The sequence below is a fragment of the Bufo gargarizans genome, unplaced genomic scaffold (genome assembly GCF_014858855.1).
Source record: "Bufo gargarizans isolate SCDJY-AF-19 unplaced genomic scaffold, ASM1485885v1 original_scaffold_1085_pilon, whole genome shotgun sequence".
Lineage (NCBI taxonomy): Eukaryota > Metazoa > Chordata > Amphibia > Anura > Bufonidae > Bufo > Bufo gargarizans.
The window spans coordinates 15083-159261 of NW_025334230.1; positions in this window are offsets into that span (position 1 = coordinate 15083).

The window sequence follows — 144179 nt, forward strand, 5'->3', positions numbered from 1 at the left end:
GGCTCTGTCTGAGCTGTTTTCTGGCCCGTTTGTTTCCTAGTTGCGGACTTACTCAAGGTCTTAGCCCACTGCCCCTTTTTTATGGGCTTTGGGTTTGGCCCTTTATATTGATACCCTGCCTGCACATGATACAGGATTCAGATTGTGCTTTGACGCATTGTTTGCACCTATAGTTTTGCAGGGGTTATATGTTTGCCTTTATGTCAGTTATGTTACTGATTATTTCCTCTCCCCCACTCCCCTCTCTATACCCCCTGGTGGCCCCACAGGAGCCCCCCTCTGATAGATCCCAGCTGTCCGCCGCCATGAAAAAGGATCTCCATCATGTCAGATGCTGGGTAGGGTCACGTGCTCCCTGTCCATGGGGAGACATATCCTGTTACATGGATTGTGTTACTGTCTCATTTGTTATGTATTTTATTTTTCCTTTGACTTTCCCTTTATCCTCCTTCCTCTCCTCCTTCTCCTTACTCCGTCCGTTGCTTTCCAGACTGGATGTCCTCTTGCTCTGGGCCGACAGGCCTCCTCTGTCTTCACTATGGCCTCTGTTGTAGTCGCCTCACTGAATGCCAAGGGTCTGAACGAGCCATGTAAGCGGTCTCAGGTGCTCTCATTGTTACAGAAATATGAGGTCTCAATTGTATTCCTCCAAGAAACTCATTTTAAGTCGGGAAAAATCCCGAAACTGTCCCCAAACATATTCCCACAATGGTTTCACAGCTCTTTTGCCTCAGCTAGCAGGGGCGTCAGCGTGGCCATCCATAAGCGTCTACCCTTCAAACACTCCGCTGTCCTTGCGGACACAGACGGTCGCTTCCTGTTTGTAAAGGGGCACATCGCTGACGCGCCTGTTACCTTGGCTAACTTATATGCCCCTAATAGGGGTCAGATCCCCTTGCTCGTTCGGACTCTTGAGCAGCTAAAGGCTTTTAGTGAGGGCTTGCTTATATTAGGAGGTGACTTTAATGTAACCGTGGAGCCAGGCCTTGACTCGTCCTCTCAGAGGTCTGAGTTGTCCCACAAACTTCTGCGCCGTCTGAAGACTGCGCTGAAGAAATTGCGGGTTATTGATGTGTGGCGCACTATGCATCCCTCTGGTAGGGATTATACGTCTTATTCCAATGCAAAGAAGTCCTTCCATAGGCTGGACTATTTATTTCTGTCCTCCCCCCATATTCCTCAGGTGGTAGACACGAGGATTGGGAACATCACGTTATCTGACCACGCCCCAGTATTTCTTTGAGTGTCTATGACCGCTCTTCCGAAAAGGGAAAGAATATGGCGTCTTAATGACACATTGATTTCCGACCCTGCTAATGCAACTAAAATCTCCCAGATTATGTCTGAATTCTTCTCTCTTAATACAGTGGGCGACCCTCCTCCCTCTCCTTCCATTCTGTGGGAAACTCATAAGGCTGTGGTTAGAGGAGAATTAATTTCCCTGGGCTTGCATGTTAAAAGGTTGCGCTCCAAGGCCGTAGATGACCTGCTGTCCCGCATAGCGAGTCTTGAACTGACTCATAAGCAAACCCAGGCTCAGGCTGTGGCTGCTGAATTGGTGGAGGCCAGGACGGAACTGAAAAACTTGCCTAATGCCAAATCTGCGAAACTTATATTCCGCTCCAAGTTTAAAGCTTATGCCCATGGGAACAAAGGGAATAAATTGATGTCTGCCATGACTAAGCAACGCCATATGGATTCATTTATCCCTGCTATTCTGGATGCAAAAGGCAACAAGCAAAAGTCAACTCATGACATAGCAAAAGCGTTTAGCGCTTTTTATGCGGATCTTTATACCCTACCCACCCCAGAACGTCCTGGTTCAGCCTCTATTGAGCAGGCCACAGATGAGTTCCTTTCAACTCTGCAGCTCCCCTCCATTAGTCCCCTCCAAGCTTCCCAGCTAGTCGCCCCTGTATCAAGAGAAGAGATTGACAAGGTCCTATCCTCCATTCCATCAGGTAAAAGTCCTGGCCCGGATGGACTCCCTATATCGTATTACAAGACCTTCAGAGACGTTTTGTCTCCTCATTTTCAGGCACTCTGTAATTCTCTCCCGTCTGGAGGCTCTCTACCCCCCCAAACGTTAGAGGCTCACATAACCATAATCCATAAGGAAAATAAAGACCCCCTCCACAGTGGCAATTATCGCCCTATTTCATAGCTAAATGCGGATGTCAAATGGTGGGCCAAGATACTAGCGCAGCGAATACAACTGATCCTGCCAGATCTTATCGATAGCGAGCAAGTGGGGTTTGTGCGTGGCAGACAGGGCTGTGAGAACACGATACACCTGCTCCATCTTATGGACTGGGCTAGAAGCTCCTCCACGCCTTTGGCATTGTTGAGTACGGACGCGGAGAAGGCCTTCGACAGGGTCGGTTGGCATTATATGTCGCAGGCCCTGTCGAGGTTTGGTTTCCCAGACTCGTTCATATCTGCGATCTTCACTCTGTACTCAGCCCCGTCTGCCAAACTCAAAATAAATGGCACGCTCTCTCCCTCCTTTTCCATCTCTAATGGGACGAGGCAGGGTTGTCCTCTTTCCCCATCTTTATTCGTCATAGTGATGGAGACTTTGCTGTGTAAGATCCGGCTGGCTCCAGCAGTTAGGGGCCTTACCATTAATTCTCAGACCCACTTGACAGCCGCATTTGCTGATGACCTACTTATCATGACTTCCAATCCCGAAACATCCTTCCCTAGGCTATTGTCTCTTTTTGAGGAGTTTGGCTATGTGTCAAACTTTAAAATCAATTATAGTAAGTCAATGGCCCTTAACGTGACTCACTTGCCCAGATTCGGTTAAAGAGACCCTCCAGAAAACTACCCCCTTTCACTGGGCTACAAAAGACATAGTATTCTTAGGGGTGCACGTCCCGGCTCAAGCAAAGGACTTGTTTGCGCTTAATTACGCCCCCTTATTATCCTCCGTTAGGAAGCAGTTGCACTCTATTAAACTTCCGTTTATCTCATGGTGTGGTAAGAGGAACTACCTTAAGACCTTTATTGCCCCTAAGTTTTTGTACCTTTTGCAGGTTTTGCCTATTTGGCTGCCGCACTCATTTTTTGTTGACGTACGCAGAGTTTTCTCCCTCTTTTTGTGGGGAAATAAACCCTCAAGAATTGCATATTCGGTGTTGACCAGAGAGAGGAGGTTTGGCGGCTTTGGTCTGCCCGACATGCGTTCCTACTATATGGCCTTTCAACTATTTCGAGGCCTATCCCTCCTTAATAGCACTTATAGTGCTCCATATGTGTGTCTTGAGTGCTCTCTGCTTTCCACTAGAATGAAGCTGATTCTTTGGGGGTTGTCCCCTTGTTCTCCGGGTAGTTCCTCTTTTTCACTCCTATGGAAGAGTCTGTTGGTTGAGTGGGCCAAGCAGTTTAAAGACAAAGTACTTGAATTCCCTATACCGGGTACTCTACTCTCCTCCTTGCAGTTTTACATCCATCCGGAAGCCGAGAAGCCTTCAGGCATCTGGCCTCTTTTAGCTGAGATTCCTTTAAGTGAGATTCGGTCCCCAGATGGGAACCTGGATTGGACCTCGGTCTTGAATGACCCTAAAATCAAAAAAGCCCCCTTCCTCCAGGGATTTGTCCTGCAGATGGAGATTAAATTGATCAAACTGCCACCCCCCACCACCTCTAGTCCTCCCTCTTGGTTGGTTAAGAGGTTATCAGACACCCGTAAGATCCCCAAACCGCTGTCTACCATATATAAAGAGTTACTCTCAGCCTCCCCTCCTGAGTTACATTTCCTTAATTCATGGGAAAGGGAACTGTCCATCCGCCTTTCAGACCCGGAAAGGGCTTTTGTCCTTACACACTCTCACGGCTTTAGCCGCTGTATTAAGATACAAGAGAACTCGTATAAGCTGCTTACAAGATGGTACAAATCCCCAGAGTTTTTGCATAGGCTTAATGCAGACTTTCCAAGTGAGTGCTGGAGGTGTAAAAAAGATATAGGCTCTCTGTCACACATCTGGTGGCACTGTGAAAAGATTAAAGCTTTCTGGTCGAGCATAGAAGCATTGATCAATGAGGTATGTGCTAAGCAGGTTAAGCTGGATCCCAAACTGATCCTGCTTTGGTGCCCTAATGACTCGCTGTCCCCCTGTAGATCTGATCTTCCCACTATGCTTATCATGGCGGCGAGACTGCTGATCCCGCTGCTTTGGAAGGATACTGAACCTCCTATTATTTTGATGTGGAGGGATAAAGTGGATCAGATCTATAGATTTGAAGAACTGGCCCATTGGGAATCTTACACACATTCCCGTTTTCTGGAAATCTGGTCATCCTGGAAGAGGTATAGGAAGTTTTATTGACGGAGTTGGGAAAACCCCCCAACCCCCCCTCCCTTGTCCCCTTCCTTCCCCTCTTTTCCTCTCCTTTGTGTTTTATATTTTTATTGTCTGTCACATTTGAGGTCTCATCTTATATACCATGTGCTGCACTGACATGCAATAGTTGTCACGTCCGTAAATGGTTTGTAATTATGCCTTTCCATCAATGCTGCGATGATATGTGATTGAATGATATGCCTTATTCTTTGAATAAAAATAAATTTGATTAAGAATATAACTATTATAATACTTCCTCCTATATACAAGAATATAACTACTATAATACTGCTCCTATGTACAAGAATATAACTACTATAATACTGCCTCCTATGTACGGGAATATAACTACTATAATACTGCTCTTATGTACAGGAATATAACTACTATATAATACTGCTCCTATGTACAGGAATATAACTACTATAATACTGCTCCTATGTACAAGAATATAACTACTATAATACTGCTCCTATGTACAAGAATATAACTACTATAATACTGTTCCTATGTACAAGAATATAACTACTATAATACTGCTCCTATGTACAAGAATATAACTACTATAATACTGCCTCCTATATACAAGAATATAACTACTATAATACTGCCTCCTATGTACAAGAATATAACTACTAAAATACTGCTCCTAATTACAAGAATAAAACTACTATAATACTTCCTCCTATGTACAAGAATATAACTACTATAATACAGCTCATATGTACAGGAATATAACTACTATATAATACTGCTCCTATGTACAGGAATATAACTACTATAATACTGCTCCTATGTACAAGAATATAACTACTATAATACTGCTCCTATGTACAAGAATATAACTACTATAATACTGTTCCTATGCACAAGAATATAACTACTAAAATACTGCTCCTAATTACAAGAATATAACTACTATAATACTTCCTCCTATGTACAAGAATATAACTACTATAATACTGACTCCTATGTACAAGAATATAACGGCTATAATACTGCTCCTATGTACAAGAATATAACTACTAAAATACTGCTCCTAATTACAACAATATAACTACTATAATACTTCATCCTATGTACAAGAATATAACTACTATACTACTGCCTCCTATGTACAAGAATATAACTACTATAATACTGACTACTATGTACAAGAATATAACTACTATAATAATGCCTCCTATGTACAAGAATATAACTGCTATTATACTTCTTCTATGTACAAGAATATAACTACTATAATACTGCTCCTATATACAAGAATATAACTACTATAATACTGCTTCTATGTACAAGGATATAACTACTATAATACTACCCCTATGTACAATAATATAACAACTATAATACTGCTCCTATGTATAAGAATGTAACTGCTCTAATACTGCTCCTATGTACAAGAATATAACTACTATAATACTGCCTTCTATGTACAAGAATATAACTACTATAATACTATTCCTATGTACAAGAATATAACTACTTTAATACTGCTCCTATATACAAGGATATAACTACTAATATACTGCTATTATGTACAAGGATATAACTACTATGATACTGCCTTCTATGTACAATAATATAACTACTATAATACTACTCCAATGTACAATAATATAACTACTATAATACTGCTCCTACGTACAAGAATATAATTACTATAATACTGCTTCTATATACAAGAATATAAATACTATAATACTGCCTCCTATGTACAAGAATATAACTACTATAATACTGCCTCCTATGTACAAGAATATAACTACTATAATACTGCCCCTATATACAAGAATATAACTACTACAATACTGCCTCCTATGTACAAGAATATAACTACTATAATACTGCCTTCTTTGTACAAGAATATAACTACTATGATACTGCTCCTATGTACAAGGATATAACTACTATAATTCTGCTCCTATATACAAGAATATAACTACTATAATACTGCTACTATGTACAAGGATATAACTACTATAATACTGCTCCTATGTACAAGGATATAACTACTATAATACTGCTGCTATGTACAAGAATATAACTATTATAATACTGCTCCCATGTACAAGAATATAACTACTATAATATTGCCTCCTATGTACAAGAATACGACTATTATAATACTGCTCCTATGTACAAGGATATAACTACTATAATACTACTCCTATATACAAGAATATAACTATTATAATACTGCTCCTATGTACAAGGATATAACTACTATAATACTACCCCTATGTACAAGAATATAACAACTATAATACTGCTCCTATGTACAAGAATATAACTACTATAATTCTGCTCCTACGTACAATAATATAATTACTATAATACTGCTTCTATATACAAGAATATAACTACTATAATATTGCCTCCTATGTACAAGAATACAACTATTATAATACTGCCTGCTATGTACAAGAATATAACTACTATAATACTGCCTTGTAATGGTCACATTCGTACACACACACACAGGGGGGAGGATAGTGACCACTGCGCTCCACCCTCACCCCTGGCCCTGCCTACTTGCCTCACGAGTCCTGATGACAGGGGACAACTGGACGGCAGTCCCTAACTTAGGATACAGAGGACAGACAAGACAAATAACGGATAGTGAACGGACCGGGTCAAAACCAAAAGGACAAGTAGAGATTTATGGAACACATTATGAATGTGGAATGACTTGGGCAGCTCCAACCTAAATGATACCGGGTTAATCACCTCAGTGATCTTATATGGTCCAATAAAACGAGGAGCAAACTTTTTAGAATCTACCTTAAGAGATTTATTCTTGGAGGACAACCATACCTTATCCCCAACCTGAAAATTCACCCCCCTTGAACGTCTCCTATCGGCCTTGAGTTTCTGAGAACTTTGAGCCTTTTCTAAGTTCGATTAAACCCGGGCCCAAACTGTGCACAGTTCAGAGGAGAGCCTATCCGCCTCAGGGTTAGAGGAGGAGACGGATGACCCAGAATGAAAACGGGGATGGAAACCATGGTAACAAAGGAAAGGTGAAACCCCAGCAGAAGAATTGACACGGTTATTCAAAGCAAATTCAGCCAATGGAAGAAATTTTACCCATAATTGCTGGTCATCAGCAACATACAACCTCAAGAATTGTTCCACAGACTGATTAAGGTGTTCAGTCTGCCCATTACTCTCAGGGTGGTAGGCAGAGGAAAAAGACAATGAAATTTGACATTTTTGACAGAAGGCCCTCCAGAATTTGGACACAAACTGCACACCCCTGTCAGAAACAATATTTTCCGGGATACCATGCAATTGAACAATTTCTTTCACAAAAATAGACGCCAGGGTTTTGGCATTCGGGAGTTTAGACAGGGGAATGAAATGGACCATCTTGCTAAACCTATCGACCACTACCCAAACTACAGTCTTACCCTACGCCGGCGGTAGGTCAGTTATAAAGTCCATCAAGATATGGGACCAGGGTCTACTGGGAATGGGTAGGGGTCGTAGGTTACCAGCAGGGCGAGTCCTAGGTGTCTTAGACCTGTCACAAACCTCACAGGCTGAAACGTAGGACTTGACATCCCTAGTTAGAGTGGGCCACCAATAAGATCTAGAAACCAGATCCTTAGTGCCCTCAACACCCGGAGTAGGCAGAATCGTGACACTCACCCAACAGCTGGAGACGAAATTGTACGGGAACAAACAACTTATCTGTTGGGGTGGATACCGGTGCCAGATGTTGTTCAGACCTAATGCGAGCTGAGATATCCTGGTTTAGAACTGCTATAAAGATGTTTGCTGGTAGGATGGATTCAGGTGGTACCTCAGTAGGTTGAAAAGCATGGAAGCTCCGAGATAATGCGTCCGCCTTCACATTTTTACTTCCCGGCCTGAACGTAATGGAAAAATCAAAACGAGTAAAAAACTGAGCCCATCTGGCTTGACGGGGATTCAACCTCTTAGCAGACTCGAGAAACATAAGGTTTTTATGGTCAGTGACAACAGTTACACAATGCCTTGCCCCCTCCAGAAAATGCCTCCACTCCTCAAATGCCCATTTAATGGCCAGCAGCTCCCTATTCCCTATGTCGTATTTTCTCTCCGTGGGAGAGAATTTCCTGGAGAAGAAGGCACATGGTCTCAGGTTAGTGAGGCTAGCAGGACCTTGTGAAAGGACTGCTCCTGCGCCGTCCTCGGACGCATCCACCTCCACAATAAAAGGTCTCTCCTGATCAGGCTGGATCAGAATGGGAGCGCTACTGAATGCCTTTTTTATTTTTTCAAATGAAGAAATGTCCTCAGTTGACCAATTCTCCAAATCCGCCCCTTTCTTAGTAAGGTCGGTCAATGGTTTAGCAATTGCAGAAAAATTCATAATAAATTTACGATAGTAATTGGCGAAACCTAAGAACCGTTGTAAGGCCTTTAAGGATGAAGGTCTTACCCATTCCTTAATTGCTAGTACCTTACCAGGATCCATCTTGAAGGCGTGAGGAGTCAGAACATGCCCTAGAAACAGAATCTCCTGTACACCAAAGACACATTTCTCTTGCTTAGCGGATAGCTGATTCTCCCTCAACACCTCTAATACTTGTTTAACATGAGACACATGGGATTCAAAGTCAGGATAGAATATCAAAATGTCGTCTCTCTCTAACCCGTCGGTCAAGTCGGACAACAAGGGTCATCATCTCTTCTAAGGTCTCTGGAAGTTGATAACTGACCAGAAGATCCTTTAAATTATCAGACAGACCTGACCTGAGCTGACTCTTCAGGGCTGGTTCGTTCCATCCTGAGGGGACACACCACCTTCTGAATTGGGTGCAATAATCCTCCACAGGTAGCTTGCCCTGAACCAGTGCCTTTAGAGATGTCTCGGCTACTAGAGACCTGCCTGGTTCATCATAGAGGGTACCCAGGGCCTGAAACAACCCCTCCACAGAAGATAAACAACTGGCGCCAGCAGGTAAAGAGAACGCCCAGTCCTGGGGATCACCTTGTAGTCAGGAAATGATAATGCCCACGTGTTGACTCTCGGGCCAGAGGACACGGGGCGCAAACAGAAGTAAAGTCTGCAACTCTCCTTGAAAGAGAAAAACTTCTTCCGGTTTCCAGAAAAGGGTTCTGGAAGCTTAATCTGGGGCTCAAAATGCGGACTGGAGGCCTGAGGAGTGGAAGAACCTTGCCCTAACCTCAAAAGAATGGAGTTTTTCCCCTAGCTCCTGCACCATCTGCGGCAGATTAGAGACATGGTCAGTCAGGGTCACCAGAGGATTCATTATACAGTGGTTATTGGGCCTGTTAATCTGTAATGGTCACGTACACACACACAGGGGGGAGGATAGTGACCACTGCGCTCCACCCTCACCCCTGGCCCTCCCTACTTGCCTCACGAGTCCTGATGACAGGGGACAACTAGACGGCAGTCCCTAACTTAGGATACGTGCGGGAAGGACAGACAAGACAAATAACGGATAGTGAATGGACCGGGTCAAAACCAAGAGGACAACGCAGTACAGATTGATAAGCAAAGAAAGGTCAGGAGAAGACAGGGTCATAAATACCAGGAGAGTCGAGAAGTACCAAAGGAGTCCGCAAAGAATAGTCAGGTGGAAGCCGAGGTCAATATACCAGGAAGGATGCGCAGTACAGGAGGAGCAGGCAAAGGATCGTCAGGGAACAGGATCAGGTAAGAACACAGGTATCCAACAACTGCCAGGAACCTAAATTAACAGGCAACCTGTGGCCAGCAGGCTGTCTGTATTTATAGTGGGGAGTGAGGGTCATGTGACGTGGCCAGCGTCACATGACCGACAGACCGACCAGTCGAGCACTGAGTGATCAGCTCGGTGCTCAAGGCAGACCTAAGAGCAGGGAGCCTCCCAGCTAGCAAAGCCGCCCTGGGAACGAGGTCAAACACAGATCCTCGCTCCCGAAGCTAAGCAGCGGCTGATGGGAGACTGAGTGCGCCTTCGGCACCCCCGTTAAGAATTGAACTACTATAACACTGCTCCTATGTACAAGGATATAACTACTATAATACTGCCTCCTATGTACAAGAATATAACTACTATAATACTGCTCCTATGTACAAGAATAAATCTACTATAATACTTTCTCCTATGTACAAGAATATAACTACTATAATACTGCCTCCTATGTACAGGAATATAGCTACTATAATACTGCTCCTATGTACAAGAATATAACTACTATAATACTTTCTCCTATGTACAGGAATATAACTACAATAATACTGCCTCCTATGTACAAGAATATAACCACTTTAATGTTGCTTAACTACCATATTTTCCCCCTATAAGACACACCCAGATTTTAGAGAAGGAAAATAAGAAAGAATATATTTTTCATCAGACCTCAGAACAGACCCCCCAATGTTAATAAGTTCCCCAATCAGACCTCAGATCAGATCTTCATATTTAATAAGTGCCCCAATGAGACCACAGATCAGACCTCCGTATTAATAAGTCCCCCAATCAGACTTCAGATCAGACCTCCGTATTAATAAGTCCCCCAATCAGACCTCAGCTCAGACCTCCATATTAATAAGTCCCCCAATCAGACCTCAGCTCAGACCTCCATAATAAGTCCCCCAATCAGACCTCAGATCAGACCTCCATAATAATAAGTCCCCCAATCAGATATCAGATCAGACCAGCTCAGTGGTGGATTATCAGCAGGGTGCAGCAGCTGCAGTGGTGGAGGCAATGAAGCAGCTGCCATATGGTACAAAACATGATGTTAGCTACGCAGGCAGTGACAGCGGCATGATGGGGACAGTAGCCATATGATACAGAACATGATGGTAGGCAGGAAGGCAGGCAGACAGCAGCAGTGACATGATGTGCCACCATCAGCTAGGGCACATCTGTTCATTTGTGCCCTAGTGTGATAGTCCTCCCGGATCCATGCTTCATTCATTTTGACAAAAGAGACTGGGGGAGGACAACTTGGTCCGTTTGGGTTTTGCAATGATGTCATGTTTCATTGCATTAGTAACATGTACAGTGGATATAAAAAGTCTACACACCCCTGTTAAAATGTCAGGTTTCTGTGATGTTAAAAAATGAGACAAAGATAAATCATTTCAGAACTTTTTCCACCTTTAATGTGACCTATAAACTGTACAACTCAATTGAAAAACAAACTGAAATCTTTTTGGTAGAGGGAAGAAAAAATATAAAAATAAAATAATGTGGTTGCATAAGTGTGCACACCCTCTTATAACTGGGGATGTAGCTGTGTTCAGAATTAAGCAATCACATTCAAAATCCTGTTAAATAGGAGTCAGCGTACACCGGCCATCATTTAAAGTGCCTCTGATTAACCCAATGGCATACAATTACATTTTTTCCTAGATGGTGTCCTCTTCTGACAGTGACCTTACCAGGGCCACATCTGCTGTGTAACGTGCGTGCTTAAAAAATGTACCTGTGCCTGGGCTCCTTCCTGCAAGAATGACGCCCCTCTGGGCACCTTACTGGCTCATTTGCATACCAAAAAAAAAATGGATTTTCAGAAGATAGAAAACATCTATTGCTGAAACAAAGGCACATTTGGAAATAAGGTACTAAGTGCTATTAGGCCATGGCTTTACTTCTATAGCGATTATCCTGGTGACAGATTGCCTTTAACGAAGTCCTGAGTAAAGGGGCTGAAAACTTATGTTAATGCAAGATTTTGTTTTTTTCCTAAATTTGCAAACATTTCTAAAATTCTGTTTTCACTTTCTCATTATGGGGTATTGAATGCAAAATGATGGGGAAAATCTTGCATTTTTAGAAAAATTTCAGCACAAGGCGGCAACATAAGAAAATGTGAAAAAAGTAAAAGGATCTGAAGACTTTCCGAATGCATTGTACTTGTGTGGGGAACTTTCATGTGTTACGGTTGTTCTTTTGCTCTTTTGACTTTCAGTTACTTTATAAGTATTTTTCTCTCCTGTAAATAATTTGCATCTTTGTAGAGGATCCTCATGCCAGGCAGATCGTACAATGACTACCACCCCTCCCTGGCAGGATAATCTCCACTCTCTGCTGATACGCAGTTAGTTCTGTGTGGGCGGAAGTTCAATGCCATTCAATTAGCGATGAGGGGAACAAGCAGATTGCAACTTTCATCTTTGAGTGGCAATTACAAGTCATGAAGAGTCTTAATGCGGCATCACTCCAGCGCCATTGATCTATATGTCAATAGATGGGCCATACTCATCAATCTAAAGCTTTCCATTATTGAAAAACAAACAGGAACGTTACTAATTAACTGGTCATGTACATCTCAGCATTTACATAGACTTCATTTCTGTGAATGTGGATTGGAAGGCTTAGGATGGTGTTCACTCTCTTGTGATCCCATAGGATGATGTTTACTCTCTTATGACCCAGCTGGATGGTGTTCACTCTCTTGTCATCCAGCAGGATGGGGTTCACTCTCTTGTCATCCAGCAGGATGGGGTTCACTCTCTTGTCATCCAGCAGGATGGGGTTCACTCTCTTGTTATCCATCAGGATGGTGTTCACTCTCTTGTCATCCAGCAGGATGGGGTTCACTCTCTTGTCATCCAGCTGGATGGTGTTCACTCTCTTGTCATCCAGCAGGATGGGGTTCACTCTCTTGTCATCCAGCAGGATGGGGTTCACTCTCTTGTCATCCAGCTGGATGGGGTTCACTCTCTTGTCATCCAGCTGGATGGTGTTCACTCTCTTGTCATCCAGCAGGATGGGGTTCACTCTCTTGTCATCCAGCAGGATGGGGTTCACTCTCTTGTCATCCAGCTGGATGGGGTTCACTCTCTTGTCATCCAGCTGGATGGTGTTCACTCTCTTGTCATCCAGCTGGATGGTGTTCACTCTCTTGTCATCCAGCAGGATGAGGTTCACTCTCTTGTCATCCAGCAGGATGGGGTTCACTCTCTTGTCATCCAGCAGGATGGTGTTCACTCTCTTGTCATCCAGCAGGATGGGGTTCACTCTCTTGTCATCCAGCTGGATGGTGTTCACTCTCTTGTCATCCAGCTGGATGGTGTTCACTCTCTTGTCATCCAGCAGGATGGGGTTCATTCTCTTGTCATCCAGCAGGATGGGGTTCACTCTCTTGTCATCCAGCTGGATGGTGTTCACTCTCTTGTCATCCAGCAGGATGGGGTTCACTATCTTGTCATCCAGCAGGATGGGGTTCATTCTCTTGTCATCCAGCAGGATGGGGTTCACTCTCTTGTCATCCAGCAGGATGGGGTTCACTCTCTATTGATCCTGTAGGATGGTCACTCTCTTGTGATCTCATAGGTTGATGTTTACTCTCTTATGACCCAGCAGGACAGTAGTTATGCTTTCTTCGTCCAGCAGGATGGTGGTTGTTACAGGAAAATATGGTCGCCAGCCAGAAACTCAGTCCGATCACCACACAAATATGCCTAATAATTGTATATAGTGTATACTGATATTATTCAGTGATATTCAATAGGGATGAGCTAATTCATCACAAAGCGCATAAAATCAGCTATAGCCCGGCCTGCAGGGAGAGTGTAAGTCGGTGTACATCACTGGTAGTGAAACAGATGCTGTGCCTCAGTATGGTGGCAGGGACAGGCGTCACTATTAGGCTTAGTTCACACTTCACTTATTTGGTCATTTAAGGGTCAAAAGCACAGAATAGGTGCAGATCTTTTCATGACACCTTATCTGTGAGTAGGATCGGCTCCTGATTTTGGCTCACCATAAAGTAACTGCTGGAATTAACTAACCAAGTAACTGAAGTGTGAACTCAGCCTTACAGGTCAATGTTAGCATCAGGTACAATGTACTTAACCCTGCAGTTGACCACGATTCTTCTATAGAGTGAAAGAGCGCTCTCCTTTGCCACCGTCTGCTGATTCCACATACTTTAGATTGCTAGATAACCTGTTCTGTTAGACAATGATACAAGTAGTGGCCCCATGACAGAGTGGAGAGGGTGTCGGCAGTAAGTTTGTGTTGATGTCAAAGTTTATTTTTCCCTTCTTCTGATCAGAACAGATCCTGTATTTTGATCATCCGCCTTCACACGGTCAGTATTTGGTCAGGAACTGATCAGTATTGGTAAGGCAAAACGAGGAGTGGATTCAAAACAGAGATGACATGTTATGGAAATATTTGCATGTCTTCTGTGTTTTGGACCCACTCCTGCTATTGGATATCAAATCATGATCAAATTCTGATGCAAAATACTGTGAAAAATCATGTGATAGAGGCCTTATGGGTGCTCCAAAAACAGGATCCGTTGTGTTTTTCATTTTTCGGTTCTTCTGACAGATCAGAAGAAGGGTAAAATAAGCGGTGATGTCAACAAGGCCAAACAGGGACACTAGTGGCCCCGTCACAGAGAGGTGAGGGTGGCCACAGCATGAGTAGTCAACATAGTGGACAAGCAGGCAGCATATATCACTTGCCTGGCAGTAGGAGCAGCAAAAAAAAGAGGCAGGTTCAGGACAGGTGGGGGCACAGGGCTTGGTCCTGGGTCATGCCTACTAAGTGTAGTGTTAGAGGAACCCACTGACTCCTGCCTATGGGTGTCTGACAAATAAGAAAAGCTCCTGTACTCCACTTTGCTGCTGAATTTGCATAGATTTATTGAGGTGGGATTTCCAGTACAATTAGTGCTGAACGTTTTTGGCTATATGGCCTTCTTCAGAAGTACTGTAACATATATGAAAAATAGAACAATCAGATGTAGAGCTAAGAACAATAAGGTGATGTAAATGTTGTTTACAACACATGTTATTCATAGGTTAGCATCCTATCCAGGGTAACATCGTTTACAATACATGTTATACAAAATAATGCATCGTGTCCAGAGGGTATGTTTAACCCTTTCTACCCTGGGCCAGTTTTCCCCTTCCTGCCCAGGCCATTTTTTGCAAATCCGACATGTGTCACTTTATGTGGTAATAACTTTGGAACACTTTTACTTATCCAGGCCATTCTGAGATTGTTTTTTCGTGACACATTGTACTTCATGATAGTCCTAAATTTTAGTCAATATATTTCACCTTTATTCATAAAAAAATACCAAATTTACCAATAATTTAGAAAAATTAGCAATTTTCTAAATTTCTATTTCTCTGCTTTTAAAAAAACAGAAAGTGATTCCTCATGAAATATTTATTACTTAACATTCCCTATATGTCTACCTTATGTTGGCATCATTTTGTAAATGTCATAAAAAATTTTTAGGACGTTAGAAGGCTTAGAATTTTAGAAGCAATTGTTAAAAGTTTTAAGAAAATTTCCAAAACCCACTTTTTAAGGACCAGTTCAGGTCTGAAGTCCCTTTGTGGGGCTTACATAATGGAAACCCCCATAAATAACCCCATTGTATAAACTACACCCCTCAAGCTACTCAAAACTGATTTTACAAACTTTGTTAACTCTTTAGGTGTTCCACAAGAATTAAAGGAAAATGGAGATGAAATTTCAAAATTTCACTTTTTCACTTCATGTCATCTCCGGATAATGTGCATATTTATTCATGTAACTGTTTATGTTCATGCAATTACCTGGTGCTCCAGCAGATGGCGGCAGCATTGGCAGAGATAGTTTCTCTGGAGAGGAACCATCTTGTTCCTTCCAGCCCTCTTTAGAGAGAGAGGAGTTTAGTTAGTGAGTCAGAGTCTTACCCACCCTCCTTAGGGAGAGGTTGTGTGTCGGCTAGCAGAGCAGGGCCCTGCCTCTGAAGTCTACATGGTTGCTTGTCCCCTCCTGGGCTTGCATTGCCTTCATCAAAGCTGAAGCTAGAGCTTGAGGTACTCCAAAGCCAGGACAAGAAGTTCCTAGGATATAAGTAAGAGACAGACTACAGCTAAACTAAGTTTCAGCAGAAGAGGAAGAGTCTCCTATTTACTCTAGCTAGCATAGCAGGGCTGAGATTGTTGCAGAGAAGTATTTGCCTGCCAAAGTTAGGCCAATACCTGCTGATCACCGAGATATCGTTTGGAAGCCATTTGGATTAACAATTTATGCCAAGTAAAAGCAACTGTTCAACGTTACTACCCAGTCTGGACTCCATTTATTCTACCTCCCCACCATCCAAGTTCAACTACCCCTTTGCACTTGCTTCGGACCACATCACGCCTGGGATCCACGGATATCCAGGTAGGAACACCGTGACACGTGTAAACAACATCTACAGAGACTGTAGGCCACCCTGCAATCCAACCCTGGATACCAACATTACCATCTACAAAATGGAGCCTTATGCTTCCGCTGTTTAACCGCAGCTGGCGTCATGTTTACTTGCTCTATAAGAGGGACATATTTCATAGAAACCTCCTAAGGGGCAAGGGATACCCCAGGCGTATGTGGTTGGCCCGTTGCATGTACAATACAGGGACAATGGGGTTTCATTTTGTGAAGATATGTGGCAGAGTCCTGGTCGATGGTGCCCTTGGTCAAGTGTGTATTAAGAACTTGTTGTATCTTATGTCTGATAGAAGGTGTGGGATCGTGTTGTAAGGGTTCTTATACCTCTGTATCCTGTAATTGACTGTAGATTTCATTTAAATAATCCTTTTTATCCATCACTACTAGTGCTCCTCCCTTATCGGCTGGTTTAATAATTAGATCAGGGACCGCAGGGCGAATTGTTCCTCATGTGAAGAGTTGGATGGGCAGCTAAGTGTGCCTCTTTCTACCTCCTTCCTAAAAGAGTCAAATTCCCTGGTGACCATGGAGATATAGGTCTTCACAGGGTATGAATTTTTAGGAGGGTAGAAGGAACTCATTTTTCAGACCCAGTGTGTTGCAAGAAACAAGAGCCTTGTTGGTGTCACTTGTTCCTTCACGCAGGGGGTGCAGTCTATTTTTATCTGTGAAATATACCTTCAGTTAAGCTTCTAAAGAATCCTTGCAAATCCAACTCCATCTTGATGGTATCAAATCTGTAGGATGGACAGAATAATAAACCTTTTTGAAGAATTTGATTCTGGAATGGATTCAGAATCTTAGGGATCATGCACACGACTGTATGTATTTTGCGGTCTGCAAAAACAGATCCGCAAAAAATACGGATGACGTCCGCTTGCATTACGGAACGGAACAGCTGGCCCCTGATAGAACAGTACTATCCTTGTCCGTAATGCATAAGGAGTAACTTCTTTTTGCGGACCCATTAAAATTAATGGTTCCGTATACGGTCCACAATTTTTTTTTTTTATGGACACGGAAAGAATATACGTTCATGTGCATGAGCCCTTAGAGGAGATATTGACCACTAGGGAAGCTGATTGGAGGTCTCCTACCTGAGACCTCATAGTCCTTGTCTGTGGATGATCGTGTAGGTTCCCAGCTGTTCCATTGCATCTTCCTCTGGGGCCTCTACCGCATCTGGGTCCCAAGGAGGATGAGCTGGTCTGTCTGTAGTGTCTATCCCCATCCCTGCTGGAGTATGAAGACTCTGAAGAGGAGGAGTAGTTCCTCTGGTATTCCTGGTATCTGGTAGATCCACCTTGCCATTTGTAGATCCGGTACGTACGGTAATCCTCTGCGTCACTTTGGAATTTCTTTCTTTTCTCATTCTCTACCTCTCGGTGGTGACTGGTGAGAGTTGTTTCTAGCTTCTCCTTCATGGAGTTGTAGTCTGCAGAGTTGCTTTCAGTTGCTGTTCGGCCGCATCTACTTGATCTTTGATTTTTTTTGGTGCTGTTATGCAGGAAGCAGACAGTTTAAGTCATTAGATCAAATGAGCAGCGATTCAGATCTGTTGGAACTGTTTTCAGTACTTTGGGTCCTCTTGGAAGAGTGTGGGTCATGTCGTCATGCGGAGTCCTCTTGGGATGCGCTGTTCTTTAATATATTCCGCTAGTGTGGCGCTGTGAAGATCATAATTGATCAGGTGACAGGATTATTTCTTGAGATCTTTGCTTCTGATCTCTGTAGTTGGTATTTGTAAGAATTCATGGGATATTGTCACCTGGGAAAGGATGCGTTCTCTTGTTTGTCGCATGAGCAGGTAGACATCACGTCGAGTGCAGTCCAAAATGGGAGACTCTATTGTAAATGGTTAGACATCCCTTACTGCACTCTGATTACATCTATCAGGCCTAACTCTGTATCATACGTCTGCAATAGATTAACATATCCATCCGCAACTTATGGATATTTATGGATCAAGCCTACTTATTAGAGTTGAGTGGACACCTGGATGTTCTGGTTCGACAGGTTTGGCTGAACTTCACAAAAAAGTTCGAGTTCGGGACCCGAACTTGACCCCGAAACCCATTGAAGTCAATGGGGACCCGAACTTTTGAGCACTAAAATGGCTGTAAAAATGTCATGAAAAGGGCTAGAGGGCTGCAAATGGCATCAAAATGTGGTTAAGAGCATGGCAAGTGCTCTGCAAACAAATGTGGATAGGGAAATGACTTTAAATAACATAAAATATGTAACAATAAAAAATAATAATCTTGATCTAGGAGTACGAGGTCCATAGGGAGTAGGAGGTTGAGGAGGCGGTGGATGTGGCGGTGAAGGTGAAAGCAGCGGTGGAGGATGAGGAGGTAGCCTACAATGCTTTTTGGTTTTATTTTTTATTATTTTTTGTTTCAATTAGGGTACACCCCAAAACATTGGGAAATATAACCTGTGATAACGCCCTCTGCCGTGCTAAACACACGCTCAGACAATACACTGGCTGCAGGGCAGGCCAGCACCTCCAAGGCGTAAAGGGCAAGCTCAGGCCATGCGCCCAATTTGAAGACCCAGAAGTTGAAGGGGGCAGACCCATCAGTTAGTACGTTTAGGCGTCTGCACACATACTGCTCCACCATGTCGCACGTCCCCGTGATGTCCACAATCCAATTGGATATCTGCTCTATCAACTTTCGATGTTCTTTTCTGCGCCTACCATGGTGATCACGGTTAGCGGCGAATCAGGGTTCCACGCGGGAGAGGGAGCGGGAGAAAGGGAGACCACATCCAAGGGAGGTCAATGGCTGCAGTAAAGATTAAAGGACCTTAACATGTATAGCTTGGAAGAAAGACGAGACAGAGGGGAGATGAGAGAGACTGCTAAATACATAAAGGGAATCAACAAGGTAAAAGAGGAGAGAAAATTTAAAAGAAGAAAAACTGCTACAAGAGGACATAGTTTTAAATTAGAGGGGCAAAGGTTTAAAAGTAATATCAGGAAGTATTACTTTACTGAGAGAGTAGTGGATGCATGGAATAGCCTTCCTGCAGAAGTGGTAGCTGCAAATACAGTGGAGGAGTTTAAGCATGCATGGGATAGGCATAAGGCCATCCTTCATATAAGATAGGGCCAGGGGCTATCCATAGTAATCAGTATATTGGGCAGACTAGATGGGCCAAATGGTTCTTATCTGCCGACACATTCTATGTTTCTACTGTATGTGATCAAGCTGAAATGTGGGACAAAGTATTGAAGCCAAAGCTTCCAAGTTAAGGAGGGGGCGTGTGGCAATTACCCACTCCCGACTTGGGGAGGTAGTGAAGATAAATAACAATACAGGACTCTTAAGATGCCCTGTTATTGGAATGATTAATAAAAAATTCTAGGGAATGTCACTGGTGTATTTTGGATTTGGAAACGTTAGCCAGGAGAGGCCCTGCTGCCGCTTTGTTAACTCTAGATAACTTCTGCCTGATCGCACGTCCCTGTGATGTCCACGATCCAATTGGATATCTTCTCTATCAACTTTCGATGTTCTTTTCTGCGCCTACCATGTTGATCACTGTTAGCAGCGAATCAGGGATCCATGTCGGAGAGGGAGTGTGAGAAAGGGAGACCACATCCAAGGGAGGTCAATGGCTGCAATGTGATCGAGGGGAAATGTGGGACAAGTTATTAAAGCAGAAGAATCGAATGAAAGGGCCAATTAAAGATTCATTTAACAAATTTAGTTCCCTGTCACCTATGCAGAGCAGGGTTTTTTCATCGCCAGGAATAGGTTAATGTCACCCACCAATGGAACAGATGATTTTTAAAAAATTCGGTCCCTGTCACATGTGCAGAGCAGGGGTTTATTCATGGCAAAAATGGTAAAATGTCACCCAAGAATGTAAAAAAAATAATTGTGAAATTTATTAACCTATCTACTAGGTAGAACAGGGGTATATCACAGCCAAAAATTGGTGAATGTCACCCAACTATGTAACAGAAAAATGAGTGAAATGTATTAACCTGTCAACTAGGTAGAGCAGGGGTATATCACAGCCAAAAATTGGTGAATTTCACCAGAAAATTTAACAGACAAATTAGTGAAATTTGTTTAACTGTCTACTAGGTAGAGCAGGGGTATATCACAGCCAAAAATTGGTGAATTTCACCCAAAAATGTAACAGACAATTTAGTGAAATTACATAAAATAAAATAAAATATGTACAAATTAAAAAAAATAATCATGATGTATGAGGTCGAGGTCCATATGGAGCAGTAGGATGAGGAGTCGGTGGACATAGCGGTGTAGGTGGAAGTGGCAGTGGAGGAGGACGAGGTAGCCAGCACTGGTTTTTGGTTTTCATATTTTTTTTTTATTTTTTTATTAGGGTACACCCCAACAGAGTGGAAAATATCAAAAATACAACAATGAGCAATTGCGCTGTAGTATAACAATGGCTGGTTCGTCAGCACATTGTCTGAAAAACAGCCACACCAGGGAACTCCTTGGAGCTGGCTTTGGTGTGCTTGGTCCCTTGCTGCGTTGGGCAGTAGCAGGTGTACTGTCTATGGGACGGCCGCTCCGCTTTTGCACCCTGCTCCCTCTTCTGCTGTGCTGGTGGCTCTGTGCGACCACTGAACTACACAGGTCACTCGCATGACCTTTATTCCATGTGGGGTCGAGGACCTCATCGTCCTCCACATCATCTTCCACCCAGTCTTCACCCCTGCTCTCCTTGTCGGTCTGCACACTTTTGAAAGCCACAGCAGTTGGCACCTGTGTTTCATCATCATCATCCGAGACGTGCTGTGGTAGTCCTTCCATGTACTCATCTTGAAACATAAGTGGTTGGGCATCGGTGCACTCAATCTCTTCCACTTCTGGGGCAGGGCTAGGTGGATGGCCCTGGGAAACCCTGCGAACAGAGTCATCAAAAAGCAGAAGAGACTGCTGCATGACTCGGGGCTCAGACTGCTTGGCTGATTTGCAAGGGGGTGAGGTGAAAGACTGATGGACATCGGCTGCAGGTGCCAACTGTGGTCTTTCAGCAGGAGACGGGGTGGGAGACAATGTGAAGGAACTGGATCCACTGTCAGTAACCCAATCTACTATCGCCTGTACTTGTTCTGGCCTCACCATTCGTAGAGCCACATTAGGCCCGACCAAATAACGCTGAAGGTTCTGTTGCCTACTCGCACCTGAGGAAGGTGTTTCACTTGTACGTGTAGCTGGCACAGATCGACCACATCCTCTCCCTGCAACAGGAGCTCCACCAGCAGCACCACAACTGGGGCAACGTCCCTTATTCGACGCTCTCCTCATTGTCCGCAAATTTAGGAACTTGCCCAAAATGGGTGTTTTTTTAATAACAAAATATAACAGCAGTATCTAACGCGTGTATTTCACACTGACAGATGCAGCAAAGGCCGCAAATTTCGTATTTTGCCCAAAATGGGTGTTTTTTTTAAAACAGAATATAACAGCAGTATCTAAAGCGTGTATTTCACACTGACAGATGCAGCAAAGGCTGCAAATTTACTATTTGGCCCAAAATGGGTGTTTTTTTATAACAGAATATAACAGCAGTATCTAACGCGTGTATTTCACACTGACAGATACAGAAAAGGCAGCAAATTTAGTATTTTGCCCAAAATGGGTGTTTTTTTTAAAAACAGAATATAACAGCAGTATCTAAAGCGTGTATTTCACACTGACAGATGCAGCAAACGCCGCAAATGTAGTTTCTTGCCCAAAAAGGGTGTTTTTTAAAACACATATAATTATTTCAGTATTTCAAGCTTATATTTCACACTGACAAATGCAGCATAGGCCCCCAATGTAGGGTATTGCCAAAAATGGGTGCTTTTTTAAACCCAGAAAATTACTGCAGTATTTCAAGCTTGTATTTAACAATGATAGTGTCACAACCAGACAGCTGAGAAGCTCTGACAGAGGCCTTTCAGAACCTCCTCCTTGAGTTTCTGTGTTGTGGTATTCAGCTCCTCCTCTCGTTAGCCTCTCTCAGCTGTCATGTGTTGGACTAATTGCTTCCCTTTAAATTCCTCCCCAGAAGGCTTTTCTGGGCGGCTTATACTACTTCCTGGAGTGTGTGTGCATGCTGACCTTGCTCTCCTGTCTGCTACAAAGCTAAGTGTTGTACCTTTATCGTTTATTTTCTGTTTGCTGGATTCCAGGTGACCCTGACTCCCTCCATATCTTGTGTAGGGAGCCGGTGGTCGTGTCCCCTCACTATTGTAGGGTGCTCAGGGGTTATATAGTCAAGGTACGTGGATATGCAAACCTCCACCATTCGGATCTTTGCATAGGCTGAGCAGCCAGGGAAAGTGCCAGGTCTCCTGCAGGGGTCTCCCTTGGTTCCTTAGCTTTTGGATCCAGCGAGTCATTTATACATGTTGCTTTGCCTTGTTTCCTGTACACCGTCCGTGACATTATAAGCCGCCGTAACCGTCTCAAGCATGGATCCGGTTTCACTTTTGGCTGAACGCTTCCAGGGTCTTTCATTGGAGGTAGCTGATCTCCGTAAGACTTTTTCTCAGCTTCAAGTGACCGGTTCAGCTTGCGTTCATGGAGTTTGTTCTGAGCCTAAGATCTCGCTCCCGGATACGTTCTCCGGGGGTAGTGAGAATTTTGTGCGTTTTAGAGAGGCTTGCAAACTCCATTTTCGCCTTCTTCCCCACTCCTCTGGTGATGAGGAACGGAGGGTGGGGATCATTATATCGCTGCTCAGAGGTAACGCTCAGTCCTGGGCCTTTTCGCTGCCGGAGGGGGCACGGCCTCTCCGTTCAGTGGATGAATTCTTTTTAGCCCTGGGTCAGATATATGATGATCCGGATCGTATTGCTCTGGCTGAGTCTAAACTACGTCTATTATGCCAGGGTAAACAATCCGCAGAAATATACTGCTCAGAATTTCGGAGATGGGCAGTTGATACTGGTTGGAATGATGCTGCACTCCGAAGTCAATTTTGCCATGGTCTTTCAGAGGGATTGAAAGATGCATTTGCCTTTCATGAGAGGCCTATTTCTTTGGACTCTGCTATGTCTCAGGCCGTTCGTATTGACAGGCGTCTTAGAGAGAGAGGAGAGATGTCCCCTTCCTGTCATACTCAGTCCCAGGACAGTGCAGCGGTCCCGTTCTGTGCGCAGGGGTCTCAGTCGCCGTCAGCCCCTTCTGAGCAGGAGCCCATGCAGCTGGGGTTGATTGCTTCTGACAATAGAAGATTCAGCTCGCATGGGAGGGTTTGTTTTTGTTGTGGAGGTATAAATCATTTGGCAAATATTTGTCCCTCTAGGAGATTCAGGCAGTTTTCTGGGAGTAATAAAGAAACAAACAGGAAAAAATCTTTTAAAAATGTTCCGTCTGTTACTATTGGCAGGGTTGAGGCGGAAATTGAAGGTTTTCCATTTGCTTGTAGTTCCCGTTTTGTCCTGCCGGCTAGGGTGGCGCTAGAGAGCAAGAACATTTTTTGTGAGATTTTTGTGGATAGTGGAGCAGCGGTTAATCTCATTGATAATCAATTTGCGATAACTCATGGTTTCCAGGTGCGCACTTTGGGAAAGGATATTCCTGTTTTTGCTATCGATTCCGCTCCACTTTCTCAAAAATCATTAAAGGGCATAGTTCACAATATCCGTTTAATTGTGAGTGATGCTCATGTTGAGGATGTGTCATGTTTCGTCCTTAGCGGTTTACCTACCCCTCTGGTGTTGGGGCTGCCCTGGCTCACTAAGCATAACCCCACCATTGATTGGCAAGCGAGGCAAATAAATGGTTGGAGTGACTTTTGCAGAGAGAATTGCCTCATGACATCTGTTTCTGAGGTTGCTACTAAGACTGTACCATCTTTTCTCTCTGAATTTTCGGATGTCTTCTCTGAGAGTGGAGTTCAGGATTTGCCCCCGCACAGGGAGTACGATTGCCCTATTAATCTCATCCCAGACGCCAAGCTGCCTAAATCTCGTTTATACAATCTTTCCCAACCTGAGAGGATCGCTATGCGTGCTTATATCTCTGAGAGTCTGAGAAAGGGACACATACGACCCTCGAAGTCACCTGTTGCCGCTGGTTTTTTCTTTGTTAAGAAAAAAGATGGTTCTTTAAGACCTTGTCTGGATTTCAGGGAGCTGAACAATATCACAATTCGTGACCCTTATCCGCTTCCTCTGATCCCGGACCTATTTAACCAGGTTGTTGGGGCTAAAGTCTTTTCCAAATTAGATTTAAGAGGGGCATACAACCTGGTCAGGGTCAGAGAAGGGGACGAATGGAAGACGGCCTTCAATACCCCTGAGGGCCATTTTGAAAATTTGGTTATGCCTTTTGGTTTGATGAATGCCCCAGCCGTTTTTCAGCATTTCGTGAACAGCATTTTTTATCATTTGATGGGAAAATTTGTATTGGTGTATTTGGATGACATTTTGATTTTTTCTCCCGATTTCAAAACTCATAAGGAACATTTACGTCAGGTCTTGCTCATCCTGCGGGAGAATAAATTATATGCGAAACTGGAAAAATGTGTGTTTGCGGTTCCAGAAATTCAATTTCTGGGGTTTCTTCTCTCCGCTTCTGGTTTTCGCATGGACCCCGAGAAGGTCCGCGCTGTGCTTGAGTGGGAGCTTCCTGAGAATCAGAAGGCGCTGATGCGTTTTTTGGGCTTTGCCAATTATTACAGGAAGTTCATTTTGAATTATTCTTCTATTGTTAAACCACTCACTGATATGACCAGAAAGGGGGTAGATTTTTCTTCTTGGTCAGTAGAGGCGCGTAAGGCTTTTTCTGATATCAAGGAGAGTTTTGCTTCCGCTCCCATCTTGGTGCAACCTGATGTTTCTTTACCCTTCATAGTTGAGGTTGATGCTTCTGAGGTGGGTGTGGGGGCGGTCTTGTCTCAGGGTTCCTCTCCTGCCAATTGGCGACCGTGTGCCTTTTTCTCAAGAAAACTCTCCTCCGCAGAGAGAAATTACGATGTGGGAGATAGGGAATTGTTGGCCATCAAGTTGGCTTTTGAGGAATGGCGCCATTGGCTAGAGGGAGCCAGACACCCTATTACCGTATTTACTGACCATAAAAATCTGGCCTACTTGGAGTCAGCCAAGCGTCTGAACCCGAGACAGGCCAGATGGTCGTTGTTCTTTTCTAGGTTTAATTTTGTTGTCACGTTCCGCCCTGGAGTTAAGAATGTGAAGGCAGATGCCCTGTCACGTTGTTTTCCGGGAGGCGGGAATTTTGAAGACCCGGGTCCCATTTTGGCTGAAGGTGTGGTGGTCTCTGCTCTTTTTCCTGAATTGGAGGCAGAGGTGCAGGCAGCCCAGTCAGAGGCTCCTGATCTTTGTCCTCCTGGGAGGTTGTTTGTGCCTCTCGCTTTAAGACACAAGATTTTTAAAGAACACCACGATACGGTCCTTGCTGGGCACCCGGGGGTAAGAGCCACACTGGATCTCATCGCTCGGAGATTCTGGTGGCCTGCGCTTCGTAAGTCGGTTGAGGGTTTTGTGGCAGCCTGCGAGACTTGCGCTCGTGCCAAAGTCCCTCATTCACGGCCATCAGGTCCTCTCCTTCCCTTACCCATTCCTTCCCGTCCTTGGACACATCTGTCCATGGACTTCATAACGGACCTGCCTCGTTCCTCGGGGAAGACTGTGATTCTGGTGGTGGTGGACCGTTTTAGCAAAATGGTGCATTTCATCCCTTTTCCTGGTTTGCCCAATGCTAAGACGCTGGCGCAGGCATTTGTTGATCACATTGTCAAATTGCACGGTATTCCTTCAGACATAGTCTCTGATAGGGGCACGCAGTTTGTTTCCAGATTCTGGAAGGCTTTCTGTTCTCGCTTGGGGGTTCGGTTGTCATTCTCTTCTGCTTTCCACCCGCAGTCGAATGGCCAGACAGAGCGCGTCAATCAGAATCTGGAGACATATCTGCGCTGTTTTGTGGCGGAGAATCAAGAGGATTGGTGTTCTTTTTTGTCCCTTGCTGAGTTTGCTTTAAATAACCGTCGTCAGGAGTCCTCTGATAAGTCACCATTTTTTGGTGCATATGGGTTTCATCCACAGTTTGGGACTTTCTCGGGAGAGGGGTCTTCTGGTTTACCTGATGAGGACAGATTCTCCTCGTCTTTGTCATCTATTTGGCAAAAGATTCAGGATAATCTAAAGAGCATGAGTGAGAGATATAAGCGTGTGGCATGATAAGAGACGTGTGCTTGGTCCGGACCTGAATGTTGGTGATCTGGTGTGGTTGTCTACCAAGAATATCAAATTGAAGGTTCCCTCCTGGAAGTTGGGTCCTAGGTTTATTGGGCCTTACAAAATCCTGTCTGTCATCAATCCTGTTGCATACCGTCTTGATCTTCCTCAGACTTGGAAGATCCATAATGTTTTTCATAAGTCCTTATTGAAACCTTATGTTCAACCCATTGTACCCTCGCCTTTGCCTCCTCCTCCGATTATGGTTGATGGGAATCTTGAATTTCAGGTCTCTAGGATTGTGGATTCTCGTCTTGTCCGCGGTTCTCTTCAGTACCTTGTTCATTGGGAGGGGTATGGTCCTGAGGAGAGGATGTGGGTCCCAGTGACGGACATTAAGGCCTCTCGTCTCATCAGGGCTTTCCATAGGTCCCATCCTGAGAAGGTGGGTTCTGAGTGTCCGGAGTCCACTCGTAGAGGGAGGGGTACTGTCACAACCAGACAGCTGAGAAGCTCTGACAGAGGCCTTTCAGAACCTCCTCCTTGAGTTTCTGTGTTGTGGTATTCAGCTCCTCCTCTCGTTAGCCTCTCTCAGCTGTCATGTGTTGGACTAATTGCTTCCCTTTAAATTCCTCCCCAGAAGGCTTTTCTGGGCGGCTTATACTACTTCCTGGAGTGTGTGTGCATGCTGACCTTGTTCTCCTGTCTGCTACAAAGCTAAGTGTTGTACCTTTATCGTTTATTTTCTGTTTGCTGGATCCAGGTGACCCTGACTCCCTCCGTATCTTGTGTAGGGAGCCGGTGGTCGTGTCCCCTCACTATTGTAGGGTGCTCAGGGCTTTATAGTCAAGGTTCGTGGATATGCAAACCTCCACCATTCGGATCTTTGCATAGGCTGAGCAGCCAGGGAAAGTGCCAGGTCTCCTGCAGGGGTCTCCCTTGGTTCCTTAGCTTTTGGATCCAGCGAGTCATTTATACATGTTGCTTTGCCTTGTTTCCTGTACACCGTCCGTGACAGATAGATGCAGCAAACGCCGCAAATTTAGTATTTTGCCCAAAATGGGTGTTTTTTTAATAGCAGTATATAACAGCAGTATCTTAGGGCTCTTTCACACTTGCGTTGTTCGGATCCGTCGTGTACTCCATTTGCCAGAAGTGCCCGCCGGATCCGTAACACCGCAAGTGAACTGAAAGCATTTGAAGACTCATCCGTCTTCAAAATGCGTTCAGTGTTACTATGGCAGCCAGGACGCTATTAAAGTCCTGGTTGCCATAGTAGTGGTGGGGAGCGGGGGAGCAGTATACTTACCGCCCGTGCGGCTCCTGGGGCGCTCCAGAATGACGTCAGAGCGACCCATGCGCATGGATGACGTGTCCATGCAATCACGTCATCCATGCGCCTGGGGCGCCCTGACGTCATTCTGAAGCGCCCCGGGAGCCGCACGGACGATAAGTATGCTGCTCCCCCGCTCCCCACTACACTTTACCATGGCAAACAGGACTTTAGTGTCCCGGCAGCCATGGTAACCATTCAGAAAAAGCTAAATGTCGGATCCGGTAATGCGCTGAAACGACGTTTAGCTTAAGGCCGGATCCGGATCAATGCCTTTCAATGGGCATTAATTCCGGATCCGGCCTTGCGGCAAGTCTTCAGGATTTTTGGCCGGAGCAAAAAGCGCAGCATGCTGCAGTATTTTCTCCGGCCAAAAAACGTTCCGGTCCTGAACTGAAGACATCCTGATGCATCCTGAACGGATTTCTCTCCATTCAGAATGCATTAGGATAAAACTGATCAGGATTCTTCCGGCATAGAGCCCCGACGACGGAACTCTATGCCGGAAGAAAAGAACGCAGGTGTGAAAGAGTCCTAACGCATGTATTTCACACTGACAGATGCAGCAAAGGCTGCAAATTTAGTATTTTGCCCAAAAAGGGTGTCTTTTTTTAATAACAGAATATAACAGCAGTATCTAACGCTTGCATTTCACACTGACAGATGCAGCAAAGGTGACAGATTAAGTATTTTGCCCAAAATGAGTGTTTTTTTAATAACAGAATATAACAGCAGTATCTAACGTGTGTATTTCACTGACAGATGCAGCAAAGGCTGCAAATTTAGTATTTTGCCCCAAAAGGTTGTTTTTTAAAACCCAGACAATTATTGCAGTATTTCAAGCTTATATTTCACACTGACAAATGCAGCATGGGCCCCAGATGTAGGGTATTGCCAAAAATGGGTGCTTTTTTAAACCCAGAAAATTATTGCAGTATTTCAAGCTTGTATTTCACACTGGCAGATGCAGCAAAGGCCACCAATTTAGTATTTTGCCCAAAATGGGTGTTTTTTTTTATAGCAGAATATAACAGCAGTATCTAACGCGTGTATTTCACACTGACAGATGCAGCAAAGGCTGCAAATTTAGTATTTTGATCAAACAGGGTGTTTTTTAAAACCCAGAAAATTGTTGTAGTATTTCTAGCTTATATTTCACACTTACAAATGCAGCATAGGCCCCAGATGTAGGGTATTGCCAAAAATGGGTGCTTTTTTAAACCCAGATAATTATTGCAGTAATTTAAGCTTGTATTTAACAATGACAGATGCAGCAAACGCCGCAAATTTTGTATTTTGCCCAAAAAGGGTGTATTTTAAAACCCAGATAATTATTGCAGTATTTCAAGCTTATATTTCACACTGACAAATGCAGCATGGGCCCCAGATGTAGGGTATTGCCAAAAATGGGTGCTTTTTTAAACCCAGATAATTATTGCAGTAATTTAAGCTTGTATTTAACAATGACAGATGCAGCAAACACTGCAAATTTTGTATTTTGCCCAAAATGGGCATTTTTTAATAGCAGAATATAACAGCAGTATCTGACGCGTGTATTTCACACTGACAGATGCAGCAAAGGCTGCAAATTTAGTATTTTGCCCAAAATGGGTGTTTTTTTTAATATCAGTATACAGGGCCGGACTGGGACAAAAAATAGGCCCGGGCATTTTTGACTGAGCAGCCCAATCACATGACCCCCAACAGGCCCCACCCCCTTGCAGTCTAGGGGCAGAGCCAAACCCGGAAGCACAATTGAGGGGCAGAGCCAGCCACCAGTAAGATAGGAAGGCTTCAGCCAACACACAAGCTTTGCAACAATATAGGAAGCTACAGAAAAGTCTTATAATATCCTCAGTGGATCTCAACCTCCCCATCCTCCACACCCTGTACAGGTCAGTGCCCCCGAAATTGCACTCACAGTTCTCCAGCAACTCTGGCAAATACCACCTATTCCGTACAGGGTGGGTTTACATCTGCGTTATGCCATTCCGTTATAGGTTCCGTTTCAAACGGAATATAACGGAATGGCCAGATGGAATGCAAAACGGAAACCTTTAAGGGTCCATTCACACGTCCGTTGTTTCTTTCCTGATCTGTTCCGTTTTTTGCAGAACAGATCTGGACCAGTTCTGTACCCATTCATTTTCAATTCCGATTGTCCGATTTTTTTCAGGACCCATTGAAAATGAATGGGTCCAGATCTGTTCCGCAAAAAACGGAACAGATCAGGAAAGAAACAACGGACGTATGAATGGACCCTAAGAGACATTCCGTTTTGCTCTGTCCTAATAGAAGTTTATGAGAAAGCATAACGGATCAGTCTGGGTCCCCTTATGCAAGACGGAAAACAAAGTCCTGTTGACAGGACTTTGTTTTCCGTCTTGCATAACAGTAACCAGATGGATCCGTTTTGATTCCCATAGACTTTTAAGAGGACGGAGAGCAAACGGAAAGCCTCTTGCAGAGTCTGCACTGTACGAGAGAGAGAGATAGCAGTGGCTGTGAAGGGGAAAGTTCCAGAGCACAATGACAGCCCCAGAGCCTTTCTGCTGCCTGACCAACCGTATGCTGCCACAGCGCCAGCCCAGCCTGCAGGACATCAGAGAGGCCTGGGGGCCACATTATAGCACCAATACATTTACTTATTATCAAAAAGCATCATACATAACCAAGCAAAAGCCAGAATATAATAAAAGACAAAAACATTAAACTACATTTATAATAAAACAATTTACTTACAAAAGAAGCTGTTCAGTCGTCTCCTGTGCCGTCCTCTGCTTGCTTCCACTGATTATTTGCCCTCCTTTCTGTCTCTCCTCAGTGTGCAAGCGCACTGTTATGGGGGATCTGTGGATGACACACTGTTATGGGGGATCTGTGGATGACACACTGTTATGGGGGACCTGTGGATGACACACTGTTATGGGGGATCTGTGGATGACACACTGTTATGGGGGATCTGTGGATGACACACAGTTATGGGGGATCTGTGGATGACACACTGTTATGGGGGATCTGTGGATGACACACTGTTATGGGGGATCTGTGGATGACGCACTGTTATGGGGGGATCTGTGGATGACACACTGTTATGGGGGGATCTGTGGATGACACACTGTTATGGGGGATCTGTGGATGACACACAGTTATGGGGGACCTGTGGATGACACACAGTTATGGGGGATCTGTGGATGACGCACTGTTATGGGGGGATCTGTGGATGACACACTGTTATGGGGGGATCTGTGGATGACACTGTTATGGGGGGATCTGTGGATGACACACTGTTATGGGGGATCTGTGGATGACACACTGTTATGGGGGACCTGTGGATGACACACTGTTATGGGGGATCTGTGGATGACACACTGTTATGGGAGATCTGTGGATGACACACTGTTATGGGGGATCTGTGGATGACGCACTGTTATGGGGGGATCTGTGGATGACACACTGTTATGGGGGGATCTGTGGATGACACACTGTTATGGGGGATCTGTGGATGACACACAGTTATGGGGGATCTGTGGATGACGCACTGTTATGGGGGGATCTGTGGATGACACACTGTTATGGGGGGATCTGTGGATGACACTGTTATGGGGGATCTGTGGATGACACACATTTATGGGGGACCTGTGGATGACACACAGTTATGGGGGATCTGTGGATGACGCACTGTTATGGGGGATCTGTGGATGACACACTGTTATGGGGGATCTGTGGATGACACACGGTTATGGGGGATCTGTGAATGACACTATTAATGGGGCATCTGTGGATGACACTATTATGGGGGCATCAGTGGATGACGCACTGTTATGGGCATCTATGGAGGACACTCAAGTGTTATGGGCATCAGTGGATGACACACAGTTATGGGGGCATCTGTGGATGATGCACTGTTATTAACAGTGCGTCATCCACAGACCCCACCCCATAACAGTGTCATCCACAGATATCCCCTTAATAGACTGTTAAGGGGATATCTGTGGATTGCATGGCACTGTTATGGCGGCATCTGTGGATGACACTGTTATGGGTGGCCGGGGGGATCTGTGGATGACACACATATATGGCAGCGCAAGCATCTTGTGCTATATATATGTGTCATCATCCACATGATCCACAGATACCCCCCCCCCATAACAGTGTCCCTCCCTATTGTAAGACAGACCCCGCCGTTCCTTATGTAAGTGAGCTATTGAGCTTGTAAATAAACTTGTGCAAAGTATATGAGTAGTTAGTAACTACTCATATAGTTTGCAGTTTGCACAAGTTTATTTACAAGCTCAATAGCTCACTTACATAAGTTACTATCTTATCTAATATAATCTATCACTATCATCAATAACTTACTGCCTGGGACAGTCAGGAGGACTCCAAATTGTATTCACAACTTAGTACAATTCACTGTTTTTCACAGACAGTGCAGTAGTCAATGTGCTGCAGTGCACAAAAGACTGCCTGTCAATCATTCACGGTTCACAAGTCCGTCTGTCCACAACATCCATTCACTGTCTGTGGCAGACTGTGGGCATGGGCAGGCGGCAGCGACAGCCAGTTGGGCACTACTGGGGCGCAGGGGCGGGCACTGGCAGGCAGAAGCTGGTGGCGTGGCAGTGCTCCAGTCCTGCTCTTCAACATTCAAACTTGGCGGCCGGCGGCAGCGTAACTCTAGCGTGACGTGACGTCACTCACTACGTTACACGCGCTGCTCCTCCCACACTGAAGGCGGAGCAGGCGCGTGACGTCGGAGTGAGCGATGTTACGCTGCCGGCCGCCGGAAGATGGGAGGCAGAGCACGGAGGCGGAGCACGGAGGCGGAGCACAGGAGGCGGAGCACAGGAGGCGGACTCAGTCTCACACAGTCAGTATATGTGTCTGTTCTTTGTGTCACAGTGGGCGGCCGGGGCTGGCAGGAGGCGGAGCAGTCACAGTGACAGGGGTGTGAGTGACAGGGGTGTGATTAGGCCATACCCGGCCGGCAGTCACGGCACACCCACTCGAACCCTGAGGCGGCCCCCCTGAGGCGGCCCGGCCCACCGGGCAAATGCCCGGTCTGCCCTATGGCCAGTCCGGCCCTGTCAGTATATAACAGCAGTATCTAATGCGTGTATTTCACACTGACAGATGCAGCAAAGGCTGCAAATTTTGCCCAAAAAGGGTGTTTTTTAAAACCCAGAAAATTATTGCAGTATTTCAAGCTTATATTTCACACTGACAAATTCAGGATAGGCCCCAGATGTAGGGTATTGCTAAAGATTGGTGCTTTTTTAAACCCAGATTATAATTGCTATATGTATTGATTGGTGGTATTTTAGGAAGTCAGGTACTCCCAGACCACCGCTCGTCTTAGGCATAGAAACAGTATTATATTGTATCCTATTACTGTTTGATCTCCATATACATTTTTAAATCATCTTCCTGAGAGTATTGTAGAAATATTTGGGGGTGTCAATAGGCAAAGCCTGTAAAATATATAGAACTTTGGGAAGTATCACCATTTTAATGGCGTTTATGCGCCCGAACCAGGATACGTACAGTGTCTCCCAGTCTTTTAAGGCTGATTCCACCTTAGTTAGAAGAGGAAGGAAGTTTAATGTATATAATTCCCGAAAGTTCCTGCTTATGTTGAAGCCTAAATATTTAAAGGAAGCGTTAGATGGTTTTAAGGGGGTTGTAGAGATGATCTCCTGCCATATTGATTGGGGCGTGGTAACATTATATACCTCGGACTTATGTAAATTAATCTTGAAATAAGAAATAGAACTAAAATCTTCTAATTCTTTCAAAAGCGTGGGGATCCCATGTAGGGGATTAGTTATCATGAATAAAATATCACCAATCAATACATATAGCTAAACTAATGGAGTGGTTTGTTAAGCCTTCCAGAAAGAGATGGATAGATATAGAAGGTGAGTCGCTACTCCCTGAACACTACTGTAGAAAACCTTTACCCTCACAAAACTAAAAAAACAGGAGACCCTCTGACTAAAAATCTGGCATAAAACTAATAAAAAACACAATTTTTGACTTCTAATATAGCAGTGACCCCGGTGGGAACATTGATCCCTCCCCATCTCAAAGATCTAACAAATATGATAATGAAGGTGGAAGAATTATTTCTCGCACCAATAAGGAAATTAGTACATGATAATGTTTTCGTCTCATATACAGATCTTTACAGATACTTCACAGAACTAGATCTTTCCTTCATGGAATATTCGCTGCTTAAAGACCATATAATGAAGTCAGAAATATATCATTCTTCTGCCAACCCGTTAACGTCTATGCAAAAATGCATCAGAACAAATACCCCGGTTAAAAACGCTATCTCCTCTATTTATAACATAATCAATCTCCCCCCCTCGTACCTTGAAAAATTGACAGCAGAACTAGGTAGGGAGTTCAATAGCTCTGAGGTAAAAGACATCATTTCCAAGATCTGAGTCGATTAGCCCCAAAATACAGGAAGCTCACTTCAAAATAGTCTCGCGTTGGTACAGAACCCCTATTATACTCAATCGCATGCTCCCAGACATATCCCCGCTATGTTGGAGATGTGAAACGGAAAGGGGTACTATATCCCACATCTGGGTTCACTGCAAACAACTAGAAACCTTTTGGAAATCCATTACCATGATAATCAACAAAACTTTTAACACGACAGCAAAAATTCCCCCAAACCTGATTCTATTCAGTATAATCAATATACAAAACTTCTACTATCAAGCATCCTTTGACACTACACATGTTAAACGTAGCCAAGCTACTTATCCCTAAACTATGGAAAGAAAAAGAACCCCCATCCATCTCCGAATGGTTAAAGGAGATGCATACCTTACACAATTGCGAGAAGTTAAGACTAACTAGAGACGATAATAAGCCCAGGTGTCATCAAATATGGGACCCTTGGATCAAATTCTTAGAAAACGATGCCATAACCGAATTTCTTTAACTATTCAGCTTCAACATTCCTGACCCTGTACTCATAAGGTTAGATTAAGCCTGATTTTTCTGTGTCACTGGGCTCAGGGCAGGGTAAAAAGATTGTGCACTGCACCTACAAAACAAAATCTAGGTAGATCGCTGAGTTAACAAGCACTTCATATTAAAGATTCTATCCTATTCTCTTCCTCAAAGCAGCAGCATCCTATCTCTACTAGTGATGTCCCGAACTATTCGCCGGCGAACAGTTCCCGGCGAACATAGCTTGTTCGCGTTCGCCGCGGCGGGCGAACATATGCGATGTTCGGTCCGCCCCCTATACATCATCATTGAGTAAACTTTGACCCTGTACCTCACAGTCAGCAGACACATTCCAGCCAATCAGCAGCAGACCCTCCCTCCCAGACCCTCCCACCTCCTGGACAGCATCCATTTTAGATTCATTCGGAAGCTGCATTCTTAGTGTGAGGAGGGAGAGTACTGCTGCTGCTGCTGATTCAATAGGGAAAGCGTTAGCTAGGGCAGTGTTCTGTGTCCACAGACTCATCTGCTGTAAGGACAGCGTCCAGACAGCACCCCAAAAAGCCCTTTTCAGGGCTGGTACATCAGTCTGCTTTATTTTTCTTTTATATATATATATATATATTGCAGTAGCCTGGCTGCCCGTGTGTGAGAGGCTGCAGGCTCAGTCACAGACAGCACTGTGTGCACACCATTCATACAGGGGGTGACAGAAAATACCTTGCAGATAAAAAAAAATTCTATTTAATATTTTTCTGTGATATAATCACAGTTGCAAGCCCGTGTGTGTCAGGCCCACACAGACTGTACTGTGCCCACTGCCCACCACTTATATAGATTGGCACAGTACCTTGCACGCATAGTACCACTTATCTAAAAAAAAATGAGAGGCAGAGGCAGGCCACCCCGGGCCGTTGTGGTCGTGGTGCTGTGATTTCCACTGGCCCTGGAATAATGCCCAGTGTTCAGAGGCCACGTACCCTGAACCCCAAAAATTCGGAGAAAATAGTTGACTGGCTTACACAGGACACCCAATCTTCAACAGCTTCCGCTAAGAACCTTGATGCACCATCCTCCTCCAGCTCAGCTTTGGTCACCTGCTCTCAAGTTACCACTCTCCCGCCCGCCGCCACCACCACCACAGCCACCACAGCCACCACAGCCGCTTCACTTGATCCCTCAGAGGAGTTATTTACACATCAGTTGGATGAAATTAGTGATGCGCAACCATTATTGCCAGAGGATGTAGATAACAGGGATATGTCTCAGTCAGGCAGCATTACACACATGGACGTACAGTGTGATGATGATGATGATGATGATGATGTTGTACCCGCTGCTGCTTCCTTTGCTGAGGTGTCAGATACAAGTGAAGTGGTTGATGATGACGATGTGTCCGTGGATGCCACGTGGGTGCCTGCTCGAAGAGAAGAAGAAGAGGGGGAAAGTTCAGAAGGGGAGACAGAGAAAAGGCGGAGACGAGTTGGAAGCAGGGGGAGGTCGTCGCAAGGAGCTAGTGGCACAGTCAGACAGCATGTATCGGCACCCGGGGTCAGCCAGACAGCACGCATATCAGCGCATGCTGTTGCCACCACCAGAATGCCGTCATTGCAAAGCTCAGCAGTGTGGCATTTTTTTTGTGTGTCTGCCTCTGATAACAGCGATGCCATTTGCAACCTGTGCCAAAAGAAACTGAGTCGTGGGAAGTCCAACACCCACCTCGGTACAACTGCTTTGCGAAGGCACATGATCTCACATCACAAACTCCAATGGGATCAACACATGAGTACAAGCAGCACTCAAACTCAAAGCCACCATCCTCCTCCTGGTCCAGCATCTTCAGCCACGTCAACCACTGCTGTACTCCTTGCCCCCTCTCAACCACCCGCCACTCCGCCTCTCACCTTCAGCAGTTCCATCTCATCTGCCCACAGTCAGGTGTCTGTAAAGGAAATGTTTGAGCGTAAGAAGCCAATGTCACAGAGTCACCCCCTTGCCCGGCGTCTGACAGCTGGCTTGATGGAACTCTTAGCCCGCCAGCTTTTACCATACCAGCTGGTGGAGTCTGAGGCCTTAAAAAATTTGTCGCTATTGGGACACCACAGTGAAAGGTACCTGGACAAAATTTTTTTTCAAAAAAGGCAATCCCAAACCTCTACTCAGTGATTGAAAAGGAAGTCATGGCATGTCTGGCACACAGTGTTGGGGCAAGGGTCCATCTGACCACTGATACCTGGTCTGCAAAGCACGGTCAGGGCAGGTATATCACCTACACTGCACATTGGGTCAACCTGCTGATGGCTGCCAAGCATGGAATGCGTGGCTCTGCAGAGGAGTTGGTGACACCGCCACGACTTGCAGGCAGGCCTACTGCCACCTCCTCTACTCCTCCTACTCCATCCTCTTCCATAACCTCCTCGGCTGAGTCCTCTTCTGCTGCGTCGTCTGGCTGCACATCAACTGAATCCCCCCAGCTCACCAGGGGCTTTTCCACATCCCGGATACGACAGTGTCACGCTGTCTTGGGGTTGACTTGCCTGAAAGCAGAGAGCCACACCGGACCAGCACTCCTGTCCGCCCTGAACGCACAGGTGGATCAGTGGCTGACCCTGCACCAACTGGAGATCTGCAAAGTGGTGTGTGACAATGGAAGCAATTTGTTGGCGGCATTAAATTTGGGCAAGTTGTCACATGTGCCGTGCATGGCTTTGTGTCTAAGTACCTAGGCTTCCAGGACGTCCTCAAGCAGGCCAGGAAGGTGTGTGGCCATTTCAGGCGTTCCTACACGGCCATGGCGCACTTTTCAGACATTCAGCGCCGAAACAACATGCCAGTGAGGCGCTTGATTTGCGACAGCCCGTCACGTTGGAATTCAACACTCCTAATGTTCGACCGCCTGCTCCAACAAGAAAAATCCGTCAACGAGTATTTGTATGACCGGGGTGCTAGGACAGCCTCTGCGGAGCTGGAAATTTTTTTGCCACGTTACTGGACGCTCATGCGCAATGCCTGTAGGCTCATGCGTCCTTTTGAGGAGGTGACAAACCTAGTCAGTCGCACCGAAGGCACCATCAGCGACCTCATCCCATTTGTTTTCTTCCTGGAGCGTGCCCTGCGAAGAGTGCTGGATCAGGCTGTAGATGAGCGTGAAGAGGAAGAGTTGTGGTCACCATCACCACCAGAAACAGCCTTGTCATCATCGCTTGCCGGACCTGCGGCAACGCTGGAAGAGGAGTATGAGGAAGAGGAGTCAGAGGAGGAATGTGGCTTTGAGGAGGAGGAAGACCAACCACAGCAGGCATCCCAGGGTGCTCGTTGTTGTCACCTATCTGGGACCCGTGGTGTTGTACGTGGCTGGGGTGAAGAACAGACCGTCAATGACATCAGTGAGGAGGAGGAATGGGAAATGAGTAGCTCGGCATCCAACCTTGTGCAAATGGGGTCTTTTATGCTTTAATGTCTGTTGAGGGACCCTCGTATAAAAAGGATGAAGGAGAACGACCTGTACTGGGTGGCCACGCTACTAGACCCCCGGTATAAGCAGAAAGTGGAGGAAATGTTACCAAATTACCGGAAGTCGGAAAGGATGCAGCAGTTCAAAACCAAACTAAAAAATATGCTTTACCTAGCTTATAAGGGGGATCTCACAACACAACGGGAATCTAACTGGGGAAGAGGGGAAAGTAATCCTCCTCCTATCATGACCACGGCGGCAAGGACAGGACGCTTTACTGTTGTTGATGGAGGACATGCAGAGCTTTTTCAGTCCTACACATCGCCACAGCCCTTCGGGATCCAGCCTCACGCTGGGTTCACACCTAAGCGTTTTGCAAACGCGCGTTTTTATGCGCGATTTTGTCGCGCGTTTTTATGCGCGTTTTTTGTAATAGTAAACGCGCGTTTGACGCGCGTTTGGGTGATTGACAGCAGTGTTGTCCAAAGAGTCTATGGCCCAAACACGCGTCAAACGCGCCAAAAAAAGCTCCTGTACTTGTTTGAGCGGCGGGCGTTTTACAGCGCGATCGTACTCGCTGTAAAACGCCCAGGTGTGAACCATTCCCATAGGGAATCATTGGTTCTTGCCTGTTGTGCGTTTTACAGCGCGTAGGAACGCGCTGTAAAACGCTCAGGTGTGAACCCAGCGTCAGAGAACGACTCGACCGACAGGTGGCAGACTACCTCGCCTTAATTGCAGATATCGACACTCTGAGGAGCGATAAACCCCTTGACTACTGGGTGTGCAGGCTTGACCTGTGGCCTGAACTATCCCAGTTTCCGATAGAACTTCTGGCCTGCCCCGCTTTAAGTGTCCTGTCAGAAAGGACCTTCAGTGCAGCAGGAGGCATTGTCACTGACAAAAGAAGTCGCCTCGGTCAAAAAAGTGTTGATTACCTCACCTTCATTAAGATGAATGAGGCATGGATCCCGAAGGGAATGACAGTGGGGGATACGTTTGACTAACAAAAGGCCTGATGACATGCCTTGGCCTCAAAATGGTCCCCACGCTGCTGTATTTAATGTCTGCATACCGGATGACTTTCGTGAATTCTCCGCCACCAACTAGGGTTCAAGCCGCAATGTTTTAGTCACCTTTCTGCCTGGAAAACCATAGCAGCGGCTGCAACAATACCTAATTTTTCAGGCATATGTACATGCCTAATTTTTCTGCCCTCTAGTGCTGCACTGTGGCTGCAAAAGCAAAACAAAAAAAAAAGGCACATACATGTGTCAATTCCCCTTCGTGATCGGTACCTTGTTGTGGTGAAGGGGCTTGCGTATCACAATGAAGCGATCATCACCTCTATGAGTGTGTTGGCAATGTTGCCACACCCCAGATAAGGCCGTTGCTTCATTATGATCAGACTAAAAGCGATCGGCTGGATAATTTTTCATAGAAAAAACATTATTTTCCTTTTTTTTTTTAATACATAAAATAAAAAAATCATAATAAAGTCTCTTAATAGTTTATTAGAAATAATGCAGACAATTTAAAAAATCCCCATCAATTCCAATACAAAGCAAGTACAGAGCTCAGAACAAAATTATTTCAGGATGTTAATTCGAAAATGATTAATCAATTCCATACACGTCCCCGGATAGGGGACATAACAGGGATTAAACTGATAGGAATAGGACTAGTTAAGACACCACTCATATAGGGTGTCACAGCACATTGCTCCGTGCACGCGCAGTGCCCCAACTTGGGAGTAAGAGGACCGACCAAGCTGCTTTTTCCATCTCCCGGTTCCTAAAATCAATTCAGTTTGGTGTATCAGAGTTTGGTCTGTCACTGTGAAGGCAGTCGAAGATACCCGGCCTAAATTTTTTTTCACAAAAGGCAATCCCTGATATGGGACGTAACAGGGATTAAACTGATGAGAATAGTACTACAGAAAATAGCACTCATATCAGGTGTGACAGTAAATTGCACGGCGCAGACGCAGTGACCGTGGATTCAAACAAAGGGGAGGGAGCCAGCGTTTTTTTAACCATCTCCCCGTTCGAAAAATCTATTCAATTCACTTTTCCGGGACCCTTGGTGTTGTACGTGGCTGGTGGAGGAAGAAACCTTCAATGACATCACCGGGACATGGCTAGCTTGGTATCCAACCTTGTGAAAATGGGAAGTTTGCGGTTGGGCAAATGGACTGTTTGCGGTGGTTTGCGGTGCATTAAAAGGGGAGTTTGGTCTGTCAATGTCTGTAAAGCGGGCGTAACCCTTACACTACCTGATCGATACAACATCATACCTGATCGTATACACACACTGGATGTTTTAAACCACGTTGTTAAAAAAAAAATTGGATTGTTAGGTGATTTATGCCCTTTATGGATTAAAATCCAACTCTGCGTCAACTATGTAATTTTCCATGGGAGTTTTGCCATGGATCCCCCTCCGGCATGCCACAGTCCAGGTGTTAGTCCCCTTGAAACAACTTTTCCATCACTACTGTGGCTAGAAAGAGTCCCTGTGGGTTTTAAAATTCGCCTGCCTATTGAAGTCAATGGCGGTTCGCCCGGTTCGCCCGTTCGCGAACATGTGCAGAAACTCGCGTTCGCCGTTCGCGAACGGAAAATGTTATGTTCGCGACATCTCTAATCCCTACACTAATCAGAGCAGAGTGACGTGCAGCGCTACGTGACTCCAGCTTATATAGAGCCTGGGTCACATGCTGCACTGGCCAATCACAGCCATGCCATTACTAGGCATGGCTGTGATGGCTTCTAAGGGCACACAAGTTAAACGCTTGTTGATTGGCTGCTCTGCCTTTCAAAGAGCGCCATTAAATCGCCAAACACTGAACCCGAACCCGAACTTTTACTGAAAGGTTCGGGTCCGGGGTCCAAAAATCCTAAAGTTCGGTATGAACCCGAACTTTATAGTTTGGGTTCGCTTAACCCTACTACCTATGACTACAACTACTGAGCCTCTCCACCTCACCTTCTTTTGATACCAGAGACCCTCTTGATATCTTACTTTACCTCTAAATATCCAGCTTAGCACTTCATTTCCTTTTACTGTATTCTACCTAATACTGTACTGTATTTGTTTAACTCCTACCATCATGAGTCGTCTACCGAGCTAAACATACCCTCTGGACACGATGAATTATTTTGTACCTAGTAGGAACATCTCCATTCTCTTGTGATCCATTAGTCTGACCCATAATATGGTTCTCACTCTCTTGTGACCGATAGGAAAGTGTTAACTCTTTTGTGGGAATGTTTTTTTTTGGCATTTATTCTCTTCTGCACGGTAGGAACTTGTTTTTTTTTCTCATTAGATCAGTGTTCATTGTCTTGTGATCCAGTATATGTTTTGCTCTCTGATGACTCAGTAGGATTGTGTTCACTGCATTGTGACCCAGTGCATGTTATTTACACTCCTGTAATCCAGTAGAATGTTGTTTACTCTTTTGTGATCTAGAAGGATGTTCTCTGGTGATCCAGTGGGATAGTGTCTACTCTTTTGTTAAGTAGAATAGTGTTTTATCTGTTGTGATCCAGTAGGATGATTATTACTGTATTCTGAGCCTGTGGCATGGTGTGCTCACTCTCTTGTGTCCCGGTTGGATGGTGTTCACTTGTAAAACTACAACTCCCAGTATGCCCAGTCTGCCTACAGCTATCAGCCTACAGCAGGGCATGATTGGATTTGTAGTTTTACAACAGATGGAGGGCTGCAGTTTGCCCATCCCTGCCCTACGATGATGTTTGCTCTCTTATGACCCAGCAAAACAGCTCAGTACAATGGTGTTTACAGAGTAACTAAACCGTTGAGTAAAATTTTAATAAAATGTCATTAATGTCCTAATAAAAGTTTTTCTAATACACTTTACTAATGGATTTTGGATTTTGTTTCCACTTTGCCCTACCTAAAGGGCACCATTCCCTGCTCAGGGAGTACGGGCTGTGAAATTTATAAATGGGGGAGCAGCAGTGCAGGGAGTACGGGCAGAAATGCACATTGCTTCTCCTGCCCCTGCTCCCCGGAGGTTTACTAACTCCTGGCATAGCACATGGGTACCCTGTATGTACCCTGTACCCATATGCTATGCCAGGATTAGCTGAGCGGGGAGGCTCCTGCTTCTGCCTGCTCCGCTATGGTGTTCACTCTATTTGGATCTAGTAGGATGGTGTTCATTCTCTTCTGATCTAGTAGGATGCTGTTCACTCTATTGTGATCTAGTAGGATGGTGTTCACTCTATTGTGCTCTAGTAGGATGGTGTTCACTCTTGTGATCTAGTAGGATGGTGTTCACTCTATTGTGATCTAGTAGGATGGTGTTCACTCTATTGTGATCTAGTAGGATGGTGCTCACTTTATTGTGATCTAGTAGGATGGTGTTCGCTCTATTGTGATCTAGTAGGATGGTGTACACTCTATTGTGATCTAGTAGGATGGTGTTCACTCTATTGTGCTCTAGTAGGATGGTGTTCACTCTATTGTGATCTAGTAGGATGGTGTTCATTCTCTTGTGATTTAGTAGGATGGTATACACTCTATTGTGATCTAGTTGGATGGGGTTCACTCTATTGTGATCTAGTAGGATGGTGTTCATTCTCTTGTGATTTAGTAGGATTATGTTTCCTCTATTGTGACCCAACAAGATGGATGTTCAATCTATTGTGACCCAGTAATTTTTTTGGGCACAATAAGGACCAGTTGCTTCAAAGAATCCCTGGCTATATTAAAGATACTTCATCGATCTTAAAATCTTTTTATGATATGACCTGGGCTTATTATTGAACAACAACCATGTTCTCAATGAACCCAAAAAACTCATTAATATCAAAGCTGAATATTTTTGGAAGTAGTTTTTAGTTTGTTTTTAGTTTTAGCTATTTTAGGGGGATATCTGTGTGTGCAGGTGATTATTACTGTACATAATTATTAGGCAACTTAACAAAAAACAAATATATACCCATTTCAATTATTTATTTTTACCAGTGAAACCAATATAACATCTCAACATTCACAAATATACATTTCTGACATTCAAAAACAAAACAAAAACAAATCAGTGACCAATATAGCCACCTTTCTTTGCAAGGACACTCAAAAGCCTGCCATCCATGGATTCTGTCAGTGTTTTGATCTGTTCACCATCAACATTGCGTGCAGCAGCAACCACAGCCTCCCAGACACTGTTCAGAGAGGTGTACTGTTTTCCCTCCTTGTAAATCTCACATTTGATGATGGACCACAGGTTCTCAATGGGGTTCAGATCAGGTAAACAAGGAGGCCATGTCATTAGATTTTCTTCTTTTATACCCTTTCTTGCCAGCCACGCTGTGGAGTACTTGGACGCGTGTGATGGAGCATTGTCATGCATGAAAATTATGTTTTTCTTACCTTGCAGACTTCTTCCTGTACCACTGCTTGAAGAAGGTGTCTTCCAGAAACTGGCAGTAGGACTGGGAGTTGAGCTTGACTCCATCCTCAACCCAAAAAGGCCCCACAAGCTCATCTTTGATGATACCAGCCCAAACCAGTACTCCACCTCCACCTTGCTGGCGTCTGAGTCAGACTGGAGCTCTCTGCCCTTTACCAATCCAGCCATCTGGCCCATCAAGACTCACTCTCATTTCATCAGTCCATAAAACCTTAGAAAAATCAGTCTTGAGATATTTCTTGGCCCAGTCTTGACGTTTCAGCTTGTGTGTCTTGTTCAGTGGTGGTCGTCTTTCAGCCTTTCTTACCTTGGCCATGTCTCTGAGTATTGCACACATTGTGCTTTTGGGCACTCCAGTGATGTTGCAGCTCTGAAATATGGCCAAACTGGTGGCAAGTGGCATCTTGGCAGCTGCACGCTTGACTTTTCTCAGTTCATGGGCAGTTATTTTGCGCCTTGGTTTTTCCACACGCTTCTTGCGACCCTGTTGACTATTTTGAATGAAACGCTTGATTGTTCGATGATCACGCTTCAGAAGCTTTGCAATTTTAAGTGCTGCATCCCTCTGCAAGATATCTCACTATTTTTGACTTTTCTGAGCCTGTCAAGTCCTTCTTTTGACCCATTTTGCCAAAGGAAAGGAAGTTGCCTAATAATTATGCACACCTGATATAGGGTGTTGATGTCATTAGACCACACCCCTTCTCATTACAGAGATGCACATCACCTAATATGCTTAATTGGTAGTAGGCTTTCGAGCCTATACAGCTTGGAGTAAGACAACATGCATAAAGAGGATGTGGTCAAAATACTCATTTGCCTAATAATTCTGCACGTAGTGTAGTAGGATGGTGTTCACTCTCTTCTGATCTAGTAGGATGGTGTTCATTCTCTTGTGATTTTGTAGGATGGTGTTCACTCTCTTCTGATCTAGTAGGATGTTGTACACTCTATTGTGATCTAGTAGGATGGTGTTCACTCTCTTCTGATCTAGTAGGATGTTGTACACTCTATTGTGATCTAGTCGGATGGTGTTTACTCTCTTCTGATCTAGTAGGATGGTGTTCACTCTATTGTGATCTAGTAGGATGGTGTTCACCCTATTGTGATCTAGTAGAATGGGGTTCACTCTCTTCTGATTTAGTAGGATGGTGTACACTCTATTATGATCTAGTAGGATGGGGTTCACTCTATTGTGATCTAGTAGGGTGGTATTCACTCTATTAGGATCTAGTAGGATGGTGTTCACTCTATTGTGATCTAGTAGGATGGGGTTCACTCTATTGTGATCTAGTAGGATGGTGTTCACTCTATTGTGATCGAGTAGGGTGGTGTACAATCTATTGTGATCTAGTATGATGGGGTTCACTCTATTGTGATCTAGTAGGATGGTGTTCACTCTATTGTGATCTAGTAGGATGGTGTTAACTCTATTGTGATCTACTAGGATAGTGTTCACTCCATTGTGAACTAGTAGGATGGTGTTCACTCTCTTCTGATCTAGTAGGATGAGGTTCACTCTATTGTGATCTAGTAGGATGGGGTTCACTCTATTGTGATCTAGTAGGATGGGGTTCACTCTATTGTGATCTAGTAGCATGGTGTTCACTCTCTTCTGATCTAGTAGGATGGTGTTCACTCTCTTCTGATCTAGTAGGATGGTGTTCACTCTCTTCTGATCTAGTAGGATGGTGTTCACTCTATTGTGATCTAGTAGGATGGTTTTCACTCTATTGTGATCTAGTTGGATGGGGTTCACTCTATTGTGATCTAGTAGGATGGTGTTCATTCTCTTGTGATTTAGTAGGATTATGTTTCCTCTATTGTGACCCAACAGGATGGATGTTCAATCTATTGTGACCCAGTAATTTTTTTGGGCACAATAAGGACCAGTTGCTTCAAAGAATCCCTGGCTATATTAAAGATACTTCATCGATCTTAAAATCTTTTTATGATATGACCTGGGCTCAAAATTATAGGTGGCTATCCATTGATGTGGTGTCATTATACCCATCGATTCCACACCATGTGGCGATGCTAGCACTCGAATTTCATCTGCACAAATATAGTGGTTTTTCCGATGATTTCATTGATTATACTTTGGCTGTCACCCAATTTCTCATGTCTCACAACTACTTCTCGTTTAATTCCATATATTATGTCCAGATCTCGGGGGTATCAATGGGGGCCAAATACTCACCGTCCTTGGCCAACCTGACTATGTCCTACTGGGAGGAAGCATATGTATATAACATCAAAAATCCATTTGCAGAATTTGTGGTGTGGTATGGCAGGTACATCGATGATATGCTCCTAATTTGGAGTGGCGATGTACCTGACATACAGCACTTCATGCAATATCTTGAAAATAATCAATATAGCTTAAAATTCACATACACGGAGCATCCTGAAAATATAAATTTTCTTGATCTTACACTTTCGGGAATTCCCGATCAAATGATGCAAACAAAAACTTTCCGCAAGGAAATAACAGGGAATACATTGTTGCGTGCAGATAGCCACCACCCTGCCCACACGATAAAATCAATCCCTGTAGGAGAATTCACACGTGCGTATAGAAACTGCAGCACTGCTGCGGCTTTCGAAAAGGAAGCTCAGATTATCGAACATAGGTTGATACAGAGAGCATACCCCAAATGGATGATATCCAGAGGTTTGGCCATAACCAAGAAAAAAAAAGTAGAGAGAAACTCCTTTTCCCAGTATTGACCCCTCAGATCGAGGAAGATAGAAAAATAAAATCGAACATAAACGAAAGGAAGAGATTTTACAAACAAGGGTCCATAATCGAGAAAAAAAGATAATAATGAGAATATAGACCTAGAACTATAGGTAATGATCTATCCCCCTCAATGTATACTCAAAGGATTAAACTAAATAAGGATCCTTGGCTTATATATAAAGGTTTTACCAAATGCGGAGGCTCATGCTGCCGCACTTGTTCATATGCAGTAAATACTAAAACCTTTCATGAGGCCAACAATTCTCATACATATCCAATTAAGTCTTATATTAATTGTAATTCAACAGGGGTAATATATATCATTAAATGTGTGGCTTGTGACATGATGTATGTGGGATGCACCACTAGAAAATTTAAAGTTCGAATTTTGGAGCATCTCAACTACATAAAAAATCCACATAGTGTGAATATATCGAATGCGGCCAAACACTTTATCAATAAACATGAACGGCAGGTGCGAAATTCCAAAGCCTATGCCATCGAACAAGTGAGTTTACCAAAAAGAGGAGAAGATCTAAAACGTATGGTGAAACTTAGAGAAGCCTTTTGGATCTTTAAGTTGAATACTAGACATCCAAATGGTTTCAATATGAAAAATGAGTTTATGCATTTTTTCTGAGAAAAAAATTCTCGAAGAAAATACGATTCTTGCATTGCTATTTCTCTCATTCATTTCCTCATCTTTTCATCTCAAGCTGAATTTCCTTCTTTGTTCCATTTTGTCCTAAAAAGAAAAATAGAGATACAAGGTCCCATGTCGAGATTTATATTATCAAACACATACGAATTTATACTAATTAAATTTTCTAATGTATACTCAGTGTTATAATTCTTGAATTTCGACATATGATCGAAACTTTTTAACTATGTTCACTGTTTTACTTGGTTATTTTTCACTTTATTTTGATGTAAAACTTAGTGAGGTTATAGAGATGCGTAATTTTATATTGTAAAACATATGAACGGTGCCTCCTCCGGAGAGTAGAGGGTTAATGTGCTTCCCTCCTCCTACAATCTCCACCCTCCAGGTGGAAGGAGACCTAATGCTTTTTCAAATGGTATAAAATCGCCGAAGGAGCCACAGGTCATTGTTAAGAATAAGAACTTTTGTTCGAAACGCGTCAAGTTTGCTACACTTGTGGGTGGATGTCCTGTGAATTTTTCGGTCTTCAAACACAATAGACACAGCACTGAGGTCATCGGTGCCCGTCATCCAGGATAAAAAGGGGGAGTGTCAAAAACTAACACTAAAACTAATTTGACAAGGATTTAGTGGCAACGCAGATTGGTCCATAAATCAGCAGTGTAAACAGAATGCACCATGTAATATTATAACCTTTTGAATACCAAATATTACTCCTGGACCAGAGCAGCAACTCCTTGGTTATTGAAGAAGTTAGGCTTTGTTTAGCCTAAGTCCTTCATGCACCATCTTCCCCATCAAAATGGCAAACATCTGGGCAAAATCTTCCAGACCACTTCATAAAATGGTAGGCCTGTGTGGTCTGTTGGTGGCACAGTTGGTATCCATGAACATATCAGGTAGACTGTCAATTAAAAATAGAAATGCAGATGTGAATTCAGTCTTAGTACCTACACTTCAGTTGGTCTAGGGCAATTTGGGGCTAATGTCAGCATCATTGGTGGTTTAGGGTTGTGAAGGGGTTAGAATACGGGTGGTCTAGAGCCTGGTCACAATGTTTCATCCTTGGTGTCTCAAAGATTTGAACGGTGCAGTGAGAACAGTGGTTCAGATATTACTCTTGAAGGACCCTGATTTTGCCCAAGTGCCCGACTGTCAATTTTGACCCCTTAAATCAGGTTGTGTTCTCCCCAATACAAGTTCTACTTCCATCATCTATAAATTACCAGAGTCCCTGTTGCCCGGGTTCACACAAGTTCGTGTAGCCTGTTTTTCATCCACCTGTTATTTTTACCTGTATAATGTGAACTATGATTACTTTTCACACAATTTTATGAAATGTGTTTTTATTGCTTTCACACCGAAGTGGAAAATGTTAACATTGGGCTGTTTGTGCCTCTGACATTTTGCGCATTCAGAGCATTACAGAATAGAAATCGCTGAAGGTCTCGGCGTGTTACATTTCCCTTAATGGGTTCGTCTTGACAGGAATATTCTTGTGTAATAACAACATAAATTGCCAAATGAATGAAAATGGCCGCCGGTTATTTTTATGAAGCGGCTGCTGCTGTTACAATGACAGAGTAATTTACCAAGAATAGTAATTATAGACATAGGCTTTTAATGCCATTCATTTTATAATGTTACAGAGAAACAGAGATGAATATATACAGCGAGTGTTATTCTGGTGACATCACTCGGAAGAGTAGTGGAGAATGTTATTCTCTCTCTGATCTTGTATATCATCAATTGAGCATTTTGATTTAAAAGTTGTATCAACCATGTGGTTTTTTGGCAGCAGTATTATAGTAGTTATATTCTTGTACATAGGAGCAGTATTATAGTAGTTATATTCTTGTACATAGGAGGCAGTATTATAGTAGTTATATTCTTGTACATAGGAGCAGTATTATAGTAGTTATATTCTTGTACATAGGAGCAGTATTATAGTAGTTATATTCTTGTACATAGGAGCAGTATTATAGTAGTTATATTCTTGTACATAGGAGCAGTATTATAGTAGTTATATTCTTGTACATAGGAGGCAGTATTATAGTAGTTATATTCTTGTACATAGGAGCAGTATTATAGTAGTTATATTCTTGTACATAGGAGCAGTATTATAGTAGTTATATTCTTGTACATAGGAGCAGTATTATAGTAGTTATATTCTTGTACATAGGAGCAGTATTATAGTAGTTATATTCTTGTACATAGGAGCAGTATTATAGTAGTTATATTCTTGTACATAGGAGCAGTATTATAGTAGTTATATTCGTGTACATAGAGCTTTAGTTTCTTGTACATAGGAGCAGTATTATAGTAGTTATATTCTTGTACATAGGAGCAGTATTATAGTAGTTATATTCTTGTACATAGGAGCAGTATTATAGTAGTTATATTCTTGTACATAGGAGCAGTATTATAGTAGTTATATTCTTGTACATAGGAGCAGTATTATAGTAGTTATATTCTTGTACATAGGAGCAGTATTATAGTAGTTATATTCTTGTACATAGGAGCAGTATTATAGTAGTTATATTCTTGTACATAGGAGCAGTATTATAGTAGTTATATTCTTGTACATAGGAGGCAGTATTATAGTAGTTATATTCTTGTACATAGGAGCAGTATTATAGTAGTTATATTCTTGTACATAGGAGCAGTATTATAGTAGTTATATTCTTGTACATAGGAGCAGTATTATAGTAGTTATATTCTTGTACATAGGAGCAGTATTATAGTAGTTATATTCTTGTACATAGGAGCAGTATTATAGTAGTTATATTCTTGTACATAGGAGCAGTATTATAGTAGTTATATTCTTGTACATAGGAGCAGTATTATAGTAGTTATATTCTTGTACATAGGAGCAGTATTATAGTAGTTATATTCTTGTACATAGGAGCAGTATTATAGTAGTTATATTCTTGTACTATAGGAGCAGTATTATAGTAGTTATATTCTTGTACATAGGAGCAGTATTATAGTAGTTATATTCTTGTACATAGGAGCAGTATTATAGTAGTTATATCTTGTACATAGGAGCAGTATTATAGTAGTTATATTCTTGTACATAGGAGCAGTATTATAGTAGTTATATTCTTGTACATAGGAGCAGTATTATAGTAGTTATATTCTTGTACATAGGAGCAGTATAGTAAGGTATAGTAGTTATATTCTTGTACATAGGAGCAAGTATTATAGTAGTTATATTCTTGTACATAGGAAGGCAGTATTATAGTAGTTATATTCTTGTACATAGGAGCAGTATAGTAGTTATTCTTACTAGGAGCAGTATATAGTATTCTTGTACATAGGAGCCAGTATTATAGTAGTTATAGTCTTGTACATAGGAGGCAGTATTATAGTAGTTATATTCTTGTACATAGGAGGCAGTATTATAGTAGTTATATTCTTGTACATAGGAGGCAGTGTTATAGTAGTTATATTCTTGTACATAGGAGGCAGTATTATAGTAGTTATGTTCTTGTACATAGGAGCAGTATTATAGTAGTTATAGTCTTGTACATAGGAGGCAGTATTATAGTAGTTATAGTCTTGTACATAGGAGGCAGTATTACAGTAGTTATATTCTTGTACATAGGAGCAGTATTATAGTAGTTATAGTCTTGTACATAGGAGGCAGTATTATAGTAGTTATATTCTTGTACATAGGAGCAGTATTATAGTAGTTATAGTCTTGTACATAGGAGGCAGTATTATAGTAGTTATGTTCTTGTACATAGGAGCAGTATTATAGCAGTTATATTCTTGTACATAGGAGCAGTATTATAGTAGTTATATTCTCGTACACAGGAGCAGTATTATAGTAGTTATAGTCTTGTACATAGGAGGCAGTAATATAGTAGTTATGTTCTTGTACATAGGAGCAGTATTATAGTAGTTATATTCTTGTACATAGGAGCAGTATTATAGCAGTTATATTCTTGCGCATAGGAGGTAGTATTATAGTAGTTATATTCTTGTACATAGGAGCAGTATTATAGTAGTTATATTCTTGTACATAGGGGCAGTATTATAGTAGTTATATTCTTGTACATAGGAGCAGTATTATAGTAGTTATATTCTTGTACATAGGAGGCAGTATTATAGTAGTTATTTTCTTGTACATAGGAGCAGTATTATAGTAGTTATATTCTTGTACATAGGAGCAGTATTATAGTAGTTATATTCTTGTACATAGAAGGCAGTATTATAGTAGTTATATTCTTGTACATAGGAGCAGTATTATAATAGTTATATTCTTGTACATAGGAGGCAGTATTATAGTAGTTATATTCTTGTACATAGGAGGCAGTATTATAGTAGTTATATTCTTGTACATAGGAGCAGTATTATAGTAGTTATATTATTGTACATCGGGGCAGTATTATAGTAATTATATTCTTGTACATGGGAGGCAGTATTATAGTAGTTATATTCTGATATATAGGGCCAGTATTATAATACTTTTTGCTGATAATAGCAATATTATAGAAGGTGTATATTTTATTTTGGACAGTTTTATATTATTTACAATTTTGTTTGCCTTTATTTGCTTTTACTGTATGTTAGTTATTGCAGTGTGTTTGTATGTCCCCAGGACAAACCTTGTAACTCTAGTCTGTCATTTCCTCAGTGATGTTTTCTATTTTACACTGAAAGACAAAAGTCAAGATTTCTTATTGTAATCCATGATGGGTTTAAAGTGTCAGGACGTTATCAGAATAAAGTGACAGGTAGGCTGAAATTCTGCCTTCCCTTGAGATGCTTCTCTGAAGATTACATTTTCTTCCTCTTCCAGTAACTGTTAAGCTTTGCATCTTATCATGATCATTGAGTATTTGTATTATTGGAGATGAGGACAAAGGTGACTTCAAGGAGACACACGTTTCTGTGCTCCAACATGACAGGGAGCAGTTTCTGACAAGGCATTAACTGGAGGGTCTCTGTCTTCTCAGCACCAGCTCTGAGGCTCGTATTGCCTACGCTTCAGTGCACCAAGCATGGCTCATTAACCTCAACAGTCAGTAGAGCTGGTTCACCATCGGAAAGCTTCATTAATTACTGATCATAACAGAATTGTATCATTTATAAATCAAACGCTGGAACATAAGAAATTTTAAAAGTTATCATTCTTCAAATTGCAACATTTTAAAGGGACGTATCATTATTGGACAAAAATAGAAAGAAACAAAAACTCCACCTGTGATGGAAGGCTTGAGCTCAGCTCAAAAGTAAAAAAAAGTATTTGTCCGGTCCTGAAACAAGGCCATAATGGCTGTTATTTCCCTTCTCCTACATAGTGCTGTCCTACAAATGAGCTCCTGCTGAAAAGGATAATACATGCATCCACTGCTTTGTAGTCTACAAGTCCTGTGTCCATTGGCCTCCTTCCAGTGTCATGACTGGTATGTGGAGAAGGTCAGTAATCATTAACATGCACTTTATTGCAGGCATTGTACTTTACATGGAAGTTAATGTGTTCTGTGCCTTTAAGGGGATAACGCCTGGAAATGGCCAGGGGTCACATGTGCGCTGTACAGGTTACACCTAGTACTAAGCTGGAAGAGCTCATGGCGCCTCATGGTCAGTGTGTTTATGGCAGAACGTTGCTGAGCCAAGGCACCCCATCCATGAGTTTGTCATGCTTACCAACTTTTTGGAACAGCGATTTAGGAGAGTAGGGGTGCACCCGACTATGCCCCTTCACACACACCTTGCCAATTTTACTGATGACCCCTTTTGCAGATTGCATAGTCCCTGTTGACCATGCCCCATGCCCCTTTACCTGTATGACCCTTTTACTGCCACAGCTCCACCCTTTGGTGATGCAGCCCTGACACACTCACAATTAGGGCTGCTCTCTCCGGGAGCTGCAAGGAGGCTTTCCTGGTGCTGGGAGATTTCACAAATCTTCCAGATGTCTGGGAAGTCTTTTTTGGTTCCAGGAGAGTTTGCAAGTATTGGGGTTAGCTGAGTAACCTTGGCAAGTCCATGTGAGTCTCGGCAACATCCAGAAATTGACTATAAGTGATCACAGTCCAGACTAGGAGAGGAACAATGGCATGATGGAGGAATTCAATTGTGAGTATGCTTTCTTTCCTTTGTTGACCTGTCCTGTCTTCAGGGCTGGAACAAGGTATTTTGGTGCCCTAGTCAGGCCAGGAAAATTGTGCCTCCACCCCCTCCCACCATCCCTCAAATCAATTTCAAGTGACCCTACTTCCTAATAAAGAGATTTAAACATATTTAAAAAAAAGAGACATTTACACTGATTTGAATTGTTCACTTTCCTTTTCTTCTCCATGTGGTCCAGGCCATCATGACGATTTTTCTTAAAGGCTCCAGAGTTCATTGTGCAGACATCTTTAGCTAGGGATGTGCAGCTGCCACTGCCATATCAGAAGACATCAGGATTAATATATGGCACATGGTAGATGGGACCTCTAGCAGAATTTGCATGTTACACCACTGACATTAGCTTATTGCTTCTGTAGTCCATGCCCATCCTCTATAGAAAAGAAACCTCCTATCCAGCTAACCCTTTTAACACTGCCATACTGTAGTTTCCACCAATACTGTGCCTGCTGCCCACATTACTGTACCAACAGTGCTGCCCAATGCCCCCAAATACTGTACTGCCAGAATGAATGAACATACCTAATAAATGATAGGTCCCAAAGCAGACATTAGGCATCAGACCAGACCGCTAAATAGATTCAAACCCCAGACCAGAATTCAAAATTAATGGGATTGTTCAGCAATGTAGTTTTATAAACTGTTTCAAACAATATAAAATGATAAAAGTAGTAATATCTTACTGATCCCCTGCCGTTTGCTTCCCCATCACTGGTTGCAGCAGTCACAAGTCCAAGTTGACAAGGATTTGGAAATATCGAGACCAGTGAGGACGCAGGAAGCAGCAGAGATCAGAAAGACTTATTATTATTTTATAACATTCTAATCAGTCCTTAAAAATAATACAGATTAATTAATACAGACCCCAAAAATAAATACTGACCTCAGATAAGCCCCTAAATTCAAACAGATCCCAGATTAGACCACAAATTAGCCTCAAATTCATTCAGATCCCAGATCCGAATGCAAATTCATCTCTCCAGTAGTACATATCTGTCATGCCCTGCTCGGGCTACGTGCGGAGGTCTGCCAGATTAGCAGCACGTGTCTAGTCTTTTTGTTTTGGAGTCGAGCTAGATCCGCCTCCCTTCAGGTGCACTGGGTGGGGTCGTTGGTTTAAATTACACCCACTCCCAGTGTTCCATGCGGGTTATAGCTTCTGTCTGTCTCTGTGAAAGGAAGGAAGGAAGGATTGGCTGTTCCTGCTCAGAAAAGATAAGTTGGTTTTTTGTTGTTTGCTGTCTAGGCTGTTTGAGAGACGCCTGTCCCCTCCAGGTTCTGAGGGAGCAGGCTGCCTCTATTCCCCTTTCACCATCTTAGGGATTTTAGGGGAATTTCAGCCCAGGCACGAGGACACGTTATTTCCACCTCAAGGGTCTGAACGTGGGCATAGCAGTATAGGGAGAGCTGGTAGGGATTTGCCAGGAGGTGACCGTTATCCTCAGCTTCTCGCCTAGAAACTTGTTTGTTTACTTTTCTGTGTATCTGATATCCTGTCCGCCGTGACAATATTCACCCAGTTATTCCAGTACACACCTCCCTAGTTATACCAGTGCTGATAGCCCAGGTTTTACCAGTATCGGTACTTATAAATTAGACAGAGTCCTATATATCCAAGAAACACCAGTAATAAACAGAACACCTGCATATTTTCCTCTCAATATATACCCCCAATAATTAATTATACAAATTAGCAAATACTAATGGTTAAATGTTTATTAGTTAAAATATTATATACTCCGTACATTAAAAACCATTAACGCGTTAGAAAACAGATATATGGACTGCAGTAGAACACCTGCCTTTTTTGGTATATGTTATATTATATGGACCATGATATATATGGGTATATATGGTATCTCACAACAGTGAGTCCACCCCTCCAATTTTTGTAAATATTGTATTATATCTTTTCATGGGACACTGAAGATCTGACACTTTGATACAATGTACAGTAGTCAGTGTACGGCTTGTATAACAGTGTAGATTGCGCGTGCCCTCAATGTAACTCAGCACACAGCTATTAATGTCTAAACCGCTGGCAACAAAGGTGAGGACACCCCCTAAGTGAAAATGGCCAAGTTGTGCCCAAAGTGAGCATGATTCCCTCCCTTTGAAAACTGGGCCGCAGGGCAGAGACCCCCTTTAAAGCCTGAGTAATCCACGGAATGTTGTAATCTGTCCTTTTAGTTTTGTATGAGAGAGAGAGGCCATCGACAAGTATCCGGAGAGGCTGCACCTTCACCTCTGTCACCTTTGGGACATCTGCGAGTGGTCCCTCTATGAGCTGATCTCTAACTCATATAACGGGGTGATAATGTGGAGGAGGGAGGGGAGGCTAATTTTATTTATTTTCTGTTTACACCCCCTTTTTTGTGCATTCTCTTTAATATTGAAGAAATATATGTATAAACTCTGTATAGAAAACACAAATATGTTTTTGGTAATGGGTGGAATTAGATCAGTATAGACATCTCTATAGTCTGCTTATTATGTTTGTTTTTTATGTGTAGTGATAAAAAGGATGTTCTTTTTTAATATTGTTGTTAATATACACTCACCTAAAGAATTATTAGGAACACCATACTAATACAGTGTTGGACCCCCTTTTGCCTTCAGAACTGCCTTAATTCTACGTGGCATTGATTCAACAAGGTGCTGATAGCATTCTTTAGAAATGTTGGCCCATATTGATAGGATAGCATCTTCCAGTTGATGGAGATTTGAGGGATGCACATCCAGGGCACGAAGCTCCCGTTCCACCACATCCCAAAGATGCTCTATTGGGTTGAGATCTGGTGACTGTGGGGCCATTTTAGTACAGTGAACTCATTGTCATGTTCAAGAAACCAATTTGAAATGATTCGAGCTTGTGACATGGTGCATTATCCTGCTGGAAGTAGCCATCAGATAATGGGTACATGGTGGTCATGAAGGGATGGACATGGTCAGAAACAATGCTCAGGTAGCCCGTGGCATTTAAACGATGGCCAATTGGCACTAAGGGGCCTAAAGTGTGCCCAGAAAACATCCCCCACACCATTACACCACCACCACCAGCCTGCACAGTGGTAACAAGGCATGATGGATACATGTTCTCATTCTGTTTACGCCAAATTCGGACTCTACCATTTGAATGTCTCAACAGAAATCGAGACTCATCAGACCAGGCAACATTTTTCCAGTCTTCAACAGTCCAATTTTGGTGAGCTCGTGCAAATTGTAGCCTCTTTTTCCCTTTTGTAGTGGAGATGAGTGGTACCCGGTGGGGTCTTCTGCTGTTGTAGCCCATCCGCCTCAAGGTTGTGCGTGTTGTGGCTTCACAAATGCTTTGCTGCAGACCTCGGTTGTAACGAGTGGTTATTTCAGTCAACGTTGCTCTTCTATCAGCTTGAATCAGTCGGCCCATTCTCCTCTGACCTCTGGCATCAACAAGGCATTTTCGCCCACAGGACGGCCGCATACTGGATGTTTTTCCCTTTTCACACCATTCTTTGTAAACCCTAGAAATGGTTGTGCGTGAAAATCCCAGTAACTGAGCAGATTGTGAAATACTCAGACCGGCCCGTCTGGCACCAGCAACCATGCCACGCTCAAAATGTCTTAAATCACCTTTCTTTCCCATTCTGACATTCAGTTTGGAGTTCAGGAGATTGTCTTGACCTGGACCACAACCCTACATGCATCGAAGCAACTGCCATGTGATTGGTTGACTAGATAATCGCATTAATGAGAAATAGAACAGGTGTTCCTAATAATTCTTTAGGTGAGTGTATATTAGTATATTCATTGAAGGTATAACCAGAATAATGTGAGGATCCATTTCACTTTTTAACAAAACCCTAGAAAGTAACCCGCTCCACCAACGTTTTTGGGTATAAATAGTAGCAACATATGAATTACTGATAGGAGCCACTGAGGAAGGAGCTTGTTGCTCCGAAATGCGTATGGCAAGACTATAGTAATCCTGAGAGACCCCCGGTACAGCCATAACCTGATACAGCAAGGCAACATTTAAATCCCTGATACAAAGAGCCGAAGCATACCAAACAACAGCGCACTACATCGGAGATCAAGTAAGAAGTCCGATCACATGGGACGCCGAACACAGGGCCTGTATCAGGTTGTAACACGGGGAGCAAAGGAGACACGGTCTAGGAGTGTAATATTGCTCATATAGAAGACCCACTCCAGAGAAAGTCTGCAATGTGGTAACATTTAAACCTTTTGCAAAACAAGAAAGGCATAATATATGCATAAATATCTGCAACATATTGATAACAAATGATCAAGTTATTAATTATACCATCATTTATATCTATCAAGGTGATTTGGATCTGATCAACCTCAGATTAAATGTTGTGATCTGCCGTTGAGCCTAATTAGTAGAATGCACGTACGCCGGAAGAACACACCGACACACACTGTTCAGTTGGAGCACTTCCAAGATTCTCTCCCTTTAATAGGGTGGGGTGATGCCTTATATAGGACACACAACATAGGTTTACATAGGCAATGTGCTATAGTACATTTGGCAGTTCATGATTGGCTGGTTCCATATAAGGTCGTCTTCTCCCAGGGTCCTTATCTCGTGTGCACAGGGTGGGTCCCAGATGGAGGAGTCATCTTAGTTTCTGCAAGCTTCACTCGATGGGGGGAAGAGGAAGAGCTGGCAACCATTTTGAGTAAGGAATGTGTAGGCAAGTAAAATCAGCATTTTATATGAAATGTCCTATCATATCTGCCTAGGAACTCTTTCAGACGAGTGATGGCTTGTCCATCACCACCCTTCCTTGTTACAGTCTTTGCCCATAGAAAAGTCAGATGTCTGTCCCTCATGGCTGGGCATAATGGCCTTTGCCAGAGCACATTCACCAGTCCAGTTACCTTCTAACCGGGTTCTGATTTTTATGTCCCCACAGATCCAATAGATGTCACCAAGGGATTGCACCTGATTCTGTGTCTCTTCTCCTGTCATGTAACTATAGGTGGAACATTACCCTATTGTGAAGTTCCCTAAGAACCTTTTCCCTTTTCCATAGTTTGTGTAGCAGGTGTAATCACCGGGGTATATGGTCAGACCTTCACCGGGCTTCGGGGTTTTGGTAACTATGGGGTATCTAGCCTTCCAATGCTCACAAGTAGAGCGATTGGTTGAGGTGTTTGTGTAAAGACTGAGAAAGCAGTTTTCTATGTCCATAGGAAGGTTCAGGGGTACGGTACCTAGGTGGGGACTGCTCCTCCACATACATAGCAGTTGGATTGGTTGTGTGAATTCGCACTGTATTTCATCCACTCCAACCACAGGTTGACATTCTGAGGCCATAGTGTCCTCAAAGATGGGATCTGCTATGGCTATCATATCTTTAATAGTGGAGACGTGAGGTTCTAGGGAATTAACAGGTGCACTTGTTGCCCCGGGTTGCCAATCTGAAGTTTTGTACATATTTTTTATCTGAAACTTCCCTTGTCTGCCTCTGGTTCCCCCTCGCCATCCAAGCACAAAGAATATATGTACCTGCGTCCCCAGGACTGGGGCTTTCTATGTTTAGTATAAGGTTCATGCTCGTCCCAGTCCTTCCTTCATTCAGACAGATACGTGTTTTCCGGAGGGTCATTTTACTGATCAGGGACTTCCCACTTTTGGCCTTCTTATCTAAGGCACTTTGTGGCCTGTATCCCCAGTCTGACCCTGTACTCCACCCCACTCGGCCCCACTGGTCACAATTAAGTCCCCAGTAATCGTCTGTGACACATATGTATATTACTGCAGATACGTCCTGATACAAACTACACTGCCAAGGAACAGGAAGACAAGAAACTATGTTACAATAATCAAAAGTGAAGGTTGCTACATGTGTGTTGGATGAGTTATACCAGAATGTGGCAAGGCCATGTTCCTGGATAATGGCCACCTGTCGTCCCCTTATTAACCCACATAAAGGGAGGATATAGATCAGGATCAGCATGTTGCAGATGTAGGATCCTCTGGAGCTGGAACCTTCCTGCAGTGGGAAGCGTGTATCCAGGTTTTCTTTCCCTCTAGCTTGACAGCTGTAGCGGCTGAAAGGGATACATTAGTTTGGCCGAATGTTTCTAACTAAGGGTCCATTCACACGTCCGTAGTGTCGGGCCAGCACCCTTATAGAAATGCCTATTCTTGTCCGCTATAGGACATGTTCTATTTTTGTGTGTTGTCTGCATCCTTTCCGTCCCCATTGAGAATGAATGGGTCCGCACCCATTCTGCAGAATTGCGGAACGGATGCGGACCCATTCTACGGACGTGTGAATGGACCCTAATACAAAGTTAATTTCCCTGACTCACCTCTAAGCACAGCTTATAGACAGGGTTTCAAGGTCCAGGCCTTAGCAGATCTGCTGATCGAACACAAGTCCGTACAGGGAAGAGATTCGGCTACACGTAGCCTTGTGGCCCATGAGCCCTCCTGGCTGAGACCACCCAGAGCCTCTGTAGGCCTCTCTTTCCAAGTCCTCTCTCTCCACTGACATCCAGAGGGTTGGTTTTATCTCTCATTGATTACAGCAGGCCTCACCTGCGATCACCTCCGGCAGAAAAACAACACATGTACTGGAAGGGTGTGGACTGGTAGATCCCACTACCAAACCTATTCACCAGTCCAAATAAAATCCAGCCCAAAACAAAATGTAAACAACACTGTCTCAGCAAACTACGCTTTACTGAAACCCCTGCAGCTTTCAGGATTTTGTTTATCTCACCCGGCTGAGGTATCTGGGTGGGATATACATGCCTTCCAGCACTTATACTGTACACATCACCACAATGTATATACATTGATCAGGGTGTGTTCCTGCCTTCCTCGGTGACAGACACATTGTCAGCAGTGCACTGCTTGTCATTGAGTTGGACGGGTAAACACATAACTGATCTCTGTATAAATTATTGTATTTATCTTTTTTTATATACTATTTTTTTATTAGTATTTTATATTTGCATTTTATATAATACAATACAATGTCAGGATGATTGTGCCGATATTGACTTATTTCTATTTGATATAATAGTTATCTGTTTTTAGTACAATTCCTGATGATCGAGTGCCTGTTAATACTTTAGATATATTAAAACAACACCTGTCTTGTAAAAATCGGTTGTGGCGTTCCCGAGAAAAAAATGGATTTTTATTTATGCAAATTGGGCTTCAGCGATCCAGCGGGCAGGGACAGTACTGGAAAGCGGAGGTGCTTGTTCACACCCCTTGGCGCACCGAAGCCCTCATTTGCATAAAGAATAAAAAACTTTTTTTCTCAGGAACACTGCAATTGATTTTTACAAGAGGGGTATTGTTTTAATCAGCAGGATTAGTCCTACTTGGTAGTATGCATGGTTTACTGGGATTATTCCTGCTGACAGGTGCCCTTTAAGAAGAATGTTCCTCTATCTAGGGCATTTGCCAACTTTATCAGTTCAGCAAATCTTGCCTGCACAAGGAACAAACCCGAAAAGAGCGAGGAGAGTCCCTGGCCAAGAAGAAAGCTTTCCACCAGTGTTGAGAAGATCACAAATCACAATATAAAGAGAAAACGCTTTAACTACACCTCCTCTGAGAAAACCAGATTCTGACAATAATGCATTACAATCCTGAAGAAAAAAGGTAGCGGATCTGCGCAAACTAGACAAGTGGTAAAAGTGAAACAATCAAAAATGCAGTCTGTCAGTATATGCTCAACACAACTAACAAAGTCCGCGTGCCGTCTCTTAGCCCTCGGGTGTTCACACTTCTCTTGTTACGACGATATACTTCAGTGCTGAATGCAGGTCCCGCAATGCTCATTTCTGCCCATTATTCCAGCGCTGCAGCCTTAAGAAAAGATGCATTCATAGTGCTCACTGCTTATAGATAAAAATAGTCGCGCTTTATCGTACTTACAAAGTTGTTGTCTTAAAGGGAATCTGTCACCAGAATCATCACCATTAAACTAAAACTATCATCTTGCAGCACTTACTACCTCCTTTCCAGATGTGCTTTTCTTTCCTTGCTGCTTGGTTTCTATCTTGAAAAAATCCACTTTATTCTTTATGAAAATGAGCCAGTAAGGTACCCAGAGGGGCGTTATTTTTGTTCAAAGGTGCCCAGGAACACCCCCGTTGAGTGCCCAGGCCCGCCCTCCAGCAGAGCCCAAGCACGCCTCTCCTCGGCTCATACTCTACGCCCCCAGCCGCGCCGTTGCCCCCCCCCACTATATCACTAACAGCAGAGAACCCCGCCCACCCTTGCCTTCAGTGTCACTGACAAATCTCGCCGTGATCTTCCAGCAGAGGATGAAACCATCACTGGGCTCGGCGCATGCCCAGTGAAACATTGGAGGCTGATGCCCTCAGTTCTGAACACTGCCTGCGCCTCCACTCTTCCAGTTCAACTGAGGGAATCAGCCTCCAATGTTTCACTGGTCATGCGCCAAGCCCAGTGACGGTTTCATCCTCTGCTGGAAGATCGCGGCGAGATTTGTCAGTGACACTGAAGGCAAGGGTGGGCGTCGTTCTCTGGTGCATTTAGACCTCCTCATTCGGGATATCGCGTCCACAAAAATGAATACCCTCTTAATATTATAGTGAGGTATTTTTCAATATAAATACATTTCCATATCTCTCAATAACAAAATTATACAAATATTTTATAAATGTATAAAAACATTACAATAATATAATAATACATCCTATCACGGTTATAAAGCACTTGTGGCTTTTTTTCTACAATTGCCTACAAGCCTAGATGTTCCTTATTCTTGTGCCGTATTCCCTATCTTGTATACCCACTAATATCCACCGTATATGCTACTAATAAAAGCTCTCTATCATATATAGCAGCTGGAAGATAATACATCAATACTGTCGTCATATCCCAATCTACCTTCTTGCCCGCAGGTTGTAAAGTTTTCATTTCATATATCTACTCCGCTTCTTTTACGTACTAATTCCACGCCCATAAACTTAAGTCCCGTCGGATTGCGCTGATTACAGTTTTTAAAATGGGCTGATACACTATGGGTTTCCAACCCTTTCTTTATGTTTCTAATATGTTCTCCAATCCTTACTTTTTATTTTCTTAAAGTTCTGCCCATGTATTGAAGGTGACGGGGACATTCTAGGACGTATATTACTCCTGCATGTTCACATGTTATTTGTCCCTTTATTTTATAATCCTTCCCTTCGACATTGCTCCTGATTGTTTCAGTCTTGTAGCCTTTCTTTTCTTCCTTGGACCTATTCTTGCATGCTGTACGAAAACCGCACCATGTGAACGCTCCATAAGGTACATCAAGGTTTTTACGTAAACAACTATGCACAGTGGGCGCTGTTTTGAAGATGAAAATTGGGTTAGCGGGTAGCGTCTTACTCAAAATTGGGTCATTAAGCTGCATATTCCAATTTTTTCGAATCGCCTGTTTGAAAAGAGGGCAAAAAGTGGTATATTGGGTAATGAAGGCTGTTCTATACCTATCTACCTCCCTATTATTACTGGTCTGCGTATTCCTATCTTCTACAGTTCCCCTTTCTGTATAGGTAGATGCAATTCTCTCCTTATCTTTAACTAATGTAATTTCTTCATAACCCTTTTCAAAAAATCGTTGTTGGATCACTTTACTCTGTTCTTTGTAATCGCTAAGTTTGGTACAATCCCTTTTTATTTTTTGAAATTGTCCTCTAGGTATGTTCTCTACCCATGGGCAATAATTACAACTGCTTCTATGTATGTACCCGTTCCGATCTGTGGAAATATGATTTAGTATATAGGTGACCTCGTTCAACCATAATTTCCAGATCTGGGAAGCACACTGATTTTTTACTTGTAATAGCTGTGAATTTAAGGTTCCAGTCATTATTACTTATATTTTGGATGAAATTTCCCAATGTGTCTTCTTCTCCCTTCCAGATGAACAGGCAGCCATCGATATATCTTCGCCACACCCAACCGTTCCTCTCCATCTTTTTCTGGTTTAATAAGGGATCAATATAATAGTGTTCCCAATATGCCAAAAAGAGATTGCCGAAACTCGGTGCGAATTTTGCACCTATCGCTGTCCCGACCTTCTGTAAATAAAAAGTACCTTTAAACCAGAAATAAATGCGCCCCAGGCACAACTCTATACAATTAATAATGAAGATTTTTTTTATTCTTCCTCCATTTCTCCATCCAAGTAGAACTTAACTGCTTGTATGCCCAACTCTTTCGGTATAATGGTATACAGAGAAAAAAGAAACATATCCCCTCCAAAAACTTCCTTTAATCTTTTATAACTTTTAATACCCGATTCATATCTTGCAGGAAGGATGGCGTGGTTTTAATATATTTTTGTAAGAAGGTATCTATATACTCTGATAGCCTGCTTGTAATAGATTCTATACCCAACACTATAGGTCTGGCCGGAGTTTTTTTGGGATCTTTATGAACCTTAGGGAGAAAATATATGATCGGGGTCCTCGGAGGGTAATTACCGTATTCAGATAATCATATTCTTTCTTGTTCAATATTTCTTCTTCCGGACCCTCTTTTAGTAGTATAAGGAGTTTTTTTTTAATATATACCCACGGGGTTGCCCCTAAGTTTTTCATAGGTGGCTGTATCTCCTTTTATCATAGATCACTATACCTCCGCCTTTATCTGCTGGCTTTATAACAATTGTTTTATTTTTCTCCAGACTATTTATTGCAAATTTTTATTTTCTAGTTAAATTCATTTCTTAGTTTTTTTTTTTTAAGACTCCGGGCCTTTAAGAACCCCTCTCTGAAAGGCCTCTATACATTCATTTTCTCAATTTTTTTTTCTAAATTTAGATTTCTTTTTTTAACGTAGTATGTACATATTTATCTTCTTCATAATTTTTTATTGAGCCTTTCATACTGTTGCCCATAAATATATGAGCAAATATATATTTTTTTAATGGATTTTTTTTTAAATTTAATAAATGTGTTTTTCCCCCCGTTTTTTTTTACCACTTAATAGTCCCACAAGGGGACTATAACAGACAGTATTTTGCTGCTTTTATCCCTATAGTGCATTGCATTTTAATGGCAATGCCATTCTAACAGTGACCAGCAGGCTGCGATAGAGAGGTGCAGCCTGCTGGAAATTACTGAAGGCTGATCTGGGGCCTACACCAGACCCCTGCTAGCCTTCACAGACATTGGCACCCCACGATCACATTTGCGGGGTGTCGATGGGAGACAGAGGGAGTTCGCTCCTTCTATCAGCACTTTACACCCGTGGACTAAGAGACAGCACACAGACTTTCTTAGTTGTGTTGAGCATATACTGACGGACTGCATTTTTGATTGTTTCACCTTTACCACTTGTCTAGTTTGCGCAGATCCGCTACCTTTTTTTTTGCTTTCTATACGGAGGACTGGGATAACTCCAGATAGGATCTTGCAGCATACAATACGCATGTTAGAACAGAGACTAAAGGCGGGCAGACGCGGTGGAGGGGGAGTGCCTTTGTATGAAAATGACCAAGGGGTATAGGCACAGGCCGTTGAAACGCCGCCCCTGGGCACCTTCACAGCCTCATTTGCATGCGGATTAAAAGTGTTTTTCTGCACAACGATGCTAGCAAGGAACAAATGGTAAGCACCGTTTTAATAGGGGGGATGCCGTGGACGTAACACTGTTATTAGGCTAATAGGGTGAATCTACGTGAAAAACTCCCTTTAAGAAATCACCACTAATAATCCTTGTTTAGCATTACAAACCTGAGACTTTTCTTCATCCTTCACCATTAACATGTCTTCCCGCTCTTCCATCAAACTTTGTAAAGAGTTGTCTCCTTGGGGGGACACCGTTCGCCTTCACAGTTTTTTTGGCGTGATGAAATTGAAGTGGTAACATCAAACATTCACGCCACGGCCATCCCCCTGATATCAGAGCTATTACTCTGAATATTTTGGACTCAGTCTTTCTCAGGAGATCTCGGCTCAAAGTTTGATGTAAAATTTATGTCAGCGTTCTAATGGCTGCAAAAAATTTCACGTTCCTGACATTTAAATCCATAAGACATGATGGACGGGAGACTCCATTCAATTATTTTATGGAATTTTTTTTTTTAATGAAACAAATGTTTTTGATGCAAGAACTAAGTGTTAAACCTGTTGATGTGGAACTATCTGCTGCGGATTTCAGTGTGTAGAAGAGAAATGATGCACTTTTTATAGTTTTAAAAGCTTCCCTAGGGGTGGCCATATTGGAGACCCTTCCTGTACTGTCTGTACAGACAGGGCGGCAGCTTGTGTACGCTTTATGGCAGCTGTAGTAAATGGGAGTTAAAACATTAGACAAACGGGCATCTGTCTCCCGGCACTGCTGCCGATCAGCTGTTTGAAGAGGCCTCTTCCTAGGCCAGTGACATTACGCTCATTGGTCACTTCAAGTGAATGGGCCTGGGCTGCAGTACCAAGCACAGCCACTATACCATGTATGGCGCTATGCTGGGTATGCTGCGAGGAGGTTGGAGCATCGTGGCCCAATGCTGGGAGTTGGACCCCCCACTGATCAGATTTGAATGACCTATTCCGAGGAGAGGTCATCAACATGGTACTCCTGGAAAACTCCTTTAAGGCCAAAAACAACATGCACACCCATAGTGATCAGTACATGACCCCAACGTTGTACAATATTAACATACAAACATAGGAACAAGAAAAAAACGTAAGAAAAACTCAAATAACACTCTTCTTCCTCTCGAGCAGAGGATTAGTTGTGAAATAAACACTATGATTCATGCTAATTTGTGCCGCAGTGACAGATGTCCTGAAAAGACCACTGTAAACACACATATGTTTCTGGTTACGGTAATTGCAAGCATATGGCATAAAATGCCTTCCATTAAGCAGATTTTCTAAAGGGAATAACCCGGCACTTTTGTAGAAGAGCAGGTTCCAGCTAATTCACGTGCATCAGTAAATCCGGGTATAAACGTCATCACTGAAGTTGCAAAGGGAAAAATCAACAGATTTGGGGGAGACGTTCCGAGGAATGGCTTTTGTATGTACCAAGGGCAATTGAGCTGTGATGGGACCCAGGGAGAAGGGCTCACCCCGGGTTGGCAAGGGTAGGGTTATCATTTGCATACAGCAGACCTGGGACTCTAGCCGGACTGCTGGTACCCCACCTGATAGACCCCCGGTGCTCGAGAAGTGCCGGAGCATAGAGATAACTGATTTGCTGTGATTAGAGACAGAGACCATGTTGGATCCTGGAGATTTCAGTAAACAACTGGACACCTGGTATTTAGGCCTTGCAAACCGTAGACCATCTGGGATGCTAGTAATAACTCTGTTAATATCCTAGACCACCGGGGATGCTGGTAGTAGCCTCATTGATAACCTAGACCACAGGGATGAGGGCAGTAACTCACTGACTACTCCAGACCACCAAAGATGCTGGCAGTAAACATATTACTACCCTAAGCTACCACGCAAACAACCTCATTATTTCCCTAGACCACTAGGGATGCTGGCAGTAGCTTCTTTAATAAACTAGAACACCAAGCCAGTAACCCATTGACTACCCTAGACTACCAAGGATGCTGGTAATAACTATGTTACTACATTAGGCCATCAAGACAATAACCCTATTACTTTTCTAGACCACTAGGGATACTGGTGATATACCGATATAACCCAAACAATACATTAGACTGTGAAAGTTTGCTGGCCATGACTCTACTAACATCCTAGATAAGTAGGAATGTTGACCTAATGGGCAGATTCCCAGTGGGCCGTGTTGTGTGGTGCTTCATTGGGCCTCCAGTCGTGGCCTCTTTCACCTGTATAATTCACTTCACTCACCAGTCTGATTTGCACATCCACATGGCATGTGCCATATGGCGACCCCTCCATGGTGGCTTTGATGCTGTTTCTGGGGGCTGGTGCAGCCTAGCATCAAGGGTGCTCAGCCTGATAGCAGGGTACTATTGGGCTGTTTGGTCTCGCTGCCTTTGGGTGCTGTGTCTGGGTGGCAGTGCTCACCATGTGGCGCTGTGCAAAATTAGAGTAGGGACCGACTAATAAGAGGTCACCTTGATGTGGTGAGTGGGCCTATGCATTTTGATCAAAACTTATACTAAGAGCCTCAATGATGTTTATAAATGATGCAATAGATCAATGCATGGAGGTCCATTTCTTTTTTTTTTTCTGCATTCATAAACTCACTCCCAAATTCCCTCCCCCTTTTAAATCCTGACGCTGGCCAACATCAGGACATTCTGTGCAAGCGCCGCTAACGCTGCAGACCCTGCTTGCTAGTTAGCTCTGCCCCGTCTCAACTGTGCCCACCTTGCAATCACTCTATGTCGTGCCAGACATTATTATTATTATTTATTATTTAAGCGCCATTCATTCCATAGCGCTGTACATATGATAAGCGGTGCACATACATAACAGACAATTGTACTAATCATAAACAAGATGAGTTACAAACTGGTACAGAAGGAGAGAGGTCCCTGCCCGTGAGGGCTTACAATCTACATGGTATGGGAGAAGGACACAGTAGGTGCGGGTTGAGTTGGTCATGGCGGTATAGAGGCCGCAGGGTCACTGGTTGTAGGCTTGTCTGAAGAGGTGGGTTTTCAGGTTTCTTTTGAAGGATTCCACTGTAGGTGAGAGTCTGATATGTTGGGGTAGCGAGTTCCAGAGTATGGGGGATGCACGGGAGAAATCTTGGAGTCGATTGTGGGAAGAGGCGATAAGAGGAGAGGAGAGAAGGAGGTCTTGTGAGGATCGGAGAGAGCGTGTGGGGATGTATCGGGAAAGTAGCTCAGAGATGTAGGGAGGGGACAGGTTATGGACGGCCTTGTATGTGTTTGTCAGTACTTTGAAGTGGATTCGTTGGGCAATGGGGAGCCAGTGAAGGGATTGGCAGAGGGGAGAGGCAGAGGAGTAATAAGGTGAGAGGTGGATTAGTCGGGCAGCGGAGTTGAGGATAGATTGGAGGGGTGCGAGGGTGCTAGATGGAAGGCCACAGAGGAGAGTGTTGCAGTAGTCTAGGCGGGAGATAATGAGGGCATGTATGAGCATTTTCGCAGATTCGAAGTTAAGGAAAGCACGGATGCGGGAGATGTTTTTGAGTTGGAGGCGGCAGGTGGTGGAAAGGGCTTGGATGTGCGGTCGGAAGGAAAGGGCAGAATCTAAGGTCACTCCAAGGCAGCGGGCTTTTTTGACTGGGGATAATGTGCATCCATTGATCGTGATAGATAGGTCTGTTGGGGGAAAGATTATGAATTCTGTCTTATCCATGTTAAGTTTAAGAAAGCGAGAGGCGAAGAAGGATGATATAGAAGATAGACATTGTGGGATTCTTGATAGTAAGGTGGTGATGTCTGGACCAGAGAGGTAGATTTGTGTGTCATCAGCATAGGAGTGATACTGAAAGCCATGGGACTCTATGAGCTGTCCCAGGCCAAAAGTGTAGATTGAGAAGAGCAGGGGTCCTAGGACAGAGCCTTGCGGGACACCAACAGAGAGGGCATGAGACGAGGAGGTGGTGCGGGAGTGGGAGACGCTAAACGTCCGGTCTGTGAGGTATGATGTGATCCAGGAGAGAGCCAGGTCAGTGATGCCAAGAGATGAGAGAGTTTGCAACAGAAGGGTGTGGTCAACAGTGTCGAAGGCAGAGGACAGGTCAAGGAGAAGGAGGACAGAGTATTGTTTCTTGTTAAAACTCGACCTGCGGATTCCCAGGATCCGGACTCCCTCCATCCTGCCCAGCTCCTTCTTTCTGGTGTGATCTTCTGAGAGTGAGACATCTTCTTTAACCACTTAAGGACCACAGGTTTATACCCCCCTAGTGACCAGGCCCTTTTTTACAAATCGGCACTCCACAACTTTAGCGGTTTATTGCTCGGTCATGCAACTTACCACCCAAATTAATTTTACCTCCTTTTCTTCTCACTAATAGAGCTTTCATTTGGTGGTATTTCATTGCTGCTGACATTTTTACTTTTTTTGTTATTAATCGAAATTTAACGATTTTTTTGCCAAAAAATGACATTTTTCACTTTCAGTTGTAAAATTTAGCAAAAAAAACAACATCCATATATAAATTTTTCACTAAATTTATTGTTCTACATGTCTTTGATAAAAAAAAATGTTTGGGTAAAAAAAAAATGGTTTGGGTCAAAGTTATAGCGTTTACAAACTATGGTACAAAAATGTGAATTTCCGCTTTTTGAAGCAGCTCTGACTTTCTGAGCACCTGTCATGTTTCCTGAGGTTCTACAATGCCAAAACAGTAGAAAAACCCCACAAATGACCCCATTTCGGAAAGTAGACACCCTAAGGTATTCACTGATGGGCATAGTGAGTTCATATAACTTTTTATTTTTTGTCACAAGTTAGCAGAAAATGATGAATTATTATTTTTTTTTTCTTACTATGTCTCATATTCCACTAACTTGCGACAAAAAATAAAAAATTCTAGGAACTCGCCATGCCCCTCACGGAATACCTTGGGGTGTCTTCTTTCCAAAATGGGGTCACTTGTGGCGTAGTTATACTGCCCTGGCAATTTAGGGGCCCATATGTGTGAGAAGTAGTTTGCAATCAAAATCTGTAAAAAATGACCGGTGAAATCCGAAAGGTGCACTTTGGAATGTGTGCCCCTTTGCCCACCTAGGCTGCAAAAAAGTGTCACACATCTGGTATCGCCGTACTCGGGAGAAGTTGGGGAATGTGTTTTGGGGTGTCATTTTACATATACCCATGCTGGGTGAGAGAAATATCTTGGCAAAAGACAACTTTTCCCATTTTTTTTATACAAAGTTGGCATTTGACCAAGATATTTATCTCACCCAGCATGGGTATATGTAAAATGACACCCCAAAACACATTCCCCAACTTCTCCTGAGTACGGCGATACCAGATGTGTGACACTTTTTTGCAGCCTAGATGCGCAAAGCGGCCCAAATTACTTTTAGGAGGGCATTTTTAGACATTTGGATCCCAGACTTCTTCTCACGCTTTAGGGCCCCTAAAAAGCCAGGGCAGTATAAATACCCCACATGTGACCCCACTTTGGAAAGAAGACACCCCAAGGTATTCAATGAGGGGCCTGGCGAGTTCATAGATTTTTTTTTCTTTGGCATAAGTTAGCGGAAATTGTTTTTTTTTTTGTTTTTTTCTCACAAAGTCTCACTTTCCGCTAACTTGGGACAAAAATGTAAATCTTTCATGGACTCAATATGCTCCTCAGCGAATACCTTGGGGTGTCTTCTTTCCAAAATGGGGTCAGTTGTGGGGTGTTTGTACTGCCCTGGCATTTGAGGGTCTCCGCAATCATTACATGTATGGCCAGCATTAGGAGTTTCTGCTATTCTCCTTATATTGAGCATACAGGGTAATGAGATTTTTTTTTCCGTTCAGCCTCTGGGCTGAAAGAAAAAAATGAACGGCACAGATTTCTTCATTCGCATCGATCAATGTGGATGAAAAAATCTCTGCCCAAAAAAAAAAAGGAGGGGAAAGGCGTCTGCCAGGACATAGGAGCTCCGCCCTACATCCATACCCACTTAGCTCGTATGCCCTGGCAAACCAGATTTCTCCATTCACATCAATCGATGTGGATGAATAAATCATTGCCGGGATTTTTTTTTTTTTTATATACAAAGTGTTTGCCAAAGCTAAGGAACGCCGCCTCCTCCTAAGCTCGTATGCTTCGGCAAACGTATCTGTTACTGCAGAGTAGAAATCTCGTCTTGCAGCGCCGCATACACCGACTTGCGTGTAATCTGACAGCAGCGCAATGCTTCTGTCAGAATGCACATCAGTGCTGCAGCTAGTAGATCGGTTGGTCCACCTGGAAGGTAAAAAAACAAAAAAATAAATAAATAAAAAACCAGGCCGCAACGCAATAATTTTATTAACATTAACTTTAGAGAACATTAACTTTTCTAAACTTTTGAAACAGAACAATAACTTTTTTGCTTACCGGTGATTTTTTTTATTTTTTTTATTTTTTTTTACCTTTATTGGACAAACCTCTCCTTCCCCATGGGACAATGTGCAAAGCGCAAATCGCCCAAACATGTGGCGAAGTGCATTATGCACTTTGTCCCAGGTGAAAGGAGAGGTTTGTGGCAGCTCTGTGTGAAAGGGCCCTAAGACCCCTGTGTGCCTGTCCTGTGTACGCAATCCCTATGCTAATAGTGTACCTGAGTGTGGAACTTGCGGAAACACTCCCCTATGCATAGGGCAGGCTGGTCAGGACAGTCAGGACAAAAAAAGGTGGTGTCACGCCTTATTCCACCCCTGCTACAGACACGACATCTTTTTCTTGGGGAACGTTGAGTTGGGGTACCAGGATAGACAGACGGGAAGTGTCTGCCATGTAGCCGGCTCACTACATCAGGGCCTTGGGGCACGGACCCTCCTGGATACAGGATTTCCGAAATGATCTCTTCCTGGAATTTTAGGAAGGATCCTGTTCTCCCAGCCTTACTGTAGAGAACAAAACTATTGTACATCGCCAATTGGATCAAATAAACAGACACCTTCTTATACCAGCGTCTGGTTCTGCGGGAAACTAAATAGGGAGCCAACATCTGGTCATTGAAGTCCACCCCTCCCATGTGAAGGTTATAGTCGTGGACAGAGAGGGGTTTCACAATGACACCAGTTGCCCTTTCAATTTGTACAGTCGTGTCTGCGTGAATGGTGGACAGAAGGTAAACGTCCCTCTTGTCCCTCCACTTCACCGCGAGCAGTTCTTGGTCACACAAGGCAGCCCTCTCCCCCCGTGCAAGTCGGGTACTAACGAGCCGTTGGGGGAAGCCCCGGCGACTAGGTCGCGCGGTGCCACAGCATTGAATTCCGACTATATGTAAGTGCCGAAAGAGGGCCACGCTTGAGTAAAAATTGTCCACGTATAAGTGGTACCCCTTGTGGAATAAGGGTGACACCAAGTCCCAGACAATCTTGCCACTGCTCCCCAGGTAGTCAGGACATCCGACCGGCTCCAGTTTTGAGTCTTTTCCCTCATAGACCCTAAAACGATATGTATAGCCTGTGGCCCTTTCACAGAGCTTATACAGTTTGACCCCATACCGGGCGCGCTTGCTGGGGATGTACTGTTTTATGCCAAGGCGCCCGGTAAAATGTACTAGGGACTCGTCTATGCAGATGTTTTGATTAGGGGTATACGCATCTGCAAATCTGGATGACAAATGGTCTATGAGGGGCCGAATTTTGTGGAGCCGGTCATAAGCAGGGTGGCCTCTTGGATGACAGGTGCTATTGTCCGCGAAATGCATAAAGCACATGATGACCTCAAAACGTGCCCTGGACATTGCAGCAGAGAACATGGGCATGTAATGTATTGGGTCTTTAGACCAATATGACCGCAATACATTTTTTTTTGTTAGACCCATGCTGAGGATAAGGCCCAAAAAAAATTTAAACTCGGAAACAGGTGACTGGTTTCCACCGGAAAGGCTGGGCATAGTAGCTTTCCGGATTGGCGGTAATAAACTGTGTGGCGTAGCGGTTGGTTTCAGCCACAACTAGGTCATAGAGATCCGTGGTGAAGAACAGCTCAAAAAACTGAAGGGCCGATCCTAAATGAGCCGTCTCCACGCGAACTCCAGACTGGGCGGTGAAAGGGGGCAATACGGGTGCGGCGGAATCAGGGGATTGCCAATTAGGATTTGCCAGCACCTCTGGGAGACTAAGGGTTCTACGGGCCTGTGAACGCGGTGGCTGCGACGGGGGAGTTATTGCACGTGCCACCGTACCAGCTGGAACTGCCCTTCTGGTGCTCGCCACTTCACCAGGGACTACGGCAGTGCTGGTAGAAGGTCCAGGCTGTGCTGCGCTGCTGGTGTATGCCGCACCATAAACAAGATCAGCGCTAGCACCACTCTGCTGCAAATGAGGATCATCATGCAGGGTAGGCAGAACTCTTACATGGGATCGGGTACGTCTGGCCGTAGCAGGGACCTCTACCTCGTCATCCTCACTAGCCGTTAGAGTGCCACTGCTGTCTACAGGTTCATATTCTGAACCACTGGATTCAGCGGATGAGGCGTCCCCATCGCTTTCATCCATCACGGCCAGAATCCTGTAGGCCTCTTCAGCGGAATACCCCTTGTTTGACATTTTGGGTTCACTAAATTTAGGGGGTATTCCTCTGAGACTACCCAGGAGAAAAAGAGCAAACCTACCTAGTAAAAAGGAGTGCTTGCGAAGTAAAGCTGCGATCGCTAATAAAGATCCAAAAAGCTCAAAAGTGATCTTTTATAGCGGCGCAGCGATTTTACGGTTTTTGCAGTGATCAGAAAAAAAAATATTCTGTCACTGCGGTGGGGCGGACTGAACGCAAGTGTGCGCACAAGATCAGGCCTGATCGGGCGAACACTGCGTTTTTTGTAGAACCTAAGGTGACCCTAATGTACTTATATAGATCTGATTGCGATCAGTATTGATCACTTACAGATACTATATAGTACTAGTGCTGATTAGCGACAGCGATGACGCTAATCAGCGACTAATCGGTGACTGCGGTGCGGTGCGGTGGGCGCTAAACTACCTAGCAAGTAGCTAACTACCTGGCAGGGATGAGGGACCCTAACAGGGGGGGGTGATCAATGACAGGGGGGTGGATAAGGGGGTGATCAGGGTGATCAGGGAGTCTAATATGGGTGATCAGGTGCTAAATAAAGGGTTAAATAAATGACAGGGTAATATCTAATGTGTAGTGTGGTGATTTGATGCTACTTACTGAGCTGCCTGTATCCTCTGGTGGTGGATCCAAGCAAAAGGGACCACCAGAGGACCAGGCAGGAGTTATATCAGACGCTATTTTCAAAATAGCGTCTGACATAACCATTTCATTGGACGATTCAAAAATCCACAGCCTGCCAGCCAATGATCGCGGCCGGCAGGCTGCAGATGAACTTGTGCACTATGCGTTCCTGTGAACGCACGCTCCTGTGAGCGCGCGTTCACAGGAAATCTCGGCTCACGCGAGATGACGCCAATCGGCGTTAGTGTGACCTGGGAGCGCCGCAGCATTGACGCCTTTCGGCGTTAGTGTGACGGGAGGAGGTTAATAATGTGGTTAACATATTTGAGAGTAGTGAGGGGTAAGACCTAATAAAAGCAGCATTGGCCACAGTGTGCAATGTGTATCACTATTTTTCTACGAAATTGGTGAAAGGCGCAATAATGTACAGTATGTGGGCTGGTCGGGTTTGTGTGCCATGGCTGCTTTTTAATCCCAGTCTAGCCCTGATGTTGACATCAATCCCTTACATACCCTTGACCACAAATGATACTGATATAATGCCCTTCACTACTCTAGACCACCTGTGAATTCCTATAGACTTCTCAGAATAAAATGTATAACTACAAAAAATGTTTAGGCTCATTAGCATTGTTAATTGGTCATTAAGTTATCAAATACCACCAGCCATGATTAAGTTACCCCAGTTGACAGGAATCATAGAGTATTGTACCTGTGGCAGCACAGTTAATTTTTTTTTAGCTTTGGGTCTTAGCCAACCAGTTCCCTGTTTTGTACTGACGAGGGGCAAGAACCGAAGAAAACAGCTGCCGAAAGGTGTCCGGTTGGAGATAGTTTTTTTTCCTTCTGGTAGAGAGCTGATTTGCATATGTTTTACCCATGAAGCAATACCTGTAGGTAGACTAGCTGGTGCCATAGCTTTGGCTTTATGGAAAATCAGGCAATGAGTGAGGTGGCCCTTAGCATCCAAATCTTGGGTGGCACATAAGCACCAGGTAGGGTCACCAAGTGATACCATAGTCAGGAGGGGTTATGGAAAGGTCGAGCTGGGTGCTAACAAGTAGTGTTGAGCGTGAATATTCGAATCGCGAATTTGAATCGCAAATATCGCCACTTTGAGAATTGGTGAATATGTAGAAAATAGTGCTATATATTCGTATTCGCGAATAGTGTTGAATATTCTAATCGCAAATTTATCATGAATATTTTCCATTGCCGATTTTCGCAATCAAGTAAACAATGACTGGAGATCACAAATTCTCAAATTTGCGAATTTATGGAGAATATTCAGCCCAAAATTTGCAAAATATTGCGAATTCAAATATTGCCTATGCCGCTCATCACTACTAACAAGTATGAGAACCCCCAGACATAGCGATCAGGGGTGTGGTGCCATGAGCTAACATCAAATAGTTAACATCTTCCTCTTCTCCATGGGATCTCCTCTGTCCTATGTGCTCTTATACGTTGGGTGATTGCATAAATAACAGTTTTACAAGATTTCCTATGATCTCTACTAATACAATGATAAACACATCTGTGCAAGTGCTTCCTTCTTACAGGAAACCAGAGGAATTGTGAGTGCAGCTCTGGATGTGACTGGATTAATAGAACCTACCGTAATGTACAATATTCCTAGGTATAATGGGAATTCCTATGTAACGTGATAAAACTAGACATAAAAAAAAATACTGTGAAGGTATTTGGATGATTGTAAGAGGTTGATGTAGAAATCCTAGGTAATTCTGAGTAAATAGTATAAACGATGGAGGATCACAACCCTCATCTCTTAGCCAGAAAAGGGAGCTGCTGCAAAGAGTATCCCTCTCTCACTGGAGGACCCGCCATGTTTCCATTACATAGAAAGCTTATTTCAATTGTGTAATACTTTATTTTACCTAAAGGGGTGCTGCAGGAAAATTAAAAACTTGCTTCTGGGTTCCTCCACAGATTACAGCTGATCATTGGAGATCCCAAGAGTGGGACACCCCGTTATCAGCTTATCATTGAGGGACTCTTCTCATAAAACGTTTAGAACCCCTTTTGGGGAAATGTTCCAAAGTTGAACTTTTTGAGTGGCCATCAACACTTCTTGTCAGTTTTATCCCATTGTTTTTTGCTAAAATTATTTGGACAGAGCCCACGTGACGTCAGGAAGTCATCCAAAAAAGTTCAGGGGCCAAGCGTGATGGTTATAATTTCCGTGTACTGTGACTCAGGCTTCCTCGGGGATGATACTGTGTAGCTACTTGGATGTTGTTTTGGATTCTCTTCTTCGATCTGTATGGGGAATGTTTTTTTTCCCCTCCAAACACGGGGTTAACTCCAATCCATATGATATCATCCCCACAATGAAATCAACAAAGATAAAATAGAATGAGACGTGACAGACCGCTGAACGGATTAAGAAATTGCAGACCGCGTCCAATCAATGTCCCGCTACAGGCTCCAGTTACTCAATTAGTCCTAAAGAGTGCGGTTCTCATTCTCCGCTGTCTCCGGGGATCGACGCTTCTTTACTCATTTGTACTGAATATCCATTAACTGAGTCTCCTCGGACCCTAATAAAATGGATTCTCCATCCAGAGTGCGGAAACAAAGCTTTTCACATCAGTTCTAAGATCTAGACAAGAACGACACTTCAAGGTTGTTATTTTTGAATGTTAGTAAATTAAAAATGTGCAACGTTATTCGGCCATCACACCTTCATTTACCTGCAGGAAAGAGTTTATATTCAGCTGATAAATAATTAAAAAATAAATAAATTATAAATGATCATTATTACTATTATTTAGCGCCTACATATTAAACAGGACATTGCAAAAATTGGTGCACTACAATGGTAAATGTAATTGACAATACATGGCTAACCCTCACTCTGATATAAACAAATTGACTTTTGCCAATATATTCTTACATCAAGAGCATACTGGAGCCTGCACACCAACGCTAACCTACCTGTGCCATATGGGCAATTACATGGGCCGTAATGGGCATACCTGGGCAAGTGCCAGGGCCCTCTGCTCCTGAGGGCCACTGTGCAGTTTGTGCCGAGGGAAGGGCCGAGACCCCGGCACTTCCCGTTCCGATCCCTGAAGAGTAGACACACGTTCTGCAAGATGCAGTGATGTCACCGCTCAAAGGGAGTGTGTTTGATAGTAGAAGAGAGGGGAGGGAGGTTTGAATATTTGCATAGAGGCATAGTTATGCTATGTAACCACGCCTAACACATTGGAGCTGCTATCAGGGGGGAGGAGAATCTGAGTGGCCGGCAATCTGTTCATGTAGAGCCTCACTCTGATATTAAAAATTAGACTTTCGCTAATATATTCTTATATCAAGAACTTACCGGAGCCTGCTCACCTCGTCAAGGTATCTCATAGTGGCACGGGACCTAACGCTAACCTACCTGTGCCGTATGGGCAATGACAGGAGCATAACTTCTGACACACATGCTGGAAGTAACCTGGGACCCATAACCTGGGACCCATATCCTCCTCCCATTGTATGTGTGATTTCACGCTGGAGGTAACCTGGGAGCTGTTCGCTGTGTGTCGGACCTTATGCTCCTGTAATTTCTTATAATGGCCCTGTAATTGCCAATATGGCACAGGTAGGTTAGTGTTAGGTCCCATGCCACTATTAGAGACCTTGACGAGGTGCACGGGCTCCGGTATGCTCTTGATATAAAAATATATTAGTGAAAGTCTCATTTTTAACCACCTCAGCTCCCCTAGCTTAAACCCCCTTAATGACCAGACCACTTTTTGCAATTCTGCACTACACTACTTTCACCGTTTATTGCTCGGTTATACAACTTACCACCCAAATGAATTTTACCTCCTTTTCTTCTCACTAATAGAGCTTTCATTTGGTGGTATTTGATTGCTGCTGACATTTTTAATTTTTTTTATATTAATCGAAATTTACCGAAATTTTGGCAAAAAAATGACATTTTTCACTTTCGGTTGTACATAAAAAAAAAATACATTTCTATATAAATTTTTCTCTAAATGTATTGTTCTACATGTCTTTGATTTGGGTAAAAGTTATAGCGTTTACAATCTATGGTACAAAAATTTGAATTTCCGCATTTTGAAGCAGCTCTGACTTTCTGAGCACCTGTCATGTTTCCTGAGGTTCTACAATGCCCAGACAGTAGAAACACCCCACAAATGACCCCATTTCGGAAAATAGACACCCTAAGGTATTCGCTGATGCGCATAGTGAGTTAATGGAAGTTTTTATTTTTTGTCACAAGTTAGCGGAATATTATTATTATTATTTTTTTTTCTTACAAAGTCTCATATTCCACTAACTTGTGACAAAAAATTTAATTTTACATGAACTCACCATACCCCTCAAGGAATACCTTGGGGTGTCTTCTTTCCAAAATCGGGTCACTTGTGGGGTAGTTATACTGCCCTGGCATTTTAGGGGGCCTAAAGCGTGAGAAGAAGTCTGGAATCCAAATGCCTAAAAATGCCCTCCTAAAAGGTACTCATTGGAATTTGGGCCCTTTTGTGCACCTAGGCTGCAAAAAAGTGTCACACATGTGGTATCGCCGTACTCAGGAGAAGTAGGGCAATGTGTTTTGGGGTGTATTTTTACATATACCCTTGCTGGGTGAGAGAAATATCTCTGTCAAATGACAACTTTGTATAAAAAAAATGGGAAAAGTTGTCTTTTAGAGAGATATTTCTCTCACCCAGCATGGTTATATGTAAAAAGACACCCCAAAACACATTGCTCTACTTCACCTGAGTACGGCAATACCACATGTGTGACACTTTTTTGCAGCCTAGGTGCGCAAAGGGTCCCAAATTCCAATGAGTACCTTTTAGGAGGGCATTTTTAGACATTTGGATTCCAGACTACTTCTCACGCTTTAGGGCCCCTAAAATGCCAGGGCAGTATAACTACCCAACATGTGACCCCATTTTGGAAAGAAGACACCCCAAGGTATTCCGTGAGGGGCATGGCGAGTTCCTCGAATTTTTTTTTTTTTTGGCACAAGTTAGCGGAAAATGTTTTTGTAAGAGGAAAAAAAAAAAAGAAAATCATTTTCCGCTAACTTGTGCCAAAAAAATAAAAATATTCTAGGAACTCGCCATGCCCCTCATGGAATACCTTGGGGTGTCTACTTTCCAAAATGGGGTCACTTGTTGGGCATTTATACGGCCCTGGCATTTTAGGGGCCCTAAAGCGTGAGAAGAAGTCTGGAATATAAATGTCTAAAAAATTTTACGCATTTGGATTCTGTGAGGGGTATGGTGAGTTCATGTGAGATTTTATTTTTTGTCACAAGTTAGGGGAATATGAGACTTTAGAAATCCTAGAAAGTCACACACATATATAATTGATAAATCTTTATTAAATAGAAAGATACAGTGACAAATATTACATATACAGCGGTTTCAATCAAATGGTAAAAGGATGCAGGAGGATAAAGTGACGAGTGCACAGGAGCCACCAGGCAATCCCTAAACTGATATGACAGATAGGTAAGATGGTACATAAGTTAAAAAGGGACAAAGTGTTATATAAACTGATGTAATAAATGGTTATATACCAATGAATAAATTACACAGAGAGCACAACGTCCCTATTACGCAACCACACATCACAAAATGAAAACATAAAATGGCAATAGTGTTGCAGAGAGGTCAGCCCAGAGATCACCAGTCAGTGATCCAACGCTGATCCGCCTGCAACCAGCAATACAAATTACAATAGACGGTGGAAACCAATACTGACCAGAAAGGATGGCTGAAACCGCTGTATATGTAATATTTGTCATTGTATCTTTCTATTTAATAAAGATTTATCAATTATATATGTGTGACTTTCTAGGATTTCTACTTACGTACACACATATTCTCTTACACGCTAGCCTAACATCTTTGGTTGTGAATATGAGACTTTGTAAGAAAAAAATAAATAAAAAATAATTTCCGTTAACTTGTGCCAAGGAAAAAAAAAATCTTCTATGAACTTGCCATGCCCCTCAAAAATGATCTTTTTATAGCGCCACAGCGATTTTACGGTGTTTTTGCAGTGATCAGAAAAATTTTTATTTCTGTCACTGCTGTGGGTCGGACTGAACGCAAGTGTGCGCACAAGATCAGGCCTGATCGGGCGAACACTGCGTTTTTTGTAGAGCCTATAGAACATGTCCTATTCTTGTCCGCAATTGCGGACAAGAAAAGGCATTTTCTATATAGTTCTGGCAATGTGCGGATCCGCAAAATGCGAAAAGCACATTGCCGGTGTCCGTGTTTTGCAAATCCGCGGTGTCCGTGTTTTGCTTCCCTGAGAATATAATCCCAGGTAGGATGTTGTAGGTCAATACCTCTCTCTTGTATCACCATGGGGCATCAGACATGTGCTACCTGGGTAGTGTGGCAACAGGAGCTTACACCCATTGTATTTTATAGGCTAGGTGATTAATTATTATTTATTCTATATGTGATTTGTCTGTTTTACCTTATATTTAACCAAACTCAGTAAATACTTTTATCACTTAGCCTGTTTAAGCCTATTTATTCTCAAATCATTAAATTCACGTTAAAACTGTTGGTAACGTGAATATGTATAGGGCTTTCTCAGTGTATAAGCTCATCAATGTTAGCTAGCCCTAAGATCCGGATACTCTTCTCTATATCAAGGTAAGAAGAGCAAACGGCTGGTGAATCATGTCCTGGAATGGACGCTAGTGACCGCGAATACTTTAATCTAGTTTCACACATGCGGCCCCCTCTACCCTTACTCTATGCATTCTTCTGGTACCAATGACTCCTAAGATATAACTTGATGGAGATTGATCAGAGAACTGACACTAAGCTGCTTCACTAACTGCATCAAAAACAGACAAGAAGTCATCAGGATACACAGAAAACACGGCTCATCTCACTGCGCACAAGTGATAACGTGAAGGATAGAACGCTACATGAAACTAATTACTGATGAGAACTGGTAGCTCGTCATTAAATGTGAAGCAGATGGTCAAAAAGGCAGAACATTTTGAAAGAATCATAATTTGTAAAAACTGCAAGAGAACTGAGCAAAGCTGACAGCAAAAGACGTAAATAGAGCACAGAAGAAAATATTATTTTAATTAGATTAAGTATTATTATTGTCTTAAGTGAACGCATGGACATAAAAGGCAGTATTATAGTTCTTATATTCCTGTACATAGGAGGTAGTATTATAGTAGTTATACTCTTGTACATAGGAGCAGTATTATAGTAGTTATATTCTTGTACATAGGAGGCAGTATTATAGTAGTTATATTCTTGTACATAGGAGCAGTATTATAGTAGTTATACTCTTGTACATAGGAGCAGTATTATAGTAGGTATATTCTTGTACATAAGAGGCAGTATTATAGTAGTTATATTCTTGTACATAGGAGGCAGTATTATAGTAACTATATTCTTATACATAGGAGTAGTATTATAGTAGTTATATTCTTGTACATAGGAGCAGTATTATAGTAGGTATATTCTTGTACATAAGAGGCAGTATTATAGTAGTTATACTCTTGTACATAGGAGGCAGTATTATAGTAGTTATATTCTTGTACATAGGAGGCAGTATTATAGTAGTTATATTCTTGTACATAGGAGGCAGTATTATAGTAGTTATATTCTTGTACATAGGAGCAGTATTATAGTAGTTATATTCTTGTACATAGGAGCAGTATTATAGTAGTTATATTCTTGTACATAGGAGCAGTATTATAGTAGTTATATTCTTGTACATAGGAGCAGTATTATAGTAGTTATATTCTTGTACACAGGAGCAGTATTATAGTAGTTATATTCTTGTACATAGGAGGTAGTATTATAGTAGTTATATTCTTGTACATAGGAGCAGTATTATAGTAGTTATATTCTTGTACATAGGAGCAGTATTATAGTAGTTATATTCTTGTACATAGGAGCAGTATTATAGTAGTTATATTCTTGTACATAGGAGGTAGTATTATAGTAGTTATATTCTTGTACATAGGAGCAGTATTATAGTAGTTATATTCTTGTACATAGGAGCAGTATTATAGTAGTTATATTCTTGTACATAGGAGCAGTATTATAGTAGGTATATTCTTGTACACAAGAGCAGTATTATAGTAGTTATATTCTTGTACATAGGAGCAGTATTATAGTAGTTATATTCTTGTACATAGGAGCAGTATTATAGTAGTTATATTCTTGTACATAGGAGGTAGTATTATAGTAGTTATATTCTTGTACATAGGAGCAGTATTATAGTAGTTATATTCTTGTACATAGGAGCAGTATTATAGTAGTTATATTCTTGTACATAGGAGGCAGTATTATAGTAGTTATATTCTTGTACATAGGAGCAGTATTATAGTAGTTATATTCTTGTACATAGGAGGCAGTATTATAGTAGTTATACTCTTGTACAGGAGACCGGCAGCTACGCGATAAATTGGAGGAGGTGAGTTCATTATTTTTTTTATTTTTTTTAACCCTCAATTGACCTTCTACTAAGCATTCTGCATTAAAGAATGCTATTATTTTCCCTTATAACCATGTTATAAGGGAAAATAACACCGTGAATAGACTTTCATCCTAGCAACCATGCGTGAAAATCGCACCGCATCCGCACTTGCTTGCGGATGCTTGCAATTTTCACGCAGCCCCATTAACTTTTATGGGGCCTGCGTTGCGTGAAAAAAATGCACAACATAGAGCATGCTGCGATTTTCACACAACGCACAAGTGATGCGTGAAAATCACCGCTCATCTGCACAGCCCCATAGAAGTGAAGGGGTCCGGCTTCAGTGCGGGTGCAATGTGTTCACCTCACGCATTGCACCCGCGCAGAAATCTCACCCATGTGAAAGGGGCCTAAGGGTGAATAGGACAAGGGTTCTAGCCCCTAAGGGGACTAATAGTAAGTAAAAAAAAAAAAAAAAAACACAAACACTAAGGCTACTTTCACACTTGCGGCAGTGTGATCCGGCGGGCAGTTCCGTCGTCGGAACTGCCCGCCGAATCCGCCGATCTGGATGTGACTGAAAGCATTTGTGAGACGCATCCGGATGCGTATCCATCTCACAAGTGCATTGCAAGGACGGATCCGTCTCTCTGCTTGTCATGCGGACAGACGGATCCGTCTTGTATCTTTTTACACATTTTTACCGGTCTGCGCATGCGCAGAATGGAAGGACGGATCCGGCATTCCGGTATTTTGAATGCCGGATCTGGCACTAAAACATACCTATGGATAAAAATGCCGGATCAGGCAAGGTTTCAGTTTTTTTCGCCGGAGATAAAACCGTAGCATGCTACGGTTTTATCTTTTGCCTGATCAGTCAAAATGACTGAACTGATGACATCCTGATGCATCCTGAACGGATTACTCTCCATTCAGAATGCATGGGGATATGCCTGATCAGTTCTTTTCCAGGATATAGCCCCTGGGACGGAACTCTAAGTACCCTAAAATATTAAGTTTAAATCCCCCCTTTCCCAATTTTACATATAAAATATATAAACAATAAATAAATAACGTAAATACATAGCGCTGCGTCCGAAAAGTCCAAACTTTTAAATTATTAAAAAATATCTCCTATGCGGTGAGCACCGTAACAGACATAAATAAATAAAAACCATGCGATTGGCCATTTTTTAGTCACCTTGTCATCCCAAAAAATAGGATAGAACTCTTCTATTATGGGCCGAACGTTTCATAAAATACGAAATGCACGTGGCTTTTTTTTTTTCTGCGTGGTATTGAGTATCGCAATACTTTTTTATGGTGACGAAAGCGAATCAAAATTTTGGTATTGAAACAACCCTACGCCGATCTAATCGGCGTAGTGTTGTCACGATACCAAAATTTTGCTTCTGTTTTGATTTGGTGACAAAAAATTTTATTTGGCTCCTACATTTTTCAGTTCAGGAGCCAATGGCTACTAGGTAATTTTTTTTTCTCTGGAGCACTGCCCTATAAGGTGAGATCTTGCATGGAGCCCCAGACAGAGGAAGATTGACAGTCATCTGGTGTTTCTTACTTTTTCTAATAATTGCGCCAAGAGTTGTTGTCTTCTCACCAAACTGCTTGCCTATTGCCCTGTAGCCCATCCCAGCCTTGTGCAGGTCTACAATTTTGTGTCCTTAGATGGCTCTTTCGTCTTGGCCATTGTGGAGAGGTTGGAGTGTGATTAATTGAGTGTGTGGACAGGTGTCTTTATTACAGGTAAGTCATAAAGGTAATGAGTGCAAGAGTAGGAGGGCTTCTTAAAGAAAAACTAACAGGTCTGTGAGAGCCAGAGTTCTTGCTGGTTGGTAGGTGATCAAATACAATTGCATGCAATAAAATCCAAATCAATTATTTAGGAATCACACAATGTGATTTTTAGGATTCTTTTTTAGATTCTGTCTCTCACAGTTGAAGTGTACCTACGATAAAAATTACAGACCTCTCCATTCTTTATAGGTGGGAAAACTTGCAAAATCACCAGTGTATCAAATACTTATTTTCCCCACTGTATAAGGCGATGTTGGGGAACACCATTCTGCCTTTGCAAGTCAAGGAGGGTGTGTTTTGCACGGTAAGATTGGCTGAAGTGCATACAGTTACCTGACCATTTTCAAGACGTCTTGCAGTTGGGTGGAAGAGTTCAGGAACCGGGTTACAACCAGATTAAAGACGTGCGCCATGCAGTGCACATGGGTCAGACCTTCTTGATGCAGCACCGACAGAATGTTCTTCCCATTATCGGTGACCATGGTTCTGATCTTCATTTGACGAGGAGACAGCCAGGATTCGATTTCTTGATGAAGGAACGTGAAGTAGTTCCTCCCAGGTGTGACTTCATTCGCCCAGGCTGGCCAGGTGCAGAACAGCGTGACACCACCGTCCTCTGTATAGGTGGTATGCTGGAGGACCACTCTGAACTGTGCCTTCAGTGCACATTGAGGACAAGGTGGAGGATTAGGAAACAGAGGAGGACATTGGCGTTGGAATCACAGCTGTGGTAAGGTGAACAGAAAGGTGTATGGTAAAGTCCTGGAAGGGGTGTATATCCCACCCAGCTTCCTCAACTGGGTGAGGTAAATAAAATCCAGAAGGTTAAAATGGTCTCAGCAATGTGTAGGTTGCTGAGACAGTTTTGGGCTGGATTTTATTGGACTGGGAGAAGGTAGGAGTGGTAGAGGGACCTCCCCAGTCCACCCCATTCCGGGACAGATTTTCCCCTAGCCTGAGGGATCCCCAGCTGAACCTAGCTGGGATCATCAAGGGAAAATAAAGCACAGTCCAGGCTGTCAGTCTGGGGAGAGGAATGCCTGGAGAAAGTCTGGGAAGATGGCTGCCCTGCTGGCTAGAGAAGCTGAATTCTCTGTGTGAACTGTGTTCAAGAGGTGAGTTAGGAACTTCACTGTATTAGCCAGGGCCCAGACGGGCAGGTGTTTATTTTAGTTTGGTTTATGTTTTGTGGTGCTGGACCTTCACCTTACCCAGTGATTTATAACTGGGGTTGCCTGTATTGCCGGAGTGTGATAAATAAAGCAGCATTTGGACTTTAACCCTGTGATCTGCAAGAGAATCTGTCATCGCCGCCCAAACCTGAGAGTGTAACCCCTTACAATTGGTGGAGGGTGTGTGCAGGCGTACCTGCTAAAAAAAGACAACAGTCAGTTGCTAAGGGAAACGGCGTGACAGTTAATGATTTAATGTCCTGGGTGGAAGCTGCTGCAGCTTTGCAAAGTTCACCAAATACCATGGAGGAAATGATGAAGATGTTGTTACAGGCCAATCTGGAGGAAAGGAAAAGACATGCTGAGGTCCTTGCGCCCTTTTTGTCCCGGACATCCTGCTCCCTGAGGTCATAGTAGGCCTTTTGTGGTTCGTCGGACAAAAAGAGTAAGTGTGCTGTGCATCCATGGGGATGCAAAATCATACCCGGTGGCTTGCGTTAAGCTGGAGACTCCGGCTGGGACTGTATCCTATGAAGTCGGGGTAGTAAAAAGACTTATGCATGATATGATATTGGGCCGGGACTTCCCCTTGTTTTGGAAGTTGTGGGAGAGGAGCATTTGGAGTTTAACCCTGTGGTCTGCAAGAGAATCTGTCATCGCCGCCCAAACCTAAGAGTGTAATCCCTTACACAGCATAGGAACACAGAGGCGGCATTGCCATCACCTGGCCAAGTTGTTGGTGTGCCTTGGCAGGAACCACATTTACCCAGTGGGCCGTAAAGGACATATATTGTCCTTTACTATAGTTACAGCTCCACACATCAGTGCTACCTTGAACTGTACCAGACACCGACAGGCTGAAGCTGAAGACTCCGGCTGGGACTGTATCCTATGAAGTCGGGGTAGTAAAAAGACTAATGCATGATATGATATTGGGCCGGGACTTCCCCTTGTTTTGGAAGTTGTGGGAGAGGAGAAACATTCCTGCAGAATCTGTGCCGTCTCCTTTAAATAATCATTGCTATGGTTTAAAGGAAAAGACCATTGAAAACAATGGTGCCGATAAGGTGCAAAATGAAGATGTAATAGTAACTGAAATGTCTGATGAAAATGTGGGGTTATGTGACGTACCTGATAATGACACTTTTCCATTGCAGGTGTTAGCTGGGGAAGATGAAGCTTCCCCAACTGGGGAAAATGTGTTGGCCTTAGTGGTGTCTCGGGGTAACTTTGGTACAGAGCAATTGAGAGACCCCACTCTCATGAGTGCTCACGAAAATGTTACCGTGATAGAAGGTGTACCACAGGTACCAGAAGCTGACCAAAAATGTCAACATTTTGCCATGAATGGAAACCTGCTATATCGAGTCAATAAATGCAACAAGGAAATTGTGGAGCAGCTTCTGGTGCCAAAACCCTATAGACGTATATGGTACTAGATTTCGCACATAACCACATACTTGGGGGTCATTTGGGTGTTAGCAAAACACAGGAGAGGGTACTACAAAGATTTTTCTGGCCTGGAATATACAAGGAAGTAGAAATATACTGCGAGTCCTGCCCAACCTACCAGATAAGTGCCCCGACCTCACATTTCCGGAGTACCTTGGTGCCTCTTCCCATCATTGAGGTACCTTTTGAAAGAATTGCCATGGACTTGGTGGGTCCCATTGTTAAGTCAGCTAGGGGGCACCAGTATATATTGGTTGTGTTGAACTATGCCACACGATACCCGGAAGCAGTACCCTTGCGAAACATGGCGTCCAAAAATATTGCCCGGGAATTATTTTTCATGTTCTCCCGCACAGCGATCCCTAAAGAAATTCCCACGGACCAGGGTACCCCCTTTATGTCGAAGGTCATGAAAGAGTTGTGCAAGTTGTTCAAAATCACCCAGATACGTACCTCGGTGTACCACCCACAGACAGATGGATTGGTTGAGAGGTTTAACAAGACGCTGAAACAGATGTTAAAAAAAGTAGTAGAAAAGGATGGTCGGGACTGGGACTGCTTCTGTCATACCTTATGTTCTCTGTTAGGGAGGTGCCTCAGGCTTCTACAGGGTTCTCACCATTTGAGGTACTATATGGCCGTCACCCTAGGGGTTTACTCGATGTAGCTAAAGAAACCTGGGAGGCTGAGTTTACTCCCTACTCCGTCATTGAACATGTGGCTGACATGCAAGACAGGATAGCGACAGTGATGCCCATTGTTAAAGAACATCTGCAAATAGCCCAGGAGGCTCAAAGCAGAATTTATAACAGGTCTGCCAAGGTAAGTGACTTTATTCCCGGGGACAGGGTCCCGATTCTAGTTCCCACTGTAGAAAGTACTTTCTGGCAAAGTGGCAGGGTCCCTACGAGGTTGTGGAAAAAGTGGGCGAGGTGAACTATAAGGTGCACCAACCAGGAAGGAGAAAACCCTACCAGATTTACCACGTAAATCTGATCAAGCCATGGAAAGATCGGGAGTCATTGGTGGCCGCACAGTCCATGAGTAAGGAGGTGTCACTACCAATTCCTCCTGTAAAAATTAGTGAGGCATTGTCAGTACCCCAGAAACAAGAAGTAAAGGAGTTTCTACAGAAAAATAGAGGAAGGTTTTCTGACCTACCAGGCCGTACCCACCTGATAGAACATTCCGTGAGAACTGAGCCCTACAGTAAGGTGAATCTAAAGCCCTACAGGATACCAGAAGCACGCAGAAAAGCGGTATCCTCTGAGGTCAGGCGCATGCTTGAGTTAGGGGTCGTTGAGGAATCTACCAGTGAGTGGTCAAGCCCTATTGCCTTAATCCCGAAGCCTAATGGGACTTGGAGATTTTGTAATGATTTCCGGAAGCTAAATGAGATATCAAAATTCGATGTGTACCCCATGCCCAGAGTAGATGAACTAATCGAGAGGCTTGGGAAAGCAAGGTACATCACGACCCTTGACCTTACAAAAGGGTATTGGCAGATACCATTATCTGATGATGCAAAAGAAAAGACGGCATTCTCCACTCCAGAGGGGCTGTTCCAGTACACAGTGATGCCGTTCGGGATATATGGAGCCCCTGCTACATTTCAGAGATTGATGGACCTGATCTTGAAGCCACATCGTGACTATGCTGCCACTTACCTTGATGATGTGGTCATTTTTTTAATCTGATTGGAGAAGTCACCTCTGGAAGGTACAGGCCATTATAGACTCCATTAGTGATGCTGGCCTAACCATAAACCCTGAGAAGTGTGCAGTGGGTCTAGAGGAAGCAAAATATCTGGGCTACATTATTGGTAAAGGGCTGGTTAAACCCCAGATCAATAAAGTAGAGGCGATACAAGACTGGCCTAGGCCCTTAACGAAGAAACAAGTCAGGGCCTTCCTTGGCATGACAGAGTACTACCGCCGGTTCATACCGAATTTTGCCTCGATGGCAGCACCATTGACTGACTTAACGAAAGGCCCTAAGTCAGTAATGGTGAAGTGGACTCCAGAGGCAGAAAAGGCCTTTCAAAGCCTAAAGTCCGCTCTCTGTCAACAGCCGGTGCTCATTTCCCCGGATTTCAGAAAAGAGTTTCTGGTCCAGACTGATGCATCTGAGACAGGCTTGGCAGCAGTCCTGTCACAGGTGATAAATGGGGAGGAGCACCCAGTGATGTACCTAAGTAGGAAGTTGACCCCAGCAGAGAAAAATTATGCCATAGTGGAACGAGAGTGTCTAGCCATTAAATGGGCTCTGGAGTCACTTAAATATTAGCTGCTGGGTAGGAAATTTCTGTTGGAAACAGATCACGCTCCTTTAACTTGGATGAAACAAAACAGGGAGAAAAACGCAAGAGTAATTTCAAGGTTGAACATAGGCCGGGGAAATTACAGGGGAACGCAGATGCTTTGTCCAGGATACACTGCTTGTTGGCTAAAAATATCCAGACCTTCGGTCTGGAGAAGAGGGGGGGGGGGGGGGGGATATGTGGTAGGGTGAACAGAAAAGTGTATGGTAAAGTCCTGGTAAAGTCCTGTAGTGGTAAAGTACCACTACATTAGTGCCACGGTTTTCCCAGGCCGCTTTATGGTGATGCTCCATGTGTTGACGCAGGGCCGTGGTAACAAAATTGGCACCCTAGCCGTGATTCACCTTCTGCCCAGAGATTCTACATCTGCCACACGGAAGTCCTCAAGCGATTTGATGAAAAATTACCACACCAGCGAGTATGGCATTTTACTCCCACCACTCCGTGCTGACTGCCTGCCACTGCCTCTATGAAGCTGAGAACCGCTAGTTGTTTCTGGACACCTGGCATGCTTGGCTCCAAATCTCACACTGCTGCCACCCTGCTGGCTCCTAGCGAAACCTTTGCACTGTGCTGGCTCAGCCGCATGCTGCCACCCTGACGCTGACTAGCGAGCAAGCTGCCACTCTAACCCCCTGATGATAATGATGGAGCCCCCTCTTCACCCGCTCCCACGTGCGATCGGCTACATCATCATTCACTACTGTCTGCTCGTCACTTATGTTACCCTCACCAGTCTCATCATCACATCCCTGACCACTGGGAACACCTGCTCCCATGTGTCTGTCATTGTCGCTACTTGCACGCCTAGAGGAGGAAGCAGCGGACCTTTCCTCCAAATCTGGGCTGGCCAGTAGCTGCTGACTGTCCTCAATAATATCTTCCTTGCTGAAAAGTGGAGCAGAGCTAGCGGTACATCACTTGCCTGGCAGAAGGAGCAGCAAATAAAAGAGAGAGGTTCAGAACAGGTGAGCACAGAGCTTGTTCCTGGACCATGCCAACTAAGTGTGGTGTCAGAGGAACCCACAGACATGTGGCTGTGGGTGTCTGATGTCAGTTGAGATGATGTTAAAGACCGAGTCAACCGTTCGAGGACAGCGGGATCGTTCATCAAAACACGACCGCTGGATGACAGTGGCAGCCGGAAGAAATGAGTCCCAGCATCCAGAGCTTCAAAAGGTTGCTTCGTCTTTATTCGGATTCATAAAAAGGAATACATCCAGTACACACCTCACCCACCACCATAGTTGGTTAACATGTTTTCAGTCCTTAATCATAACCGCTGGATGACGGTGGCAGCTCTGGCCTGCCGCTGCATCTGCTTCTACCAGCCCCTATCTGCTGATACTTCTGACGGATACAGCAGACATTTTTCCACTGCCCATTCCTTTGGAGGGTCCTGGCACCTCTTTGTTGGACATACTGTACGGTAACAGTAACTGTATATGTAAAATAATTTAGTTAACACACAATAACAGTAAAAGTAGACAGCTTATTCAACCCAATTTGAGAATCAATTTATAATACAATTGTTTATCTATTAAACAAGTTGAACACCCCAATAACAGTTAAATTAGCTTATCCACCCCAATTTTAGAATTAAGGCCTGCATGGTATTCTGGGTGATCTCATATTCCCGGGCCTCTTACTTTCACTTGTAACACATGTAGCCGCCATTTTAGGAAAAAAACTGTTTGTTACCACGAAGTGCAGGGAAATTTGGATTTGTTGCAAATCTAATGTTTCCTAAACTTATGATCGAATTCCACTTCAGATGCTCAACATTAGTAGTTATATTTCTTGTACATAGGTGGCAGTTAGAGATGGGTAAAGTTTTGAAAAATTCTAATTCAAGTTAGCAATGAAATTTGATTTGTTCCAATTTTATTTGTCATGAATCGCTAAATCAGGTATACCCAGGCAACTCTGCCTTAGGGCATGCACACAAACATATTTTCTTTCAGTGACCGTTCAGGTTTTTTTTGCGGACCATTCATTTCAATGGGTCCGCAAATAAAATGGAAGCTACTCCGTTTGCATTCCATTTCTGTATGTCCGTTCCGCAAAAAAATAGAACATGTCCTATTATTGTCCGCATTACGGACAAGAATAGGACTGTTCTATTAGGGGCCAGCTGTTCTGTTCCGCAAAACACAGGATGCACGCTGACGTCCTCCGTATTTTTTGTGGATCCGTTTTTTGTGGACAGCAAAATACATATGGCGTGTGCATGGGTCATTAGGGTGCGGTCACACAGAGCGGCCATGCTGCGGATGGGTTACGACCATGCTGCATTGAAGAACAGTAGCCCACAGCGGCCTTTCATTTAATAACAAAGACCGCACTATATAGTCCTTCTTTGTTAATGGCTGCGCGGAACCTTTAATGCACCTTTAAACAGGGTTTGTTGCTTGTATGGGGTTTGGCTGCTTAGGTTGGGGGGACAATGTGCTTATTATTGCAGTTATGGCCTGCAATCTCCTGCAGGTTATTTGACAGTAAACACAGAATATTAATCAGCTCTGGCATACCCACTTCTCCAACCCCAGCGCTCTCCTGCCCTACAGGTGAAGCCCTTCTTCTGCCATCTGCTTTTCCTCCTTTTCCACATCATCTAATATCGATTAGAATATGTCATCAGGAACACCCAGCTACTCCTCTCTCTGCATCTTGCTGACTGTTCTATAACTTGGAGACTTTGAAGGATGATTTGGAAGAAGTAAATCCAGCAAAAGATGAGGATGGTCATCATTGAGACCTGGCCCCCTAAGGGGTGCAGACTGGATGGTATTGCTTGGCACACTGGCACTGGAATATTAAGGCTTCCATCTTATTGGTATTGAATTACTGTAAATTTATGGATGATGTAGAAATAAGTAAATGTAGTAAACAAAATAGATGCAGAAGGAGTCCCTGCAGTCTCCCTGTGCTCTCCCTGCACTGTCCCAGCACTCTCCCCGCACTCTCCCTCTCCAATATTCTTCTATTAACTATTTTCAGCAAGACTGTCCCTAGCGCATGAGTGCTTACCCCATCTCTCCCTATGCCCAGCTCACAGGACAGTGGTGGAGACCGTCTGGAATGAGGGTTTTATAGGGCTGTGACATTACAGGGGATAGCTGTATGCAGAATTGTCTGGCTGCATGGCATTATGGGTGAACTCACATTCCCAGGCGTCGTACTTTCACTTTGTAACAGGTGCCGCCCCCATTTTAGGAAAAACTAATTTGTACTTATATTCTTGTACATAGGAGCAGTATTATAGTAGTTATATTCTTGTACATAGAGCCAGTATTATAGTAGTTATATTCTTGTACATAGGAGCAGTATTATAGTAGTTATATTCTTGTACATAGGAGCAGTATTATAGTAGTTATATTCTTGTACATAGGAGCAGTATTATAGTAGTTATATTCTTGTACATAGGAGATGGTATTATAGTAGTTATATTCTTGCACATAGGAGCAGTATTATAACAGTTATATTCTTATACATAGGAGGCAGTATTATAGTAGTTATATTCTTGTACATAAGAGCAGTATTATAGTAGTTATATTCCTGTACATAGGAGCAGTATTATAGTAGTTATATTCTTGTACATAGGAGCAGTATTATAGTAGTTATATTCTTGTACATAGGAGGCAGTATTATAACAGTTATATTCTTGTACATCGGAGCAGTATTATAGTAGTCATATTCTTATACATAGGAGGCAGTTGTCACAAGGGTGTCAAGAACCACGCCTGACTCCGTTATACCCGGGGTCAGGAAGTCGCAGCGGTTGGCTGCGCGCTCTATGTAGTAAGATAGGGCTGTTTCTTTATGGTAGCTTTCTGGGTTTGCTTTGCAACCCTTTTTGGCTCACTCAGGGATCCGTAGCTCCTTCTCCTCAGCTGTTCCTTGTCCAGCACTCCCAACCTCCTTATATTCCCCTCTCCCACTTCTCTGGTTGCCAGATATAGAGCTTCCTGCCTGGACTTCTATACTGACCCACTGGAGCTGTGTTGCTGCGTTCTCTGGTTGTTGGTCCAGAACGTTACCCTCCGGATCCCTGTTGGGCCTTTGTGGTCTGCTGTTGTCGCCCACCTGGGATTATATGTTTGTCTGTATTGTCTGTCCTCTCCTTGGTGTTTTCCTTTTAGTGACAGTGGTGCGGACTAGTGATCCCACCGCCCTGTTCACTACCTAGGGCTCATCTTAGGGAAAGCCAGGGTTTAGGCACGTGATCGGCGTACGGGTGAGGAACCCGTCTAGGGACGTCAGGGCAGTCAGGTGCCAGCCGCAAGGTGAGTCAGGAGTCACTACCTTTCCCTCTCCCTTGGGCAGGGCCTTCCCTTTTCCCTCCCTTTGCGTGACGCCGGTCATTACATTATATCTGGCCGTTATTTTGTGTAGGTAAAAAAAAATCCAGTATGGATCCAATTGCTGCTTTGTCAAACCAATTTCATGGCCTGTCTTTGGAGGTGGCAGGATTGAAGGCGTCGGTCCTCCAGCAACAGCAGCAATTGCAACAGACCGCAAGCCCAGCGGTTGCTACAGGTAACCAGGTTGTTGCGGAACCCAAGGTTGCTCTTCCTGACAGATTTTCTGGGGGAAGGGACAAGTTTGTGACATTCCGTGAGGCCTGTAAATTATATTTTAAGCTGCGCCCTTACTCCTCTGGTACGGAAGAACAGCGGGTGGGCGTTGTTATTTCCCTGCTGCAGGGGGACTCGCAATCCTGGGCGTTCTCTTTACCCACCGATTCCCAGGCTCTCCGGTCAGTGGATGAATTTTTTGGGGCCTTGGGTCTCATATATGACGACCCTGACCGAGTCGCACTGGCTGAATCAAAATTACGGAGACTCCTACAGGGAGAGCGGCCGGTAGAGGAGTATTGCTCTGACTTCCGTAGGTGGGCTACGGATACCCAGTGGAACGACCCGGCTCTCAGGAGTCAGTTCTGCTCTGGGTTATCCGAAAGGGTTAAGGATGCGCTTGCGCTGTATGAGACCCCCTTTTCCCTTGATGCGGTTATGTCCCTTTCTATCCGAATAGATAGACGTCTTAGGGACAGATTGAAAACCCCGGAGCAATTGGTAACCCCTCCCAAGCAGCAGTTAGTCTGTACGGACTTAGACGAGCCTATGCAGCTAGGAGGAACTACTCGTCAGGTCTATCCTCCTGAGGTTCGCCGTAGGCGTGGGGTTTGTTTTTTCTGTGGGGAGAGGGGTCATTTCATTAATGTCTGTCCTTCTTTCCTCAAAAAACAAAAGACCGTCGGAAAACTACTAACCCCAGGCTGGGTGGAGGATGTCAGCCGGGGGGGTATATGTTTCCTCCATACGAACATCGCAATTTGTGTTGCCAGCGGTTGTTGTTTTTGGCGTTAAGACGGAGACTATTTCTTTTTTTCTAGACAGTGGAGCAGGAGTAAATTTGATATATACCCATTTTGCCCGCACTATTAGTTTGTCTCTGTACGCTACAGAGACCTATTCCCATTTTCGCTATTGACTCTGCTCCTCTGTCTCAGAGAAACCTCACTCACATTGTCCATAACTTACACCTTCGGGTAGGGGACCACCATAACGAGATGCTTTCATGTTATGTTCTGGAGGGGCTTCCCACTCCGGTGGTGCTGGGCCTTCCCTGGTTGGTAGCGCACAATCCAGTGGTGGATTGGCAGGCCAGGGAGATATTGGAGTGGAGTGAGCATTGCAGAGAAAATTGCTTAAATAGCAATTGCTTAGTCGCCTCCATAGCTACCCTACCTACATTTGTGTCGGACTTTGAGGACGTTTTTTCTGAAAAGGGTTGTCAGAAGTTACCACCTCATTGTCCTTATGATTGCCCGGTTAACCTTATTCCTGGCGCAAAATTACCCAAGACCAGGTTATATAATCTTTCGGGTCCGGAGAGACAAGCCATGAAAGATTATATCTCCGAGAGTCTGGCTAAGGGACACATCAGACCCTCTTCTTCACCCGTGGCTGCAGGGTTTTTCTTTGTTAAAAAGAAAGATGGGGGGGCCTGCGTCCTTGCCTAGATTTTTGCGAATTAAACCGGATAACCATCTGAGACCCATACCCTCTTCCTCTCATTCCTGACCTGTTTAATCAGATTGCGGGTGCTAGGTGGTTCTCCAAACTTGATCTTAGGGGGGCCTACAATCTGATTCGTATCAAGGAGGGGGATGAGTGGAAGACAGCTTTTAACACCCCTGAGGGGCATTATGAAAATCTAGTCATGCCTTTCGGTCTGACCAATGCTCCTGCTGTCTTCCAACATTTCGTTAATGACGTTTTTAGTCATCTTATCGGCAGGTTTGTTGTAATATACCTAGATGATATTTTAATTTATTCGTCGGATCTGAAAACACATCGGGTGCATGTCAGACAAGTACTGCAGGTCCTACGGACGAATAAATTATATGCGAAAATTGAAAAGTGTGTCTTCGCCATTCAGGAAATACAATTCCTGGGATATCTATTATCTGCTTCAGGTTTCCGTATGGATCCTAGGAAGGTCTAGACAATTTTAGATTGGGATCTTCCTGAGAACCTCAAAGCACTACAACGGTTCTTGGGCTTCGCGAATTTCTATAGAAAATTCATTAAAAATTATTCAGTGATCGTTAAACCCCTTACTGACATGACTAGGAAGCGGACTGATTTTTCTAAATGGTCTGACGCCGCTAAAATTGCTTTTTCCTCTCTAAAAGAGAGATTTACCTCGGCACCTGTTCTAATTCAACCTGATGTCTCCCAGCCTTTTATTGTTGAAGTAGATGCGTCAGAGGTGGGAGTGGGGGCTGTATTGTCTCAGGGTCCGTCTCCTGGCAAATGGCGTCCTTGCGCTTTCTTTTCTAAAAAAACTATCTGCAGCAGAAAAGAACTACGATATTGGCAATAAGGAACTATTAGCTATTAAACTTGCGTTTGAGGAGTGGCGTCACTTCTTAGAGGGGGCAGTCCACCCCGTCACTGTGATTACGGACCACAAAAACCTTCTGTACCTCGAATCAGCTAAGCGTCTCACCCCTAGACAAGCTAGATGGTCGCTATTTTTTACCAGGTTTAACTTTGTTATTACCTATCGTCCTGGGGCAAAAAATACCAAGGCTGATGCATTATCGTGTTGTTTCCCTGGAGGGGGTAATGTAAGTGATCCGGTACCCATTCTACAAAGAGGAGTGGTTGTTTCTGCGGTACACTCTGCTCTGGAGGGGAAGGTGTTAGAGGCCCAGGGGGACGCCCCGGTCTCTTGCACCTCAGAGAAATTGTTTGCACCGTTGAACCTGCGTTTCGAATTATTAAAGGAACATCATAATTCGGCACTTGCTGGGCACCCGGGTAGTAAAGCAACCTTGGAGCTATTGTCTCGTCGTTTTTGGTGGCCAAGGTTGCGTCAGGATGTAATGGATTTTGTGTCTTCTTGTTCTACTTGTGCGCGCGCGAAAGTCTCTCATGCACGTCCTGCAGGGTCTTTATTGCCACTTGTCATTCCCAATAGGCCATGGACACATCTGTCAATGGATTTCATCACTGACTTACCTTTGTCTGCGGGTCCTCCTGATGAAGGGGACCCACTAAGAGGCCCCAAAACGCGTCGAGCTCCTCACTCCCCCACCCTGGCTTTGAAATAAAAGACTAAAAGAAAGAACAAGGACTCCAGAGTGATCACTGTTCGTTTCTGAGACTCTACTGGCGATCCAGGCGCAGGAGGTGTGATGTGGGTGTCTTGAGCTTTATCCCACATTACCCTCCTGGGTGAAGTGAGTCACAAAAATTTTGATTTTGATTTTATACCCTGATTGTATATTTTGTCTATTATCGCTACTGTGATTTCATTTTTAACTACTATTTACTTATCGTATATCAACCGACTACAATATCCGGTGAGTGTACGCACATCACCTAAAAAACATAAGCCTCTACCTTTGGGTTTTACACTATCATAATCCTAGACATTAGGGATACTGGCGCCCCTCTGTGGTCCTTCTTTTGCGCCTCCGCGCAACCCCACTGTTTTCATTCCCAATAGGCCATGGACACATCTGTCAATGGATTTCATCACTGACTTACCTTTGTCTGCGGGTAAAACAGTTATTTTGGTAATAGTGGACAGGTTTAGCAAAATGATACACTTCATTGCGTTACCCGCACTACCTAATGCTAAGACTCTTGCTCAGGTATTCATCAGTGAAATCGTGAAGCTTCACGGGGTCCCTTCCGATGTTGTTTCGGATCGGGGTACCCAGTTTATTTCTAAATTTTGGAAAGCTTTTTGTTCCCGTTTGGGGGTACACTTGTCGTTTTCCTCAGCTTTCCATCCTCAGTCGAATGGACAGACTGAGCGTACCAACCAAAACCTGGAGACATATCTAAGATGTTTTGTCTCTGAAAACCAATAGTTGTGGTCATCATATTTACCGTTAGCTGAGTTTGCCATAAATAATCGTCGTCAGGAATCCACTGGCAAGTCACCATTTCTTGGTGCATATGGTTTTCATCCCCAATTCTGTACTTTCAAAGAAGAGGGGGGGTCATCAGGGGTTCCCGAAGAGGAGCGGTTTTCATCATCTCTTTCATCGGTATGGCAGAAGGTGCAAGCTAACTTGAAAAATATGGGAGGTAAATAAAAATGCATGGCTGATAAGAGACGGTCGCCAGGTCCGGACCTAGGAGTGAATGACTATGTGTGGTTGTCTACTAGGAATATTAAATTAAAGGTTCCCTCTTGGAAACTGGGTCCTAGGTTCATTGGCCCTTACAAAATTGTAGCCATCATCAACCCCGTGGCTTTTCGCCTGGAGCTACCTCAGACTTTTAAAATCCATAACGTCTTTCATAAGTCGTTACTCAAAAAATATGTTCCACCTCTAGAACCGTCACCGCTGCCATCCCCTCCTGTTGTTGTGGATGGTAATCTAGAGTTTCAGATATCCAAAATTGTTAATTCTCGTTGGGTCCGCCGCTCTCTTCAATATCTGGTGCATTGGAGAGGTTACGGTCCCGAGGAAAGAATGTGGGTTCCTGCGTCTGAGGTAAACGCCGACAGGCTAGTTCGGGCTTTTCATGCCTCTCATCCTGAGAGACCTGGTCCGGAGTGTCCGGAGGCCCCTCGTAGAGAGGGGGGTACTGTCACGAAGGTGTCAAGAACCACGCCTGACTCCGTTATACCCGGGGTCAGGAAGTCGCAGCGGTTGGCTGCGCGCTCTATGTAGTAAGATAGGGCTGTTTCTTTATGGTAGCTTTCTGGGTTTGCTTTGCAACCCTTTTTGGCTCACTCAGGGATCCGTAGCTCCTTCTCCTCAGCTGTTCCTTGTCCAGCACTCCCAACCTCCTTATATTCCCCTCTCCCACTTCTCTGGTTGCCAGATATAGAGCTTCCTGCCTGGACTTCTATACTGACCCACTGGAGCTGTGTTGCTGCGTTCCCTGGTTGTTGTTCCAGAACGTTACCCTCCGGATCCCTGTTGGGCCTTTGTGGTCTGCTGTTGTCGCCCACCTGGGATTATAGGTTTGTCTGTATTGTCTGTCCTCTCCCTGGTGTTTTCCCTTTAGTGTCAGTGGTGCGGACTAGAGATCCCACCGCCCCGTTCACTACCTAGGGCTCATCTTAGGGAAAGAGAGGGTTTAGGCACGTGATCGGCGTACTAGGGACATCAGGGCAGTCAGGTGCCAGCCGCAAGGTGAGTCAGGGGTCACCACCTTTCCCTCTCCCTTGGGCAGGGCCTTCCCTTTTCCCTCCCTTTGCGTGACGCCGGTCATTACAGCAGTATTATAGTAGTTATATTCTTGTGCATAGGAGCAGTATTATAGTAGATATATTCTTGTACATAGGGGGCAGTATTATAGTAGTTATATTCTTGCACATATGAGCAGTATTATAGTAGTTATAGTCTTGTACATAGGAGCAGTATTATAGTAATTATATTCTTGTATATAGGAGAAGTATTATAGTAGTTATATTCTTGTACATAGGAGCAGTATTATAGTAATTATATTCTTGTACATAGGAGGCAGTATTATAGTAGTTATATTCTTGTACATAGAAGCAGTATTATAGTAGTTATATTCCTGTACATAGGAGAAGTATTATAGTAGTTATATTCTTGTACATAGGAGCAGTATTATAGTAGTTATATTCCTGTACATAGGAGGCAGTATTATAGCAGTTATATTCTTGTACATAGGAGCAGTATTATAGTAGTTATATTCTTGTACATAGGAGGCAGTATTATAGTAGTTATATTCTTAACCAAAACTCTTTTTATTGAGAGTGCATATGGTCTGGACAAAAAATCAAGCATCAATATAAAGCCATTCGCAGATGGCAGCAGCATAATGGGTGCCAATATTCTCACAGACCATGTCAGATCTACTAACATAGTGAGTATAAACAATTTAGTAACAACGAAAGAAAAGACACAGACAAGATTGGAGGGTGGGGGGTTGGGAGAAGGGGTAGAATTGGGTGGGTAGAGGAGGAGAGGGAGTTCTTCCAATTCACTCGGGGTTGCTGTATTTCTCCCATGGTCGCCACAGTTTGAGAAACTTGGAACGTGTGCGAGTTTCCCAATGGGCCAATTCCTCAAATCTAAACAGTTGATCTGTTTTCTCGGTCCACATTAACATTGAGGGTGGTGAGTCATTCTTCCAGAGGAGGGGTACCAACAAACGCGCTGCAGTAAGAAGCATGGTCGGGAGGTCAGCTTTGGCAGGAGTAAGGGAATCGTTGGGACACCAGAGGAGTACTAGTTTTGCATCCAGACGTACCTTAGAGGCGCATATCCGGTTAATTGTGTTCTCTATTTGAGACCAAAAGGGGCGAATTTTACTACAAGACCACCATATATGTGACAAAGAGCCAACTTCTGTTCCACACCTCCAGCACTGCGATGGAATGTCAGGGTTGAGCCTATGTAGGAATTCTGGCGTTTTGTACCAGCGGGTCAGTAACTTGTAGGAATTCTCCTGAATTTTGATGCATCGGTTGAAGCCATGTGAATGGGCTAAGATAAAGGCCTTCTCCGGCTCAGTCAATTGGATTGTGAGCTCCTTTTCCCAGGCAGACATAAAGTGCAGTGCTGGAGGAGCAGAAGAGAGCAGCTCCCTGTAGAGTGTCGAGAGGGGCTTTTTCGGTAACTCGGGAACACAAAGCTTCTTTTCTAGCCAAGTAGGTGTATCATCAGCGGGGGAAGGTAGCTGGAGGGCTTTAACATCTCGGCTAAAGGCCCCAATAGAAAGGAAGGAGAGGGCTTTAACCTTTGGCAGAACCTGAATCTTGTCCCATGCCAAGTCCCCAGACGTGGAAGCTATATCTTGTAAGGTAAGGTCAGATAGTATGCTCCAGACTCCGGAGGGTCTGAGTATATCGGGGTGGATATAGTTCTGTAGTAGATGTAGGGGGAGGTGGATATTAGGGAATCTGATGTCTCGGGATTTATACAGTTTGGCCCATTCCACCAGCATACCTTTCCAAATGGGAGAGGCAAACGCGTTATTCGGGGTGCATGTGCGGATTCCCCATAGGATAAGTCCTTCTTTGTAGGTGAGAAGAGCACGTTCCAGTTGTACGCAAAGATTCGGGGGTTGGCGTGAGAGGAGAGAAAAGCACCTGTTCAGGAGCGACGCTGTGTAATAAGTTTGGATGTCGGGCATACCAAAGCCCCCAAATCTCTTTTCTCTTGTCAATATTGAGTACGCTATCCTGGAGGACTTGCCCGCCCACATGAACAAAGAGAACACACGGCGTATTTCCATAAAAAAGGAGCGGGGTAGCCAAATTGGTAGTGTCTGAATTAAATATAGAAGTTTGGGTACAATGAAGGCTTTAAGGAAGTTCTTCCTTCCCATCCAGGAGATGAAGGGGAGTTTAAGGGACTGTAGATGTGTTCTAATATCTTTGAGTAGGGGGCCATAGTTCAGACTAAATAGGTCATCTTGGTTAGCCGAGATTCGTATCCCTAGAAACTTAATATCACGGGGGGCCCAAGCAAAGGAGGTGGCGCGTTTAAGGTCCTTGACTACATATGATTTGCATGAAACATTCAGGGCCATGGATTTGCTATAATTAATCTTGAAGTTAGATATCCACCCGAACTCTTCGAACAGATAATGGAGCCGTGGGAAAGAAATCGTGGGGTTGGTGGTCAAAATCAATAGATCATCGGCAAATGCCGCGGTGGTATGCATACAAGAGCCCATCTTGATGCCTTCAATTGCGGGGTCTTGTCTAATCTTGCATAGCAGCGTTTCCATAACTATGACAAAAAGGGACGGGGAGAGGGGGCATCCCTGTCTAGTGCCATTGGATATGGCAAAGGCAGGGGAAAGAGTGCCGTTGACTTTGACTCTGGCAGAGGGGGACGAGTATAAAGAGAAAATAGCCGCGATAAACTGATCAGGGAAGCCAAATTTTGACAGTGCCGCAGACATGTACTGCCAACTGACCCTGTCAAAGGCCTTTTCCGCGTCTGTACTGAGCAAGGCTAGCGGAGTTGAAGTGCTCCGTGCCCAATTCATGAGGTATAGTAGTTATATTCTTGTACATAGGAGCAGTATTATAGTAGTTATATTCTTGTACATAGGAGCAGTATTATAGTAGTTATATTCTTGTACATAGGAGCAGTATTATAGTAGTTATATTCTTGTACATAGGAGCAGTATTATAGTAGTTATATTCCTGTACATAGGAGCAGTATTATAGTAGTTATATTCTTGTACATAGGAGCAGTATTATAGTAGTTATATTCTTTACCAAATTTCTTTTTATTTGAGAAATATACATAGTCATGTAGAAAATCATACATCTTGTGTCCAGACGCAGCTGGAAAGGTGCATAATCAGCAAGCACAATATGTGCAAAAAGATGGCATACACGACTTCAAATAATAGAGTGACAAAAATGAACAAATAACTGACGAGGGGGGGTTATAACAAGACAAAGGAAGGTGGAATAGGGGGGGGGGATAAAGGGGGAAGGGGAGAGTTGGATGTCAATCAACACCGTAAGTCAAGACATGTCTAAACCTAAAATTTGCGATATAGCTTCCAAGGAGACCATACTTTTACAAAAACTGCTCTAGAGTCGTTTTCCCAGTGGGCTAATTCTTCGAACCGATATAATTGGTCGATTTTTTCCGTCCACATCAAGAACGAAGGGGCTGATTCATTTTTCCATAAAAGAGGGATCAGCAGTCGAGCTGCTGTAATAAGCATGGTTGGTAGGTTATACTTTGAGGGAGTGAGCGTGCTATTTGGGCACCAGAGCAGCAGGAGTTTTGCATCTAAGGTAATCTGGATGTTACATATCCTGTTTATAGCTGCCCCTACTTCAACCCAGAACGGTTTTATTTTCTCGCAGCTCCACCAAATATGAGACAAAGAGCCAATGTCTCCTCCACACCTCCAGCAGCCGTTTGGGATAGCGGGATTGAGCTTGTGAAGGAATTCCGGCGTCTTATACCATCTTGTAAGTAATTTATAAGAGTTTGCCTGGATTTTAATACAACGGTTGAAACCATGTGAGTGTGTGAGGATGAACGCCTTTTCAGGTTCTGACAAAGTCAGAGACAGTTCCTTTTCCCACGCTGCAAGGAACCACAGATCTGGAGGTGCGGAGGAGAGTAACTCCCTGTAGAACGTGGAGAGAGGTTTCTTGGGGCGAAGGGCGTTAGCGATTTTCCCCTCCAACCAAGAGGGATCAACCGTGGGCCTGGGCAGAGATTTCAAAAGCGCCAAGTCTTTCTTAAACGCCATAAGCGATAGGAAAGAGGCTCCTTGAACCCTCGGGATTTCATATATCTTACTCCAATTTAAGGCACCTGATACAGTAATGATGTCTTTCAGTTTAAAGTTGGCTAGTATAGCCCAAATTCCTGTCGCATCAGAGGTGGCCGGGTGTACATACGCCTGCAGCAGATCTAAGGGGAGATTCAAGCTTGGGAACCTAAGGGTAGAGGACCCATATAATTTGGTCCATTCCAATAACAGACCCTTCCATAGTGGCGAGGTGAACTTATTATTAGCAGTACATTTGCGTAAGCCCCAAAGAACTAACTTGTCCCTATATGAGAGCAGATAACACTCCAGTCGGGAGACAAGGCCGAGAGGGCGCCAAGCGATGAGGCTCAAAGCTCTGTTCAGCATCGAAGCTTTGTAGTAAAGGTATATGTCGGGTAGGCCGAAGCCTCCCAACCTCCTCTCCCGAGTGAGAGTGGCATAAGCCAGTCTAGGGGACCCTCCAGACCAAACAAAGGTTGAGATGACCCTGCGGACCTCCACAAAGAAGGAATGGGGTAGCCAGATAGGGAGTGTTTGGATGAGGTACAGCAGTCTGGGGACAATAAAAGCTTTAATGAAGTTCTTCCGCCCAATCCAAGAGATAAACGGAAGCTTCAAAGCTTGTAAGTGTGATCTAATGGATTTCAGCAGAGGTACATAATTTAACTCGAAAAGATCTTCTGGTTTTGCTGAGATATGTGTACCCAGAAAAGGGATTGACTTGGCGGCCCATGAAAAAGCAGCGATACCTTTAAGCGTATCCACGGTAGCGGAAGGGCAAGAAATATTCAGAGCTTGTGACTTAGTATAATTGATCTTAAAATTTGAGACTGCTCCATATTCCTCAAAAAGGGCCTGAAGTCTGGGGAAGGAAGTTAGAGGGTTGGACGTTATGACCAAAAGGTCGTCTGCAAAAGCGGCCGTCAGATGGGTATGCGACCCCAAGGTGATCCCCCTAATGTCTGGATCTTGCCGGATCCTGGCCAGCAGGGTCTCCATGACAATAACAAAGAGGGCAGGTGAGAGTGGGCACCCCTGCCTCGTCCCATTAGTAATGGGAAAAGCTGGGGAGAGTGTTCCATTAATCCGTATTCTGGCAGAGGGGAGCGAATAGAGTGAGAAAATGGATTGAATGAACTGGTCCGGAAGGCCAAACTTCGACAGTGCCCGAGACATGAATTGCCAACTGATCCTGTCAAAGGCCTTCTCTGCGTCTGTACTGAGAAGAGCTAAGGGTATTGATTGCTGACGAGCATGCGTGATCAATTGTATGACACGGACCGTATTTTCGCTTCCCTGCCTGCCAGAGACGAACCCCACCTGCTCCTCGTTGATAATGCCAGGGAGAACCGACTGAATTCGTTGAGCCAAGATTTTGGCCCACCATTTCACATCTGTGTTTAGGAGCGAAATAGGGCGGTAACTCCCGCAATTTAGGGGATCCTTATTTTCCTTGTGGATTACCGTGATATGTGCTGAAAGCGATTGGGGAGGGAGGGAACCCCCTTGGAGTAAGTAGTTACATAAGGTATTAAAATGGGGAATTAGGGTCTGCTTAAAGGATTTGTAGTAAGATATGGTAAAACCATCAGGGCCTGGGCTTTTCCCTGAGGGTATGGAGGAGAGAACTTTACATATTTCATCGTCTGTGACGGGAGACAGGAGCTGGGCTGACTGGGCTGGGGAAATAGTAGGTAACCGGAGGGAGGAGAGGAATTTCTCTGTCGCTTCACCTAATTGAGCTTGTGACATGTGATCTGGTGTCTTAAGGTTGTATAGGTCCCTATAGAAGGCGCAGAAGGTCTTAGCTATATCTGGGGTCCCTTTATGAAGGACGCCTCTGTCATCTTTAACTGCCGCAATAAAGGAGTCAGTTCTTTGTTTCTTCACTAAAGCGGACATCAGTCTATTCCCTTTATCTCCGTGCGCATACGAACGGAATTTAGCTCTAAGTAAAAGCTTAGCTGAGGTGACGTTTAGCAGGTTCTTGAGCTTAGTACGGGCTTCTGAAAGCTCTGAGGCACAACTAAGGGCCTGGGAGGATTTGTGCGTTAGCTCTAGAGCCTGAATCTGGGAGAGAAGTGTCGCCACAGCCTGATTCCGTTGTCTTTTGATATGAGCACCTAAAGCTATCAATTCGCCTCTCAGGACCGCCTTATGGGTTTCCCAAATAATAGCAGGGGAGGGAGCGTCAGGGCCTGTAGTATTAGATGTGAAGAAATCCTTTATGATAGAAGATAATTTAGCAGCATGGGAGGGGTCCGAGATAATAGTCTCATTAATACGCCAATTCCATTCCCTCTTCGGGAGGTCCTGCAGGGACATGTTCAGAAATACCGGAGCATGGTCAGACAGGGTGATGTTCCCTATGTGGGAATTGATAACTCTGTTAGCCCAGGATTTGGACAGGAATAAATAGTCTAATCTATGGTAAGATAGTTTAGCAGCGGAATAAAAGGAAAAATCCCTACCAGTAGGGTTAGTGGTGCGCCAGATATCTAGAACTCCTAACCTCTGCAGGGCCAGCTTAAGGCGCCTCAAACGAGTATGTGTGATGGCAGACTTCCCATTAGAAGCGTCTAGTGCAGGATCAAGGGTAGCATTAAAGTCACCTCCTAGAATAACCATTCCCTCCTTAAAGGAGGATAGTAGGCCAAGGGTCTAAACGAGCCAAGCAACCTGCCCTCTGTTGGGAGCATATACAGTTGCCAGGGTAACAGGCGATAGCGCCCTTAACAAACAGGTATCGACCCTCAGGGTCTGCAGATACAGCAGAATGCTTAAAGGGGAGCTGTTTGTGGATCGCTATGCTGACACCCCTGCTAGCCGAACTATACGTGCTGTGGAACCACTGAGAAAACCGTTTGGGGGGCAATTTGGGGGTCTTACCCTCTCGGAAGTGGGTTTCCTGGAAGAATGCTATAGACACTTTATCCCTCTGTAAAAGGGCCAGGATTTGGGACCGCTTGCAAGGCTCGTTCATTCCCCGGGCGTTAAAGGAAGATATCACAATAGACGACATTCTAAAATAGAAAGCGGACAATCAGCAATTGAATATGCAAAACATGACATACATGACATCTGATGGTGGATGAGGGGGGGGGGGAGGGGAGACACAAAAGGTAAGGTGGGGAGACAAACAAATAAGACATTGAACAATAGCGTAAATAAATTCTGCATATAAAGCTCTACTGAGCACCTGACTACACGACCCTTTCTCATTTCGGCTACCAGCCGGGGTCTGTCAGGTGGGGGGTCCCGCAGAGCTATGGAGGGCCAATAATTGGCCATCAAACAGAAGAAAGGGATAACCCGTGGGTAACGCCGGGGTAACCCCTGCTAATAAGAAAAGAGCAGGGAGCAGGCAAGGACTAGGACTATAAATGAACCAGGAAAAGTTCTGGAAACAGTTGAACCTCATCTGAACATTAGAACCGTCTTCACCTCAACAGGCGGACGGGACTGTCCTGGAGTCATGCTTGTCATCCTCAGGGAACAAAGAGGCTGCAGATCTTCTGACTCCAAAAACACAAAGTCCCGAACATTTCAGGTGGAACATGGAACAGAATGTAGAACTGCTTGTGAGAAATCCTGAGCTCAGGTTGGAGGATGAACGGACTTCTCTCCTCTAGCTTTGGGTGACTTTTTAGTATAGGCCGGCCGCCATTCAGCCGCCTGAGGCGGCGGGAGGAGTGGGTCTGCCATGTCCGCCGGCATCCATGAGGGGATCTCTAATGGGGTTAGCCCCAACTGGGCCCAACTAGCTCTCAAATCCCTCGGCGAGCGGATGGTAATCTGGCGCCCATTTCTGAGGACCGCGATCCCAAACGGATACAACCACCGAAATGGGGTATCCGCAGCTTTAAGGGCATCTAGTAGCGGCCTGAGGATGCGCCGTTTAGCAAGTGTGGACGGTGCCAGGTCCTGAAAGAACATAATCGGCGTACCTCCGTATTGCAGCTGCTCCTGTTCCCTGCCGGCCCTCATGAGTGCAGCGGTGTCCAGGTAACTAAGGAGACCGCATACGACATCTCGTGGAGGCTCGTTGTTCTTGGGCTTCGGCCTGAGTGCTCGATGAATTCTCTCTATAACAATCCGGTCCGCTCTTTCAGGCCCCAGAAGACTGGCAAACAGCTCGCGTGCCACTTTCTCAAGCGCTTCACTAGCGAACGATTCTGGGAGCCCGCGGATCCGAAGATTCCTCCGGCGGCTGCGGTTTTCCTGATCCTCAATCCTCAGGAGAGCGTCATTGATCAGGTCAGTGTGAGAGCTGACCGCATTGTATGTCCTCTCTTCTCTCCGGAGTGCCGCCTCCTGCGCGCCCTCCAGGTCCGCCACACGGTGCCTCATATTCCGGAGGTCCTCCTTGATTTCGGATAGATCGCTCTTAATAGGAGCGAGTGCCGAGTTCAGTACCTCCAGGAGTGCCGCTTTGGTGAACGACCCTCCATGCCTCTTTGATTTGTAAGTGGAGGCGTCCGAAACACTCCCGCCATCAGTGTCGTCCTCCATGTCGGACGCTAGGGCCTGAGCGGCCGCCATCTTAGGGGTCTCGGTCAGCCGCAGCTTCGGTTGCTTTTTTACAAATTTGTCCATGTCAGGCTGTCTGGATCTTGTAGGAGTAGACTCCACTTGTGCCTTGGATCGGTCCGCTTTGCCCATCAGAGCGGTGCTAAAAGCGTAATATAGGGGTTAAACTCCGGCAAAGGTTGAGGAGCTCAGCGACACACAGCCATTCAGCTAGGCAGCCAGGCTCCGCCCCCCATAGTAGTTATATTCTTGTACATAGGAGAAGTATTATAGTAGTTATATTCTTGTACATAGGAGCAGTATTATAGTAGATATATTCTTGTATATAGGAGCAGTATTATAGTAGTTATATTCTTGTACATAGGAGCAGTATTATAGTAGTTATATTCTTGTACATAGGAGCAGTATTATAGTAGTTATATTCTTGTACATAGGAGGCAATTTGTATTAGTGTAAACAAACATAACAATACATTCAATCTGAATGAACAGAAACAATGGTCATTTAACAGAAATCATACATATCCAACAGTATAAATAATAATGATGATAACTTTAACTTAACAATTATCCATCGCTGGTAAAGGAAAACAAGTAAATAAATCAGTAATAAACACAATTCCATTATAATGACAAGTCCACATCCACCATATGTACATTCCTCCATAACATCCCGTTTCTCTCCTTTTTCCTACATTCTAAGCTCTTTATCCACCTCAGCTCTGACAGGATCAGGGTCACCGCTTGCCTGTGATGGAACGGCTCGCTATGTACGGAGACTTTCGTTCTAGTATGCAAGTGATAATATTTAACAATGGTGATGATCAGGTACATGGTCCCCCGGTCAATGTCAGGTATACTGGCTGGTACCCCATAGATGATGTCTGGGTATGTAAGATGCCGCAGTCTAGGGATCTTGAACCTGGAGGATACTTCCTGCCATATTTTCTGCCCTTCCTCGCACTCAGATATAAAATGTGCCATAGTCTCCTCCTGTTGACATCCTAAGGGACACTTACGCTCTGAGACACTCAGATGTTTTAGATTTCCCTTAACATAAAGCTTTCCCTGCAAGGACAGCCAGGCTATGTCAAAAAACTTTGCGGGGAGCCTGACTCCATTAAGAAACCTCAGACTTTCTTTTAAGGTTACTGTTGTACAGTCTTTTAATGCGGGCTGTATATAAAAGAAAGTCCTACATATGGTCAGGTACAGCTCTTTCCTGGTCTTACTCTCAATGCACCCTTTATCAATCCGCCAGTTTCTCAAGCATCGGAGACCATAGTTCAGGTACTGGGGGAGGAAGCCACGAGTCAACCGACCCCTCTTGAGACTGCCGCCTCGCACCCAAGACTCTGCAAAAGGCAATATCCAGTCCCTGACACTGTTCACCCACAGGGAGCTGTTCTCCGAGTCCAGGCAACCAAAATTAACTTTTAGGAACAAGGAGTCAAAGAACACCCTTGGATTTAACATATCCAGCCCACCCTCTCTCCTCTGTAGGTAATCCCTCTTTTTACTGGGTTCAACCTGTTCCCCCAAAGAAGCTGGAAGAACAGGCTAAAGAGCCTAGCCGAGAAATATTCAGGCAAAGAAAAATGACAGGGATATACAATAAGACAGGGACCAGGTAAGTCTTCAGCATTTTAACCATTTCTCTATTGGTCAGCCTCCAGTTCTTCCATCGCTGAACCTTTTCATTTCCAGCTTCCAACTTCTCCTCCCAATTTATCCTGGCGTTATCGTCCCTCCCAAATTTAACCACTAAGATCTTAATATAGGTGGAGGCTTTCGCAAATTGTGGCAGATCAAAGTCTGGATCAGAATCCTGTGTCCAGAAAGCTTGACTCTTCTCAAGGTTGACCAGAGACCCTGAGGCCTCCGAGTAGCTTCTGATGGCTGCCGACAACATCTGCACCTCACGAGGCTTAGATATCACCACAGTCACATCATCCGCATAACTAACAACACTCAGAGGCAAGCAGTGGGGGACCGGTACCCCCCGAAAATCACACTCCTGCAGCGACCTCAGGAACGGGTCTAAGGCAAACACATACAGCAGTGGACTCAACGGACAACCCTGTCTCACCCCTGCCGCAACCCTGAACGTGCCACCCAGCCATCCATTGACCAGAGGAAAGCTCTCTGCCTCTCTATATAAGGTTTTCAGCCAATCAATAAATTGTCCCTGAATACCATACTTTGACAAAGTGGCCCATAGATACTCGTGGTCTACTCTGTCGAAGGCTTTAGCCTGGTCAAGACCAACAACATATCTCCCACACCTCAGAGCTTTACATCTCTCAAACATCTCCCTTATCGAGATGACTGCTCCAGAGATGTTCCGCCCTTTTACTGTGCCGAACTGACAGCCTGCCAACAGTGCCCGGGACAAACAGACTAATCTAGAGAAAAGGATTTTTGCCAGAATTTTCCTGTCGACATTAAAGAGGGCAATCGGCCTCCAGTTCTTGATGTCACTAGGCTCCTTACCTTTAGAAAGCAAAATTAGCGATGACACCCTCATGGACGGAGGCATCAGGTGATTTTCTAGACAATTTTTATACACGTCCACGAGGATTGGAGCCAAGTGGTCTCTGAATTTCTTATAGAATTCTGCGGTAATACCATCGGGACCTGGTGCCTTCTTCAGATGTAATTTATCCATGGCCACTTTAACCTTCTCCACCGTTAATTCTGCTGTTAAAGGAGAAAAGTCCAAATCATTAGAATCAGGGCCTGGAGTTGCCTCCAAGAATTGTGTCTTCTTGTGTAGTTTGGGTATTAGGGAGAGTAAGGGGTATATATCTAGTGCTGATACACGTGTAGGTGAAGAGACGCTTTGACATAATTCGTCTCTTTCATATTATAATGTCCCCTTATATATAATTTACTTACAGTTCTGAAGACTCAGGGGTGCTGGCTGGCTTGGCCTCAGGGGTGCTGGCTGGCTTGGCCTCAGGGGTGCTGGCTGACTTGGCCTCAGGGGTGCTGGCTGGCTTGGTCTCAGGGGTGCTGGCAGGCTTGGTCTCAGGGGTGCTGGCAGGCTTGGTCTCAGGGGAGCTGGCTGGCTTGGTCTCAGGGGAGCTGGCAGGCTTGGCCTCAGGGGTGCTGGCAGGCTTGGCCTCAGGGGTGCTGGCAGGCTTGGCCTCAGGGGTGCTGGCAGGCTTGGCCTCAGGGGTGCTGGTGGCAGGCTTGGCCTCAGGGGTGCTGACAGGCTTGGCCTCAGGGGTGCTGACAGGCTTGGCCTCAGGGGTGCTGACAGGCTTGGCCGGGCAGAAGGAGTGTGGGAGACTGTGAGGCCTTTTTTCTCCAAGCTGCTCCGGAAAAAAAATAATTTTTCATTATACCTCAGGTCAGACCACCAATGTTAATCAGACCTCAGCTAACAGCCCCAATCTGATCCCCAATGGTAATAAGACCCCAATAAGACCTCAGATCACACCTCAGCTCAGACCCCAATATGAATGGCCCCCAGTAGCCTCTCCATCAGCCCCCCAGTAGCCTCTCCATCAGCCCCCCAGTAGCCTCTCCATCAGCCCCCCAGTACCCTCTCCATCAGCCCCCAGTGCCTCTCACCAGCCCCCAGTACCCTCTCCATCAGCCCCCAGTGCCACTCACCAGCCCCCAGTACCATCTCCATCAGCCCCCAGTGCGCCCCCCCCCCGTATTAAAATCATTAGTGTGTCCCCTGCCCTCCCCTGTATTAAAATCATTCGTTGGTGGGCAGTGTGCCCCCCTCTCCTGTATTAAAATCATTCATTGGTGGGCAGTGTGCCCTCCAGCCCCCCCATCAGTGGTGTCAGCGGCAGCCCAGGTCACTACCCATGACAAGGTGGGGGGGCGTCCCCGGATTACCCCTCACCTACCACCAGTGACATGCACACAGTCAGAACAGGGACGTACAGCAGGCTCTGCAGGACTCACAGCTACAATGGTCAGTTACTCTGCAGCATACTTACATCATTACATGCGCTGTGGCCGCCTGGCGCTCTTTCTTCTTGTAACGCTTCACAGGTCTGTGCGGCGCATTGCTTATGCTTATAGCAATATGCCGCACAGACCTGTGACGAGTTACAAGAAGGAGGAGCGCCCGGCGGCCACAGTGCATGTAAGTATGACTAACTGACCATGGCAGCCAGGAATTCAGTAGCGTCCTGGCTGCCGTGGTAACCGATCGGAGCCCCAGCATTACACTGCTGGGACTCCGATCGGAACTGCCGCTGCCACCAATGAGTAGAGGGGGAGCCCCGATCGCACCGCCACTTGAATTTTTTTTTTTTATCCTCAGCCGGCATCCCGGGCCCCCAGTGGCGTAGGGCCCCATAGCCATAGCCATTGCTATGGCTGCTATGGCGATCCCTACGCCACTGCCGCTGGCACAAACCCCATCTGGCGACACAGGAGTTCTCGGACCACAAGCCTCCGATCTGGGAGGTCTTCTTTGGCGCCTTGATGTTTAAATCTCACTACATTCCTCCTTTTAAAGGCCTGACCTGTATAGTGAGCGCCGGAGGAAAAATATGGAGCACCACGGCTCCAGGCATTACTGTGGGGGACCTGGCGGGGTTCAGGGCCCTGACTTATTGGGGGGGTGTCTGCACTAGGGGGGCCACTCACACCTTCTGTGCTTGAGGGTAAAGGTGGAAAATCACCCTCATTACTCTGCGGAGATTCCTCCAGCCCGTCCACCTCTATGCCATCCTCAGATATCTCCCATACAGACTGTACATTCCCCCCAGACACTGACCCCTCATGGACATGTCCACCATCACCCCCAGTCTCTGCCCCAGCAGTAGAGATCTGCTCTGCCACCCCATCACCTGGATGTACGGATAGATGTCCATTGTCCTGCTGCACTGTGCCTCCTGGGAATTGTAGTGCTGGTGTCTGAGGTCCATGTGTCTCCTCAGGGACAGCTGCAGATTCTTGTGGCCGCTGTTGCAAATTGTCCTGTTTATAAATCTCTCCTTTTTTAAAAGAAAACTTTGCGGCTTGTAGCACAGGTCTTGTCGCCCGCTGGGCCTCCTCAGGGGTAACACTGGAATCCAGTTCCGCATCAGAAAATCCAGATTCAAGGTTCAGGCCTTGGCTGGCAAAACGCTCCTGGTTCCTATAGGACTCGGCAAGTGGTCCCATCCTGTACAGGACAATGTCCATCTGCTTCACCAGGTCACCAAGTTCCAAGCTGAGTGAGTGTAGCTTACGGTCGTACACGGCTGCACAGTTTGGATTTGCAGTCTTGAGCTTGTACACGCAGTCAATCTCCATTTGCAGCATTTGTTTGTGTCCCTTCAGCTCCTCCATGTTCCTCACCAGGGCAGGGATCTCCTCTGCTAGCTGCAGTTCAGGTGCACGGGTCTCTCTCGTTTGGTGTCCAGTCTTGGGCAGCTTCTCAGGCTGTTTGAACTCAGCAGACCTGGAGCCTCCATCAGATTTCTCTGCAGACCTCTCTTGTGCCACAGCCACAGATCTTTCATCATTTTTGCTGCTGCCACCTCCAGACTGAGACCTGGTGCGGCCTAAGCGTGCCATGGTCACCACCTCACACTGCTGCAGGTTCTGCTGCAATGTCAGCCTCTCCAGAGATGTCCTCCGCTGCCTGTGTGCTGGAGGGGTGAGCTGCACACCTGATGCATGTGCTGCGCCCTGTCTCACCTCCTGTGCACCCTGCACGTTTGGATTGCCACTTTTCACAGAAGATACCTTCTGGGAGTCACTATACTGTACTGGACGCTGCAGGCCTGGGCTGGAGGACAGCTTCACCTCACATCTCTGAGCTGTACTCACTGCTGCTGAATCCTTCTTTCCTTCTGGAACCACAACTGTTACTCCATATTTCTTACTTGCACTTAATGCACTGGTGTTTCCTCCATTCTGGCCATTCCTTGTCACAGGATTCACTTTTGGACTTGTATCCATACTAGAGAAAGCCTGGGAGTTTCCTCCCAGTGGAGGCCTGGAAGCCTGGGCCTTGCTAGGGGATAATCCCCGCCCAGGGAGGCCCTTCCCTGGGCTAGCTCCAGACATCAAGAGAACCACCAACACACGTCTTCACAGCTAGGAGCAGTATTATAGTAGTTATATTCTTGTCAAATATCTTTTTATTGAAAAGAAGCAGACAGCATGTATAAAAGTGACCCGCATTGAGGGCAAAAATTCACATACACATCAAAGTATAGCAACAAGGGGGATAGGCACATCCCACAGATAGGCGCATACATTCCATACAATACCAAAATTATACTAAAACATCTGTTCTTGCTTGTCCTATCCGACACGCGCCCTTTGCATTAACATACATGTATATGAATGTCACTCAGTCTGCGGGGACATTTTATTTTTTAGGTGAACAGCAAGGCAACTGGCCTTACTAAACGAACCAATCATAAACTGGATCTCTAGGCACATCTTGTAAAAATATGATAACACTGTATTGGGGGTAAGACATAGCGACACACGGTATCAGGGTCAAAGACCTTTATTGAGCTGTCGCAGTAGATGTTAGACGGTAGCGCAACCAAGGATCCCACAATTTGGCATGTTGATCATGTGTTCTAGCCTCCCAACTAGCTAACTCCTCGAGACGTTGAATGTGGTCTACTTTATTTACCCATTGCATAAAAGTAGGCGGATCTGTACTAAGCCACCTCTGGGGGATTATTAGCCTCGCGGCCTGGATTAGCTGTGTGGCCAAGCTGTGTTTTGAGGGGGAAAGGTCTTTAGTGGGGAGCCACAGTAGGACCAACTCGAGAGACAAAGGCATCACCTTGTGCATAATCAAGTTAATGGTTTTGGATACTGTATCCCAGAAAGGCTGAATCTTAGGACATGACCAGAAAATATGTGAGAGCGTACCCTCCCCAGTCTTACATCTCCAGCAGCGGTCACTAGGGCTAAGACCTCTAAGGGAAAGCTGCTTAGGAGTCATGTACCACTGGGTAAGCACCTTAAAGGAATGTTCTTGAATCTTGACACACCTGGAAAAGCCATGCGAATGTGCGTATAGGCGAAGAACGTCTGTCTCCGAGAAGGTCCTACCTAACTCTGTTTCCCAGGTTCTCAAGAATGAAGGGGCATCAGTAGAACTGGGTACATTCAAACCTAAATAAAATAGAGAGATCACTCTTTTATGTGGAGCGCTGGAGGTCAAAATTTTTTCAAACCATGTCAGTTCTCGTTCATGAGCTAGGGTCCCTAGCAGGATCGTACTAACTGACTTAATGTCAGCCAGTCCCAAAAAATTGCAGGATCGCACAGCCAGACGCAGAGGGTGTTCAGTAGCCAATTTACTTAAGGCATCCTCCAAGAGCGTCTTAACAGTGAAACTCCTAAGGGCATTCCACGCTGGGGAAGTCCTCACTAACCTAGGTCTCGCAGCATAAGGGGCTAAATCTGCGGGCATGACTAGTGAGGGGTTACCCAGTAGTTTGCCGTCTTTGTTAAGATGCTTAATCACCAGACTCGTTCCTTTAAGCAGCGTATGGTTATGTAAGGATGCGGTGGGCAGACCCCACAGTGCGGCCCTCTGCGGTTGAGAAAGTTGGAGTATCTCCAGGTCAGAGCCCAGTGTAGAATAATTAGGGACGTGGAGTTGCATCCACCGTCTTAGATGGATAGCTTGGTAATATAGCTGTACGTCTGGCAGAGCAAACCCACCCTGAGTCCTCCTCAAAATCAATCTGCTATGTGCTATCCTGGCTCCCCTCCCTCCCCACAGGTAAGTAGAAAACAACCTTCGTATCTGCGTAAAAAACGAAGAGGGAAGGAAGACAGGCAGCATCTGCATGACATAGAGTATCTTAGGTAGTACAAAGGCTTTCAGCAAATTCTTTCTCCCCATCCAGGAAGTGTATGGAATGCGAAGAGAGCCCAATAAGCGCTGCACCTCAGCCAATAGGGGTGTATAATTCAGCCGAAAAATATTGTTTGGGTCAGCCGGGATCTTAACCCCCAAGTATGTAATGTGGGAAGTCTGCCATATGAAGGGTGTCTTGGCCTTAAGGGAGGACACACTTTTTAGTGGGGCTGTAATATTCATGGCCTCCGACTTGGTATAATTTACCTTATAGTTGGAGACCTTGCCGAACAATTCAAATAGAGATAGGAGATGCGGGAAGGCCTCGACCGGGTTAGAGACCATTACTAAAAGATCATCGGCGTACGCAACATTGGTATACTCAACTGTATCATTCCTGGCCCTGACACCTCGAATACTAGGATGATCTCTGATTGCTTGTAGGAGGGTCTCCATCACTAATATATATAGGGCGGGGGATAGTGGGCAGCCTTGGCGGGTGCCATTATGTATAGGAAAGGAGGGTGATAAAGTGCCATTTACTCTAATTTTAGCACTCGGGTTGGTGTATAAGGTCATAACGGCCCTTTGAAATTGTTCGGGGATCCCAAACCTCTGCAATGTCATCCGCATGAACCTCCAGCTCACCCGGTCGAAGGCCTTCTCCGCATCAACACTCAGGAAAGTCAAAGGTGTACCTTGCTTTTTTGCCCACTGAATGGCCGTGACGACTCTGCAGGAGTTATGGTTCCCCTCTCTTCCCGGCACAAAGCCCGCCTGATCCGGGTGAATCAGTTTAGGGAGGAAGGAGCTGAGGCGAGAGGCCAAGATCTTAGCCCAGATCTTAACATCGACGTTCAGGAGAGATATGGGCCTGTAACTCCCGCAGAGCGTGTGGTCCTTCCCAGGTTTAGGCAAGATAGTCACTGTAGCTTCTAAAGATTGGGTAGGGAGGCGTCCACCTGCGAGAAGAGAATTACACCAAGTCGTGAGTTGAGGATTCAAAATACTAGTAAATTTCCTATAGTACCCCACCGGAAATCCGTCCGGACCCGGGCACTTCCCCATGGGCATTGATTTCAGAACTGTCCCTACTTCTTCCTCTGTGACTGGGGTAGTTAGTAAGGAACCTTCATCCCTGTCAAGGCTAGGCAAATTTAGGTGAGACAGGAAATCCTCTAATACAGAATCCGCAGTTAAATCTGAACGGTTAGTGTTATCATCTAGCCCGTATAGGTTTTGATAGAATTTTTGGAACTCCTTAGCTATATCCGCCGTTTTATGTAAAGATTTACCCTCTGCGGATTTTATGCTAGGAATGTACATAGCGTCTTTCCTTTGCTTAACAAGAGCGGACATCAACTTCGAACCTCTGTCACCATGAGAGTAAAACCGAAACTGCGCATATTGATACGCCTTAGCGTGGCAAACGTTCAGGTGGTCTTTCAGTTTCACTCTCATGAGGAGGAGCTCTTGTTGAGCCTGTAAGGCTCTAGACCTTTTGTGGAGGCTTTCAATCTCAGTAATCCGTTTAAGCAGGGATTGCAGTGTTTGTTGCCGATCCCTTTTAAGTTTGCAACCCAGAGCAATAAATTCACCCCTCATAACAGATTTATGCGCTTCCCACACAGTAGTTAAAGGGACGTCCGAGGTTAAATTCTCCTCAAAGAACCACTTCAACTTCTGTGACAATGCATCCACTACCTCCCTTCTATCCAGCAGCGTCTCATTAAGTCTCCATTGTTTACTATGAGAAGGCAGGCTAGCTATATGTATAACCACCGACACCGGAGCATGATCCGAAACCGTAATAGGATCAATCGATGCCTGCTCTACCATATCAATGCAGGGGCTCGAAATCAGGAGATAATCCAACCTTTTATAAACATTATGGGGGGCTGAGAAAAAAGTGTAGTCCCTGACTGAAGGATGTACTAAACGCCAGGCATCTGTCAGGTTAGCGTCTGATATGCATGAGTTGATACGGCCCAGGGTTTTCTGCGTTTGCTGAGTGGAACCATCTGAGGTATCTATACTAGGGTTAAGGGCTACATTGAGATCCCCGCCAACAATACAGATGCCCTCAGCAAAGGCTTTGAAGATTCGTAAAGTCTGCACTATCCAAGCTTTCTGACCTCTGTTTGGGCTATAGAGACTCGCGAGGGTTACAGGTTGGGTGCCTATTGTCCCTTTAACAAAAACAAATCTGCCCTCTGCGTCTGACTGTGTGGCTGTCATTGTAAATGGGACACTTTTGGCAACAGCGATACCGACCCCTCTTTTGGCCTTAGTATATGTGCTAAGGAACCAATTATTGAAGTATCCCTTCTGGAGAGAGGGAACATTCTCTGACCTAAAGTGCAGCTCCTGGAAAAAGCATATGTCCGTGCGAGATTTCTTTAATAAGCGTAGAACCTGCGATCTTTTTTGTGGGGTATTAAACCCTCTGACGTTAAAAGACGTGCATTTAATCTGAGACATCTCACATGTACATATGAACCCCCCAACAACTACCTATTGTCTTGTGCACCAGAGATCCATAACATAATAGAACTGACGTGTATCCATTATTCCGTGTATAACATAGGAACATGGCCACACAACTGAACTTGTGGGGGATACATCTGACAACTCCCAAGAAGGAGCATACAGTCAGTATGCCGTCCACCCAGGTAATGCGCTGACACCAGGACTGCGCTAGTATACCCCTGATGTAAGACATGTGGGGGGGGATCTAAGATCAAATACCGATCCTAGTATCCAGCAGATCCTGCTAACCTGGTGCCGCACTGAAAAACATCAAGTAACCCAACCCAGTATGAAATCCTAAACATTCTGGTAACATAACATGGGAAGTAGGTGTAGAGTGCAGGGGACCGGAGCAAGACATAGGCATACTAAACAGGTAAACAAGCATGACTGCGTCAGATACCACACAAAATGGCCAAGTGATACTTGCTGGGCAGATAGTAGAAGTGTGGAGATGATTCTGTCCTCACTCAGCACCCACGGAGCGAAACTGGCAAGAAACCAGGGCGAACCCCTGTGACATAGCGTTCAAGTGTCTCTGGAACCAGGCCCCATCTTCCTCTTCGGCATGGCTTTGGACCACCGTTGAACTCCTGGCAGATCCGGCAGCGGTATCCCGGTCTCCGCCGAAGGCAGCCACGAGGGTATGTCCATTGGAGTGGTCTGGAGTAACTCCCAGGCCGCAGCTAGATCCTTCGGGACCCGTATGGTGCACCTCCTGCCCCCGACCGCAAACGTAAGGCCGAAAGGGAACAGCCATTTATATGGCGTCTTGACATGTCGTAGGTGGTCTGTAAGGGGTCGGAGGGCTCTCCTCTTATTCAGCGTCGTCGGCGCTAGGTCCTGGAACAGCAGGATCGTGGCCCCTTCATAGGTGAGTTCCTTTTGCTCCCTGGCCGCTTTCAGAAGAGCCGCCGTGTCTGTATATTTCAACAAGCCACATATAACATCCCTAGGATTTTCGTTATCCTTAGGCTTCGGTCTGAGCGATCGGTGTATGCGCTCAATTTCAATGTCCGATGCGTTTTCGGTGCCTAGAAGGGTGGCAAAGATGGCGGCGGCCGCTCCGGGTAGGTCCTCGTGTGGGATCAGTTCCGGTATGCCTCGTAGCCTAATATTTTTCCGCCTGCTGCGGTTCTCTTGGTCCTCAATGAGGGAGAAAGCTGTGTCCAAGGAGTCCATACATGCCGCGGTGTTCTCACTTAGTGAGCGGGAGAAGGCTAATATGGCTGTTTGATTGCCCTCCAAAGTCTCCACGCGGTGTCCGATATGCTTGATGTCGGACTTGATCTCTTGGAGGTCTTGTAGCACAGGTGCTATAGCCGATGAAAGGGCTTGTTGAAGAAACTTCTTCGATATAGGCGCAATGCCTGAAAGCTGGGACCCATCATCGTGGCCTCCAGTAGCGCCATCAGCTTCTTGTGACCAGTCGTCTGGATCATGCGGCGCCATCTTGGGAGCCCCGCTCACCGCACCGGAGGGCTTCTTATTTAAGAACTTCTCCATGTCTGAGACCCCTCGATCAGGTTTAGGAGATTCAGTTTTGTCTCTAGGGGTATATCTGCCGATTTTCACCATACTTGTTGGGCTTTTAAGCGAGATAAACCAGGTTGCAGGATTGCATGGAGAGGAGCTTCTCCTACATGCGTCTGCTCAGGTCAGCAGTCAGACTCCGCCCCATAGTAGTTATATTCTTGTACATAGGAGCAGTGTTATAGTAGTTATATTCTTGTACATAGGAGCAGTATTATAGTAGTTATATTCTTGTACATAGGAGGCAGCATTATAGTAGTTATATTCCTGTACATAGGAGGCAGTATTATAGTAGATATATTCATGTACATAGAAGCAGTATTATAGTAGTTATATTCTTGTACATAGGAGCAGTATTATAGTAGTTATATTATTGTACATGGGGCAGTATTATATTAGTTATATTCTTGTACATAGGAGGCAGTATTATAGTAGTTATATTCTTGTACATAGGCGCAGTATTATAGTAGTTATATTCTTGTACATAGGAGCAATATTATTGTAGTTATATTCATGTACATAGAAGCAGTATTATATTAGTTATATTCTTGTACATAGGAGGCAGTATTATAGTAGTTATATTCTTGTACATAGGAGCAGTATTATAGTAGTTATATACCTGTACATAGGAGCAGTATTATAGTTGTTATATTCTTGTACATAGGAGCAGTATTATAGTAGTTATATTCTTGTACATAGGAGGTAGTATTATATTAGTTATATTCTTGTACATAGGAGCAGTATTATAGTAGTTATATTCTTGTACATAGGAGCAGTATTATAGTAGTTATATACCTGTACATAGGAGCAGTATTATAGTTGTTATATTCTTGTACATAGGAGCAGTATTATAGTAGTTATATTCTTGTACATAGGAGGTAGTATTATAGTAGTTATATTCTTGTACATAGGAGCAGTATTATAATAGTTATATTCTTGCACATAGGAGCAGTATTATAGTAGTTATATTCTTGAACATAGGAGCAGTATTATAGTAGTTATATTCTTGTACATAGGAGCAGTATTATAGTAGTTATATTCTTGTACATAGGAGCAGTATTATAGTAATTATATTCTTGTACATAGGACCAGTATTATAGTAGTTATATTCTTGTACATAGGAGCAGTATTATGGTAATGTATTGCAGATTTATTAATATGGATTTTTCTGTGGACTCCTGCCAATTTGCTGCTGCTGTTTTCCGCAGCAAAGGTTTCTACATTGTAGTAGCTCTTGGTTGTTTTTATGTCCATGACAAGTTCTTTCCCTCCAGCAAACTTCATCCCTCTTTAGTTACCCTTTTGCTACTCTATTGGCAGTTGCAAATTTTCATGTGACAAGTAAGAAAGCAACTGGAATTTTTGCATTATGTGATATAACAAATCATAATAAAATGCAATTTATACATTCTCATGATTGCTGATGGTAATCTACAGGGGTTGTCATTGTATCTTTTCGTCCCTAGAGTGTTCCTTGTACTGCTCACATTTTATTTTTGACTACTATTTTGCAGCTCATGTCAGATCCAGCAGGATACATCTGCCAGTCAGAAAAAGAGCTGTGGCGGTAATTAATATTTTCTAACTGCCTCCTGTAGGGTGATGCCCAGCGTGACGTGAGCCCTTGTCTCACTGCCTGGCTGATGTCTGTTGATTATCGAGGTCCTCATTAGAGATGAGCGAATTTTTTAAAAATTTGATTTGGCTGGTTCGTCGAATTTTCAGATTTTTTTTTGTTAGATCCGAATTTATTCGCGGCAAATCGTGTTAAAAAACGGCTATTTCCTGGCTGCAGAGAACCTTTATAGTGGTGTAGAACACTGTGCCTTGCAGTAACACACATAGGGAGTCTGCTGTGGTAGTGAAATAATACTGTGAGTCAGTATGACATGCAGATGACAGGCGTCGCTCTTAGAATCACTGCACACTTCACTTATTTGGGGCCAGAACTGACCAAATAACTCAAGTATGAACTTAGCCTTATAGGTCGTTATTGGCGTGTGGAGCATCCTCCTTCACTTTGTCAGCATTTGGTCAGTAAGCCATCAGTATTGCTAATGCCAAAAAAAAAAACGGAGTGGATCCAAAACAGAGATGAATGGAATATTTGCATGTCTTCTGTGTTTTGTACCCACTCCTGCTTTTGGCTACCAAATCACAAGCCAATTCTGATGGGGCCATACAGGCCTTACAGGTGTTACACAGACAGGATCCGTCTCACTTTTCTTTCCTTCTGACAGATCAGAAGAAGGGTCAAATAAATGATGATGTCAGCCAGGCCAAAATAGTGACCGCGTCATGAAGTGGGGAGGGTGGGAACAGCATGATAAGTCCACAGAGTGGCCCTATGACATAGTAGTGAGGTGGAAGCCGCATCAGGAGGCCACAGAGTGGCACAATGACAGAGTGTGGAGGTGGCGGCAACATCAGGAGGCCACAGCATGACAAGGTGACAGATTGTGGAGGTGGCAGCAGCATGAGGAGACCACAGAGTGATCTGGTGACAGAGTGTGGAGGTGGCAGCAGCATCAGGAGACCACAGAGTGACCCAGTGACAGAATGGGGAGGTGGGTGGCAATAATAGTACCCGCTGATGATGGTGAGTGTAAGAAGGAGAATTTGGCATCAGATGTGTGGCATCAGGCGGGTGGCAGCATCACAATAGTAGCTGAGGCAGTGAGCCCAGAAGAAACCGGTCTCTTTTGTCAAAGTGTTGATGTGACACCATGGATGATCTAATCTGATGCATCAGGCATTGTGTGGAAATCCAGGCTAATCCACACCTGATTCATCTTGACAAAGGTCAGTCTCTCCACATTTTGGGTGGACAGGTGAGTTCTTGTTGGGGTATCTATGGCCCCGCCTCACTAAACACCTGCTCTGATGTCACACTACTGGCCGGGCAGGACAGCTTTTCCAGGGAATACTCGGACAGTTACGGCCACAAATCCACTTTGGCTGCCCAGTAGTCCAGCGGATCTTTAATGTGGGGTGGCAGGGTGCTGTCCAGGTGAACGGTGTAGGAATTACAACAGTTTGCATCTGTGCCTCCCACTTGTTAAGGGACCAAAAGTAACGTGACAATTGGCTTCTCAGCTGTTCCATGGCCAGGTGTGTTATTCCCTCATTATCCCAATTACAATGAGCAGATAAAAGGTCCAGAGTTCATTTCCAGTCTGCTATTTGCATTTGGAATCTGTTGCTGACAACTCTCAAGATGAGATCCAAAGAGCTGTCACTATCAGTGAAGCCATCATTAGGCTGAAAAAACAAAAAAACAAAACAAACCCATCAATGAGATAGTATGGCTGCCAATGATACTGGTTCTCTTGTATTTATTGATGATGTGACTGCTGACAAAAGCAGCAGGATGAATTCTGAAGTGTTTTGGGCAATATTATCTGCTCATATTCAGCCAAATGCTTCAGAACTCATTGGACGGCGCTTCACAGTGCAGATGGACAACGACCCAAAGCATACTGCAAAAGCAACCAAAGAGTTTATTAAGGGAAAGAAGTGGAATGTTATGCAATGGCCGAGTCAATCCCCGGACCTGAATCCGATTGAGCATTTCACTTGCTGAAGACAAAACTGAAGGGAAAATGCCCCAAGAACAAGCAGGAACTGAAGACAGTTGCAGTAGAGGCCCGGCAGAGCATCACCAGGGATAAAACCCAGCGTCTGGTGATGTCTATGCGTTCCAGACTTCAGGCTGCAATTGACTGCAAAGGATTTGCAACCAAGTATTAAAAAGTGAAAGTTTTGGAGGCGTGGCTTGGCTGCCGAGTCTGATGGACGCATAGCCTAGCAGCTCCTGCACTATAGCGACTTATAACAAGCACAGCACCTCCAATTCCACCTGGAACAGCCTGAAAAGAGGTCCACCCAGCTCTGTAAAAGATGGGGAAATCTAAAAGACTGCTCCCAAGGCTTAACAGCGAAAATTTGGAGAAATATTTTGAGAAAGGGAAAATCCAAAATGGCGCCCGGAGCCCTGGAGCCGCTACTGCTCCCGCCACACCACCGCTGAGCGCTCTGTCTCCAACACAGGTCACAGAGCATTTCTCCTCCGTCTCTCCCCCTATCCTCCTGGATCCCTCTCACCTCAAAACGCCTCCGTTTCCCGCTACCCCAGAGGACATCAGAGCGGTAGGATCGGGACATCAGGACACACAAGATGGCGCCACAGGCACTTCCAGCTCACCTTCCTCTAGCCCACAGAAGAGGAGACCGAGAATAGAGCTACCTGATGATTTCCAGGTTAGTCCGGTTGCCTCTTAAAATCTGGCACCTCAAGAGACAGAATTATTCACTAACTACCCTGTCTCTGATAAACTAGTGTCAGACGCTATAAAACAAATGCTGCTAGCTTTAAAATCAGCAATGCAACATGATCTAGCAGCCTTAATTGCTCCCATGTCTGCTAAATTGCATAACGTTGAGCAAAGGTCGACGCATATTGAGTCTAAAATGTCGGACTTTGCAACATCCCAAAATGAAGTAATTGATGCTCATAATGAAATGGCGGACGAAATGGAAAATATCAAGCTAAAAATGGCAGACCTAGAGGATCGCTCGCGACGGAACAACATTAAGTTTCGCGGCTTCCCAGAAGATATTACTAACATAGAACTGCCTTCTTATATCCAGAAGCTTTTTGTGTCTCTTATCCCTAGGCTCTCTCCTCAAGAATGAATTGTTGACCGAGCCCATAGAGTTCCGAAACCGAAACATCTGGGACCAGATATCCCTAGAGACGCATTAGCGCGTATCCACTTTTTTCCAACAAAAGAGGCGGTGATGCTGGCAGCCAGAAAACTAGGAACTCTCCCGGCTCCTTACCAATCCATTCGATTGTATACAGATCTCTCTGCGGCCACCTTGAGACAGCGCCGTGAGCTTCTACCTATCACGCTTTCCCTACGCAAACATGAAATTGTTTATAAATGGGGATATCCTATGAAGCTACTTATATCTAAAGATGGACGTTCTCACTTAGTCCGGTTCCTTGAAGAAGAGAAAAATCTCTTGAAAGGTTGGCAAATTACCATTGCCACTCCAGTTCACAATACTCCATATACCCCTCAACATCAAAGTGATCTTCATATCTGTCTTCTCAAGGACTTTTCCTGTCCACTTGCAAGTTTCAGTCACTATTCTTAACCTCACGCTGAAATGCCGTTTGCAGACTCTATGTGGGCAAGCCGTGAAGATTTCAGAAGAAAAAGATGCAGTTACCTCCCTTTCTTACTTCAACGGATTTAACAAGTGACTGTTACCCATTACATGTTTTTTCTTGATTTCTATCTAGTTACCACAGGTGGTGTAACACGTATTCCAGCTACATTTATATTGATAGCTATCATTGGTGCATTTCCGGTTATGTTATACTCCACCAAGTTTAAATCGGTTCCTATACTTGGTTTCAACATGGAACTTTTGCCCCTCTCAGTAGACAAATCGTACTGTCTACTTCAGTTTTTTTTTATCTTTTTCTTTTATTTTCCTCAGATTTTTTCCAACAACGCTTCACTTTGTATTGTATTTAATTATGCTTCTATCTCCCTCAGGTCGTTTTGAGCAGTGCAGCGGCCACCTTCAGCGTCATGGAACAAGACCATGGGACTGACAATTCTTTCTCTCAACTCCAGGGGATTAAACTGTCCACAGAAGAGGGCTTATCTTTGGAAAGAGGCGATGTCTGGTAAAGCTGATGTATTGTGTATTCAGGAATCTCACCTGTTGCAGAAAGATGCTTACAGGATTAGACACCGCTTGTTCCCAACTATAATTCATTCTCATAATGTACAGAAAAACAGAGGAGTATTTATCGCTGTCAAAAACTCAGTGTCCTTTTCTCTGCTCTCACAGGTGATAGATTCTCAGGGCAGATACGTTGTCTTGGTATGTGTGGTGAACAATATCAAATACACACTAGTGAATATTTACGCGCCAAACGAACACCAGATTTCTTTTCTACATAGAGTTATGAAGAAAGTCCACAAAATTAAGCAAGGTAAACTAATCATCTGTGGAGACTTCAACTCAATAGTGGATCCCTCTCTTGACTCAACTAATCCTTCCAGGCTTAGCAGCTTTTTTCCACTCCGAAGGCCTCATAGACATCTGGAGGGCTCAGCACAGCCAGGAAAGGGACTACACCTTCTTATCCGCCTCACACCTCTCTTACTCTAGAATCGATATGTTTCTAGTAGACCAAACACCCCTTTTCCACACTTTAAACTCATCCATTGGTGTTATCAAATGGTCTGATCATGCCCCTATCCTACTCCAGTTTGCAGAACAATTCCAATCCTCTCCCCCTCCAGTTTGGAGAAACTTCCCATTTATCCTTTCCCATCCCAACCACAGACCTGTCATTACAAAAGCCTTACAGGAATACTTTCAATTAAATGCGAACTCGGTCCCCGACCCATACGTAGTATGGCAAGCACATAAGGCATTCATAAGAGGTATCCTAATTAAACTGAACCACATAGAAAAGAAAAAAAGGGAAAAAGAACTTACAGATACGCTAGCTAGGATCTCTACTCTAGAATCAAAGAACAATCAACTCCCATCTTTAGAGGCAACAAATGACCTGCGCATTGAAAGGGATAAATTAATGTATCTCCTTAAAGAGGACCTTTCATCAATATAATTTTATTTAAATGACCCCCCTACCTAATAGTCCGGCATCCACTGATGTTCCCCCTTTTTTTTTTTTTTCAAATCGACCCCCGAATCTTGAAATAACAGCCTTTTTCTTCTGCTGCAGCGTCTGTCAATCAGACGCTTTTTTGTAGGGGGCGTTCCTCAAGTCTTTTCTTTGCTATTCTCCTTGGCTGAGAGCGCAGCCAATCGCAGCGCTCCTCTCTCAGCCAGGGAGAAGGAGCTCAAGTTCTCGCGAGAATCGCGAGAACTTGAGCTTCCTAACATCCGGTTCCAGCGCCATCTTGGATTCCCCTGACGAGGATCGCGGCGGGTGAGGAAGCAGCGCAACGAGCGGCAGGGTAAGTATTATAATCAACCCACCCCTAGACATCGAGCAAAAATCTCCGCATCAAGTAGCTGCCGCTGCACCCCACTGGCAACGAGCATAATGGGGGTTATGATCATGGACCCCCACAGCAATAAGGGGGTCCTGATCATGCCCCCCACCAGCACAACCACCCCACTGGCAACGAGCATAATGGGGGTTATGATCATGGACCCCCACAGCAATAAGGGGGTCCTGATCATGCCCCCCACCAGCACAACCACCCCACTGGCAACGAGCATAATGGGGGTTATGATCATGGACCCCCACAGCAATAAGGGGGTCCTGATCATGCCCCCCACCAGCACAACCACCCCCTCTGGCAACGAGCATAATGGGGGTTATGATCATGGACCCCCACAGCAATAAGGGGGTCCTGATCATGCCCCCCACCAGCACAACCACCCCCTCTGGCAACGAGCATAATGGGGGTTATAATCATGGACCCCCACAGCAATAAGGGGGTCCTGATCATGCCCCCCACCAGCACAACCACCCCCTCTGGCAACGAGCATAATGGGGGTTATAATCATGGACCCCCACAGCAATAAGGGGGTCCTGATCATGCCCCCCCCAGCACAACCACCCCCTCTGGCAACGAGCATAATGGGGGTTATGATCATGGACCCCCACAGCAATAAGGGGGTCCTGATCATGCCCCCCACCAGCACAACCACCCCACTGGCAACGAGCATAATGGGGGTTATGATCATGGACCCCCACAGCAATAAGGGGGTCCTGATCATGCCCCCCACCAGCACAACCACCCCCTCTGGCAACGAGCATAATGGGGGTTATGATCATGGACCCCCACAGCAATAAGGGGGTCCTGATCATGCCCCCCACCAGCACAACCACCCCCTCTGGCAACGAGCATAATGGGGGTTATGATCATGGACCCCCACAGCAATAAGGGGGTCCTGATCATGCCCCCCCCCCCGCACACCCACCCCCTCTGGCAACGAGCATAATGGGGGTTATAATCATGGACCCCCACAGCAGGCAGCAATAAGGGGGTCCTGATCATGCCCCCCCCCCACTGGCAACGAGCATAATGGGGGTCGCAAGTTGAGACCCCATAAAACACCATTGAGGCAACCGGCGTGCTGAGGGTTGTAGTGCCAGACCACTCAAACACCACACAGGCAACTGATGTGATGGGGGTTGTAGTCCCAGACCTCTCAAACACCATCTAGGTAACTGGCGTGTCTGGGCTTGTCAATACCTTGCCCATTTTCATTTCAACAAATGAAGTTTTTTTGTCTAATCATGTGTCTTTCTCTTCTCATGGTGGATTATCTAACACCCAACACTGACAATTTCTTTTAAATTTGCTTTGTTTATTAGATTGTTTCTCCGACTAACCACCAGCGACACGAAGAGTTATAATCATCCATTGGTATTTATATAAAAAAACTGGCCAAGGAGGGCCTGAGTCGGGGAGTGATCATTTCAATAAAGTGATTGCAAACACGGCTATTCTACACGGCGTGAAACCTTTTATTTATTTTATTTTTTATGGTTTTGTTCTTGTTGCGGCTGTGAGCTGTTGTTATTAGGATGAGAAGGACCCCTAAAAATTGCACCTCCACACCCTGCTTACGCCAGCCCACAGCTGTCGGTTTAACCCTTGGCTGATTATGAAAATAGAGGTGGGGACATTTTTTTTTCTTTTTTGTTTCTCATACTATCTTGACAAACAAACCCTGGTCACTCCTTATGTTATCATACTCGGCCGTGGGTTTATCAACCTCTAATTAGACAACCGACTGCTTCCTATTTTAGTAGGATCTGTACACAATCTTCAAAGTTGTTTTGAAATTTTAAGACTAAGGCTACTTTCACACTTGCGGCAGGACGGATCCGACAGGCTGTTCACCATGTCGGATCCGTCCTGCGGCTATTTCTCCGCGCCAGCGGACCGCCGCTCCGTCCACATTGACTATTATGGGGACGGGGGCGGAGCTCCGGCGCAGCACGACGGTGCAAGGAGAAAGCCGCCGGACTAAAAACCCTGACATGCAGTAATTTTAGTCTGGCGGCTTTCTCCGTGCACTGCCGTGCTGCGCGGGAGCTCCGCCCCCGTTCCCATTATAGTCAATGGGGACGGAGCGGCGGTCCACTGGCGCTGAGAAATAGCCGCAGGGACGGATCCGACATGGTGAACAGCCTGTCGGATCCGTCCCGCCGCAAGTGTGAAAGTAGCCTAAGTTTATCCACTGTTATATAGGGGTTTCTTTACATTTATTACACTGCAAGTGATATCGCCACACACTGAGTAGCCGCGTTTGTAATTGAACACACTTTATTGAAGTGTACCCTTCAATTCTCCACCCTCCTCTCTACTGTGTTGTGAAAATTGCCACTGTACAATATGGACACAGTGGCAAACTAGTTACTATTGTTTGTTTCTTTTCTATTAACAGGATATATACACCTAATATTGTTCATTCCCAAAACTAAAATAATATACATTGTTATATTATTATAGGTAAGTAAACAATTAATATACTGTTAAAAAAATACATATAAAATAATTTTTTAAGGTGATAGTATAACTTTCAATGTATAATTTAACTTTTATATATTTTTTGCAGTGAATTTCCAGTTAGTCAATTCAGGGCAGCAACCCTGACTGGTAAGTTGTATTCCGACAGTCATCGGAAGAAGAAGAAACATGTTGCGTGCAGTTTCCCAGTTCAAAAAACCAATACACGTTTGTATTGCGTTGTTTGATAGTTCAACGTTCCATCATTATATTATTTATAATTTTAATATATCGACAAAGGTAAGTCTACAGGTTGGGTAAGTATGGAAGACCTAATTTATTTTCCTTTTTAAAAAAAATGGTTGAAGAAAGAAGATGGGATGTACCAAGTTATTTCGTTACGAATATCGGTTTTTATTAAAAAATCTATTTATAAACGTTCAATGTGTTTCAGCTAATATGGTAAGTTTGAGTTTACCTTATAACATGTATCCAAATAATATGCATATTTTAATATGTTCTTTTTTTTTTAAAACAGGAATTGAAAAAATGCCGAATTCATGTTGGGTAAAAAATTGTTTTTTCCAGGCTGGACGTATACTGAATGGCCACGAAATCAAATTACATTGCTTTCCAAACCTTAGGGAGAGAATATTAGATTGGCTTAGAATCTTAATTCCATCAGGAGAGGTAGAAGTTTTTTCTATAGCAGAGGAGATTCTAGATTACAAAAAGAAAAGATACAATAAGTATCATATTTGTTCCCTACATTTTTCTGATGATAGTTTTATAGTCAACGCTGGCGGACGTTTGCTTCGCCCTGTAGCAAACCCTTCAATTTTTGAAAATTTTCTTGATTATGAAAGAAAAGTTTTAGAGCCAAAAAAATCTAAGAAAAAACGACTTCAGAATACAACAGGTTCACAGCAGTCAGTTACACCGTCATCATCAGAATCATCTGTACCAATCGAATCTCGTGGTCATACTGTATCCCTTTCGTGCCTGGAAGTTCAACAAGTCTCTGAGAATGTGGAAATTCTAATTTCCAAATTCACGGATGCTTCAACTCAGACAGAGTTCAATTTGACAAATTCAATAATTATTAGTATGGATAAAAATCTTACCCTTAGGGAAGAAGAATCACCTTTACGTCAACCTACAAATATTGTTCAAGAATCCACCCCATTGCCTGATTGTTCACAATCCCAAAATCGTCATCAAATTAATCCATTTTTTAGACTTCTATCTCCTATTGTATTTGAAAATGAAAAGATCTCCCAGCCACCGGAAGAGGACGGTAATGCTGATGATCTGGTTAGTGGGGTATTTCCGTTGACAGGTGACTTGGAGGATTCATACAATATTAGCAGTCTGGCTGACGCAGGGGAAATTCGTGATTCAAGAGACCACTCATATGACCCTTTGATGGTAAGCCACTGCTCTTCTGATCAGTTTGCTTTACAGTCTATGTTAGAAATTGAACATGATAATTCTTTTCCAGATATGCAATTTGAAGACATGGTAAAAGACACGAAATTGATTGTGAACGAAAGTTGTCTCGATGTACTGCTACGTCAGGTGAAGTGTCAGTATGTTGATTGCAATCTAACTGTGTTTTCAATTTCAAAACAAAGGAAAGGATCAGCTGTTATAATTCGTGGTAAATGTCGTAGCGGACATTCCTCTTTATTATGGCATACACAGCCGAAAATTGGACGTTTCTGGAGTGGAAATGTCCTTTTGGCAGCATCAATACTCTGCAGTGGCCTAAACTATCAAAAAGTTCATGAGTTGTTTGGAATTTTTGGCTTGAGCACATTTTCTGAAACCACTTATTACCGTTACCAAACCAAATTTCTGTTCCCTGCTATCGATATTGCCTGGAAGCTAGAAAAACAAAAAATACAGGAAGATTTGAATGGTTTGCCAATTTGTTTAGCAGGAGATGGTCAATGTGATAGCCCCGGCCACTCCGCTAAATATTGTACCTACACTGTTATGGACCTGTACACTGAAAAAATTATAGATTTCGAAGTTGTACACCGAAGCCAGTGCAGTTCATCGGTAGCTATGGAGAAGTTTGGATTCCAAGCTGTAATGGAACGAGTTAAAAACAATGGCTTTGACATATGTGTATTTGTCTCGGATCGACATGTCAGTATTCAAAAATTGATGCGCGAGGTGTACACTGACATAGATCATCAGTTTGACATTTGGCACTATGCAAAGTCCATCAAGAAAAGATTAATCAAGGCAAGTAACGGAAGAGCCGGAAAGGATCTAAAACCATGGATAGAAAAGATAGTCAACCATTTCTGGTGGTGTGTAAAAACGTGTGACCACAATGCTTTTTTTTTCCGTGAAAGATGGAATTCTGTTCTACATCATGTAGCCAACACACATGAATGGGAAGATGGAGAACACTATAATAAGTGTGCCCACCAAGAACTGCGACCTGAAGACACCTCAGTTTTGTGGCTTAGAAAGGGAAGTACTGCTTATCAAAAACTTGAAGAAATCATCAAAAGCGAACAAATGAGCAGCGATGTACCACACTTGATCCGAAATTGCCACACTGGACCTCTTGAAGCCTTCCACAGTTTAGTTTTAAAGTACAGAACCAAAAGAATACATTTCGGTATAGATGGAATGGAAACACGAACCAAACTGGCAATTTTAGCACACAATAATAATATTGGAAGACCACAAGCAGTTGTTCACTTCCCAACTTCTGTGTCAGAACCCATTGGAACAAGAAGAACAAAATTAATACTTCCGAAGGGAAAAAAACGCTGGATGGTGAAGAACGTTTATGAAGCAATGAGCGTCGAACATGTTACTCCTATTTTAGTCGATTGCTTGAAGTTAGCTGTAGGAGACATCACAGCAGAATGGAAGAGTCGAACACCTGATCTTCCACCAAACATTGCTAATGTAGAACGCCCAAGAAAGGAAGACATTCTACGACAACATTGGTCACGTTTTGGAAAAAACTAATAGTGCATCTTGGTTCAAGAAAAAAATTAAAATCCTGCTTTTCCGTTACTTTCATGTTCAGTAAAATGTTATTTTTTTTATAATGTTCAGAGAACTAACTTTGTTGTTTTAGTTATTTTACTATAGTTTATGCTGTTGATATTCGTTTACCGAAACGGGACTGCACCACTAGTGCAAAGGGTAAGGATAGCGCAAGTAGATCTGCCTCAAGCCAGTGACCATTTGGCTTTTCAAAACTAAAGTTGTTGTTGTTATATTACACTAAGAATGGAACTTTACTGTCTTTTTTTAGACATTTTACCAGTGTGTAGGAGAATTGCTGTCAAGACTTGGAGGAAGGGGATCCGATTAGACTCCAAGGTGTGTTCACTGACAGTATGATAATGTAGCTACAGTCCCTTGATTGACCCTTTTCCTCTCACAGAGACGTCGCTGCAGTACATTTCAGATTCTGACCATGTCTTTTCTCCACAGGCTGACAGTAAACTGTACCACCGTGTGCGGCCTGCCCAGGAAGGAAAGACACGTTTCCTGCCAGCCTTGGAGGAAGGGGATCCGATTAGACTCCAAGGTGTGTTCACTGACAGTATGATAATGTAGCTACAGTCCCTTGATTGACCCTTTTCCTCTCACAGAGACGTCGCTGCAGTACATTTCAGATTCTGACCATGTCTTTTCTCCACAGGCTGACAGTAAACTGTACCACCGTGTGCGGCCTGCCCAGGAAGGAAAGACACGTTTCCTGCCAGCCTTGGAGGAAGGGGATCCGATTAGACTCCAAGGTGTGTTCACTGACAGTATGATGATGTAGCTACAGTCCCTTGATTGACCCTTTTCCTCTCACAGAGACGTCGCTGCAGTACATTTCAGATTCTGACCATGTCTTTTCTCCACAGGCTGACAGTAAACTGTACCACCGTGTGCGGCCTGCCCAGGAAGGAAAGACACGTTTCCTGCCAGCCTTGGAGGAAGGGGATCCGATTAGACTCCAAGGTGTGTTCACTGACAGTATGATAATGTAGCTACAGTCCCTTGATTGACCCTTTTCCTCTCACAGAGACGTCGCTGCAGTACATTTCAGATTCTGACCATGTCTTTTCTCCACAGGCTGACAGTAAACTGTACCACCGTGTGCGGCCTGCCCAGGAAGGAAAGACACGTTTCCTGCCAGCCTTGGAGGAAGGGGATCCGATTAGACTCCAAGGTGTGTTCACTGACAGTATGATGATGTAGCTACAGTCCCTTGATTGACCCTTTTCCTCTCACAGAGACGTCGCTGCAGTACATTTCAGATTCTGACCATGTCTTTTCTCCACAGGCTGACAGTAAACTGTACCACCGTGTGCGGCCTGCCCAGGAAGGAAAGACACGTTTCCTGCCAGCCTTGGAGGAAGGGGATCCGATTAGACTCCAAGGTGTGTTCACTGACAGTATGATGATGTAGCTACAGTCCCTTGATTGACCCTTTTCCTCTCACAGAGACGTCGCTGCAGTACATTTCAGATTCTGACCATGTCTTTTCTCCACAGGCTGACAGTAAACTGTACCACCGTGTGCGGCCTGCCCAGGAAGGAAAGACACGTTTCCTGCCAGCCTTGGAGGAAGGGGATCCGATTAGACTCCAAGGTGTGTTCACTGACAGTATGATAATGTAGCTACAGTCCCTTGATTGACCCTTTTCCTCTCACAGAGACGTCGCTGCAGTACATTTCAGATTCTGACCATGTCTTTTCTCCACAGGCTGACAGTAAACTGTACCACCGTGTGCGGCCTGCCCAGGAAGGAAAGACACGTTTCCTGCCAGCCTTGGAGGAAGGGGATCCGATTAGACTCCAAGGTGTGTTCACTGACAGTATGATGATGTAGCTACAGTCCCTTGATTGACCCTTTTCCTCTCACAGAGACGTCGCTGCAGTACATTTCAGATTCTGACCATGTCTTTTCTCCACAGGCTGACAGTAAACTGTACCACCGTGTGCGGCCTGCCCAGGAAGGAAAGACACGTTTCCTGCCAGCCTTGGAGGAAGGGGATCCGATTAGACTCCAAGGTGTGTTCACTGACAGTATGATAATGTAGCTACAGTCCCTTGATTGACCCTTTTCCTCTCACAGAGACGTCGCTGCAGTACATTTCAGATTCTGACCATGTCTTTTCTCCACAGGCTGACAGTAAACTGTACCACCGTGTGCGGCCTGCCCAGGAAGGAAAGACACGTTTCCTGCCAGCCTTGGAGGAAGGGGATCCGATTAGACTCCAAGGTGTGTTCACTGACAGTATGATGATGTAGCTACAGTCCCTTGATTGACCCTTTTCCTCTCACAGAGACGTCGCTGCAGTACATTTCAGATTCTGACCATGTCTTTTCTCCACAGGCTGACAGTAAACTGTACCACCGTGTGCGGCCTGCCCAGGAAGGAAAGACACGTTTCCTGCCAGCCTTGGAGGAAGGGGATCCGATTAGACTCCAAGGTGTGTTCACTGACAGTATGATAATGTAGCTACAGTCCCTTGATTGACCCTTTTCCTCTCACAGAGACGTCGCTGCAGTACATTTCAGATTCTGACCATGTCTTTTCTCCACAGGCTGACAGTAAACTGTACCACCGTGTGCGGCCTGCCCAGGAAGGAAAGACACGTTTCCTGCCAGCCTTGGAGGAAGGGGATCCGATTAGACTCCAAGGTGTGTTCACTGACAGTATGATAATGTAGCTACAGTCCCTTGATTGACCCTTTTCCTCTCACAGAGACGTCGCTGCAGTACATTTCAGATTCTGACCATGTCTTTTCTCCACAGGCTGACAGTAAACTGTACCACCGTGTGCGGCCTGCCCAGGAAGGAAAGACACGTTTCCTGCCAGCCTTGGAGGAAGGGGATCCGATTAGACTCCAAGGTGTGTTCACTGACAGTATGATGATGTAGCTACAGTCCCTTGATTGACCCTTTTCCTCTCACAGAGACGTCGCTGCAGTACATTTCAGATTCTGACCATGTCTTTTCTCCACAGGCTGACAGTAAACTGTACCACCGTGTGCGGCCTGCCCAGGAAGGAAAGACACGTTTCCTGCCAGCCTTGGAGGAAGGGGATCCGATTAGACTCCAAGGTGTGTTCACTGACAGTATGATGATGTAGCTACAGTCCCTTGATTGACCCTTTTCCTCTCACAGAGACGTCGCTGCAGTACATTTCAGATTCTGACCATGTCTTTTCTCCACAGGCTGACAATCGCGCAACCACGTTGACGGACTTGCCCTGGACCTACCCTATCATCCTGAATTTTGATTTTTTTTTAAATAAAATAATGCCAATATATTTTTTTTAAGCAAAATTGATATTTGAAGAAAATTAAATAAAAGAAACATATATACATTTTATGTATATCCTTTGCATAACTGTAATGAAATGTGAAAAAGCCAACAATTCTAATTAGACGTCCTTTTTTTTTTATTATATTTTTTTTATATATTTGACATTTTTGCATATTACAAAACATTTGATTTGTCGAGATTTTATCTATTTCCTGTTGGCAAGGACGTTACTATATACCGCTTTATTACAGATGTGTAAGGAATATCCATAAACTTTGTGTGAGGTTTGGTAAAGGCTAGGGGTCCCTTCACACTAGCGACATGGCGATTCATCAGGACAATAGCCTGAATGAAAAATATTTTTTAGAAAAATGAAAACTGTTGACAATTATGGAGGCGGTGGCGTCCCACTGCGAAAGCTTTAGGTACTAACAATAATGCTTGTTTGAATTTCAGTCCATCTATCTATCGCAGTACACTATGGTCTGCTTATAGTCAATGGTGACGGGGCCATCTCGGCCATAAACCTGATAAGTAGATGTGTAGATCCCAAATCATTTTGACCTGCCCAGATATCCTGACCGACTGCCCTTACGCAAGTGTGAAGGTACTCTGAGGGGATATGGAGGAGGCCTTTTATATTAAAATAATATATATGTCTTTTTTATTTAATAGGTCTTATTATTTCTCTCAATATTACATTTGTGAAATCGAGAATATTGTATTTGAACAATATATCCAAAAATATTTTGCTGTAAATTTCCACGTTTTTGATATATTTATAAATAAAATGTAAAATCGTAAATTGTAAAATTGGTACTTTATTACATAACAATTTTTTAAACTTTTTTCATAATAATATATTATATTAAACTTTGACGTTACTCCATTGCTAGATACTCTGCAGGCTCCTCTCTGAACATTAGAAATCCGCAATAATCTTGAAGTGGGTCTGGAAAAACTTCTCTTATGATAGTCACTGCACAAGAAGGAATAGGGCGTCTTCTTCCAACGCCAAGATAGCCATGTATCCAAGCTGTAAAGCCACGATATGCTGTTTTTCTTAGTAGCCTAAAAAAACAGTATATTCAATTTTACATTCTAGACAATATTCTAATCATGTAAACATATGGTTGGGTGTTCTGAGCAAAATGTAGCAGATTTTGTTTTCATGGAAAAAAATACACGAATAAGAACACCTGTTCAATTCTTTATCTGGAGGGGGACGCAGCACTTCTCCAATTGCCCGCATGGACACCTCCACCCTTCCCCGATCTTGACAAAATTGTTGGAAATATTCATGTTCAATTACGCAAACGGTTTCAGTAACATACGGTTCAATATTGGAAATTTCTTTACAACAGATCGATTCTATGGCGGTTGGCATCGGTTTACAGTTAGTACACGTGCACCATTGGTTATTTCCAACTCTACTACTGTCCGACTCTTCATTTTCAATGCTCTGAACACTGTTATCTAATGTGGAACGAGTGGGGTTTTCTGGAAAACACGGTTCAGATTTATTGGTGACACCGTACTTCTGTTGAAGACGTTTCTTTAGCCACTCCAACTATATAAAAAAAAAAAATAGGATAAACAATGACCAGCCTGATAAGATGATAATACATGATTATCAACTTTTTTTTATTATGGAATTTACTTTTTCAGATCTTGGCGCAAAAACACTTGGTGGGAATTCATCTGACAAATTATCCATTCTAATATCTGAGAAAAAAATAAAAAATTTTTTTGAAAACCAGAACTATAGTAGAATCATGTAGTGAATTTTTAAGGTAGTGGTCACTGTGGTAAAACGCTTAGTGCTGTCTGCCTGTGGGGGGTCCATGATCATAACCCCCATTATGCTCGTTGCCAGAGGGGGTGGTTGTGCTGGGGGGGGGCATGATCAGGACCCCCTTATTGCTGCCTGCTGTGGGGGTCCATGATTATAACCCCCATTATGCTCGTTGCCAGAGGGGGTGGTTGTGCGGGGGGGGGGGCATGATCAGGACCCCCTTATTGCTGTGGGGGTCCATGATCATAACCCCCATTATGCTCGTTGCCAGAGGGGGTGGTTGTGCTGGTGGGGGGCATGATCAGGACCCCCTTATTGCTGTGGGGGTCCATTATCATAACCCCCATTATGCTCGTTGCCAGAGGGGGTGGTTGTGCTGGGGGGGGCATGATCAGGACCCCCTTATTGCTGTGGGGGTCCATGATTATAACCCCCATTATGCTCGTTGCCAGAGGGGGTGGTTGTGCTGGTGGGGGGCATGATCAGGACCCCCTTATTGCTGTGGGGGTCCATGATCATAACCCCCATTATGCTCGTTGCCAGAGGGGGTGGTTGTGCTGGTGGGGGGCATGATCAGGACCCCCTTATTGCTGTGGGGGTCCATGATCATAACCCCCATTATGCTCGTTGCCAGTGGGGTGGTTGTGCTGGTGGGGGGCATGATCAGGACCCCCTTATTGCTGTGGGGGTCCATGATCATAACCCCCATTATGCTCGTTGCCAGTGGGGTGGTTGTGCTGGTGGGGGGCATGATCAGGACCCCCTTATTGCTGTGGGGGTCCATGATCATAACCCCCATTATGCTCGTTGCCAGAGGGGGTGGTTGTGCTGGGGGGGGCATGATCAGGACCCCCTTATTGCTGTGGGGGTCCATGATTATAACCCCCATTATGCTCGTTGCCAGAGGGGGTGGTTGTGCTGGGGGGGGCATGATCAGGACCCCCTTATTGCTGTGGGGGTCCATGATCATAACCCCCATTATGCTCGTTGCCAGAGGGGGTGGTTGTGCTGGGGGGGGCATGATCAGGACCCCCTTATTGCTGTGGGGGTCCATGATTATAACCCCCATTATGCTCGTTGCCAGAGGGGGTGGTTGTGCTGGGGGGGGGCATGATCAGGACCCCCTTATTGCTGTGGGGGTCCATGATCATAACCCCCATTATGCTCGTTGCCAGAGGGGGTGGTTGTGCTGGTGGGGGGCATGATCAGGACCCCCTTATTGCTGCCTGCTGTGGGGGTCCATGATCATAACCCCCATTATGCTCGTTGCCAGAGGGGGTGGTTGTGCTGGGGGGGGCATGATCAGGACCCCCTTATTGCTGTGGGGGTCCATGATTATAACCCCCATTATGCTCGTTGCCAGAGGGGGTGGTTGTGCTGGGGGGGGCATGATCAGGACCCCCTTATTGCTGTGGGGGTCCATGATCATAACCCCCATTATGCTCGTTGCCAGAGGGGGTGGTTGTGCTGGTGGGGGGCATGATCAGGACCCCCTTATTGCTGCCTGCTGTGGGGGTCCATGATTATAACCCCCATTATGCTCGTTGCCAGAGGGGGTGGTTGTGCTGGTGGGGGGCATGATCAGGACCCCCTTATTGCTGTGGGGGTCCATGATTATAACCCCCATTATGCTCGTTGCCAGAGGGGGTGGTTGTGCTGGTGGGGGGCATGATCAGGACCCCCTTATTGCTGTGGGGGTCCATGATCATAACCCCCATTATGCTCGTTGCCAGAGGGGGTGGTTGTGCTGGTGGGGGGCATGATCAGGACCCCCTTATTGCTGTGGGGGTCCATGATCATAACCCCCATTATGCTCGTTGCCAGTGGGGTGGTTGTGCTGGTGGGGGGCATGATCAGGACCCCCTTATTGCTGTGGGGGTCCATGATCATAACCCCCATTATGCTCGTTGCCAGTGGGGTGGTTGTGCTGGTGGGGGGCATGATCAGGACCCCCTTATTGCTGTGGGGGTCCATGATCATAACCCCCATTATGCTCGTTGCCAGTGGGGTGCAGCGGCAGCTACTTGATGCGGAGATTTTTGCTCGATGTCTAGGGGTGGGTTGATTATAATACTTACCCTGCCGCTCGTTGCGCTGCTTCCTCACCCGCCGCGATCCTCGTCAGGGGAATCCAAGATGGCGCTGGAACCGGATGTTAGGAAGCTCAAGTTCTCGCGATTCTCGCGAGAACTTGAGCTCCTTCTCCCTGGCTGAGAGAGGAGCGCTGCGATTGGCTGCGCTCTCAGCCAAGGAGAATAGCAAAGAAAAGACTTGAGGAACGCCCCCTACAAAAAAGCGTCTGATTGACAGACGCTGCAGCAGAAGAAAAAGGCTGTTATTTCAAGATTCGGGGGTCGATTTGAAAAAAAAAAAAAAGGGGGAACATCAGTGGATGCCGGACTATTAGGTAGGGGGGTCATTTAAATAAAATTATATTGATGAAAGGTCCTCTTTAATAATGACTTTACTAAATCTCTCATGCGCACTAAGGCCAGATATTATGCACATGGAAACAAAGCAGGGAAACTTCTAGCCTCAAAACTTAAACATCAGCAAGCAAAATCTAGAATCCCCTTTCTTTTAAATCCTAAAACTAAAGCGAAAGTTATTGATCCAAGAGAAATAGCAGAGCAATTCCGCCTCTACTACAAAGACTTATATAATCTTAAGGATAGCTTATCCCTTCCAACTGATTATGAATCTCTAGTACAAGACTTTATAGACAAAGCTAAACTACCCAGGCTTTCCCAATCTCACTTATCACTACTAAACGCCCCAATCCAAGAACTTGAGTTGAAAAAGTTAATTTCTTCCCTCCCCCTAGGCAAATCTCCAGGTCCAGACGGATTATCAAATGAATATTATAAACATTATTACCCTACTCTAGCCCCTTTCCTTCTTCCACTGTCTCATAAAACGATGTCTGGCTCTCCCTTCCCTTCGGATTTGTTGATGGCACTAATTGTCATACTACCCAAACCTGGCAAATCCCCGGACTCACCCCAAAGTTTTAGGCCAATCTCCCTTCTGAACTCTGACATAAAAATCTTTGCTAAACTGATTGCTTCCAGGCTAGCCTCAATCCTTCCCCAATTAATAGGTAATGACCAATCCGGCTTTGTGAAAGGCAGACAGGTATCTGATAATACAAGACGCTTGTTCAATATTATTAATGTTGCTGAACTACGCAACACTCCCATGGTTGCGGTTACCCTGGACGCAGAAAAGGTGTTTGATCGCCTTCATTATGCTTTTTTTGTCCTTGAATCCATGGGTTTTACTGGCCCTATTATTCAAGCAATCCGAGGTTTATACTCAGACCCTATAGCAAAGATTTTTGTCAATGAAAGCTTCCACATCACTAACGGTTCCCGGCAGGGATGCCCTCTATCCCCCCTTTTATTTATTTTAGCCCTAGAACCCCTAGCTCAACATATTTGCCTCTCTCCCGATATACACGGACTACGAATAGGATCAAAGTCACATGTAATATCACTATACGCTGACGATATTATTTTAACATTGACTTACCCTACCCAATCATTTACCCACGCATTTTCAATCATTTCCCAATATGGCGGTCTTTCATATTACAAAATTAATAACTCCAAATCCCAAGTACTCCCTATTAACATTCCTCTGTCAGAGCTAAGAGTCCTAAAAAATATGTTTCCGCTTGACTGGCAAACATCACACCTCCCTTATTTGGGAATCAAATTGTCCTACCCTTGCTCACTCGCATACCAACTCAATTATGTACCACTCCTCGCCACTATGACAAAGGATTTCGCTACCTTTAGCATGCAAGAGATCTCATGGGTTGGTAGAATAGCGTCATTTCAAATGAAGACTTTACCTAAGCTTATCTATATTTTCCGGGCGCTACCTATTCCAGTTCCTGATTTCCTTTTTCAAAGAAGCTCAAAAAATTATCAATAGCTATATATGGAAATCTAGTCGTCCTAGAGTGACCCAATCCATTATGTTCAGAAGGAAACAGGCTGGTGGACTAGGCCTTCCCTCCATCAAAGACTACTTCCACTCTATTAATCTCTCTTTTACTAGAAAATGGTGGAATCCATTTTCAACAAAACCATGGGTTAATATGGAATCCCTACTTACCCCTAATGGATCGTCTATCTTAAGAATGTATTTGCAGTTTACGCAGGATAAGCAAGGAAAACAGCCGACACTGGCTGTTTTCCTTGTGGCTGTGTTTTCCGATCATTGTGGCGGTGCGACCCTGTATTTACATGCAGATGCGCAGCCGCGCTTTGGTCACGGCTGGCGGCTTCACTTCCGTTGGTAGGTGTAGCCCTCACCCGAGCCCACTTGGCTACTATGACACTCTGGCATTTCCTTATGCCATTATCATCCTGATTTTACACTACACCGGACGCAATTGTCAATATGTGTGTCAGCGTAACATAATGGGCCGTTTGCCCTTATCCAAAATGGCCGTTTCAGTGTTGTGACGAGAGAGCACATGTGTCATGTGATGTGATCAGTACTGGCCGGGAACACGTAGTATACGTCATAGGGACATGCGCAGTGGTGATCCAGGCACGCCGGATCACACATGTCAGCATGGAATACAGCCGTCCTTCATCCTGCATTCTCTACACACATCACCTGTACGAGTAAGCACTCATCACTTTATGTAATTGTCTACAGTTGGCACTGATAATATTATTAATTATGTATCTGTATAGATATTTTACTACACCTTATATTCAAGGAAATAATTTTTATTCAATTAGGTGTACCATGATTGGATCATGCTTTATTGTTGGTTTTATTTGTCTCTATATTTATGATGTATCATGTATCTTTGATTCTTTATTAATTATGTTCACTTGACATGTAATTGGTTATGGTTAGCTATAACACTATATATGTTCAGAGCTTGGTTTGTACACACTGCTTGAGGAAGGCTTCTGTGTAAGAGCCGAAACGTCGCTACAGCCTTATGGGTAAATAAAGTTTTTTCATTTTTATTTATTGGAGTGCTGCCCTTCTTTTCATCGCTTATATATATATATACACACACACTCTCTTTGCATACTGAATACCATCTGTAATCATACGCTATGCAAAATCAATAAAAATGATTACTCATAAAAAGTGAAAGTTTGATTTATGATTATTATTCTGTCCCATTACTTTTGGTCTCTTAACAAGTGGGAGGCACAGATGCAAACCGCTGTAATTCCTGCACCGTTCACCTGATTTGGATGTAAATACCCTCAAATTTGTTTCGTTTCAAATCCATTGTGGTGGTGTATAGAGGCAAAAATGTTCCAATTTTGTCGATGTCCCAATATTTATGGACCTGGCTGTATGGAGGGTGGAATTCCAACGGGTGGAAACGTTGCATATCAGCCTTTGTTGGGGGACGTCGTTCTGCCGCTGCAGCTTAAGGAGGATGCGCTTTGCAGTGTACGAGTGGCTGAAGTGCATGCAAAGTTTCCTGGCCATTGTTAGGATGTCTTGCAGATGGGTGGAAGACTTTAGGAAACGCTTGACAACCAGATTGAACATGTGTGCCATGCAGGGTGCATGGCTCAGCCCTCCTTGACACAGCGCCGACACCATGTTCTTCCCGTTGTCGGCCAACATGGTTCCGATTTTGAGTTGTCTCGGAGAAAGCCATGGTTCGATAACTTGATGAAGGACACGGAGCAGCTCCTCCCCTGTGTGACTCCATTCGCCCAGGCAAACAAAGTGCAGAACAACGTGACACCACAGTGCCCTGCACATGTGGTATGCTGGAGGAGCACTGTGAATTGTCCTTGCAGTGGAGGCTGAGGACACAGTGGAGGATGAGGAGGCAGAGGCGGACATTGTCACAGGACCAACGGCGTGAGAACGTGGAGGCGGAAGTGGGGTCACCTGGCCACGTTGCTGGTGTGGCTGTGCAAGAACCACATTCACCCAGTGGGCCGTAAAGGACATGTATTGTCCCTGACCGTAGTTACAGCTCCACACGTCGGCACTGTAGTGTACTTTGACAGACACCGCCAGGCTCAAGGACTGGCCCACCTTCTGTTCTACATGTGTGTGCAGGCTTGGGACTCTCTACCTCGGCTCGGCACAAGCCATCAGTTCTCTGAAAGGTGCAGAGTCCACCACTTGGAAAGGGAGGAACTGCAACACCAGCAACTTAGCCAGGAGCACGCTTAGCTTCTGCGACGTTGGCTGAGTGTACGCATACTGTTGTCTCTTGGCAATCGCTTCAGTGTTTGATTGCTGACAGCCACTTTATGGAGACGCTGCATATTTTGACGCAGGGCCGTGGTTCCATCATTGACACCCTGGCAACGCTTCACCTTCTGCCCACAGATTCTACATATGGCCATGTTCACCTCCTCCGGCAGCTTAACAAAAAACTGCCACACCGCTGAGTAGGTGATTTTACCCCCAACACTACGCACTGACTGACTGTTACCGCCGCTGCCTCCGTGAACCCTTGCACCGCTACTTCCTGGGCAGGTAGGCTCCTGCGAAGTGGGTGGTCTATCCCAGGCACGTTTGGCTCCCGACCTCCCACTGCTGCCACTCTGCTGACTCCCAGCCACGCTAGCGACTTGCTGTCTGCACCGCGGCCTCACGGACAAGCTGCCACCCTCTTCTTCCGATGATGATGAAGCCCCTTCGTCACCCGGCTCCCAAGTGCGATCAGCTACATCATCAACATTGAGTACTGTCTGCACATCACTGATGTCCTCTTCAACCGTCTCTGGGTCAGGAGCCTCAATGCTCGCAACACCAGCTCCCACGCCACTCTCCTCGTCACTACTTGCCCGCCTAGTGGAGGAAGCGGCGGATGTCTCCTCCACATCTTGGCTGGGCAGTATCTGCTGAGTGTCCTCTAGTAGCTCGTCCTCGCTGTATAGTGGGGCTGAGCCCACAGCATATAATACTTC